The sequence below is a fragment of the Microtus pennsylvanicus genome, chromosome 10 (assembly GCF_037038515.1).
Source record: "Microtus pennsylvanicus isolate mMicPen1 chromosome 10, mMicPen1.hap1, whole genome shotgun sequence".
NCBI classification, from domain to species: Eukaryota; Metazoa; Chordata; class Mammalia; order Rodentia; family Cricetidae; genus Microtus; species Microtus pennsylvanicus.
Genome location: NC_134588.1, coordinates 15,488,483 through 15,632,661, shown reverse-complemented (window position 1 = coordinate 15,632,661; position 144,179 = coordinate 15,488,483). Strand labels below are relative to the sequence as shown.

The 144,179-nt window shown below is 47.3% G+C and overlaps 1 protein-coding gene across 1 annotated transcript; it reads left to right on the top strand.

The window, feature by feature from the left end:
* The first annotated feature begins 36,478 nt into the window (after positions 1 to 36,478).
* On the top strand, positions 36,479 to 76,730 carry Marco (macrophage receptor with collagenous structure). Its single transcript, XM_075987395.1, has 16 exons — positions 36,479 to 36,606; positions 51,129 to 51,230; positions 52,846 to 53,061; positions 53,446 to 53,481; positions 56,888 to 56,932; positions 59,699 to 59,743; positions 60,039 to 60,146; positions 62,326 to 62,424; positions 62,526 to 62,561; positions 63,171 to 63,269; positions 63,355 to 63,417; positions 71,833 to 71,877; positions 73,528 to 73,626; positions 74,053 to 74,097; positions 74,699 to 74,881; positions 76,486 to 76,730. Exons 1-16 carry the CDS (start codon positions 36,498 to 36,500, stop codon positions 76,614 to 76,616), a joined length of 1,461 nt encoding a protein of 486 aa, XP_075843510.1. The 5' UTR covers positions 36,479 to 36,497; the 3' UTR covers positions 76,617 to 76,730.
* The last annotated feature ends 67,449 nt before the right edge of the window (positions 76,731 to 144,179 follow it).

Sequence of the window (144,179 nt, the reverse complement as noted above, 5' to 3'; positions counted from 1 at the left end):
TGCTGCTGTGGCAGCTTTTGTTGCAAAACCGCAGGTACTTGAGCTTCTGCTAATTCAGGCAGTGGGGTTCCGCTGCAAAACTTAGCCAAGGCAGGCAGAATGGGCCTGTGTGGCCGAGTATGTCTCGGACTCGGCACTGGGGCCGGAGTCACGAACTGAAAAACAGCACCCGGGAGGGTGTTGTGTTAGCTACAGGGCTACCTGCTTCAGTCGGGGGCAAAATAGCCCCATGTTGGGCGCCAAAATGTAGCCGTGTAAATGAATGCAGACAGATTGTAACAATATATATAGCTTTAATGTCGAAATAGACTTACAGAACCACCGTTCCAGCAGAGACCAGGAAAGCAAAAGCGATGGCTGGGAGCACGGTCGCCAAATTTATAGGCAGACATTAGCCCGAGGCGAACACGCCCCCTAAGGGGCGGGACTTATCCCTACAGGCTGAGGCCCCCCCCTTCCCCCCCTTCCCCCAGAAAAAAACAACAACAAAAAAACAAAACAAAACAAAACAAACAAACAAAAAAACAGTAGCTAGCAAAGCCCTGCCCTGGAAAGACTCCAGCTCCTACAAAGATAGGGGCCTTTTAGGTAATGTCTCTGCCTCCAGGTACAGGTGTGTCCAACCCACTGCAGGGATCACAGATTAGTTATAAAAGAGGTCTAAATCAAAATTGTCAACTTGTTTAAAATAATATGGGGTGTTTCTTTTCCTTTTTTTGTGTGTGTGTGGGGTAACTCAACTGTGCAGTTCTCAATTGTAAACTTTGTAGATGACATTTGTCACACTCTTAAAAGGACAAATACAGGGCCTGAAGAGGTGGCTCAGTCAGTGAAGTGTTTGCTGAATGACATAAAGACCTGAGTTTTCATCCCCGGGACTCATGTAAAAGCCAGGCATGGTGGCATGTGTCTACGTCAGAACTGCAGTCAGAGACAGGCAGATGTCCCGAGTTCATTGTTCAGCCATGCTAGCCAAACCTGTGAACTCCAGGCTCAGTGACAGACCCCGTCTCAGTAAATAAGGTGGAGGGTGATCAAGGAGCATGCCCCATACTGCCCTCTGGTCTCATGGGCATGTCTAGGTACACAGGGTACACATTGTGAACACATGTACATCTATACATAAACATACGTATCTTACAGTTTTGACATACCTAGACATCTAGAACAACTGCTAGACTGGAGAAAAGTTCAGGTAGCTATGGAGATATTGTGTCCAGCCAATATGCAATGTCTGGGAGCCTCCAGGAACCTCTGAGCCTGGGCCTGTCAATAAAGCTCAAAGAGAAGAGGTGTGATTCACTCTGAGTCTTTATATAACTGCTGTTTTACTCCATCTTGTTTTGCTATAACAAAATATCTGATGATGTGCAATGCACAAAGAAAAGAGGCTTATTTGGCTCTCAAGTCCAGTGACTGGGGGGTCAATACAGCATGGTGCCAGTATCCCAGCAAAGGCCACCATGAGCACTTTACAATATGGCAAAGAAGAGGGGAGGGGAGCTGTCACGTGTAGTAGAGGCTAGGGATAGCAGGCCTTGATTCGTCATAACCTTGATTCACCATAACCTGCTCCCCTGAGAGCCAGCTCACCCCCCCCTCTCTCTCTCTCTCTCACACACACACACACACACACACACCACAATACACCCCTCTCTCTGTCTCTGTCTATGTGTCTCTCTCTCTCACACACACACACATACAAACACACACACATACCATACACATACACCCCTCTCTCTGTCTCTGTCTGTCTCTGTCTCTCTGTCTGTCTGTCTCTCTCTCTTTCTCTCTCTGTCTGTCTCTCTCTCTTTCTCTCTCTGTCTCTCTCTCTCTCTGTCTCTGTCTTTCTCTCTCTCTCTCTCTCTCTCTCTCTCTCTCTCTCTCTCTCTCTCTCACACACACACACACACACACCTCTGGTTCTCTGTGCTTACCTGAGAAAATGCTCAGATGCAGGTTCGCTAGCATGGCTGGCATCAGTTGAGTGCATTAGGCCCTTGAAGGCCCGTCAGTGACACCCTCACTGACATCGGGTGCTCCTTAAGGATGGGGTTTGTGCCCACACACCACACTCATCAGTGGCAATCGACTCCATCACTGCTTTGCTTCACTCTGACCTTTCTCTCTTCATCTCTTTCTCTTTTACTTGTTTGGAAGAATATCTACATATTGGTGTAGATCCACAGATGGTTTCACAGGACTCAAAACTGGACAAAATGAGGAAGTAACAATGTCATTCTACAAAAGACGTTCAGTAAGCATCATAAACCATGCAGGTTCTGGGTCGTGGCCTGCAGCTGGCACTGTACCAGGCTCCCAGCGCTCCTGGCTTCCTGGCCTCAGCTCTGTGTACCAAGAGAAATCCAGGAAGGGGTAGCTGGTGCCTCTGTGCAAATGTGACCATGTACACAGGGCATGGCACAAACATCTTTTCACAGCATGCCTGAAAGTGGGGAAGCCCTGGGAAAGAGTGTCCTACATGAGAGTGTCGGCAGAGATGGGAACAGAAGCCACTCTTCTGTCACTAGTAGCTTGAAGAATCCCTTTCCCCTTAGGTTTCAGCTCCTGTGAGGAGAGCAATTCAGGGACAAACTAGCAGGAAGTAGATGTGGGGTCTGCTTGTTTATTGCATGTTTGTGCGGGCAGGTGCGAGCGTGCCAGTGGCACACGTGAGAGGGCAGAGGACAACTTTTGGAAATCAGTTCTCTACTGTCACCTGTGAGCTCCAGGCGTGGAACTCGGGTTGTCCGGCTGCATGCAATTACCTTTACCCACTGGGCCATCTCATCAGCCTGCGTTGCTGTTTATTGGAAATATAAAGGGCAGAGGGTGATTTAATTCTGTTCCAATTAGAACGTATTTTTTAAAAACAAAAAGGTGTTCAGGGCCGAATAGAACCACACCAGAGAATGTGGGTTCAGGCTTCCAAAGACGAGTTGTACTGAAGTGTTCTCACTGCGGGTGTGTGCAGGGTTCCCTGTGGGTGTGTGCAGGGTTCCTTGTGAGTGTGTGCAGGGTTTACTGTGGTGTGTGCAGGGCTCACTGTGAGTGTGTGCAGGGTTCACTGTGAGTGTGTGCAGGGTTCACTGTGATTGTGTGCAGGGTTTACTGTGGTGTGTGCAGGGTTCACTGTGAGTGTGTGCAGGGTTCACTGTGAGTGTGTGCAGGGTTCACTGTGAGTGTGTGCAGGGTTTACTGTGGTGTGTGCAGGGCTCACTGTGAGTGTGTGCAGGGTTCACTGTGAGTGTGTGTAGGGTTCACTGTGAGTGTGTACAGGGTTCACTGTGAGTGTGTGCAGGGTTCACTGTGAGTGTGTGCAGGGCTCACTGTGAGTGTGTGCAGGGTTCACTGTGAGTGTGTGTAGGGTTCACTGTGAGTGTGTACAGGGTTCACTGTGAGTGTGTGTAGGGTTCCCTGTGGGTGTGTGCAGGGTTCCCTGTGAGTGTGTACAGGGTTCCCTGTGGGTGTGTGCAGGGTTCCCTGTGAGTGTGTGCAGGGTTCACTGTGAGTGTGTGTAGGGTTCACTGTGAGTGTGTACAGGGTTCACTGTGAGTGTGTGTAGGGTTCCCTGTGGGTGTGTGCAGGGTTCCCTGTGAGTGTGTACAGGGTTCACTGTGAGTGTGTGTAGGGTTCCCTGTGGGTGTGTGCAGGGTTCCCTGTGAGTGTGTACAGGGTTCCTTGTGGGTGTGTGCAGGGCTCACTGTGAGTGTGTGCAGGGTTCACTGTGAGTGTGTACAGGGTTCACTGTGAGTGTGTACAGGGTTCACTGTGAGTGTGTGTAGGGTTCACTGTGAGTGTGTGCAGGGTTCACTGTGAGTGTGTACAGGGTTCCCTGTGAGTGTGTGCAGGGTTTACTGTGGTGTGTGCAGGGCTCACTGTGAGTGTGTGCAGGGCTCACTGTGAGTGTGTACAGGGTTCCCTGTGAGTGTGTGCAGGGTTCACTGTGGTGTGTGCAGGGTTCACTGTGGGTGTGTGCAGGGTTCACTGTGAGTGTGTGCAGGGTTCACTGTGAGTGTGTGCAGGGTTCCCTGTGAGTGTGTGCAGGGTTCACTGTGGATGTGTGCAGGGTTCACTGTGGTGTGTGCAGGATTCACTGTGGGTGTGTGCAATGTTCACTGTGGGTGTGTGCAGGGTTCCCTGTGGGTGTGTGCAGGGTTCACTGTAAGTGTGTGCAGGGTTCCCTGTGGTGTGTGCAGGGTTCACTGTGAGTGTGTGCAGGGTTCCCTGTGGGTGTGTGCAGGGTTCACTGTAAGTGTGTGCAGGGTTCCCTGTGGTGTGTGCAGGGTTCACTGTGGGTGTGTGCAGCGTTTCCTGTGGGTGTGTGCAGGGTTCCTTGTGGGTGTGTGCAGGGTTCACTGTGGGTGTGTGCAATGTTCACTGTGGTGTGTGCAGGGTTCCCTGTGGTGTGTGCAGGGTTCACTGTGGGTGTGTGCAATGTTCACTGTGGTGTGTGCAGGGTTCCCTGTGGGTGTGTGCAGGGTTCCCTGTGGGTGTGTTCAGGGTTCACTGTGGGTGTGTGCAGGGTTTGGGTGGCTCCTGGATTATGGATCTTCTTAAAAACTGCTAAGAAGCACCCTTCCCCCTTCTTTAACATTATTCAAAGAGTGTAGCTTTTTTGTTTTTTGTTTATGTGCGACAAACTTTAATATGTCTTTCTAAAATATACTAACAAATGAATAATGATATTGCTTAAAAATAAGGAAGACAGCATATGTTTTATCCCTCATAATATGAACTAGGATAATGGCGGTAGAAATCCAAAGGGGAAGAGATCTTGTTTGTCACTGAAGAGAGCGAAGGTTGGGAAATTGGGACCAGGTGCAGAGAAGTTTTTCAAGATTTAGAAAAGATGTACATAGAGACACCACTTAGGTCTCAGAGGCGATGACCAGCTGGTTTCATTCATTAGGATGGAAGTGGGCAAGGAGGAGGAAGAGGTCAGAGTGCAATTTAACTGTTCATTCGACTTCCCCCAAACTGTGGGTTCTTGTGATGTATTCAGAACAGGCATTAATGTGGACATGGCTTTCTGGTGTGTCAACAATGCTCTAACGCCCATCCAAACAATACAGCTCTGTACTATATTACTCCACTGAGGGGGATACTGAACACTCATGCACTTCCGGACGAATTCAGCAGGCTGTAACCAGGTAACAAGGTATCTCGGCTTCCTGTAGGAGAACACAGGTGTGTAGGTCAGGCTTGAATCTGTCCTTGAGTGCTGAGGTGATTTTGATGTTGGCGGTCAACAGGCAATGCTTAGGAAACGCTAATTTAGGCAAATCTAAAATTATTAATGATGCCTCCACTCTGGCCATTCACCAGGGCTGTTTCCGAGTCCTCCCACCGGTGCATACATAGTGTATCTACTACAAGGCGAGGAGTTAAATAATTTCTCTGTAAAAAAGCCGCAAGATGGTTTTATGAAGGGCATCGTTGACTTAGGGAAGAGAGAGGACTCAACATCACTAAGGTTTTAGGTCATTTGCATGACAAGTAAGAACAGCTCACTTATTGTCTTGGGTTGAGGGGTCTTTAGGACAGCATATGCTGTCTCAGGGGCAAGCTGGGCTTTACCAGGATTGGTAAATAACAATCTGGGCATTACCTGTCAGGATGACCCTTTCTTTCCAATGTCCCCATGATTCCTCTTGTCCTCCTGCCCCAGGAGGATGTTTCAGAGTCATGGTTGTTCCTCAGAGCTTGGCCACCACCTTCTGTGACCCATGGCATCAATGGGATTTGAGGCTGGGCAGCAGCTGTGCCACTAAACAGTTATGAAGCCACAGTCATTTCTGACTTCTCTTTGAGACTCAGCCCCTCTGCAATGAAAACAAGACCTCCGCCTCACAGGAGCTTGCATAGATCTTTTCTGCCCATGTGCCTGGTTCATAGGGCCATAACCACCCGGTGCTCACAAGCCCCAGGGACAGTCCCAGTCAGTCTGCACTGGTGCCCTGGGACCCACAAGGGAGATTTCCCCAGCAGAGATAGGCTACTTCTCATCAGTGCAGCTAGCTCCCTCTGGCCACCTCCCTCTGGCCCCCCTTACTATGCCCCCTTCTTGGCCCCCCTCATTCTGATCCCCTACTCTGACCTACTTACTCTGACCACTTCACTGCTACCCCCTTTCTGAACCCTGGACTCTGGCCCCCAACTCAGACACCCTCACTCCCACACCCTCACTCTTACTATCTGAATTTGGACATCTCATTTGACTACCACACTCTGACCCCCCGACCCCTGCCCACTGGATACCCCTTTCTGATTCTGTCACTCTGGCCCCCAATTCAGACACCCTCACTCCCATACCCTGTCTTGTACTATCCAAATGTGAACATCTCAGTGACCATCTCACTCTGACTGGAAGGAGAAGCCAGTGCAGATGGATGGAACTAGTTCCGCTCTGAGCACTAAGACCATCTGGGCTCTTTGGTCATGTTGCATGGCTGCCTGCCCCCTTGCCAGACTAGAAGCCTCCTAGAGACTAGGGGTCAGGGAGATGCACTCCCCCTCACTGCTGACTACCAAAGAGCCAAGGGGTTGTGGCACCTACGGCAGAGGAGACTTCCAGATGTTCTTTGACCTCACAAGGGGCCACCCTTACTTCCTCTGTCCCTTGTTCTCTCTAAAGTTTGACTCTTGAAGTGTGAAACCCAACTATGAGTCTGCAGAATTTTATTTCTGGAAATGATGGGCTTCCAAGTCCACAGTTTCATTTTTAACTGTGTTGAAATGGAAAATCAACAGTGAAAAATCAACTTCTCTGTTCCAGACCATACCAGGTTTGACCCTGCCTGAGAAGAGGCCAGGTCCTCCCATAGGCCAGGGTTTTGGACTGAGCATCTGCCCAGGGGCAGAGGAGACAGAGTTTTGTCTTTGTGAACACTGCTTCATGAGTGTCCTTGTACGCATATCCAAAATCCTATGACATAAATTCTTTCTTAGACACATAGACAAGTTGCTCATCAAAAAAGTTAAGAAGCACACACCCGAGAACTCCAGTCAAAAGAATGTCCATTTACACATTCACTCAGATGTTCTGTCCAGCTCTTTGTTTTTGTACCCTGACGCTTTCAAAGGTCTTATAATTTATGACTCATTTTTTACCCTGAAAATTTTTTGTTCATTTTTCTAGTTGTGCTCTTTGTATATTGTGGAAATTAGCCATTTTTAAATGTTATAATATTTTTCTTAATGGTGATGGAATATATATGACATGCAAGCAGAAAAAGTAATTATCTGGGTGGGAAGGAGATAAAAAAGAGGAATGCAGGAAGCACAGAGGAGGACAGTGGAGGAGAAGGGTGAATTGAGACAATGCACAGGACAGTGGGAGACAATGCACAGGACAGTGGGGAGACAGTGCACAGGACAGTGGGGAGACAGTGCACGGGACAGTGGGGAGACAGTGCACGGGACAGTGGGGAGACAGTGCACAGGACAGTGGGGAGACAATGCAGGGGACAGTGGGGAGACAGTGCACAGGACAGTGGGGAGACAGTGCACGGGACAGTGGGGAGACAATGCACAGGACAGTGGGAGACAATGCACAGGACAGTGGGGAGACAGTGCACGGGACAGTGGAGAGACAATGCACGGGACAGTGGGGAGACAATGCAGGGGACAGTGGGGAGACAATGCACAGGACAGTGGGGAGACAGTGCACAGGACAGTGGGGAGACAATGCACCGGACAGTGGGGAGACAGTGCACAGGACAGTGGGAGACAATGCACAGGACAGTGGGGAGACAATGCATGGGACAGTGGGAGACAATGCACAGGACAGTGGGGAGACAGTGCACGGGACAGTGGGAGACAGTGCACAGGACAGTGGGAGACAATGCACAGGACAGTGGGGAGACAATGCATGGGACAGTGGGAGACAATGCACGGGACAGTGGGGAGACAATGCATGGGACAGTGGGAGACAATGCATGGGACAGTGGGGAGACAGTGCACGGGACAGTGGGAGACAGTGCACAGGACAGTGGGAGACAATGCACAGGACAGTGGGGAGACAATGCATGGGACAGTGGGAGACAATGCACAGGACAGTGGGGAGACAATGCATGGGACAGTGGGAGACAATGCACAGGACAGTGGGGAGACAATGCACAGGACAGTGGGGAGACAATGCACAGGACAGTGGGAGACAATGCACAGGACAGTGGGGAGACAATGCACGGGACAGTGGGAGACAATGCACAGGACAGTGGGGAGACAATGCACAGGACAGTGGGGAGACAATGCACAGGACAGTGGGGAGACAGTGCATGGGATGGGGGAAGAAGGGTGCAACCCATTGCTTTGGTAAAAATTTTATTATTAGAATCAAAGACCCAGATATTAATCCACACACCTTTGAACACCTGATTTTTGACAAAGAAGCAAAAAATAGCAAATGGAAAAAAGAAAGCATATTCAACAAATGATGATGTCATAACTGGATGTCAACATGTAGAAGAATAAAAATAGATCCATGCATATCACCATGCACAAAACTCAAGTCTAAATGGATCAAAAACCTCAACATAAAGCCAGCCACACTGAGCCTCATAGAAGAGAAAATGGGAAGTACACTTGAACGCATTGGTACAGGAGACCACTTCCTAAATATAACCCCAGTAGCACAGACATTGAGAGAAATAATTAATAAATGGGGCCTTCTGAAGCTAAAAAAGCTTCTGTAAAAGAAAGGACATGGTCAACAAGACAAAATGACAGTCTACAGAAAGGAAAAAGATCTTCACCAACCCCACATCAGACAGAGGTCTAATCTCCAAAATATACAAAAAGCTCAAGAAATTTGTCATCAAAAGAACAAATAATCCAATAAAAAAAATGGAATATAGACCTAAACAGAGAACTCTTAACAGAGGAATCTAAAATGGCTGAAAGACACTTAAGGAAATGCTCAACATCCTTAGTCATGAGAGAAATGCAAATCAAAACAACTCTGAGATTCCATCTTACACCTGAAAGAATGTCCAAGATCAAAAACACTGATAACAGCGTATGCTGAAGAGGTTGTGGGGTAAAGGGAACACTTCTGCATTGCTGGTGAGAGTGCAAGCTGGTACAGCCCCTTTAGATATCAATGTGGTGATTTCTCAGAATGTTAGGAAACAACCTTCCTCAAGACCCAGAAATACCACTGTTGGGAATATACCCAAAGGATGCTCAATCGTACCACAAGGACATGTGCTCAACTATGTTTATAGCAGCATTGTTTGTCATAGCCAGAACTTGGAAACAACTTAAATGTCCCTTGACCAAAGAATGGATAAGAAAAATGTGGTATATTTACACAATGGTGTACTACACAGCAGAAAAAACAATGACATCTTGAAATTTGCAGGCAAATGGATGGATCTAGAAAACACCATATTGAGTGAGATAACCCAGACCTAGAAAGACAAATATCATATGTACTCACTCATAAGTGGCTTTTAAAGATAAAGCAAAGAAAACCAGCCTACAAATCACAATCCCAGAGAACCTAGACAATGAGGCCCCTAAGAGGGACATACATGGATCTACCTACATGGGAAGTAGAAAAAGACAAGATCTCCTGAGTAAATTAGGAGCATGGGGACCATGGGTGGGGGTAGAAGGGGAGGGGAGAAACAGGGAGGGGGCAGAGAAAAATGTAGAGCTCAATGATATCAATAAAAAAGAATGATAACAAAAAATTTGTTCTTGATTTGTCTTTTTCAAACAAAACTTTACGTCTCCCTTTCTGGTCAGCCGAACTTTGATATGGTCAAACAGTTTCTGGGTTTTGCTTGGATAGTCTTTCCTACTCCAATAACGTGTATTAACCATTAAAACAGGTCACTTTTTCCTCTGGTTCTGTCAGTTTTTGCAACTGCAGCTGATTCACCAGGTTGCTGACCAATTGCCACACTGTAATTTATGAAAAAATTTATTTTTTCTGAAGTCTGTCCCCTTTTTGCCTAAAGTCAATGGTGTTCTGGACAGTGACACCTTCAGGTCCTTTGGCCTACACACATGCACACACATGCACTATACACACACAAAACACTTTGATAGCATTTTTAATGCACTTATATTAAATTTATAAATTCATTTAGGGGCAGTCGACAGCATTTTAGCATTGGGTCTTCTTGTGCAAATCATTAATTCACCATCGTGAGTTGAGGCTTGATTTTTTTGTTGCATTTATCGTTAGGTATTTCGTCTCTGTTTGCAATACTAGTGAGGTGGTTTATTATAGTATAAGTATTATATTTCAAATTGATAACTGTTTCCATTAAGAAAATACAATTGCATTTTAATTTTGTTGTCAACCTCCTCACATTTTCTTAATATTTTTATTATATTTCAGCTCTTTTATTTACTTTTAGCTTCTTAGGTCTGTGATTATCTAGGCTGGCAATAGTAATTTCTTTGGGAATGATCACTTCAGCTATTACACCATTAAACTGTCCTCTTCGCGGACTTCAAGTCTAGATCCTCACCATCCGCACTCCCTTCTCTCTGTGGGAGCTGCCTCCATGAGTACTCCCATCGTGCCCCTGGCCTGCACAGCCTGTATGCCCAGAAGCCCTCGTTCCTTCACAGTGGTAAGGCCTGGGGCTCGCACCTGATGTAACTGACATTCCTCATCCTCTTCCAGATTTAGCTACAGGCAGAAATAGCCATGTGACCCAATATGGGGTACAATGCAGGCCACTCTACCTGTGTGGGGTTAAGGAAGTGTCAGTATTTATGGCTATATCCAGCAGCAGAGAGGCTGTGTTGATGGCACCGCTGAGCTGCGGACTAAACCACTGGCAATGGCCATGGGGCAGCTGAGCATCAGGGTCCCTATTGTTTTAACTAAACCACCTGAACCGAGAATAAACATTATTCGACCACAGTGTCTTTTTAATGGAGGTCTCAATTGTGCATACCCTTGGTAATGTGTGATTTTCCTTTAACTATGCTAAGATGTTGGGGGGGGGGGGGTCAGGGCAACGTGACTCCCTAACTGACAGATTTTAAGTTCTTCCCTACCCCCATCCCCACCTAGGCTGCTGTGAGCAGAGGACTATCAGTCACGTGGGCAAATCTCCATTACACCAGCCCAGCTGCATTGAATGTTTCACAGATACACAGTTCTCTAAAGGAACAGAACCCTAGGACAGATAGTGAAAGATTCATTGCACAAGCTGTAATACCCAGTCAGGTAGGTGGTCTGGGTTATGCCAACAGTGACTGACTCGTACTGGAGACACTGAGAATCTGGTGGTTGATTGGTTCATGAGGCTGGAGGTCATGGCAGTCCCGATCTGGTGATGGTGGCCGGCCCGGAGGATTCCTGGAGAGCCTCTGCTGTTCAGTCATTATAGGAAGCTGTTTCTAATATGAAGGAACTAGTGGTGGCAGCAACAGAGTAGATGAACTTGCCAGCAAGCGTGAAGGACAAGCAGGTAAAAGAGCAAAGTTTTTCTTCCTTGTCCCTTTATCTGAGACGCTACCAGAAGGTGCCACTCACATATAGGGTGAGCTTCCAGCTTCAGTTAAGGCAACCAAGACATTAACCCCCCACCCCCCACCCCACACACAGATATGCCCACAGACATAAGGAAAACAATTTCTCATTGAGACTGTCTTCCAAGGTGATTCTAGGCTGTTTCGAGTTGATGACAACTCACTCTCACAGATGCCTTGAACCTGGGCAACAGCCACAGCTGCTTGCCGCTGAAGCGTGCCTCTTCTTCTATAGGGTCCTAGCCAGACAAGAGTTTGCTTCTGCTTGACTTTATTGTCTCAGTGCATCGCCAGGCCCTCTGGTAGACATAGCAAAACTAGACACGCTTGCCTTGAGTCTGACGCTGGGAGAAAATACTCATCGTTATCATGTTGTGTGATATTTAATGCAAATTTTGAGAGATGCCTTTTAACTGGTCAAAGAATTTTCCTTTTGTAACAAATTCGTTGAGTATCAATTAGATTGTGGGGTTTTTTGTATCTGAAACAACCATATGATTTGTCTTTAGTACTTTACATACATACATACACCACACACACACACAATATAATTCTTTATTGAGTCTGGAAATATTCCCATTATGCACCCCAATCCTGGTCACTTCCCAGTCACTGCGTGTCTGCCCCTCACTCCTGAAATGTTTTCTCTAAAAATCTTAATTAAAGACAAAACAAACAAACAAACAAAACACCTCCATTCTTTGTCTTGCTCACCTCCCCAACTCTTCTTCGTCACAGTGACTTTGGGAGCTGAGGTGTGACACATAGTTCACACTTTCGTCCAATCAGCCCCACCTGCTAATGTTCATTGCAGTGAGTCTGGTCTGGTCCAAGGTCTCTGGCCTCTGGCTCACATCATCACTGGAGCCTCATTGAAACTCCTCTCAGATATCCTGCTGCGTCCCCAGTCATGGTGATCCTGGGGCTAATGTTCTGCAGGACCCGTCCTTTCATGTGCTCCAGCAGGTCCATAGATGAAGTAGATGTTAGCGTGGGCCAACCCAAGGTGCAGGAGGTGGGCCTGGGTGGTCAGTTCGGGCTCCTTGGACTACCCTCCTCCGGTAAGGGACAAAGCCAGCTCTCCTATTCCCATGCCTTAGAGCCAGTTCTCCCGTGCTCACAGTGAGGGGTTGGGCCATCCCTCCAGAGTTTGGTGAACAACTCTCCAACGGCAAGTAAGGCCAGCTCTTCTGCTGCAGCATCCAGTGAGGGGCAAGGCCAGTTATCCCAGGCCTGTGAAGGGCAGGGCCAGCTCAGCACTGTCCTTGAATTTCAACATGTATGGTTCCTATGGCCTTCTGTGCTAACACAGGCTTTGGACATCAACACAGACCCCAGTTGCAGCAAGATCACTGATCCAGACATGATCCTCGGGCATGGATGTCACCATGGCCCTGGGTGGCAGCAAAGGCCACCCAGATCAGTATGGCCCCTGTTTCAGCATAGGCCTCAAGCACCAACATGGCCGCAGGTGGCAACCCAGACCTATAGCTTTGGTGTGGCCTTCAATGGTATCAGGAGCCTTGGGCATGAACACAGATCCTGGCTGCAGCAGGGCCATGGACCCAGACAAGGCCCTTGGCTGCATCTTTGGGCTGGATATCACCATGGCCCTGGGTGGCAGCAAAGGCCACTCAGATTAGCGTGTCCTCAGCAACAGTATGGCTCTCAGACACCAACATGGGCTCAGGTAGCTGACCAGACCCCAGACATTCACATGGCCTCAGTGGTTACCAAAGTCATGGAACATCAACACAGACCCCAGATACTACAGGGCCAGGGACCCTGACATGACCTTTGGCAGCAGCACAGGCTGGGATGTCATCAAGGTCCTGGGTAGCAATGCAGGCTATGCAGATCATCATGGCCCAGGCAGTAATATGGCCCTTGTACACCAACTTGGCCACAGGTAGCAGTCCAGACCTCAGGTATCCTTGTGGTCTTTGGTGACAACATGGCTCATGGATATCAACACAGATCCTGGCTATGGCAGGACCATTGACTTTACCATTTTTTTAAACTTAGAAGAGAGTAAAAAAAATAGTAAAAAAGAAGGCATGTCTGAGAGGAAAATCTTTGTAGACTGTGTGTGTAAAAAAGAACTTTCAAAACTCACCAATAAGAAAACTTAGCACCTAATTTAGATACTAAACTAAAAGCAGTGTCTGGAGCCAGAGATGGCTCAGTGGGTAAAGCCTGATGACCTGAGTTCAATCCCTAGACACCACATGGTGGACGGAGAGAACCAACTTCCTCAAGTTACCCTTTGACCTCCATGCATGTCCTGTGACGTGCGTGCACCTCCCACATACATAATACATGTTTTAAACTACTTTTTAAAGGATGGTATCTAGATGGTGTATAAAGAGATATGGGTAAGAGCCAGAGAGCGGAGAGGGGTGCTGTGAAATGCTGTGCGCACACACACACACACACACACACACACACACACACACACACACGGGCCTCACTGGGAAGACAGGGGTCAGAAAGAATGGAGAGGTATGAGAAAGGATAACAGAGGTGGATACCATCACAATACATTCTATACTTACATGTGATTGTCAAACAATAGAGAAGGGTAGGCAAGATGGCAGAGCAGATAAAGGTGCTTCCTACCAAGACTGGTGACCTGAATTTGATCTCTGGAACCCACATAAAGGATAGAACTGACTCCTTTGACCACTACAAGCACACTACAGAACATACACCCCTCACACATGTCATGCACACAGATACAACAATAATAAATCCATAATAATAAATTAACTCAAGTTTTAAGATACTTTAGGAGGGACTTCTCTAAAGCAAAATCTTGAGGTTTTTTTTTAGCATGTCTGATTAGTTAAAACCTAGTATTTGTTATCTAAAAACATTTGATGGAGCATTTTGTCAAACTTAAGGGTGGATTCATAGTAATAAAAGTAATGGGAAGAAACAAGCCAAGCATTCCAGGAAAACCTATGCAAGAGAGGAAAGACAGTCCCAGCTAACACTCGCACTGAGCTGTGTACACAGGTGTGTGGCCAGGGCAACCTCAGCACTGACTACAGATTTATAAACCAGTTACCTGCTTGGAAAGCAGGAAAAAGAATGAACCATCCAGCCGGGTGGTGGTGGCGCACGCCTTTAATTCCAGCACTCGGGAGGCAGAGACAGGCGGATCTCTGTGAGTTTGAGGCCAGCCTGGTGTAGGGGTTAAGCTAGCCCCTTTAGGGGGCGGGTTTGCCTCGGGAGAATGCATACAAATAAATCGGGCGCATGGGAGGCCGTTGGCCCTTTTCTTTCCTACCTCCTGTGCTACGCAGGAACCTCGGTTCTGTAAGTTTATTTAAACATTAAAACTGTATATATTCTTTAATTTTTGCCTTGCATTTATTTACGCCGATACAGCCTGGTCTACAAGAGCTAGTTCCAGGACAGGAACCAAAAGCTAAGGAGAAACCCTGTCTCGAAAATCCAAAAAAAAAAGAAAAAAAAAAAAAGAAAAGAATGAGCCATCTACAGCTCCATCTTCCATGCAAGGAGTCGGCAGATTCCTTTCCTGAAGCCGCCTGTCCACATTTGAGAGTGTGTGCAGGAGAAGTCAACCTCAAGTGGCAGTGTGCAGGGACCACTCACTTTTACTCACTGAACCATCTCACCGTTTTCATCACTTAGAAATTCCGACACTTAAGTTGGGTGGTGGTGGTGTGCACCTTAAATCTCAGCACTCACAGTGAAGGAGGAGGCAGGCAGATCTCTGTGAATTTGAGGCAGCCTGGTCTAAAGAGTAAGTTCCAGAACAGCCAAAGAAACCCAGAGAAAGCAGCAAAAAATCCCACACTGAAATTTTTATTTACTTATTTACGTTGAATGTGGGGGAAGGGGCTTTAGTTTGCCATGGTGCATGTATGGGGCAAAGGACTACTTGTGGAAACTGGTTCTCTCTTTACCACAAAGGGTTCAGGAATGGAACTCCGGTTATCAGACACCTTGGTTTTTGAGACAGTCTCTCACTGGTCTGGCGCCCACATGGTAGACTCAGCTGGCGAGCTACTGATCTCAGGAATCTGCCTGTCTCCACTCCTCAGCACTCGGATAATGTGTGTGCGCATCACCACTTCAGGCGTTTGTACATGGGTGCTAGAAAAGTAACGCAAGTCATCGGGTCTGGGAGGCAAGCCCTCGACCACATGAGCAAACACCTCAGCTGCCGCAGATAGGTAGATGATAGATGGATGATAGATAGATAGATGGATAGATGGATGGATAGATAGATAGATAGATAGATAGATAGATAGATAGATAGATAGATAGATAGATAGATAGATAGATAGATGATGGATGGATGATAGATGATAGACAGATGATAGATAGATAGATAGATAGATAGATAGATAGATAGATAGATAGATAGACGAATGGATAGAAGATAGATAGCTAGATGATAGATGGATGGATGATAGATGATAGATAGATAGACAGACAGACAGACAGACAGACAGACAGATAGATAGATAGATAGATGATAGATAGATAGACAGACAGATAGATGATAGATAGATAGATAGATAGATAGATAATAGACAGATGGATGGATAGATAGATAATAGACAGATGGATGGATAGAAGATAGATAGCTAGATGATAGATGGATGGATGATAGATGATAGACAGATGATAGATAGATAGATAGATAGATAGATAGATAGATAGATAGATAGATAGATGATAGACAGATGATAGATAGATAGATAGATAGATAGATAGGAGATAGATAGATAGATAGATAGATAGATAGATAGATAGATAGATAGATAGATAGATAGATAGACAGACAGACAGACACATAGCTAGCTTTCTTCTTCTGCAGGCCATGACATCACATGACATAGAAGAGCAGTGAGGAATCTGAGTCAGCATCTAGTCCAGCCTGCCTCGGCAAGTGCTGACTGTAGCTGCCCCCTTCCTGTCCTGGGAGATCGGCTCTCTAAAAACACGTTTCAGAATGGAGCACACCGAAATGCAATGACTTCAGCTCCCTCCACCCAGCTCTTCAAAACTCTGCATCAGGACTTTTTGCTTCCCTCCTTGTTTGTAATTATTTTGCACAACCATCATCAACTAACTCTACTCTGCTCTCCGAGATGGCACAAGAGGGATAATAATAGCCTGGGAACTTGGTGGACTAACAACAAAACTCTGCATTTGGGTTTTACATGGTTTCGCCATACTCAGTACAGTTCCCAGAATTGTGAGTCCCCAGACTTCAGTCTCATACAAGAGAAAGAAGTAGGGTCAGGCAAAATGATAGCGGGGCTCAAACTGTGTGGTGTGATGTGTGTGTACATATGTGTGGTGTGTGTGTATGTGGTGTGTATGTGTGATGTATGTGGTATGTGTCCGGGTGTATATGTGTGGTGTGTGTATGTGGTATGTATATGGTGTGTGTGTGGTGTGTGTGTTGTCTGTGTGTGTGTGCTATGTTTGGTGTGTGTTGTAGTGCTTGTGTGGTGTGTGTGTTAGTGGTATGTGTGTCTGTGTGTGTGGTATATGTGGTGTGTGTGTGGTGTGGTGTGTGTGTATGTGGTGTGTGTGTGGTGTATGTGTGTGTGTGATGTGTGTCTGTATGTCTGTGTGTGGTGCGTGTGAATGTGGTGTGTGTGTGATTTGTGTGTCTGTATGTCTGTGTGTAGTGTGTGGTGTAGTGTGTGTGAATGTGGTGTGTGTATGTGGTGTGTGTATATATATATGTGTGTGTGTGATGTGTGTATATATGTGGTTTGTGTGGTGTGTGTGGTGTTTGTGTGTGGTCTGCGGTGTGTGTATGGTGTATGTGTGTATGTGTGTGGTGTGGTGTGTGTGTGTAGTGTATGTGTATGTAGGTGCATGTGTGTGTGTGGTCTGCAGTGTGTGTGTGTGTGGTGTGTGTGTGGATGTGGGGGTGTCTGTGTGTTTGTGGTTTGTGTGGTGTGTGTGGTGTTTGTGTGTGTGGTGTGTGTGTGTATGTGTGTATGTGTATGGTGTATGTGTATGTAGGTATGTGTGTGTATGGTCCGTGGTGTGTGTGTGGTGTGTGTGTGTGTGTGTATGCAGGTGCATGTGTGTGTGTGGAAGAAGACAACAGTCTCAGGAGTCTTTCCTCAGGTGCCATTCATCTTGTTTCTTCAAAGCAGATGCTCTCTCCGGCCTGAATTTGTCAAAGACCAGACTACCTGGTTACCAGCCCCAGTGACCTGCCACTTCTGCCTCCCCAGTGTTTAGATTACAGGGACACACACTACACCAGCGTTTTTACATGTGTTCTGGGGACTGAACTGAGGGTCTTGTTTTTGCAAGAGAAGCACTTTACCAACCGAGCCATTTCCCTAGCTTCCTCGGCTGTCTATTATCCATCTCCCACTCAAAAATGCTTAAAATGGGGAGCTAAGGGGACAGGCTATAAAGTCTATCTGTGTGTATTTGTCTCCTGACAGGGAGAGGAGAGAGGAGGCACAGCCTCAGACATGGCCGTCAGACCCTCATATCTCTCCTCTGCATTAATTTAATGAGTTGATAGCCCAGGTGATTCTTGCATGTACATTCGTGTGTGTGGGTATGGGAGTGTGCCTGTCCATGTGTGTATGTATGTGGAGGTTGGAGGACAATTTAGCTGTCATTCCTCAGGTGCCATCCACTCTGTATTTATGTTGAGTTTACATTTTCCAGCTAAGATGTCTGGCCAGCAAGCCCCGGGGATGCTCCTATCTCCAACTTCCCAGTCCTGGGATTACAAATGCTCTCCTACACCCAGGATTGTTTTTTAAAACACTGGTCTAGGAATTGAACTCAGGTCCTCCTGTTCATGCAGCAAACCCTTTACTGACTGAGCCATCCCCCCACAGGCAGGGAAAGTATGCTGTTCTTGAGATAATGCATGTTTCCTTAGAGTCTTCAAGGGATTGTATTTTCTTCAACTTAAAAAAAAAAATTTATTTATGTGTGCATCTGTGTGTCTGTGTGAGGATATCCATGTGTGTGAAGAATACACTCACCAAAAGAGGGCATCAGAGGTTTCCTCTAGCACTCTCTGCCTATTCTTTTGAGGCAGAACCCTGGAGTTTGGGTTTTCTTGACTAGTCTGGAAGCTAGCAATCACTTATTATCCCCCTAACTCTGCTCCCCATCAGAACCAAGATTACAGGCATTTTCAGGAGCATCTGGCTTTTTGTGTGAGTGCAGGAATCTGAACCCCAGCCTTCATGATGGTGGAGCAAGTGCTCCTAACTGCTGAGGTGTCTTCCCAGCCCTGGGGGTCATTTTTGTTGCACTAAAATTGGTTTTTGGTCTCCAGAATGCCCATATGGTTTTTGTTTTGTTTTTAATTTATTTATTTATTAAAGATTTCTGCCTCCTCCCCGCCACCACCTCCCATTTCCTTCCCCCTCCCCCGATCAAGTCCCCCTCCCTCATCAGCTCGAAGAGCAATCAGGGTTCCTTGACCTGTGGGAAGTCCAAAGACCACCCACATCCATCCAGGTCTAGTAAGGTGAGCATCCAAACTGCCTAGGCTCCCCCAAAGCCAGTACATGCAGTAGGATCAAAAACCCATTGCCATTGTTCTTGAGTTCGCAGTAGTCCTCATTGTCCGCTATGTTCAGCGAGTCCGGTTTTATCCCATGCTTTTTCAGACCCAGGCCTTCATCAGGCGATGAAAGGAGACAGAGACCCACATTGGAGCACCGGACTGAAATCAATCTCAAGGTCCAAAACAGGAGCAGAAGGAGAGAGAGCATGAGCAAGGAACTCAGGACCGCGAGGGGTGCACCCACATACTGAGACAATGGGGATGTTCTATCGGGAACCCACTAAGGCCACCTGGCCTGGGTCTGAAAAAGTATGGGATAAAACCGGACTTTTTGTTTTGTTCTTTATGAGACAAAGTCTCACTATGTAGCCCCTGGCCGACAGGAAACTCACTATGTAGACAAGGCTGGCCTCAACCCCTCCTTCCCAGTGCTGGCACAAAAGGTGAATGCTGCCACACCCCACCCAGAACCCCCTTCTGATTTGTCTCAGGGACCAAGTGGGCCTGCCCTCTCCTCCTCCTGCCTTTTATGCTGGGGCACACACAATCCGGGGACACTGGAAAGTTTCATGCTGGCTGCTTCTTGGAACATAGCTATTTCTCAAGTTCCTTAGCTCTGTAGTTCTGCCTGAACTGGAGTAAAGTCCTGAAGCTTGTGTTTCTTGTCTGTGGGGAGCTCCCAGTTTAGTGGGGAGCCCCCAAAGTACCAACATAGGGTTGCTTATCCTAAGGAGAATCTGGGTGCAGCATACATATCTGAGGTGGTTGGGGCATGGAGCTGCTTCTCCTAGGAGGTGGGTGGCATGCAAGAGGCCTCGGGATGGGACTTAACGATCAAGTGATAGGGCCAATCTTTTGACATTGAGGAAGACATTGTAGTCCACAACACTGACTTGAGAAGTGCAATTGAGATTTAAGAAAAGTCGTAACAAGTCTCATTGTTTAAGTAAATTTATAGTTTGCACTGAGGGGCATTCTTAGCTGTCCTGAGTCACACGTGCTTTGGGGCAGTGGCTGGACACACTTGTGAGACTGAGGAATGGGGTCTCTGCACTGGCTGGTTTTTGTTAACTTGACACAAACCTAGACACACTTGGGAAGAGGCAGACTCAGTTGAGGAACTGCCTGAATCAGATTGGCCTGTCAGCGTGTCTCCTGTGGGAAGTTTTCTTGATTAATGGTTGATATGGGAAAAAAAATTTCTCTCTCTCCCCCTCCCCTTCCCTTCCCTCCCCTCTCCTCTCCTCCTCTTTCTCCTTTCCTCCCTTCCCCTCTGTTGGGAGATATTTTATTATACTATGTAAGGTTACCTCACTATGATTGGTTTGATCAAAAGCTAAATGACCAATAGCTAGGCAGGAAGAGGGTAGGTGGGACTTCCAGGCAGTGAGAGGAAGAAAAGATAAATCTAGGCATGGGAGAGATGCCAGAGTACTCAGAGAGGAAAGAGTAGGGTGGCAGAAAGGTAAAATGCTACGAGGCAAAACATAGACTAACATAAATGGGTTGATTAATATAAATGGGTTGACTTTAATTATAAGAGCTAGTGAAACAAGCCTAAGCTATAGGCTGAGTGAGCTTTCATAATTACTAACAAGTCTCTGTGTCATTTTCTGTGAGCTGATAGCTGGAAAAAATTTCATCTACACATGACATGCAATATGGGGATTTAAATATCCAAACACAGAGCTTAGAAAGCTAAGGAAAGTTCTGGATAAGGAGCCAGATGTAGCTTTCTAGTCCTGCAGTCTCTCAGGCAGGCTGGTACTCAGCGGCATCCAGAGGCATGGCCATCAGCTGCTACCTGCAGGCCGGAGCCAGCCACCAGCACCACACACCAGTGCCACGGGCTAAGCTGAGCTACATGGTGGCTAACATGGAACTTTAAGATTTGTCTCATGTGGTCAGAGAATGCTGCAGGTACTTAGTTAAGCAGTCTAAACTGAGAAAAACTTTTAAACAGGTACAGTAAAAATGGGTATAGACAATCATAGAAAAAAATCAATATATTTAAAATAATAGTAAAGTCTTCAGAGAGAAAGCAATAAAAATAAGCCACATAAAGAGGGGAAATATACAGGGAGCCTGGATCCTGTATGGTGTTTTCTTGACTTTGAATTTTTTGAATGCTAATGAGTGAATAGCAACTGCTGAGAGACATTGAGTTATGTATGGAAGGCACTGCTGAATTAAACCAGCCTATATACTTTAGGGACTTCTTGGATTCAGAATGAAAGTCAAAAATATGTTGCATTGGTGGAGAGGTTGTGTTTTTATTTTCATAGAAAATGAAAAGCTATGGACTCCTTCAAAGTTAGTTGAGATTATATTTGACTCAGGGAGACCTCCTGAAATTTTTGACTACATACCTTTAAAAAAAGAGCCAGGCAGTGGTGGTGCATACCTTTAATCCCAGCACTTGGGAGGCAGAAGCAGGTGGGTCTCTGTGAGTTGAAGGCCAGCCTGAAAACAAAGCTAGTTCCAGGACAGCTAGGGATACACAGGGAAACCCAATCTTAAAACAAAAAAGAAAAATAAAAAAAGAAGAGAGAGAGAGAGAGAGAGAGAGAGAGAGAGAGAGAGAGAGAGAGAGCGAGCAAAACAGGTCATATATATTTTACCTGCTCAAACATAAAACAAAATATTGTCTTTGACTTGCTTGTGTATAACACACAGTCCATACTTGTGTTAATGCATATATGTATCTTTCCTTTGAAAGTTGGTGTGTTTTCAGAGCAAGGGGGGCAGACACCAATGAAAGTGGGTATCCCAAGTGATCTAGCCTCTCAGAGTGCCTCTGTTGCCGTTTCTTCAGAGTTCTGCATTCAAAACAACTTTAAGACTGCTGGCTGAGATGGTCCAGCCTCACAGACTATTTTAGCCAGGACTGCAAAAAAGCCTTGTGTTTTCTTATTGTACAGAGATTGGACAACAAATATTATGGCTTGATCTTCCAGGACTTGACCACTATCTTAATTTTCTCAGGGTCCCCCAACGATGCCCTCAGCTCCCAGACAACAGGTAGCAGTTTAGAGAACATGACACCCACAATCCCAAGACGTAGTGTAAATGGGTTTTGGTCATTCAGTGGGTTATGGATGTTTGTCATCATTTAGGGAGGTTGGTTACAAATTATTGCTTGTCATGGTCAGGAAGAAAGCTGAACAAAGGAGATTAGACTCGGGGATTATTTTCTGAAGGAGAAAAGGGGGGATATAGTATAGAAATGGTGAGATAAAAGAGTTAATTGTTGAGTCTACTTTTGAACAACAACTAGTCTCAAATATTTTACATTGGTATGGATTTTTGTATATTGATAGAAATTTAAGCTTAGTTTTGTTATACTGTATATATATTTATACTCTTGTTTAAGGTATTGTACCTATGCAGCTCATTTAAAAATATAATGTATAATTAAGAAATACAGGTTAGTAAACAGTTGTCTGTAATAATCAAACCTGTAGTCATGTTAGGTATGTTTTCATGCTCAAACAGAGATATTTTAAATAGATGGCCTTTAAACACTTCAAACACCTATAGAATATGTATGTTATTTAAAATATTTTAATAACATAAGGCTTTTTAAGACAGTGAGACACATCTGCTCCTGGAAGCACCAATTCACTTCAAAGAATTATGGGCATCAAAGAACCTCCATTTGGAGTTTGCTTTACTTGTGGCAAAGTTGTTTTGACTGTGGATAATAAGCTGTCCAAACTGGACAAGCGAGCAACATACAAAAAGTGACTGCTGAACTTTGTCTAGACAAGATAGGACAGTCCTTTAAAAATCCTGCTTTACAGAAAACTTTGTCAGATATGCTAAGTGTGTAGGCTAAAGGTGGATATCCCAATGTTGCAAAGAAAGCTTGGGTGACTGACCAGGCAGCCAGATGTTTCTGTCATTTCTATAGTTGTGGAAGTTGTTTGCTCTACGCTTCCTATTTACTCAGGTAGTATTATATCCTTCACAGGTCTCTGATGGGGTTGAAGATGAGATAGTGATAGTTACAGTGTTCCTTGTTACCAAATTCAAAAAAGAAACTCACAAAAGAGATATAAATTTTTTAAGGATGAGAGACATAATTGCTTATCTAAAAAATTATTGGAAGTCTAAAAATTTAGCTTTGGATATGCAATACAAATATGATAAAAATGGTTATGTATAAAACTTTGAACTCATCAAAGTAAGATATATAATAATTTCTCCAAAAGTACCAAATACAAATGGACTGGATATTGTAAATGTAATTCTCACCTGATAGCTGTTCTTATTTTATATAGTTTCACTATTTTAGAGTTAAAACTCTTTTCTTTTTTTTAGACAAAAAGAAGGAAATGTTATGAGATATTTTATTACAGATATGTCACTGTGATTGGCTTAACAAACAGCCAATAGTTAAGCAGGAAATGGTTAGGCTGGGCTTCCAGGCAGAGAAAGAGGAAGAAGAGATGAATCTAGGAACGGGAGAGACACCAGAGGACAAAGAGAGGAGCAAGATGGAAGAGAGATAAAAAACAAAACAAAGCAAAACATAGATGAATATAAATGGGTTGATTTAATTAATAAGATCTAGGGGACAAGCCTAAGCTATAGGCTGAGCTTCCATAATTAATAAGCCTCCGTGCCATTTTTTGTGAGCTGGTTGCCCAAAGAAAAATTTATCTGCACCCCTCCCTTCCTCTCCTCCCATCTCCTCCTTCCCTCCACTCCATTCCCCTCCTCTTGTCTCCTCTTTCCCTTTTCTTTTGGCAGGGCCAGAGATGGAAGCCACGTTCTCAGCCTCTATGGACAAGCACTCTACCACTGTACTGCTTCCTCCAGCCTTACTCACTGTAGCTCTCATGTGCTGACCTGCAATACACTGTGAATAACATCAAAAGGAATAATTTAATTTAATTATTAATAATTAATTTAATTAATAATTTAATTTAAGATGAGAAGGAAATGACCAGAAGATCACTGGGAATCAGAATTTCCAGTCAGATGGAGGAAACAGGCATGAGAAATGGGGGCTAGAAGCATGCAGGACCTACAGTCTGTGGCTGCCATTCCAGCTGCCTGTGCCTGAGGAGTGGATGGGACCAACTGCTGCCCCCTTTCTTGCTGTATGGCAGTTCCTACCTCTCCTTTAAAGAAGTGTGGTGTTTCCAGTGGTCACAGGCCCTACCTATTAACAAAGGATGCTGGGAATTCACTCCCTAGTTCCTCAGTATTAATGTAACATAGTATCTGCTTCTGTTGATCCTCCAGAGGCTTAAAGATCTATGTCTATCTATCTAGATATCTATCATAGATGAGAGCACTGTCTGCATGAATACCAGAAGAAGGAATCAGATTCCATTATAGATGGTTGTGAGCCACCATATAGTTGCTGGGAATTGAACTTATGACCTTTGGAAGAGCAGCCAGTACTCTTAACCACTGAGCCGTCTCTCTAGCCCATCTCTCTAGCTCCAGGAATAGGTCTTAAATAACCTCCAATGTCCTCCCATTGTGGAAACAACTGGGAAAAAAAGCCCTCCCCATTGGGGGACCTTTGGACCAGTCTTGACTTGACACATCTCTGAAGAGAGAAAGAGAGCTGCCTCTGCAGCTTGCCTTGGGGTGACACCTTATCCAGCCTTCTTTGGTATTTGTTCTTGATATTGTAGTCTTTTAGAAAGGTTTATGTTGTTGTTGTTGTTAACTGTTCTAATAAAACAAAGCAAAACTAAAAACCTTACTAGGCTAAAAAGATTGCTCAGTTGATAAAGTGTTTGCCTTGCAAGCATGAAGACCTGAGTTCAATTCCACAGATCCACATTTTAAAATTGGCCCATGCTTATAATCCTGATGTTGAGGAAACAAGGACAAGCAGATCCCTGGAGTTTGTTGGCCCATCAGCCTGTCCCATTGGTGAGTTCTAAGTCAGTGGGAGATGCTGTCTTCAAAAACAATATGGATAATACCTAAGGAATGACACCTGAGGGTCTCCTCTGACTTCCACACACAAACACATGTTTCTAAAGACATACGAACATACACACACACACATTTATTTCAGAAATTGGGAACTCTTAACAAAAGATCAATAATGTTGGCTTGTGAATTGGGTACGTAATAAATTCTTGGGGAGTGGCTCAACATACTTGCTCAGTACTCTGAGCCCCACTTCCTGGTGAACCTCCACTACCTTGATGGGAGACTGGTAGAGGGGGTTCCTTAGACAAAGCCAAGGGAAGTCCAGAGTCATCAGGCACGTGAACCTAAGAGGTGATCAATCAGGAAGAGAGAGGTTCCCAGAACCTGGAAGTCCCTCAAGCAGAGTAAATATGTGCAACAGAAATGAAATTTAGCTAACTTGACAAAAGGAAATTACTGCAATTGTTTTGGGGAGTTCCACATTACAGAAAGAACTGAGCTTAGGAAGGAAAGGAGCAGGTCACAGCAGGGGGCAGGAAACTAGGCAGCCCAAGGTCGGTGGCAGGAATGACTTGGTCAGCACAAGCTGCTGGGAAGAAAAGCTTTTAGAGGGGTGTCTTTGGAGGGAATTAACACCAGCAGGGGGTCACGCCCATAGCAACAGCTCTCCTTGCTGGGCCAGTTCTGGTTCCTTGTAGGACTGTCATAGACTGATTGACAATAAGGAAGATGGATAGATTGTCCTCTCTCTCTCTCTCTCTCTCTCTCTCTCTCTCTCTCTCTCTCTCTTTCTCTCCCTCCCTCCATCTCCCTCTCTTCTTCCCTTCCTCCTTCCCTCCTTCTCTCCCTTTCTTGAAATAGAGGTTCATGTAACCAAGGCTAGCCTTGTCACGTGGGAGTACAGGTACACCCAACACACCCAGTTTATGCAGTGCTCTAAGCTGACCTGAGGACCTTGTACACGTTAGGCAAGCACTCTACCCACTAAGCTATATCCGCAGTGGAAAAGAGGCGATTCTGATCAAGGAAATGAGGAGACTCTTAGAAGGGGAGATGCTGGGATGGATGCTGGGCAGCACCCAGACCTGTGGTGTCAGCTGGTGTTACAGCCCCAGGCAGGGAGGCAGCCACATCTATTTTGTTTTGGAAGCCACATCTGTTTTGGAAGCCTGAGCACCTCTCCGTCCACCTCTGAGCTCAGCTCAGGTCACCTACCCAGTGAGCACTGATCTCTTGACTTCATCTGGCCTCATCCTGTGCCTCCCCAGAGCCACCCAGACCCCTGCTTCAGCCAACACGAAGACAGTGTGACCTCAGGCTTCTCTTTACCATACACTGATCATCAAGCTACAGTAACAGATCGTCCCGTGAAGTGCAGCTGGCCCTCCTGCCTTCCCCCTGCCCACCACCTGGTTCCCCAGTGCTCTCTAGGTTCCCCGGCTTCATTTCTCTTGTTGTGAGAAGAGATTCTGCCTGAAAGCAACTTAGGAGAGAGGGGGCTTACTTGGCTCACGATTCTAAGATATAGCACATCACAGTGGGGAAGTCAAGGCAGGAACTCCAGCAGCTGGTCACATCACATTCATGGTCAAGTACAGAAAGAAATCAATGTACCCATGCTATCTGCCTGCTTGATCCCAGCCAATTTTCTCTATGATGCAGCCCAGCGGGGGGCTGGAAAGATGGCTCACTGCTTGAGAGAGTTTGCTGCTCTTTAAAGGGATCTGAGTTCAGTTCCCAGCCCTGACATTGGTTCATCCACAACTGTAACTCCAATGCCAAGGGATCCAACACCCTCTTTGGGCCTCCTTGGTGCCTGCCACCACCACTCCCCCATACACAAAATAAGTTTTACACAGTATAGGGCCTTGTCGGTGAACTGTTGCCATCCATATTCAGGATGAGTTTTCTCACCTCAATTAACCCAACTTAGAGCGTCTCTCTCAAGGCATGCCACAGGCCAACCTGATCTAGATAATTCTGAAATTGAGTGTCTCATATCAGGTGAGATAGCTTATAGCAAGCTGACACATGAAGTTAACCCCACACTCTGTCTCCATGAGCCTGCAGTGAATTCTTCTTCACAGAGGGCTGTGGCTCACACTCCCAAAGCCCTTACAGTGCCGGGGCCGTCTGCTAGCAGTATCCAGAAATGAAAGGAGAAGCAACCCTGGGCAAGACTTGCATCCCAGGTCCGCTTTCACAGGCACCCACTTCCATTTTTGAGGTTAAGACCACTCTATTCATCCCTAGAGTCATATGACACTGGACAGCTAGTGAATGAACTCTGCTCTTTCCCCCAGGGAGTGTCCCTCTGAAAAGAGGAAGACGGATTCTCACCCTGCACATCAGCCAGGGTTAAAGACGTGCTACTCAGTAAGGAATGGTAAGAGGTCATATTGGTCAATGTCACTTGTGTGTGTGTGTGGTGTGGTGTCGTGTGTGTGTGTGTGTGTGTGTGTGTGTGTGTGTGTGTGTGTGCTATCTTCTTCAACCACTTTCCACCTTGCTTATTGAGACAGGGTCTCTCGGTGAACCTGGGGCTCACTAATTCAGTGACAGGCCAGAGATCCTCTCATCTCCATCTCCCTAGTACTGGGATTATAGATGTGTGCTGCCTGGTCCAGCCTTTCACATAGATTATGGGCATCTGAACTCAAGTATCCATGCTTGAGTTCTTTAAGTACTTTACCAATAGAGCCATCTACCCAGGACTACATGCACACACACACGCACACACACACAAGCGCATGTACACACACACAGTGAAGGTGAGGAATTTAACGACATCAGGCCTGGAAGGGCTGGCTGGGGAGTGAGCTGAATGTGAAACTGTTATACAGTTACCAGAAGTCTGAGGCTCATTTGCAGCTCATGTCTCTCAATTAAACAAGACCATCAGACCGTCTGTGTAATCACATTAGCTTCATCTCTCCCCCATTTACATCCAATTGCTGAAGGGCCAGGTCTAACTGGGGTCATGGGTTTTGTCAAGTGCAACAAAGACAAAGAGGGAGAAGGCAGTGGAGGCTGTGTGCACGGGGGATAATTATAAACATTATCAGTACAAGCAGAGGCATGAAGAGACAGGGCATGAAGTGGGCCACAAGAGAATGGCAGATTCAGAGGACTGAGGTCAGAGGTCCTGAGACAAGGTGCAGTTGGAGTCAAGATGAGAAAACAATAGAGTATTGATGGATCTGTGGAAGAATGTCCTTGGAGTGGACAGGAGGGACAACTGGAAGGCAGGTGCTGGGGAGGGAGATGGTTTGATCACGAGAGCGTTCGCCTTGTAAGCATGGGGGCCTGTGTTTGACTCTCAGAATTCATGTGGAGCTTTTTTAAATCTCACCAGAGACTGGTGAGATGGCTCAGTTGGTAACACATCTGCTGTGCAAGCCTGGGGACCTGAGTTTGGATCCCCAGAACTCACATAAAAACTGGACGTAGTCTTGCATGTCTGTATCTTCGTATTTTGGGGAAACAAGCAGATGCCCACTGCTCACTGGCCAGCCGGTGTAGACAGTTGGCAAGTTCTAGGTTCAATGAGGGCTCCCATCTCAAAAGATAAGGCAAAAAGCAATAGTAGAAAACAGTGTTGACTTCTGGTCTCTATACATATGCACACACACACATACACATACACACACATATATATACACACACACACCACACATGAACATATATAAACAAATAAGCAGACAGGCATAGTGGTATGTGCTGATGACCCCGATACAGGGAAGGCGGACACAAGCGGATGTTTGGCTTGTTGTTCAGCCAGCCTCACCCTTGGTGAGCTCCAGGTCACTGAGAGAGGCCATCTCAGATATTAGGTGAAGAGTAGTGAAGGATAACCTGGAGCTGTCGTCTGGCTTCCATATGCACACACACACACACACACACACACACACACACACACACACACACACACACACACATACAAATCGGGAAATGAGAAGGGATTGTGAGACTCAATGAGCTCACGTTACTGGTAGCTACTGTTTCCCACCCCATGTTTCCTATGATTTCCTAAGCCTGCTCCAGGGAAGGGTCTCCTTTTGCTCTCTTATAGATGAAAGTGCGTTTTGACACTCTTTTCTAAGTGGTGTAATGAAAAGTTTGATCACCAATGAAGACATCAAGGGTTCCAGTAATGAAGGGTGTGCTGTGTGGGCTCAGGAGCACGTGTCTCCAAAATAGGAGCTGCCTTCCTGACTATTCTTGCCTCATTCCTGTTGCTGTGATAAAATGTGCTGAACAAACACAGCCTAAGGGAGAAAGAGTTTAACTGACTTATATTTCGGGTTACAGCCTATCATGGTAGGGAAGCCAAAGCAGGGATTGGAAGCACCCAGTCACGTCACATCCGCAGTCAAGAAGAAAGGCAGCAAATGCATGCATGTCTACTTGTGACCAGTCCCAGGGTCCCAGCCTAGAGAATGGTGACACCCACGGTGGACTGAGTCATCTCACATCAATTAACTCCAAAACTAATCACCCAAGGGCTTGCCCATAGACCCAACCAGATCTAGACGATCCCTCATTGAAATCCTCCTTCCTGGTGACTCCAGGTTTTATAAAGTTTATAAAGACATCGCACTGGTCTCGCCCTGTGTCAGCCCTGGTTGGAAACTCTGTGCAGAGAGAGTCTCAACAGAGACCAGCTTAATTATTTTTTATTATCCAAATTTTATTTTAAAATTCTTATACAAGTATATGCTACTGTGTATTGAGCATTATTCCCTGGCATCCCTCCCCTTCCCTTTCTCACACCTTCACCCTCCTTCTAGCACCCTTTGCTCCGAGGCAGTTTCACTTCTCTAGTCATGTCATACACACACAACTACATACATACTTACCTACATACACGCACACATATATACATACACATACATACACACATAAATACATACACACACATACATAATATACACATACATACATATACACATACATACATATACACACATACATACATACACAATATACACATATATACATATACACATATACACACACAAATACATAATACTTACCTACATACACGCACACATATATACACACATACACATACATACACACATAAATACATACATACACATACATAATATACACATACATACATATACACATATACACACATACATACATACACATACATAATATACACATACATACATATACACATATACACACACAATACATAATACCTACATACACGCACACACATATACATACATACACATACATACACACATAAATACATACATACACATACATATACATACATACATACACACATAAATACATACATACATACATACAAAATTTTATATTGCAGCCACAAATGAGAAAAGAACATCTTATATCTATCTTTCTGAGGCTGGCTTAATTCACTTAACATAATAGATGCCTCTAGTTCCATCCACTTTCTTGAAAGGGGTACGGCTTCATTCTTGGCTGAACAGTCTCCCCTGTATCTATAAACCCTCTCCTGGTCCATCCCTCTGTTGCTGGATGTTCAGGTTGGGTCTGTAACTTAGCTATTCTGAACAGCACTGCAGTGAATGTTGGTGTGCAAGGATCCCTGTCACTGCCGACTTCAAGTGTTCCTGGCAGAGACCCAGGAGAGATAGAACTGGGCAGTAGCTCCTCTGTCCCTTCTGGTCTCCAAGCACAGCTGTGGTGTGGCCCCTGCTCCCCCTGTGTGTGAAGGACTTGAATTCCTACAGTGTCTGGCTGTAAACCCAAACAGCAGACAGAGTTCTCCACGATGCCAATGTTCACCCATCACCTTCCCATGCCAGTGGCCCAAAAGACAATCTTCTATTCTACTAGTGTAGCAACAAGGATTCCAGAATCTTCTTCTATTTGATTTCTGTTTTAATTAACTTCCAAGGTAAACTGCAAATGCATACTATGTTAAGCATACAGTTTATTGTATTTTAAAACCAACACCTCAATCGTACAGAACATCCTTATAACACTGACACTCTGTGTACTGTCAGCATTCCACCATCCCACCAAAAGCAGTATCCGTTTTCAGATACTGAAAATGACTTTTGTGTGTTCTGGAACCTTCTAGGAATGGAACCATACCCTATGTTCCCTTTAAGTTCTAGTTCCTCTCACAGAACATGACAGGTTTGGAGATTTATCCTGCTGTCTTATCCTGTGGTATGATCAGTAGTGTGTGGAAGTGGGTATAACTCTGTGTTTTCTGTCCATGGTTGCTTGTATTGTTGGCTTCTTTTTTTAACATGTTTTGTTTGTTTGTTGGGGTTTTGGTTTTTTGTTTCTTTGTTTGCTTTTCTTTTTCTTTTTTAAAAAACAAGATCTTGTATAGTCCTGGTGGCCTGGAACTCACTGTGTAGCCCAGAATGACTTTGAATCTCTTGTCCTTCTGCGTCTACCTCCTGAGCACTAGGATTTCAGGCATGCACCAGCATGCTCAATTTTCTGCTATGCTTGGGACAGAACCCAGGGCTTTTCACCTGTTAGGCAGGCTCTCTGGCAGAAGAAGTTTCAGACCTGTGTTTCCTGTATATGTCTCTCAGCCAAGAAGGTCCTGTAACCTGCTCTGTTGGTGGCCTGAGATAAATGACAGAACAAGTGGATGACAATGGAGAGAGATGAAGGGACATGGGATCACTATAGAGATGCTGTGTGCCCTCTTTCTGAAGGCTTGGCATTGTTTGGACTGTTAGTTGGGTGGGGTGATTTTCACGCTGAACTAATCCACTCAGGAAAGATGCAGCTGCTGTGATAACTTAGTCAATTAAGAGCACAAGAGTCCTTTAATTCTGATCAAGAGTCAGCTAATGCCTCAGAGTTTCTTTGCGTCAAAGCTCAGGGGCAAAAATCACGATCACATCAACAGCAGATGAGGGTCAGAGTAACCTTGTGGCATTGTTTAGGCAGAACATAGTTATTTCAGATGCAGCATGACCATTAATTTAGATTTGTACCCTTTCAGTTATGCTTGGTTCGTATCAACATTACTTGTTTTGATTAATACATCTGGACTATGGTCAGGGTCATGGGAATACCCGAGGTGTTGCCAAAGTGGGTGTGGCTGTTAGGAGGGAGAGGGCTGAGTGAGTGTCTAAGCAGCCAGGACAAAATGGCGTTACCGTTGTCACCTCCACACCACACCATCACTTCATTTCAGGCTAGAATGAGGTAAGCCCAGGGCTCTTTTTGTTGGTCACACAGGCAGCAGCTCACCGGTGAACAAATCTGGGACTCACTAACTGATGAGGTGCTGAACTCTGCAGAGGACTCCAGGAATGGGATCACACATGCCTGGGTTCCCTCTTCCTCATTCTTCCCATCTCACCAGAGCAGCATGAGGCCCTTGGCTGCCACAGCTCAGAATATCAGGAAACTGGACCTAACTCCACTGAGGCCTCTTGGAAAGCATCTCAACACTCCAGTCCAATTAGGTGCACTCTGCCTGGAAAGCGAAGCCCTACACTGGACATCTTGAACAAGTCAGTCTCCAGATGCAAACAGGCCACTTCATCTGGGGAAGAAGCAGCCAGATCTGTGTTCCTGGACAGAGAGGTGTTTGAGTGGAGCATGGGAAGAGACTGTACCTACCCCAGAACTGCATGATCTGTGCCGGATGGGAGATATAAAGGATGGAGAAGGGTACCTCTGAGAAGGTATGAAGTGCTCCTTACAGCCTGGCTTGAAGGTGGTGCCAGCCTCTGCAGAGTGCTCCTTTTACAGATGTGCCACGCATTTATCAGCCCCTCTGATCCTCACCTCAGCCTACAGGTGTGCAGGGACATTTTGGAGTTTCCTGTAATGAAGATGCTAATACCCAGGGCATATAGGGGACTGGGATCAGGGCCCACAAGAGCTGAGTTGCTCAGCCCTGGGGGAGGATGCTGTTACTTAAATGCTCATAATTTGCTGGTGGCATACACCCAGTTGGATTTTTAAATATTGCATTGAAATATCATTTGGACTGGAGACATGGCTCAGTGGTTAAGAGACTTTGCTGCACAATGATGAGGCCACGAGTTTAGAGCTCAGCATTCATATAACAAGCGAGACATTCTGTATGTGCCTACAAGAGGGGGTCGGTGGAGCCAGAAGGATCACTAGGAGTTACTGGATTTTAGACTAGTTGGGCAAACTTGAGCTCCAGGTTCAGAGAGAGACCTCACCTAAAGCAATAGGCAGAACGTGACAGAGAAGGACACTAATGCACTCTTCTGGCTCCAATCACATGTACACGCGTGTGCATCTACACTCACAACAGGCAGGCATGCACACATGCAAATGAGCAAATAAATCCTTATAAAAATGCTGTTCATCTTAGGGTTGGGGAGATAGCTGGGTTAATGGCATGTTTGCAGAATACATAAGAACATAAGTTCAATATTCAGAACCCACCTTACTCCCGCCCTCCGACGTCAGGCACAGTGTCACGTGCTTGTGATCCCAGTGCTGAGGAGATGGAGACAGCTGTCTCTCTGGAGCTCACTGGCCAGTCAGCCTAGACTGCTTGGTGACTTGCAGGCCAGAAAAGATTCTCTTTCAGGATGGTACCTGAGGAATGACAGCCAAGTTGTCCTCTACAGTGTGTGTGTGTGTGTGTGCTCACACACACACACACAATCATATAGCATCCAGTCCATTAGTACAAATGGACTAATGTGAGTTTCATAGTGGATGCCATTAACTAAGGAATACACACACACACACACACACACACACACACACACACACACACACACACGGGATGAAGGTGCTTAGGATGCCCCACCTGCCCTCTAGAGATAAGCGAACCTTCTGGGGTTCTGCTCGGTGGACTTCAACCTCTTGCTCTGAGGTCTGACCTGGAAACTCATGAGGGACCAGAGCTTAGGGCTTAGGGTGGAGAACCAGCATATCTGGCTTCACAAAACACCTTCCTGGTTCCCTCAAGTATGGAGTCCTGGCTTAAACAGGCTGTAGAAGTGGTGTTCTGAGTTTGAAGTTGGACACCTTCTTTTTATCTGCTTGCCAGGCAGCTTACCTGTTGTCAAGTCCTGTCTCCACAACAAATCTTGCTAAAGTACTCAAGGAGCTACAGCTTTGTGCTGAGCTCAGAGAAATTAAGCAGGTTGATTAAAATTGCACAGTGAGTTCAGGTGAGAGCTGTTGTTCAGATTTAGTTTGGTTTTGTGTATGTTATATGTATATTTGCGTGTGTGATTTCATGTATTTAAGCATGTGGGGGGGGGGGTTGGACAACTTTCATGAGTTAGTTCCCTCTTTCCACCACGCATGTCCTAGGAGCCAAACTCAGGTCACCAGGCTTGGCCGCAAGCACCTTTTACCCGTGAAGCCATCTTGTCTACCCTGTCCACTTTACTTTTCAGTCAGGATTCTCCCTGAATCCCATCTCACCAAGCAGGTTAGCTGGCTGGCCTAAGTCCCAGGGCTTCACCAGTCTCCACGTGCCAGGTATGGACTTGCAGCCGCACCTCCCCGGCCAGCTTCCCACACGGGCTCTGGGGATCCAAACTCATCCTTGTGTAGGAGAACAGTTTACCTAAGTTCACTTCTCCCTGAACCATTGCCCTGGTTGGGAGACTCGGCTCTGCCTGGCCTTGTAGCTACAGTCAACACAGGCACACTTGATGTTCATTACATGATCCCCCAATGCTTGGGGCCCAGAGGAGCCCATCCCTGCTGCTCAAAGGACAGCGCTGAGTCAGGGAAAGGCAGGAGTGGGGCAGTCCAGAAGCAGGCCTCTTTGCTTTGGGAATTCCCCTCTGTAAGAGGCCCTAGCCCCTGCCACCCTGGCTTCTAGTTGGGGCTGCCAACTGGCTACCGCCGCATGACCCAGTCTTCTCCTTTAGCTCTTTCTAAAGAGCTATCTTAATGTGCACAGGTATACATGTGTGTTCAGAGGCCAGAGGACAACCTCAGTCGTTATCCCTCGGCACTGTCCAACCATCTCGTTCTTTGATCCAGGCTGCCTACCTGGTCTGGTGCTCACCAAGTGGGCCAGGGACCCACCTTCCTCTGTCTCTCGGCATTGGGATTTAAGGGCAGACCACAATACTCAGCTTTTGCAAGTGGGTTCTTGGGATTCAACTTAGGTCCTGACACTTGCAAGGTAGTGTAGAACAAGATACTCTGAGCAAAGAAGCCAACGTCTTCATCAGATCAACAGTTCCTACTTGCAAGAGACCCTCCTTATGGCCCAGCCCTGAGCTCGTGCGAGTTTATTCAGCCTCTTCCTTATTACACACATGTGGAGGGCATAGCTTGAGTGACTTCTCTACTATCCCACAGCTGCCGTGAGGACCAGGCGGGGTCTGCAGCAAGCATTGTTTCCCTCCATCCAAATCTTAATTATCATGACCTGACTCAGGTTCAACAGAGATGAGAGGAATGAGCTTAGGCCTCACTGAGCTGCAGGGAATGTGAATGTACACACACACACACACGTATGAAAATGCACAGAGTGCACAGGAAAGCATGCATGTATGCGTGCATTCACACATGTACACACATGCGTGCACACACACACAAGAGTGATATGGAAAGCTTGGGCAGAAACCTTATTAGTGTGCTATAGAAAGATACCTCCCAGGTGATTGCAAAAGTGTTTTAACTTTATTTGTGTGTGGTATGTATGTATGTACACACGTGTGTGATGGTGTACATACATGTGTGTAGAGGCCAGAGGATAGTTTGTGGGAGTCAGTTCTTTCTCACCATGTGGATCCTGGGATTCAAATTCAAGTTGGCAGTTTTGGATATAAGGGCCTGTACCACACACACACACACACACACACACACACACACACACACACACACACACACATTGAACCTGGAGCTCATTGATTGGCTAGACTACTAATCAAGGAGCTCAGGGACACCTGTCTCTATCTTGCCATCTCTGGGGTGACAGACATTGCAGCAACACCTGGTTTTTATTGTTGTTGTTTTGTTTTTGAATAGGTTTTGGTGATCTGAATTTATGTCCCCACGCTTGCCCAGCAGGCACTTTAATCTTTCCAGCTTGCTTCCTAAACTTTAATGTGCTATAAACCGCATGGGGATCTTATTAAACTATAGGTTTGGATGCGGTCTGTGTCCCAAGTCATGCTTCTGAGGCTGATACAGGGACCCTGTATGTCTAAGGATGAACTCAACCTGAAGAGAGTCAAAGGAGAAATCCTGGGACAGCTAGCTAGGTCTGCACGAATGCAGGATTCGGAAGGCAGAAGGAAGAGAAAGGCCTGTTTAGGTGTCCCCTAGAGTCCCGAGGACAAGGAGAGTCTTCCCCAACCTCTTCAATTACCCTTAATCAGCAGCTTCCCTGCATACAGCTCCATAGGTGAACAGCCTGATTGTAAGCAAAAATCAACTATACACTAAGAAATCAGGAAACGTGCAAATTGTAGAATCATTGCCAAAGGGAAGTCACGCAGGTCTCCAGCTAGATGCTGCAGTTAAATAGGAGCCCCACTTCCTTTTGGGGAAGCATTTCTGCTGGCTCCAGGGCTTTGACCACCTATAAAACTTAGCAATGGGAAATAAAGAAACCTTCAAGGAGGAAGCCTTGTTGGGGAGCACGGAAGAAGGAACCAATTTTGACCAAGCTATGTTCCCTGTGATGGAGACCTTCGAAATCAATGGTAAAGTACGACTCCCTAGTGATGGGACTGCACAGAAACTTAGGCTTTGGTGGTGGGAAGAAAGAAGAGACAACCATGGGAGGTGCAGGCATGTGACCTGGTGCACTTCGCACCTGACTCTCACTAGCTGGACTGCATCAGTCTGAAATTTCTGGAAAGCTGACCATAGATGCTGTGTTCTTGGTGCATAGTCGATTTTTGCTTAAAGTCTGATCCTCTTTAAAGGTCATATTTAAGTATTATCCTCTTGTATGAATGCCAGTGCTTATTAAGGCAATGGCTCCTTTCTTATTGAGCATCTCATGAGGACACACTGAGTGTCTGTTGAGATGATGCTACAAGTCAAGAGATGAGAGGAAGTCCCACAGGGGCTTAGATGCAGCTCAGACAGGAGGGGGCTTACCTAGTGTACATGAAGCCCTGTGTTCAACCCGGAGCACGACATAAATGGGTGATGCATGCCTGTGATCTCGGCTCCAGGGAGGCAGAGGCAAAAAGATGAGGAGGAGTTCAAGGCCATCTTTGGCTGTGCGGCATGTTTGGGGCTAACCTGAACTATGTGAAGCTCTGTTTCAAAAAGAAAAATCAACGGCGTAGAAACCAAAGCTGTATATATATATTTGGATGGAAGTCTTTTAATATGCCTTAAGGGGCTTCTGTGATAGCCGAGGTGTTGACTTGGGAGCACATTCCTCATTTCCTGTCAGTTTCTCTAGCTTTGTCACAGGTTTAATTTAGATGGAACACAACTTTCAAATATTAGAAAAGTTTTCTTACATATTTATGTGTGTGTGTGTGTGTGTGTGCATGTATATGTGATGCATATGTCAGGGTGAATGAGTGACAGTCAGGGAACAGCTTTAAGAATCAGTCCCCCCTTCTTCCCTGTGGAATGCTGGGATGGAACTCAGGGGTCAGTCTTGGATGTAAGTGCCTTTCTGCACTGAGCTCTGTCATTTGCCCTCTAAAGACGGCTTAGATGACCTCTCAGTATTATATAGGTGAGGTATCTTTTACATCCTCAGGAGTCTGCAGCATTTAAAGTCAGGGGTCAACTTAATTTGCCACTGGAGAGCTCTGGATTCCCATTCTAGAACATTCTGTGGGAATCATCTTCCATAGTGATCAGCTGGAGTTAAAAAGGTTGTGAGCCACATGACACCATGCTGAAACCTGAACTTAGGTCCTCTGGCAGTGCAGAGAGTGCTGTTAGCCACGGAGCTTTCTTTGCAGCCTGTGTTCCTGACCTTTTGAACATAGGTTCTGGGGATGTGTACCAGGCCCTCATGCTTTCTAGGCAAGCACTCCACTGACTAATCTCATCATCTCACCCTCTGGATTATTTTGAATATACACTAGTCGAGAAAATTCAGCTGACAGTTATATTCAGCAGCTACTACCTTCTGGATACGACAGGGTAAAGATACTAGATAAACAGGGCGGCTGGCCTTCAGGGAAGCATACTGAGGTGAGGAGGGCAAGCCCTGCGTTGGCTGGTTTTTCTAAACAATGCCGGCTGAGGCGGAAAATTGTATAGGACATCATGGATGTAACCTGGGATGGGGCCGGAGTACAGAGCTGCTGTTGCTTCTCAGGTTGAAAGGATGGAAGAAACTAAGGACAGAAATGAGACTGTGAGTGGCTGGGGAGGAGTGAGACAAGGTTAGGTCTCTCTCTCTCCCTCCCCCTCTCCCCCTTTCTCTCTCTCTCTCTCTCTCTCTCTCTCTCTCTCTCTCTCTCTCTCTCTCTCTCACACACACACACATACACACACACACACACACACACACACACACACACACACACACACGAGGAATGCCCTTAGAAATCTAAAGAGTTCCATGCAGTGGAATTGAGGGTGGGATTGAGGACTCTGAACCCTATCCTGAGGTGACTGGGAAGGCTAGAGGGCAGCATAGAGGTTGAGTGCACTGGCCTGTAGCTGAGACTGCTCGCTGTGGTGGGTGGGAGATAGATGGAGAGCCAGACAGCAAGGGATGACCAAGGCAGTCACTGTAAAGAAGAAAAACAAGAGCAGTGGATATGGCTCAACAGGTTAAGCGCCTAGCCCACAAGCTGAGGACCTAGGTTCAGATCTCCAGTGCCCATGTAGCAAGTGTCAGGGCTGCACAGTCTGTACCTGGTACTGGGGATAGGTGGAAACAGGAGAATCCCTGGAGTTCCCTGGCCAGCTAGCCTCGCCAACTGCTGAGCTTTGGGTTGGATGAGAGATCTTGTCTCAGAAAATCAGGGGAAGATCAGTTGAGGAAGATACCTGATGTCAGTTCCTGCCTCTATTCACATCTGCACACATGTGCATGCACACACCCTACAAACGGGAACACACACACAAGGACACCACACATGCAGAGTGAGAGAGGGCGGAGGGAGAGTGCACACAGGAGTCTGGTGGAAAGTTTGTGCTGTACAAGTAAGAGCTGAGTTCAAATTCCTAGAACTCACATGAAGCCAGGCATGGTAGCACCTGTCTGTTTTTCCAGCATTCCTATGATGTGGTGGGAGGTGGAACAAGCAAGTGCCTGGAAGCTCAAAAGCCAGCTAGACTGGTGGACTCCTCAGGAAACAACAAAACAGAGACCCTGTCTTCACAAGGTGGAAGGTGAGGGCTGACCCCTAAGGTTGTTCCCTGACCTCTCTATGTGTCAAGTACGTGCCCACAGCACAGTAAAACAGAGACTGCCCTGGGCAAAGATGGTAAGACAAGTGGCAAGGACAAACTCTAGACTTAAGACTTGACTTGTAGCTATGCTTCAGAGGAGAAAAATGCGAGCCGTGAGCCAAGACCAAACCTCAACAAAATCCTGAGAAACCACGGAGGGCAGAACACTTCCCCCGTGCAGTCACAACTTCCTGCTCTTGAGTATGAAGACCAGGGAATATATGAAACCTTCTAGAAAAGTGCCATGCTCAACAGTAATTGCTGAAAGGTTTGGCAAGCATGGAGACCCCTCAGGGTTTCCTGTGATAACCGAAATCTCGATATTCGGGAAAGTGTGCCTCCAAGTTATTTTTAATTTCTTCTGAAAAAAAAAAGCAAAAAAAAAAAAAAAAAAAAAAACAACCAAAAACAAATGCTATGCTTTTCAAACAACAACAGCAAGGAATCACTGAAAATCATTTGTAGTGTCGTCATCAATCTCCCCTCTCCTCTTCTTTTTTACACGGGATCTCTGTCATCTGGATTGACTTTGAGTGTCTCATCCTCCTGCCTCTGTCTAAGTCCTGGGATCACAGACATGCACCATCACACCTAGTGTGCTGGAAACGGAGCCCAGGGAGGGCTCTGTGCATTCTGAACAGGGACTTTACTACCTGGCCTACACTAAAGTCTTCCTGCTTGATAATATACTAACGTATCTCTGTTTGAGACAGGGCCTTCAGAGTCATGGTCCTCACACTTCAGCCTCCTGGGGACAGCTATTAGTTATTTTAACTATTCAGGAACACCATGGGGCGTTTTGACTGTGGCAGCAGCTCTCTATATATGTCTCTGCTCTCTCTCTCTCTCTCTCTCTCTCTCTCTCTCTCTCTCTCTCTCTCCCTCCCTCCCTCCCTCCCTCCCTCCCTCCCTCCCTCCCTCTCTCTCTCTCTCTCTCTCTCTCTCCCTCCCTCCCTCCCTCCCTCCCTCCCTCCCTCCCTCTCTCTCTCTCCCTCTCTCTCCATTCTCATAGATGTTAGTGATAGTCTCATTGTAGTTCGAGCTTGAAATATGCTTTTTCCTATCACTTTAACTAAAAATGATGATTTAAGTTTCATTAAAAAGGCAAAATCTTCTTTTGTCTCCCTCTCTCTGGCCAGGATGTGTTCCCACAGTCGTGCTTGCCCTCTTGTCTCTGTAACGATGAGTTCCCTTATTAAATGTGTTCATGGCTGGCTAGTGAAACCTACCTGCCTGTCTCTGCTTCTCTCGCATTGGGATTCGGATGTCCCCGCACCGAGGGTTTTCATGGGTCCTAGAGGTCAAGCTTAGATCCTTATACTTGTGTGGCAGGCACTCCATTGACTGAGCTGTACCCAAACCTGTCCCAGATCTTGAGAGGCATTAGGAAATAAAAATATATTTATCTGTAGCACAAACCTGGGGAAATGATCACACACAGATGGCCTTGATCTCTGAAGGGTGTCACCTGCAGTAGATCTCGTTACACACAGAAAGCTCAAGCCAGGTCCTTTGCCATGATATAGGGTTGGTGGGATATTTGAGCCTAAGGGAGAGTTCTTACATGGCCTTTGGAGTGTGTATGTGGATGCCGCCTCCTTTCCTGAATACTGGACTCTGTCTGTTTTCTGTTTCACTTCCATCTCTCCACTGGTAGCCCTTGTCAGTCAAGGAACTGCTTAGTCCTCTCACACCCAAACTCTCAGCCATTACCTCTTTCCTTGCATCCTCAATCTGAGAATCGTCTATGTCCGTGACTCCAGCGCAGCCCCCTGCTAAGTCCTTCAAACTCTCCACGGATGGAGAGCCTCTCCTCATTGCAGGAGCTCTGGGTAGTGGGCAGCGTTACTGCAAAGAACCAGAACTGCTCAAAGTGCAAAGAATAAGAGAGTGGGTATGGATCCAACCCTAAATCATATCATACCTTGGCTTAGGGAACTAAAGAATAAATGTATGTTTCTATATTTAAGACCTAGGGAACAACGAGGAAGAAGGGGTGGAAAGATCACAAGAGCTAAAGTTTGGGGAGGGCTGGGGTGAGACAGTGTCTTCTGGACACCACAGGACCACTGCAGTCCTGAAGTCACAGCAGCTGTGGTGGCCTGCACAGACATGCACAGCATTAAGCCAGGGAACACTCCTGCATGGATAGGGGAAGGGCTCAAGAAGCCCCATTCCTATCCAATGAGCCTGGGAGTGGAGAGTTTCAGCAGGAGGAAGGAGAGGCAGCTTCCTTCAGGGGAAACCTAGCAGGGTCCCTGCTAGGCTGCCATTCTCCAGCGAGTGCTCCAGCCATGCACATACAGCCAGCCCTAAGTAGACTCAGTGGGTTAAGAAAAGAGGGACAAAAAATTGGAATTGGACTGAGGTGGGGCATCTGGGAAGAGTTGTAGAGAGGAGTAGGCATGGCCATGATCAAAATACATTATATACATGCAGAAATTACCAAATAATAATAAAATTTATAGATGTTTTTGAGAGTACCTGGAGAGATGGCTCACTGGTTATAAGCGCTTGCTGTTCTTCTAAAGGACCTGAGTTCAGTTCCCAGCACCCACATCAGATGATTCAGTGAGTTTTTATGTCCTCTGTAAGGATACACACACACACTTTCAAATGCTGTGTGTATATTGGGAGTGATGCTGATCCTCGAGTGTTGAGACAGGACCTGTTGTTCTCACTGTATGCTCCAGGCTAGCTGGTCACAAGCTGCTCGAAATGCCTGGCCTCTCCTCTAGTCTCACAGGTATCTGCTCTGAGGTCCTGTTTGAAGTGGATTCTGGGATTCGAACGCAGGTCCCTAGGCTTGCACAGCTAGCACTTTACCAACAGAGCCATCGCCCCACTATCCACAGTATTTATCTTGACAGAAAGAACCTCCAAAAATGCTAATAGAGAAGTTAGGGCTTTGTAATTATCATAGTACTCACCTTTGACCCCGGCAACAACTCCCAGGTGCCCTTTCTTCTTGATCTAAGGATAATCTAAGACACCTTGAAGCCTTCTGACACATGTCTACTCCAAAGTCCCTTCAACTCTGTGGATATGACTGCTGTGGTTTTACACAATCCTTTAACATTCTTTCTCTCCCTGCCTCTCTCTCCCTTCTCTCTTCTTCCATCCCTCCCTCCTTCCCTTCCTCTCTCCCTCCCCCTCTCTATTTTTTTTTCTGAGACAGGGTCTTACAATATAGCCCTGACTGTCCTGGAACAAACTGTAGACAAGGCTGGCCTCAAACCCACAAAGATCCTCCTGCCTCTGCCTCCCGAGTGTTGGGACTAAAGGTGTGCACCACCACGCCTGGTTGCTCTGTCTTCAAGTCTTGAAACATCTGACTTTACCATAGAGGTGTAGGGAAAAAACTTTTTGTTGTTAAATAATCATGCAGAGCCCCAGAAAGTAAGTGTTGAAGAAGGTCTTCAGTGACCTATTACCAGCGTCTTTGAGGCATAGCTTCTGCATAGTTTGGGTACAACCCCACAATGTGACGCTTATCCATTCTACCAGTTGTGGGCAGACTCGTCTATGTGTGTTTACCACTCTGCACAAGGTTTTAAGCCACAATTAATTCTCACTCCTCATGGGCAATCATTTCCCCTGCCAAGGCCAGTCAAATCTCTATCTCCACACTTGTGCTATTTTGGGAATGTTAGACAAATGGCATCATATGTAACTTTCTTTCAGCTTTTTTTATGTGTATTAGTGTTTTGCCAGGGGCATTGGGTAACCTGAAACTGGACAGTTACTGACAGTTGTGAGCTGCCATGTGGGTGCTGGGGATTGAATCCGGGTCCTCTGGAAGAGCAGTTAATGCTATTAACCACTGAGTCATCTCTGCAGCCCCATATGTGACTTTCTAAAGACTGGTAATGAGGCTAGCAAGATGGCTCAGTGGGATAAAGGTAGCTGCTGCCAAGTCTGATGGCCTAGGTCCACATGGTGGAAAGAGAGATCTGACTCTAACAAGTTAGACTCTGACCACCACATGTGTGCTATGGCAGGCTTGTGCGTGTGTGTGTGTGTGTGTGTGTGTGTGTGTGTGAGAGAGAGAGAGAGAGACAGAGACAGAGACAGAGACAGAGAGACAGAGAGAGACAGAGAGAGAGACAGAGAGAGAGACAGAGAGAGAGACAGAGAGAGTGACAGAGAGAGAGACAGAGAGAGTGAGATACACAAAAGTGTAATAAATATTTGATTTTTTCTCTTTTGGTATGTATAGTGTGTATGATGCATATTTTGTATGTGTATACATGTATGTGCACATTCCTTGACATGCAAGTGGAGGTCAAAGGACAACCTCAGGGGTCAGGTCTCTTGGGATTCTCCTGTATTCTCCTCACCTCTCACCACAGAAGCACTGGGTTGGAACTGTGTGTTACTGCAGCCAACATTAGATGGATTCTAGAGATTCTAATTCAAATCCTCACAAGTCATGGCACGTGCTCGCTCGGTCCACTGAACAATTTCCTCAACCAGGGTTTTCAATTTTACCACATGGTGTAATACCCCATTCAGACAGCGGGATCCCAGGAGTCGGTTCTTATGAATGAGTAGTGACCCACAGGGTCTGAGTGTTCATCCTCAGGGGGCATTAGGACTCTTTCCTCTTTGGGGCTTCTACAAATAAAGTTGCTATAGATAATTATGAAAAATTTCTGTGTGAAGATACATTTCCTTTCCCCAGCATCTGAGGATAGCCTGCTTCATGTTGACATTCTGTCTTTGTTTTTCATCAATCCTTACTGTGTAAGAGCAGAATACTTTCCACACACAGCAAACCAGGTAACCAACATGCAAATTCTCAGATCCCACACAGGTGCTTCTGGTGGTGCTTGCAGGCACTGTGTGACATGAGGGCATGCTCGGGGAAGTCATGTGACCAACACTGCAGCAAAGTCACACCGTGCAGCAATGACAACCCTACCAGAAACACTGTGGATTCTTATCAGATTTGACAGTTTTGAATCAAGTCTTGGTCACTGGACACTTAGAAGCCTTTTGCTAAGGCTGATACTGTGTTCCTCCCCCACATTCAATAGGGTCATATAGACCATAAACTGAAAACCAATAAATTTCATGCTTTTGACACGAAGTCTTGGTGAAATATTCACAAAACATATCAAGCAATACATAAGGATAATTTCAAACCACCACAAGTGGACTTTATTCCAGGCATGAAGGATGGGTTGACAATGCTCACAGGGTCTATGACTAGCCCTTTCCCCGTCCTACCTGTCTGGATTACTGCATTGGATAGAGCTGTTCTTCTCACATTCCAATCTTTAGAGATTATTTCAGTTATTCTACAGCCTGGCCTTTCCACAGGCATTTTAGTATTAGTTTGTCCATCTATTACTACATAAAAATCGTGCTGCAGTGTTGGTACAAATTGTGTTATACCTCTAAATGAATGTATTAATAATGAACACCTTTGCCCCATACAGGTTTAACCTGTGAATGTAGTGTGTCTCTTCACTTCTTGATTTTATTTTTCCAAGGTAGAATTTTGTAATTTCTAGTATGTATACAAATCCTGTATCTATTTTGTATCTGTATCTGTTTACATTGGAATACTTTATTTTCTCTGGACTGAACATAATATTACCATGGGGGTTAATTTTTAAATTAAAACAATAATTTTTTAAAATTTTTATTATTGTAAATTAATTTTAATTAAATCCTGAGTTAAATTTAATTTTTAAATTAAAATAATAAAAATTTAAATTAAAATGACAAAATTATTTTGTTTTCTTTCTGCATGAGTGTGCATGCACATGTGTGTGCATGAATACATGCTTGTGGGTGTCTATAGAGACTTTAAGAAGGCACCAGAACCCCTGAGGGGGAGCTAAGGGTGGTTGTGAGCCTCCTGATGTGAGTGCTGGATTCCGAGCTCTAGTCCTCTGGGACAGCAGTAAGTGCTCTTAACTGCTGAGCCACGATCTCTCCAGCCCAATACTATTATGTTTAATTTTAGCTCCAGTTGTTTTTTATTGGAATATAACAAAGACATTGGATTTATTTATTTATTTATTGCCTTCTGGCTTTTTCTCACTCTGTTCTTTTTAAAAATTATTTTATTGAGCTATACATTTTCTCCACACCCCTCCCTTCTTCCCCTCTCCCCTTCTACCCACTCCCATGACTCCCACGCTCCCAATTCACTCAGGAGGTCTTGTCTTTTTCTCCCTCCTATTTAGATCCATGAATGTCTCTCTTAGAGTCCTCTTTGTTGTGTAGGTTCTCTGGGGTTTTGACTGTAGACTGTTTTTCTTCGCTTTATGTATAAAAACCACTTATGAGTAAATATATACTGTATTTGTATACGTATTATATATTACATATAATATTATATTAAACCTCACTCAGTATGTTTTTTTTTCTAGTTCTGTCCATTTGCCTGCAAATTTCAAGATGTCATTATTTTTTACTGCCCAGTAGTACTCCATTGTGTAAATGTACCTCATTTTCTTTATTTATTCTTTGGTTGAAGGGCATCTAGGTTGTTTCTAGGTTCTGTCTATTACAAATAACACCACTATGAACATAGCTGAGCACATGTCTTTGTGGTATGAATGAGCTTCTTTTAGGTGGTTTTCAAGTTCTGGTTATGACAAACAATGCTGCTATAAACATAGTTGAGCACATGTCCTTGTGGCATGGTTGAGCATCCTTTGGATATATACCCAAAAGTGGTATCGCTGGGTATTGAGGAAGGTTGTTTCCTAATTTTCTGAGAAATCACCACACTGACATCCAAAGGGGCTGTACCAGCTTGCACTCCCACCAGCAATGCAGAAGTTTTCCTTTTTCCTCACAACCTCTCAAAGCATAAGTTGTCATCAGTATTTTTTTATCTTGGCCATTCGGACTGGTGTAAGATGGAATCTCAGAGTTGTTTTGATTTACATTTCTCTGATGGCTAAGGATGTTGAGCATTTCCTTAAGTGTCTTTCAGGCAGTTGAGATTCGTTTATTGAGAATTCTTTGTTTAGGTCTGTACCCCATTTTTTATTGAATTGTTTGTTCTTTTGTTGTCAAGTTTCTTGAGTTCTTTGTATATTTTGAAGATCAGCCCTCTGTCCGACGTAGGGTGGGTGAAGATCTTTTCCCATTCTGTAGGCTGTCGTTTTGTCTTGTTGACCATGTCATTTGCTTTACAGAAGTTTTCAGTTTCAGGAGGTCTCAATTATTAATTGTTGCTCTTCAGAGTCTGTGCTACTAGAGTTATATTTAGGAAGTAGTCTCTTGTGCCAATGCGTTCAAGTGTACTTCCCAATTTTTCTTCTGTGAGGTTCAGTGTGGTTGATTTTTATGTAAAGGTCTTTTATCCATTTGGATTTGAGTTTTGTGCATGGTGATAGATATGGATCTATTTTCATTCTTCTACATGTTTATATCTAGATATGCCAGCACCACTTGTTAAATAAGCTTCGTTTTCTATTTTTTATCTTTAGCTTCTTTGTCAAAATCAGGTGTTGATCATGTATCCTACAGCTTTGACAAACTACTTATTAGTTCTCTAGATTCCTTTTAAATATTATTAGGAACTTGTTTCATTGACTCTTGCTTTTGCAAATAGGAATGTATATGTTTCTTTCCGAGCTATGTCTCTTCCTTTTGTTCTTTATTGCTCTGGAATCTCCATGACTGTACTGAGTAAGAGGACAAGAATGGACATCCCCGCCTTGTTCCCAGTCTTAAGGGAGAAACACCGTGTCCCTTACAACTGTATGATACTAACTTTAGACATTTGCAGATGCCTTGTTATTATTAGTTTTTTTTTATTGAGAAAAGGAAGAAAAAAAACAAGTTTCCACCTCCTCCCAGCCTCCCATTTCCCTCCCCCTCCTCCCACCCTTCTCCCCCTCCTCCCACTCCTCTCCCCCTCCCTCTCCAGTCCAAAGAGCAGTCAGGGTTCCCTGCCCTGTGGTAAGTCCTAGGTCCTCCCCCCTCTGTCCGTGTCCAGGAAGGTGAACAACCAAACTGGCTAGGCTCCCACAAAGCCAGCACATTGCGTGGATCAAAACCCCGTGCCATTGTCCTTGGCGTCTCATCAGCTCTCATTGTTCGCAATGTTCAGAGAGTCCAGTTTTAACCCATGCTTTTTCAGTCACAGTCCAGCTGGCCTTGGTGAGCTCCCAGTAGATCAGCTCCACTGTCTCAGTGGGTGGGTGCACCCCTCGTGGTCCCGACTTCTTTGCTCATGTTCTCCCTCCTTCTGCTCCTCATTGGGACCTTGGGAGCTCAGTCCAGTGCTCCAGTGTGGGTCTCTGTCTCTATCTCCATCCATCACCAGATGAAGGTTCTATGATGATATGCAAGATATCCGAGGTCCCCAGTTAGTTCCTTGGGCAGCTGAGGATAGGGAACCTGAAATGACCCTAGCCTATAGCAATACTGATGAATATTAGTTTATTTTTAAAAGTTCTTTATTTTATTTTTTTATGTCTGTGTCCCTATATGTTTGCACATGTGCATGTATTCCCACAGAATCCAGAAAAGAGCATCAGATTCGCTGGAACTTCAGTTGGAGGTGCTTGTGAGTCACCTAGCGTGGGTGCAGGGAATTGAACTTGGGTCCTCTGGAAGAGCAGCAAGTGCTCTTAACTGTTGAGACAACTCTCTGCCCCCATTGTTTGGAAGTTTCTCACTGAACCTGGGGTTTATAGATTCAGTCAGACAGATGGCTAAGAGGAGTCTTCCTGTCCCTGTCTCCTCACACTGGGATTATGGAAGAGCGTTACAGCAGCTGACTCTTACCTGGGTTCTTGTGATCTGAACCTCGATGCTCATGTTTGTGGATCTAACAATTGACTGAGCCATCTCACCAGGGCCCGGCCCTGTTTCTGTCACATCTTATCGAGGCCTCGTTTTGACCCAGGATATGCTCAGTCTTGGGGAATGGATGTTCTGGGTGTGGTAAAAGAGCTGTGCCCTTGGTTGTTACTGGATGGAATGTTCTGGAACTGTTCACTAGGCATTCATTGATGGTGTCGGGTTCTTCTGTATCTTCGCTGGGTTTTATCAGTTGTTGAGAGAAAAATACAAAAATTAAAATCTCTAATTATATTTAGTGATTTGTATCTTTCTCCTTTCAGTTGTATCATTTTTTTTTCTTTCTGTAGTTTTAAGTTCCACTATTTGGTTTTTTTATAGATAATATGTAGTTGTGTCACGAGTAATTCTCCTTGCCTACATGTGTGCTTAGGCTGGTAAACTGGGGCTGTTTACAGGTATATCAATTACCAAATGCTTAAACAGACCATCTTATCATACACTTTCCATGTTTTTCCCTTCCCCTATTTTCCTTTCTTACTTTCTGGTTTTTCTTTCTTTACAATGAATTATTTGAATACTCTTTGAAATCCCATTTAAATGTATCCCCTCCTTTTTTCGTTTTGTCTACTTCCTCAGTGTGATAAAATTTTTTGACAAAAGCAACTTGAGGGAAAAGGAGTTTATTTTGGCTTAGAATTCCAAAAGAATGGAGTCACCACAGCTGAAAGACGTGGCAGCAGCAGGTGGCGGGAAAGGGAAGGTGGCTGTTCACATTTGCATCCTTGCTCAGGAAGCAGAGAGTTAATAGGAAGTGGGGCCAGGCTGTTAAGCCTCAAGGCCAGCCACAGTGACTCTCTTCCTCCAGCAAGGTGCCACCTTTTAAAGGATCTACAGCATTCCAAAACAGCATCACGTGTCCACACACGTGAGCCAATGGGGAACAGGGCACACTTAAACCACAACCGTTTCTTTAGGGCTTTCTCTGGGCATTGTAATATACTTACAGAATATGCCACCGTCTGTTGGAATTAGTATTCTCCCACGTAAGGGCACACAAAGGACTTTTATTTCCATTTGTGCCCTTCTACACTTGAAAAATGAAATTATCTTAAGAATTTCCTCTCTGTGCATTGAGCACAATGTAAAAAGACAACATATTTGTTTTTAGTCATGGAGTGTAATTTGAGAAACTTGAAAATCGTGTGTGTGTGTCCCGTTTCTAACCATTCCATTGTTCTCTTTTTCTTTTGAAGCATAGGCCTTCTACGTCATTTCCTGTTAGGAGAAGTCTTTTTAAATTCTTCTGGTCACCCTCCCTCTGAGACTGTCTGTCCTTTCCACTCATTCCTGAAGATGTTTTCATTCACAAGAGACTCGTGGTTGGTAGTTCTTTCCTTTCAGCACACAGAACACAGTGTGCCACTTCTGTCTGATCTCCATGGTTTCAGGTAGAAAGTCGGCTGTCATTCAGATCAGTGTGTCTTGGCAGAAAGTGTCCTTTCCAACCGCATCCAGTCCTTTCTCTTCAGCTCTTAAATGTCCCCTGCCTTTAATGTCTCACACTTGCATGCATGTTTGCATGTGCAATGTGTTCCTGTATGTGTGTGTGTATGTGTGTGTGTATGTATGTGTGTGTGTGTGTGTGTGTGTGTGTGTGTCTGTGCTCATGTATAAGAGGCTAGCAGAGAAAAACCTCTGGGAGTGACAGTCCTCAGGCACTAACCACCTTTTCTTCTAAAGACAGGGTCCCTCGCTTTTCTGGAACCCACCAGGTATGCTGTCACGGTCTGGAATGTCCCCCGGAAATCTCTGCCTAATCTCCCTCTTTTACCCCAGGGAAGGTCCTGAGGATCTTTTCTCCAAGGTTTCCCTCCATGCTTTTGCATCAAGCCATTTTTCATGACTGCTCTTACTGTCCCACCCTGATTCCTGATGCCTGGGACACTGGCATAGCTCACTTTCCCATCCCATGGCACACCACCTCTTGCACAGTACTGTGTGGTATCCACAAAAGTCATATTGTACAAAGGACTCAATGATCTCTGTGTTTTAGGTACTTTTGTGTGGCTCTGGAGCCATCTACGTAGACATCACAGAACCACTGTATATGGATCTGTGGGCACAGAAGGGACAAATACAAGAGCACACCCCTGAATGCTCATAATGCATTCCCCAGCAGGCTGGGACCTTATAGAACAGAAAGGCAAGGCCATGAACCCGTCATGCCTACTGTTCTGCTTGTTTATGCTAAGCATGTTTTGCATGCACATATAGCTTTAAGCACACGCATATACACACATATGCTCACATGCATACTCACACACACACACACACACAGAAAGAGGGGGGGGGCAAAACCAAAGACCAAGGGAGTAAAGTCATGAACTAAACACCTGCATCTTGTATCCTAGTAACTCCATTCTCTGAGCCTCACACAGTGTTTAGGAAACAGGAACAAACCTCTTTGCCCTCCCAGGCTGTGTAAATGAAACCTGTAGCTTCAGTGGTTCGCTGTGTAAGCATTGGTGACTCCAGCACAGGCCGGGCATCATGCTTAGTTCGACACTGAGCAGGATCCATCCACCTGGTAATCCGTGTGTGGACATGTAGCCAGCAGTCAACCTCAGCTGTCCTTCCACAAGTGTTCAACACCTTCCTTCCTTTCTTTCTTTCTTTCTTTCTTTCTTTCTTTCTTTCTTTCTTTCTTTCTTTCTTTCCCTTCCTTCCTTCCTTCCTTCCTTCCTTCCTTCCTTCCTTCCTTCCTTCCTTCCTTCCTTCCTACCTTCCTTCCTTCCTCCTCCTCCTCCATTTCCCATTAACCTGGAGCTCACCAAGTAGGCTAGGCTGACCGGCCATCAAGCCCTGGGGATCTGCTTGTCTCTTCCTCCCCAGCCATACACATGAAGAGCTAAACGTGGACCGTCTTGCCTTTTGGCAAAAACAGAAACGAGAACGATTTGGGTGCCTTTCCTACTTTCCCCTGCTGTCCCACATGTGACCTGACGCAAGTTACCTCTTTCTCGGTGCCTCTGAAGCCATAACTTCTCTTCTTGTATTCCAGATCCAACACCCAAAAAGAGAAATGGAGGGGCCCTTTGCATGGTAGTCATAGCCATCCACCTGACCCTGCTCACGGCAGCTGCCGCCCTGCTGTTTATTTCAGGTGAGATAGTCCCGGTCCTGATCCTGTGTGCTTCTTCATGGGGTGGCCACCTAAGTTCCTTGGGTGGAGAGTACAGGCCGAGTGGAGGTATCTTGAGAGGACATTTGGCCTCCTGCTAGGGCACAGTGGTTAGACCCACCAAGGTAATGGAGGAGTGAAGGTGTGTCCATCTGTGTGTGTGGTGTGTGTGTGTGTTTGTGTGCCTCTGTGTGTGTGTTTGTGTACCTGTGTGTGTGTTTGTGTACCTGTGTGTGTACCTGTGTCTGTGGGGGGTACCTGTGTGGGGGGGGGTACCTGTGTGTGTGCATATGGAAGCCAGATGGTAACTTTGGGTTGTTCCTCACTGTCCATTTGCATGTGTGTAGGGGCATACATACACATGCATGCACATGTGTATAGGGGCATACATACACATGCACGCACATGTGGGGGGGCATACATACACATGCACGCACATGTGTGCAGGGGGCATACATACACATGCACGCACATGTGTGCAGGGGGCATACATACACATGCACGCACATGTGTGCAGGGGGCATACATACACATGCATGCACATGTGTGCAGGGGGCATACATACACATGCATGCACATGTGTGCAGGGGGCATACATACACATGCACGCACATGTGTGTCAGGGGCATACATACACATGCACGCACATGTGTGTCAGGGGCATACATACACATGCACGCACATGTGTGCAGGGGGTATACATACACATGCACGCACATGTGTGCAGGGGGCATACATACACATGCACGCACATGTGTGCAGGGGGCATACATACACATGCACGCACATGTGTGTCAGGGGCATACATACACATGCACGCACATGTGTGTCAGGGGCATACATACACATGCACGCACATGTGTGTGGAGGTATACATACACATGCACGCACATATGTGTCAGGGGCATACATACACATGCACGCACATGTGTGTAGGGGCATACATACACATGCACGCACATGTGTGTCAGGGGCATACATACACATGCACGCACATGTGTGTCAGGGGCATACATACACATGCACGCACATGTGTGTCAGGGGCATACATACACATGCACGCACATGTGTGTGGAGGTATACATACACATGCACGCACATGTGTGTCAGGGGCATACATACACATGCACGCACATGTGTGTCAGGGGCATACATACACATGCACGCACATGTGTGTCAGGGGCATACATACACATGCATGCACATGTGTGCAGGGGGCATACATACACATGCACGCACATGTGTGTCAGGGGCATACATACACATGCACGCACATGTGTGTGGGGGTATACATACACATGCACGCACATGTGTGTGGAGGACAGAGGGCAGTCTTGAGGATCATTCATCAGGCATTGTCCGTTTTGAGACAGGCTCTCTTTCTGGCCTGGAGTTCACCAGATGACTGCTCAAAAGGTCCCAGGGATCCTCTGTGGAGAGACTTTCCTTTCCCTTCTCCCCACACTGCACAGAGCTTGTGTTTGGAACTCCATGACCTACAGACGTCATGTCCATGTGGCACAGAATTTTGGAACCCTGCCCCAATGTCTCAGGCTTCAATGAGGCCCCTAAACGATGCTTTGGGTTTGGGTTCCAGTTCTCAATCTGCAGGAGCGGGTCCTGTTCCTGGATATGTCCTTAGACAATGGAACACTAGCTGCGGAGGACAAGTCATTCTTCTCGCTACCTCTGGCATATCCCAAAACACACCTGGTCCCACCCAAGCTGCAGGCCCTGCAGGTTCAGCTTACTCAGTTCCACACCAGCCAGGAGCAACTGCTTCAGCGGGTAGACAACCTGACTCGGAATCCAGGTACCAACACACCCAGTTTCTGTGATGCAGAGGATGAAAGCAAGGCTTCCATCCATGCTGGGTGAGCACTCTACCAGCTGAGCTCCGTGCCCTGCCTGCAAAGAGCCCTTAGACCAACACAAACAGACTTTCACCTCTGCAAACTGATTTGGGACCATCTGAATATTTCTGTATTTACCCAGCTTCTGGGTACCGGGTTCCTGGTTTCTCAAAGCTTGACTTCCTGAACACATTCAGGTGTTGTTCTAACCCCCAAGGCTGGAATAACCACAGGGGCCCAGCCTTCCAATGCAGAGTCTTGAGTTCTCTGTGGGGCACAAGAGTTGGCACAAGCTCCACTCCACACCCTGGCTCAGTCTGCAACCCTCTCTCCTTCCCTCACAGAGCTGTTCCGGATGAAGGGTGAACGAGGCTCCCCAGGTATGTCCATTTCCTGTCTAACCTAACGTGCCATCCCCTGGAAGTCTCCTTAGTTGGGAGCTGTGTATTTTCTAAGTTCATCTCACCTTCCAATGATCTGTTCATTCCCTATGCTGCCTCTTCATGGACTCCTCTGTGCCCCATAGAGTGAGGTCCCCTGCTCTGGGTTTCTGCCTTCCAACATCCAGATCTTGTCATCTTCCCAGGACAGTCCCTCTCTCCTCCTCCTCCTACCTTCCCCAAATGTCCTAGGTTTCCAGAACTTTCTTCCCTCTGTCATGAATAGGGAGATGTCTCCCTCTGAATTGCCTCTGATCCCAATCATGGCAGGAAAATAAACCACACTAGGACACAGTGTGTAACACTGTGAGTAACCAAAGCTTATTTTTACCAAGCAAGGAAGGAGAGAGAAAGTCCGAGGGAGGCTCAGCGGCAAGAGTGCTGGCTGCTCTTGCAGAGGACTCAGGTCTGGTTCCCAGCATCCATGTCGAGTGGCTCACAACAACCTGTAACTGCAGCTCCAGAAGACCCAGCAGCCTTTTCTGGGCTCCACATGTACCCCTATATGTGGCATACGCTCACACATACACATAAAGAATAGGCTTTAAAAGAGGAAATGAAATATACCTTCAAGAGCAGAGAGTGGTCCCAGCCATGAACATGAGCAATTGCCACTCCTATGTCTGGACTTAGCATCTCAATCTATCATGTCCCCATCTGTATCTCCCTGAGTGCTTTAGGGCAGTCCTTTCCCTGAGATAGGAAGAGTCTTGCTTTTTAAATATATTTTTATTGAAGTCTACATTTTTCTCTGCTCCCCTCCCTGCCTCTCCCCTCCCCTTCAACCCTCTCCCAAGGTCCCCATGCTCCCAAGTTACTCAGAAGATCTTGTCTTTTTCTCCTACCCATGAAGATTAGATGTATGTCTCTCTTGGGGTCCTCATTGTGGTCTAGATTCTGTGGGATTGTGATTTGTGGGCTGGTTTTCTTTGCTTTATGTTTAAAAACCACTTATGAGTGAGTACATGTGATAATTATCTTTCAGGGTCTAGGTTACCTCACACACAAAATGTTTTCTAACTCCATCCATTTGCCTGCAAATTTCAAGATGTCATTATTTTTTTCTGCTGTGTAGTACTCCATTGTGTAAATGTACCACTTTTTCTTTATCCAGTCTTTGGTCAAGAGGCACTTAGGTTGTTTTCAAGTTCTGGTTATGACAAACAATGCTGCTATAAACATAGTTGAGCACATGTCCTTGTGGCATGGTTGAGCATCCTTTGGATATATACCCAAAAGTGGTATTGCTGGGTCCTGAGGAAGGTTGTTTCCTAATTTATTGAGAAATCGTCACACTGACATCCAAAGGGGCTGTACAAGCTTGCACTCCCACCAGCAATGCAGGAGTGTTCCCTTTTCCCCACATCCTCTCCAGCAAAAGTTGTCATCAGTTTCTTTGATCTTCTTGGCCATTCTTACAGGTGTAAGATGGAATCTTAGAGTTATTTTGATTTGCATTTCTCTGATGCTAAGGACGTTGAGCACTTCCTTAAGTGTCTTTCAGCTATTTTAGATTCCTCTGTTGAGAGTTCTCTGTTTAGGTCTGTACTCAATTTTTTTATTGGATTATTTGTTCTTTTGATGACAAATTTTTTGAGTTCTCTGTATATTTTGAAGATCACACCTCTGTCTGATGTGGGGTTGGTGAAGATCTTTTCCCATTCTGTAGACTGCCATTTTGTCTTGCTGACCATGTCCTTTGCTTTACAGAAGCTTCTCAGTTTCAGGAGGTCCCATTTATTGTTTCTCTCAGTGTCTGTGCTGCTGGGGTTATATTTAGGATTCCCGTGCCAATGAATTCAAGTGTACTTCCCACTTTCTCTTCTATGAGGTTCAGTGTGGCTGGCTCTATAGTGAGGTCTTTGATCCATTTGGACTTGAGTTTTGTGCATGGTGATAGATATGGATCTATTTTCATTCTTCTACATGTTGATATCCAATTATGCCAGCACCATTTGTTAAATATGCTTTTTTTTCCATTTGCTATTTTTTGCTTCTTTGTCAAAAATCAGGTGTTCGAAGGTATGTGGTTTAATATCCAGGTCTTTTTTTTAAAAAAAAAATATTTATTTATTATGTATACAATATTCTGTCTATGTGTATGCTCGAAGGCCAGAAGAGGGCACCAGACCCCATTACAGATGGTTGTGAGCCACCATGTGGCTGCTGGGAATTGAACTCAGGACGTTTGGAAGAGCGGGCAATGCTCTTAACCTCTGAGCCATCTCTCCAGCCCCAATATCCGGGTCTTTGATTCAGTTCCATTGGTCCTCCTGTCTGTTTTTATGTCGATACCAGGCTGTTTTCAGTACTGTAACTTTGTAGTAGAGTTTGAAGTCAGGGATTGTAATGCAGAGGCTTGTTTTTTAAAAACAGTTTTTCTTAATGGTTTGTTAAGTTTTGTTTTTCTGGCAATATGAATGAGTATGAGTCTGTGTGGGGGCACATGCGTGTGAACGCTATGCTGGAAGACAGGGACACGTGCGTGTGAACCCTGTGCTGGAAGACGGGGGCACGTGCGTGTGGACGCTGTGTTGGAAGAAGCATGTAGATGCCCTGGAGCTGGGGATACCAGCATTGTGCCCTACATGGGTGCCAGGAACTGATCTCAGATTTTCTGCAATGGTATCTTAACTGCTGAGCCACATCCTAGCCCTGGAGGTGGAGGCTTGCCTACCATGCAGTCTGTTGCAACTAGCTGTGTTAGCTGTGGAAAATGTGTTTCAAGTGTACCCACTTGTGAGGTTGAGAAGTTCATTAGTGGGAAGGGCAATGGTGCCTTACGTGTGAACTTCGAGGATGGATTCAGGGAGCTGGTTCAGCTCCTGCTGAGATCAGCTCTGTTTGTTTTTGGTTTTTCCAGAATCCTGTTCTTCCTGTTAACTTCTCAACTTGTCTGTCTCCTACCCAACTTTTGTAAGAGGTTGCTTGTTTGTTCCCAGCTGTTCAGACCCGAAATAATCACACAGAAACCATATTATTTGCAATACTGTTTCGCCAACAGCTTGAGCATATTCCTAGCTAGCTTTTACATCTTAATTTAACCAAGTTCTGTTAATCTGTGTACCACCACAAGGCTGTGGCTTACCCGGTAAAATTCCAGCGTCTGTCTACTATGGGGCTACATGGCTTCTCTAAACTCCACCTTCCTTCTCCCAACATTCAGTTTAGTTTTCCCTACCTAACTCTATTCTTTTGCCCTATCACAGGCCAAGGCAGTTTCTTTATTCACCAACAGTATTCATAGCATACAGAGGGGAATCCCACATCACCCAGCCAGCTCTAAGCCGTCTTATCTATCTTCCCCAGGGTCCTTAACTTCATGTTTTTACCCTAACATCTCCAGGTGTCCCAGGACCCCAGGGCCCACCAGGCATCAAAGGAGAGGCAGGTGAGTAGGCATCACAGTGGGCTTTCTCGGTGACAAGGTTCCACAGTGGCTAACCCCATGGGGTGGTCTGTACAAGGGGAGGAAGATTGTATGAGACCTGGGGTGGGTTCAGAGGTGAGGGAAGTTCACAAACAGGAGTACTGCCCAGTGGTTCCTCAGCCTGGACAGTTTGTAAGATGTGGACAGCCCTGTTGAATCTTCTCTGCTGAGGAGTTAAACCTGTGAGCTGGGGGTGAGGGGAGTGCAGCTCCATGGTCCAGCAGGGGCTGAAACATCCACACAAATGCCTTTGGGACCCTGCCTCCCTCACCTCCAGGCATCTTGGTTTCTCTCTATGTAAAATGGAGTTGAGACTTCAGTGAGCTGCTGTTGTTGAACATTCCTCTCTCCCTGTCCCTCTGTCTCTGGCTGTCTCTCTGTCTCTCTCTCTCTCTATGCACGTATGCACATATATGTTGTGTCCTGGCACACATGCATCCATGTAGAAGCTGGAGTCAACCTTGGCAGTATTCTTGGGTTTTGTTTTGAGCTTTGTTTTGTTTAGAGGCAAGATGTTTTACTGACTTGTAACTTCCCAAATAGATTAGATTAACTAGCCAGTGAGCCCCAGGGATCCACCTGTCTCGGCCTCCTCGATATTGAGACTGCAAGCATACAGCCTCACTTTTAGCTGCCTTACGTGGGATTTGTGAGTCAAACTCAAGTCCTCACGCTTGCAAGGCAAGCACTTTACTGAGACAGTCGTCATCCAACCCCTTTGCTGTTACTGTCCTGTGAGCCCAGCAGTAACCCAGACTATCCTTCAACTCTCAGTCTTCCTGCCTCAGCCTCCTGAGTGCTGGGATTTCAGGCCTACATCACCATACCAGCCTCCAGATAATGGCTTAAAGTCCACGACTGCTGCTAGGCCATGTATTAGGTTCTGTTCTTCAGGCCGAGGCTGAGACCTGCCCAGCTGTCTTAGCCTCTGGCATAGCTCTGTCAGAGTAGTAGACTCAGAGCTGTCTCTACAAGGAGACAAAAGCCTAGGGGAGTGATTGTTGGCTTTCACAGAACTCTCCCAGTGCCTTGTGGGTGGACCTGCTGCGGAGGAGGAAGGACTCAGAGTCCTGAGACCTTTTAACAGTAGTGAGCGGAGCCAGCTGGTCTAGGTCAAAGGGGAAGTAAACAAAATCGCAGGCTTACCCCTCCAGAAAGCTCCAGCAACCACAAAAGGGGGTGAGCAGAGAAAGTGCCTTTTAGGAACTGGCTCTGTTAAGAAGGCAGTTAATAGGATTCTGGGGAACCCACTGCTCCGTGTCTAGGCAGGGCTTCTTCCAAAAGGCTTTAAACATGGGAAAGGGCAATTACAGTGTGGTGAAAAGCGTGCAGGAACACTCACGTTCCCATACACGGCACCACCGTGTGCTCTCTCACACCCACACACATTCATTTGCAAGCATGCAGCTACACACGTTATTGTGTCTTCACACTCATATGCTGTACACAAAGCCGCACATTCGCTTGTGCACTCGTATGAACACCGGTGCCCACAAATCTTCACACTCACACCACATGCTCGCAGAGCCACACACTCATGCACTCAGACTTGTGTAAACACACATTTCGGCATACGTGCATCCTCACAGTACACAATCAAGGAACTACACGCTCACATATTCATGCACACGTGTGAGTACTCATTTATCCTCACAGTCACATGATCACACATTCATGCACACACGTAGGATTCTGCACACACTCTGGTGCTCACACTTATGCACAGCATACGGACACTCAGGAGTATGCACCTGCAGATACTCACATGCCCTGTGCACAAGCAGCCTCACACTCACTCACAGATCACGCCACTCGGAGGGGAGCTAGTCTCCCCTCTTTCCACCCAGAGAGAAAGGGGCATGGAATAGGTTCCCCAGATTCCAGAGACGCCACTAACCAGGCCACTAGGAAGGGCAGGCACAGGCCATCCCTAGAGGCCGAGCCTGGAATCCCACTCTTCCTCTGGCTCCAGCAGGCACCTGCAGAGTGCAGGAGAAAGCTGGACAATCTTACTGGCTCTCAACACTCCTCTCATGCTCCACGGAACCCACAAACCTAGCAGGAGGGGGAAGTATCTGTGATGGTGACACAGAGGTCAAGAGCCAAGAGCAGCTGATAGCCCCAGGAAAAGTTGGGGCTCAGGCATTCCAGGGAGCCTTGTAGACCCTCTTCTCTTCCTTTCTCACCTACCCTCCAGATCTCTCCGTTTCTCCCTGTGCTCACTATCCTGTCCCAGTCCTCATCCCTGGGAATCTCCTGCACTTTCGGCTGTGTCCTGCATGCTCACCCATAACCCCAGTGACCCAGGAGGGGACAATTATTTCCCAACTCCATTTTCTGTCCTGGGCACAGGAGCATTAGTAAGGGATCTACAGAGGGCCCACTTGTCACCAGTCCCATTTTACAGATGAGAGTGTTGAGACAAGGGATACTGAGGTGTCTTTTTCAAGGTCATTTACCTTGCTTGGAGAGACAGCTATCATTCAAATCGACCTGCCTTCTTCTAGAGTCTTCCTTCCGTGGCCATACACTGGCCCCAAGCCTTTTGAAAAACAGTCACCGTCATCTGAACCTGCCTTGTTTTCTGTCACATATGCTTGTGTGAGCATTTGTGTGTAGGGATAGGGAACTTAGGATGGGGTACCTGCACCACTTCGGGGCCCCCAGAATGTCAGCTCACTCAAAAAACCACACCACAGTGACTGAGTCCTTCTTCTCATCTCACAGGCCTCCAGGGACTCACGGGTGCACCAGGGAAACAAGGAGCAATGGGTAACTTGGGCTTCCTCTTCTGGGACCAGCCATGCACTGCCAACTCCCATAGAGCAACTGTCCCCATGTGTTCTCTCTACAGCCCTGCCCTGACCCCTGAGGGTCAAGGCCTTTCTACTCTCCTTTCTGTCTCAAGACTTCAAAGAGCTCACCAAGCCCATTAAAGAGATGAGCTAATCAATGTGTCCCCCAGGTTTTCCCTAGAGATCCCTTTCCATCTCACTCTGCTCCTGTCCCCAGGAGCCCATCTCCAGCAGGACAGTTGGTGCCTGCCTCATTCCTGGTCTTGCCACAGGTGCCCCAGGACCTCAAGGAGAAAAGGGAAGCAAAGGCGACAAAGGTCTCATTGGCCCCAAGGGGGAGCATGGCACCAAGGGAGACAAAGGGGACCTAGGCCTTCCAGGTAAGAGTTGTGTTGGGCTGTTAGCATTCACGGGGAGTTGGAGTTGTGGGGAGTTTGTGTATACCAACTGTGGCTGAGAACAGGGCTCAAGAACTGCCTGCTTGGCTGTTTAAGAGAAGCCTCAACTGTACTCCAGTTCTTCCAAAAAGGAATTAGTTTATTTCTATTGATACGTAATCATTCATGTTTGTGGGTTACAGTGTGATACGTAGGTTGTACACTGATCAACACAAGATACTTGCCCTATCTGTGACACTTTTAATTCTGTGTGGTGAGAGTCTTCAGGATGGTTTTCATGGAACTATTTGGACTCATAAGGCGAGGATACCAGAGTGTGCTCCTGCTCCCTGGTGACATTTTTGTGCACATTGAACTCAGTCCTTTATTAGCACTTGGTGTCCCATCAGGAAAGAGCCCTCCTTTTAAAAAACATGTGTAGTATATAGTGTATGCATGCACACTTTTGTACATGTGTTGCTATTGAGTGTCTTCCTCAATCACTTTCCACCTTTTTGCTTTTTTGTCTTTTCATTTTGTTTTGTTTTTTTTTTTATTGAAAATATATATTTTCATACAACACATTCTCAGTGTGGTTTATTCTTGAGATGGGGTCTTTCACGGAATCTGGAGCTCCCTCACTGGCTGGCCAGCAAGCCCCAGAGATCTCTTGCCTTCTCTCCCCAAGCTCTGGGATAACAAGCACTTACCGCCATGCCTAGCTTTTTATATGGGTGCTAGGATTCAAACTCAGCACCTCAGGCTTATGCAGCAGGTACTTTACTCACTGAGCCATCTCTCTGGTCCCAGGAATCATTCATTCCTTATGTCTAATTGTCTAGCCCCACTGCCAAGCCTTGGGCTACCCTCACTCACTCAGACCCGGGGAGGCTGATCCTTGCTCTTGCTGTCCTCTCCGGAACCATTCAATCATGAATCAATTCACTGAGAGAAAGCTGGCATGGCACCCGAGTCCTCTCCCAGGATCTTGTCAAAATAGCAAGAGTAGAAGGCTGGAGAGATGGCTCACTTGGTGAAGTACTTGCTGTACGAGTACAAGGATGTGAGCTTGCGCCCCAGAAGGTATGGAGAAAAGTCAAGCATGGTAGCATATGCTTGTAATCCCTGTACTGATGAGGCAGAGACAGGCCAATCCCTGGGACTAACTGGCCAACCTATGTGCTGAGTTCCAAGTTCGGTGAGAGACCCTGCCTCAAAAACAAAACAAGGCAGATTGCAGCTGAGGAACAATGCCCAAGGTCATCTGGCTTTAAAACTCATGTCCACGTGCTTACACATACATGCACAGGTATAAACTTCACAAAACCAGTACATTCCAATATTACAGAATAGAGCGATCCGTTTTTCTTTTAGTAAATTTTCTGCCAGTGTGTCCAGTGAGAGCTGGAAAAGTTGCTTTGGGGTGACAATCCTCTTTGAGATCTTCACCCCAAGTTGGTTCCAGTGGGAACAGAGCTGGGTGTCCACACCCAGACGACAGTGTGACCTTAGTGGCTCTCAGAGTGGCTACTACTGAGCGAGCCCACTGTGCAGCCCCCTCCCCAGCTGACCTGCCCTTCAGGAAGGCAGCTGCCCTCAATTGATATGCACCAGGTACTGAGGGAAAGGAGGAGGGAGAGACAGAGGACTCAGGAGAGGACTGGCTGAATGAGTTCTGAATGCTGATGACAAGTGGAAAATTTGAAATCTTGGGGGCCAGGGCAGCCCGTGTCTGTACTGCAGGCGGGCACAGAAACTGTTGCATTGTTTTTCTCTTTCCCAATGACCTTTCTATTCTTGGCATCTGAGAGATGCTTTCTAGAACATTCAGATTTCAGTCTGAGAGACTATGAAAGATAATTCCCAAATTTATAGACAGTAAAATGAGCCCCCTAAGCACTGGGTGACCCCAGGCTGTGATCCTTCTCCCCAGAGTAATGGTTCTGACTGGGGTCCTGGTAGCCCCACGGTCACTGGGGTCAGATTTTCTGGTCAACCTGTTATAAGTTTTTGGCCTGTCTCTGGGAAAGGGACTCATTTCTGGAGGGCCGTGACCAGATGTTCCATTTCCAGCACAGGGCACTTTAGTTTGGAGTTTGCATAAGACGGAAAATGCCTACGTGGGCTGTTTTACCCTTCTCCCATGCCCAGCCGTGATTTCTTTTTCATTTGTTTGTTACAGGGAGCAAAGGGGACATGGGCATGAAGGGAGACACAGGGGTCATGGGGGCCCCTGGAGCCCAGGGAAATAAAGGAGACCCTGGAAAACCAGGCCTACCAGGTAAGAGGTTGCACTGTAGGGTTACAGACCTGAAGGAAATGCCCCTCTTTCTGGGAGCCCAAACTAGTGATAGCATCCTTAGGAGTCTTTATCCATTGCAGGTTTGGCTGGGTCTCCTGGAGTCAAAGGTGAACAAGGTAGGAACTGTGGGCATCTGACAGAGTGACTGTGGGCCCCAGAGAGAGTCAAATAGGAAAGTTACTCATTATCCTTCTCTCTATTCCTCCTTTCTCCACTTTCCTTTCTTCTTTCTTCATTTTCTCTGACCCTTTCTTTCTGACAGGGTCTCATGTAGCCCAGGCTAGCCTAAAACTCACTATTTATCTAAGGATGACTTTGACCTTCTGATTCTCCAGCTCCCGAGGGCTGGGATCACAGGTTTCATTTTGTCATAGTGTTAGCCCAGAGCACTCCAGGGATTTAGAAACCTGACTGTCCCTAAAAGGAATAGATCAACTGGTAGAAGGGAAGACGCTAATGATAGCCCTCTTTCCATGCCTACCTCCTTGGCTGCTGTGGAGCAGAGCTCGGTGGTCCCACCCAACGTCCTCAATCTGTCCCCCATCCTCAGTCCCACAGCTGTGACAGAGGAGATGAAGTCTGTGGCATTGCTTCTTTCTCACCCATAGGGGAGTAGAAGACTTCTAAAGATGGCAGCTGGATAGTGTTAGGAGATGTATGCCATGAAGAGTGGGGAGCCCTTGTGCTACTCACCCCTAACCCTGCCGTCACCACTTACCTTCCAGGACAACCTGGAGTGCAGGGTGTTCCAGGCCGTCCTGGTGCAGCAGGACCTTCAGGTGCCAAGGGTGAACCAGGCCACCCGGGTCCTCCTGGGGTAACAGGTGAGGCCTTTATCCCTGCACTGGGAGTGGTATTCCGATGCCTGCCCAGCCCAATCCTTATGCCCATATGGTATCTGTTGTCCAGGACCTCCAGGGATCCCCGGGATTCCAGGGGCTGCAGGTGTGAAAGGAAGCAAGGGGGACACAGGTGAGTGGGTGTGGGAAGGTGGGGAGTCAAGTTGCTGGATATTCTGGAAGGACAGGAAGGAGGATTGCCCCTAGCATCCCACAAGAGGCAGAGATTCTCCTGTCCTCTGGCCCCAGAGGCTCCTGAAGAAGCCTCCACTAAGTCTCCTTGAGCCCAAGGTCTCTGGGTTATTCTTTTCTGCCCATGTTTCCCAGAGAACCTTGAATGCTATGACCAAACCTGCAGCATTACAGGAGGAAGCTGAAACCCTGTCCCAGCTGGGCTCTCCTGCAGTGACAGCACCTAGGATTAGGACAGGGAGCAAAAATCTTTCCCTCTGTTCTCTTCTGGGAACACTGATCCAACCCAGGGAACTCATGGAGGCTAGTTCACAAGCCTTTGAACAGCTTACCTGAAGCTCTCAGTATACATTCAGTCTGGGGGGTTGTTCCAAAGATGGTCTTTTCCAGATTCTGTTCTGTAGACTAATATAGTCATTCTACTCCATCATATGGACTAACAGACAATTCTACTCTGCCATATGGTCAAACAGACATTCTTTTCTGTCATATAGACAAACATGGACTCATTCTGTTCTATTGTATATACTAACAGATTTATTCTATACTGTCATACAGATTAACATAGAGACTTTCCATTTTGTGGTCTGGATTATAAACAACTTGCCAGTTTTGTCTATGTAACACACCCACTCATCAGTGTGGGCCACTTCCCAAGTCCCTGAGATAATCTGTCTGATCTCGGAAGTTGGGCTTCTACAGTATGCTCACCTAGTCTAGAAAGTTCAGACCACTGCACTGAGGACTATGGTGACAGTAAGTGTGTGGGTGGGTGCAGTAGACAGACTACAGGAAAGCAGTTCGCGAAGACTCTCTGATGTCATTTGGAAAGCCCCGTGCAGTCAGGATGGAAGGCTGAGTGGTGATACTAGGCTTCTGTCCCTAAGAATGTCTAAGGACTCTCTCTGCCTTAACCCCTTCCTCTGCCAGAAAATAAGGTTGAACACGGTCAAATAATTTGGGTGTCCTTGCCTTTGCAGAGATATGGACAAATATAAAAGCTGGCCCATCCCAGTTTGAACTGGGTCAAGTGGTTGTCTAGCTCATTCATTCATTCATTCTTTCACCCACTCACCCACTCACGCATCAGTACTGCCTAGCAAGCCTTGGACACTGAGTGTATGATGTTTGTGAATTTCCTGAAGTCAGTTAGAAGCCATTGTCTCACCTGCATTTTCTCTGAGTCCCGCCCCCCACCCTAGCCCCAGATTCCCTCAAGAGCTCTCTCCAAGGCTCCAGCCCCCGACTCCCACAAAACCCCTCACCAGGGTTGGGGGGGATGTCTCTGATGGCTGGAGTGCCTAGCAAGCTCAAGGCCATAAATTCAATTCCCAGAACTCATGTCAAAATAAAACAGGCTTGGCAGTATTTGCATTTAATCCCAGTTCCGTAAAAGTGGAGACAGGTGGATCCCTGACCAGCCAGCTTAGCCTGCTCGGCAAGTTTCAGGATAGTGGGAGACGCTGTCTCAGAAAACAAGGTGGCAGCATCTAGGGAACAACAGCTGATGTCCTTTGCCTGCCACATGCGCACGTGTGTACACACACACAGGACCCCATACCAGTTAATACACAAGTACCCACACACATGCACACACCTACATACACCAAGATCCCAGCCAATTTTATTACAGACATTTTAGTCTCTGGCTCATTATGTGTCTCCATGAAGCATCTTTATGTGGCGTCTATATGTGTGCATGCACCCCATTTTTCATCCAGGTGGTAAATACCACCAGCCCAATCTCATGGGTCACCCATTAAGTGTGGCTCCTAAGTTAAAAAGGATGAATTATATACTTAATATTCAATGTCTGCTAATCACCATTTGGGTTGGCGGCTCACCCAAGGCTGAAGCTTGCCTTGGTGCCTCATCTGATGGCTTATGTGGACCTCCCATGGAAGGGACTTCCAGGAATTCTGCACCAGTTAGATTTGGTGATATCTGGGGTAGGTGGCAGATGTGATCCAGATGTCATCCTCATGTTTGAGGACAGCATCCCCTTGTAACCTCACTATCAGGAGACTGGTGATCCCCAAGCTAGAGCTTTAGTGGCAGGTATCCAGCGTTGATAAAGCATTCCAGGCTTCCAAACTCATGACCTTCCCACTTTGTAAATAAAACCATGAATCTCTCAATTGAATATCTAGCTGATTCAGATGAAGACAGAAAAATGATGTTGCATTGGCTTGGCCTGGGTTTCACTATTACGGGCTAATTACAATCAAGAAGAGGTCTGTTTGCTGTGCTTGGAAGCTTACCACCACACTCATGGTCTATCAACCCCCACACCTGAGTTCTATCTTCTATGCACAGCAGTCAGGAAGCAAAGACGGGGCTGGGGAGATGGCTCGGTCTGTAAATTCATGCTGCACCAGAATGAGGACCTGAGCTCAGAACCCCATAATTGTAATTCCAACCCTCAGGAGACAGAGACAGAATCGCCAGGGCTACACTAGCCTGAGCTGGTGAGCTCTGCATTCAGCCAGAGACTCCCTTGAGAGGAGCGTGATCTAGAAGAACACTCGACATCAACCTTGGGCCTTCACATGGGCACTCACACATGGATCTGAGAGCCCATCCCAATGTCTAATCCCAAAGAGATGCTTTTTCGATTTTGTTAGATGGAGTAACACAGAGGGCTGTCACACTAAGTGGGACCCTGGGCCAGCAACTTGTTAGAAGCACATGTTCTTGGGTCCCCACCCCAGTCCCCAGTCCCACTTAATCAGCATCTCTGAGTGGACCTGGTAAGATGGTTCTGTGTGAGCACTTTGTGTGTGTGTGTGTGTGTGTGTGTGTGTGTGTGTGTATGATAACCTCCCCTATCAATCCTAGACTTCTTTTTTTCTTGAGATAGAAGCCACTGAGCCAGAAGTTTGCTGTTTCAGCTAGACTGTCTGGCATGTCTACCGGGATCTGCCTCTCTCCATTCTCCAGCACAGGGTGCTGAAACCGTGCACATCCATGCACACTCCATGCCTGGCTTTTACATGGGTGCTGTGGATTTGCACTCAGGGTCCATGCTTGCACAGAAATTATTCTCACCCAGTGAACTCCCTCCTAGCCCTACACATGCATGAGGTTCTGAGACACATTGAAGATAGACAGTGATGTCATTCAGGGGAGCCGGAAGAGGTCGTTCAGACCAAGCTAAGTGACACTCCAGGAAAGGGCAAGCTGGGCACACTGGTAGACAAAGACAACTTCAGGGCACAGTGGGAGCTGGCGTCTGGGGAAGTGCCAACTTGTACTGCTCACTCCTTTGTGACCTTGGATAGATCACCTCACCTCAAGTCCCTGAGCGTCCTCTGCAAACGCTATCCTCTGTAGGCAGGGAAGCAGCAGGAATACTGGGGTGGGGGTAGGGGAGCAAGAAATGAAAGAAGGCAGGGCTGGGCTGTGGAGGCAGCTCTGTTGGTAACGTACGTGAAGACTTGAGTTTGATCCCCAAAACCCATTTGAAAACACTCTGGGCTTGGTGGCACCCATTTGTATCCTCAAAATGGGGAAGGCAGAGAGAGAAGGTTCCCGGGGCCCAATAGCCAGCATGAATCAACCAGTGGGTTCTGGGACAGTCAGGAATTTGCTGATGAGCAACACTTCTCTCAGGAATCCCTTCCAGAGGTCACCCAGCCCCCACCCCCTGCTCCCCTTGCTAGTGTTGCAGTGAGGTCTGAAAACTCAGGTAGAGAAGGGGGTGGAGGGGTGGACAGGAAGGAGGTGATGGCTCTGCATGATTTTTGGTGATATAGTAGGATGGGTTAATTTCTGGTGATAGAGTAGGATGGGTTAATTTCTGGTGATATAGAGTAGGATGGGTTAATTTCTGGTGATAGAGTAGGATGGGTTAATTTCTGGTGATATAGAGTAGGGTGGGTTAATTTCTGGTGATAGAGTAGGATGGGTTAATTTCTGGTGATATAGAGTAGGATGGGTTAATTTCTGGTGATATAGAGTAGGATGGGTTAATTTCTGGTGATATATAGTAGGATGGGTTAATTTCTGGTGATAGAGTAGGATGGGTTAATTTCTGGTGATATAGAGTAGGATGGGTTAATTTCTGGTGATATAGAGTAGGATGGGTTAATTTCTGGTGATATAGAGTAGGGTGGGTTAATTTCTGGTGATAGAGTAGGATGGGTTAATTTCTGGTGATATAGAGTAGGATGGGTTAATTTCTGGTGATATATAGTAGGATGGGTTAATTTCTGGTGATATATAGTAGGATGGGTTAATTTCTGGTGATAGAGTAGGATGGGTTAATTTCTGGTGATATAGAGTAGGGTGGGTTAATTTCTGGTGATAGAGTAGGATGGGTTAATTTCTGGTGATATAGAGTAGGATGGGTTAATTTCTGGTGATATAGAGTAGGATGGGTTAATTTCTGGTGATATATAGTAGGATGGGTTAATTTCTGGTGATATATAGTAGGGTGGGTTAATTTCTGGTGATAGAGTAGGATGGGTTAATTTCTGGTGATATAGAGTAGGGTGGGTTAATTTCTGGTGATAGAGTAGGATGGGTTAATTTCTGGTGATAGAGTAGGATGGGTTAATTTCTGGTGATATATAGTAGGGTGGGTTAATTTCTGGTGATAGAGTAGGATGGGTTAATTTCTGGTGATATAGAGTAGGATGGGTTAATTTCTGGTGATAGAGTAGGATGGGTTAATTTCTGGTGATAGAGTAGGATGGGTTAATTTCTGGTGATAGAGTAGGATGGGTTAATTTCTGGTGATATAGAGTAGGATGGGTTAATTTCTGGTGATAGAGTAGGGTGGGTTAATTTCTGGTGATATATAGTAGGATGGGTTAATTTCTGGTGATATATAGTAGGATGGGTTAATTTCTGGTGATAGAGTAGGATGGGTTAATTTCTGGTGATAGAGTAGGATGGGTTAATTTCTGGTGATATATAGTAGGATGGGTTAATTTCTGGTGATAGAGTAGGGTGGGTTAATTTCTGGTGATATAGTAGGATGGGTTAATTTCTGGTGATAGAGTAGGGTGGGTTAATTTCTGGTGATATAGTAGGATGGGTTAATTTCTGGTGATATAGTAGGATGGGTTAATTTCTGGTGATAGAGTAGGGTGGGTTAATTTCTGGTGATATAGTAGGATGGGTTAATTTCTGGTGATAGAGTAGGGTGGGTTAATTTCTGGTGATATAGTAGGATGGGTTAATTTCTGGTGATAGAGTAGGGTGGGTTAATTTCTGGTGATATAGTAGGATGGGTTAATTTCTGGTGATAGAGTAGGGTGGGTTAATTTCTGGTGATATAGTAGGATGGGTTAATTTCTGGTGATATATAGTAGGATGGGTTAATTTCTGGTGATATAGTAGGATGGGTTAATTTCTGGTGATATATAGTAGGATGGGTTAATTTCTGGTGATATAGTAGGATGGGTTAATTTCTGGTGATATATAGTAGGATGGGTTAATTTCTGGTGATATAGTAGGATGGGTTAATTTCTGGTGATATATAGTAGGATGGGTTAATTTCTGGTGATATATAGTAGGATGGGTTAATTTCTGGTGATATAGTAGGATGGGTTAATTTCTGGTGATATATAGTAGGATGGGTTAATTTCTGGTGATAGAGTAGGATGGGTTAATTTCTGGTGATAGAGTAGGATGGGTTAATTTCTGGTGATAGAGTAGGATGGGTTAATTTCTGGTGATAGAGTAGGATGGGTTAATTTCTGGTGATAGAGTAGGATGGGTTAATTTCTGGTGATAGAGTAGGATGGGTTAATTTCTGGTGATAGAGTAGGGTGGGTTAATTTCTGGTGATATAGAGTAGGATGGGTTAATTTCTGGTGATATATAGTAGGATGGGTTAATTTCTGGTGATATAGTAGGATGGGTTAATTTCTGGTGATAGAGTAGGATGGGTTAATTTCTGGTGATAGAGTAGGATGGGTTAATTTCTGGTGATATAGAGTAGGATGGGTTAATTTCTGGTGATAGAGTAGGATGGGTTAATTTCTGGTGATATAGAGTAGGATGGGTTAATTTCTGGTGATAGAGTAGGGTGGGTTAATTTCTGGTGATAGAGTAGGGTGGGTTAATTTCTGGTGATAGAGTAGGATGGGTTAATTTCTGGTGATAGAGTAGGGTGGGTTAATTTCTGGTGATAGAGTAGGATGGGTTAATTTCTGGTGATAGAGTAGGGTGGGTTAATTTCTGGTGATATAGTAGGATGGGTTAATTTCTGGTGATAGAGTAGGGTGGGTTAATTTCTGGTGATAGAGTAGGGTGGGTTAATTTCTGGTGATAGAGTAGGATGGGTTAATTTCTGGTGATAGAGTAGGGTGGGTTAATTTCTGGTGATAGAGTAGGATGGGTTAATTTCTGGTGATAGAGTAGGGTGGGTTAATTTCTGGTGATATAGTAGGATGGGTTAATTTCTGGTGATATAGAGTAGGATGGGTTAATTTCTGGTGATGGAGTAGGATGGGTTAATTTCTGGTGATATAGAGTAGGATGGGTTAATTTCTGGTGATAGAGTAGGGTGGGTTAATTTCTGGTGATATAGAGTAGGATGGGTTAATTTCTGGTGATATAGAGTAGGGTGGGTTAATTTCTGGTGATAGAGTAGGATGGGTTAATTTCTGGTGATATAGAGTAGGATGGGTTAATTTCTGGTGATATATAGTAGGATGGGTTAATTTCTGGTGATAGAGTAGGATGGGTTAATTTCTGGTGATAGAGTAGGATGGGTTAATTTCTGGTGATAGAGTAGGATGGGTTAATTTCTGGTGATATAGAGTAGGACGGGTTAATTTCTGGTGATATATAGTAGGATGGGTTAATTTCTGGTGATAGAGTAGGATGGGTTAATTTCTGGTGATAGAGTAGGATGGGTTAATTTCTGGTGATATAGAGTAGGACGGGTTAATTTCTGGTGATATATAGTAGGATGGGTTAATTTCTGGTGATAGAGTAGGATGGGTTAATTTCTGGTGATAGAGTAGGATGGGTTAATTTCTGGTGATAGAGTAGGGTGGGTTAATTTCTGGTGATAGAGTAGGATGGGCCTGTGGTAAGGCTGGCTTATGGCACAGGTGGGAAGCCTGTCAGGCACAGGTGGCCATAAATAGTTGTTGTATCATCCGCTCCTTCTCAATGGCCTGCAATTAGCTCGCACTCCCCCAGATTTGCAGAACGGCCTCGGGGAACCCCACTGATTTGATAGAAACCAGTATGGGCCCTTAAAGTGCTGAAAAAACAGGTTATGACCCACCATGGGGATGCTTGAAGGGTGCTGGAGACAGCGGGTCTTCTGGGAAAGGTAAGTTTACTAAGGAGTGAATGACTGGAGAGGAGGGGAGGAGAGAAGGGGAGGGGCCAGTGACGTCGTGTGGGTAATTTCATGTGCTGCCAAGCTGGACAATCTGAATTTTAGCCCAGCACCCCATGCGGTGTAAAGAGAGAGCCAGCTCCTGAAAGTTGTCCTTTGATCAGACAGAAAGACAGAAAGACAGACAGACAGATACACACGAGAAAAGGAGGAGCAGAAGAGAGGGCCTCTCACATTAAGCTCAACTGGAATAATCCCCAATGGTTGCTTTATTATTTTTTTCATTTTCTGAACATTGAGACTCCTTTTCCATGTGGATGAGATGGCAGTAACTAATCCGAGGTTGGTTAATAGGGGCTGCCCTTGCATCATGAAGAACTGAGTTTGATCCCCCAAAATCCACACTAAAAATTAGCCAGACATGGTGCTGTGCTCCTGTAATCCTGGAGCTGGGGATAGAGAAAATGAAGGATCCCCAGGATTGGTTGGCCATCCAGCCTAACTACTTGGAGTGTTCTAGGCCCCACTGAGAGACCCTGTCTTCAAATACAAGACAGACAAAGTCTATGGAGGGACACTGAAGGTTGTCCCCTGGCCTCCCCATGTGCACATACAAACACACAAACTGTTTCGACTCATGTACTATAGGTGATGGCCTCTAAAAATCAGGGTGGTCACTCCACAGTCTTTGGAACCAAAATGTTCATTTACAAAATATTTCTGCTCTGTCTTATGCAAATCTCATGAGAGAGAAAGCAATAAGGACAAGGGTTAGCCTCGAGGTCACATCGGGTCGCTGGTGGAGAGAGGGAGTCAGGCCAGGGCGTTTGGAGGCCATGGGCCTGAAGCTCTCACACGCGACGTCACCACATTTCCCAAGCACGGTCTTCATCCGTCTGCAGCCTGTCTCCCCTTCCACCCCACTGTGAAGTGTGAAGCAATCAGCCTTCCATCGGCATTAATCAGACAAAGGTAGAGACTGTCTAAGATTAAAAGTGTCTAATATCTAAGTTTTATTATCCTCTCCCTTTCCCTGTGTTTCCACCTTAGGAATTCAAGGACAGAAAGGCACAAAAGGAGAATCAGGAGTCCCAGGTAAAGGGCTGGCTTTGTTTTAATTTCTCAGATGACTGGGGAGAACTCTGTGTGTGGAGCAAAGCCTTATTGACTTTGAACACTGTGACCTTACTCTCAGACATGAGCAGAGACTCCAAGTTTTGTCACCCAAGCTTCCATTCCTTCCCTGGAAGATCTGGGGAAAGGGCAGGAACTTGGTGTCCTAAAATGGCTAGGAAGTGAGGCCGATGAGTGAGCCCAAGGAGGGCGGGTGGTGCCAAGCCATGCCACCACCAAAGAACGGGGTGATCTCCTTCTCCTCTTAGGGTCAAGGCTTTTCCTTCTCTGCTTTGACATGTTTTACCCTTCTTGGTTCCCCAAGTCCCTCCTCCCCTCTGTTGCTACTTCTCATCTGGATACTATCATCTTCTTCATCATCACCATCACCGTACTGCCCAAAGGAGTCTCCTTTATAAACAGAAACAGTAAATGAAAGATCATGGCATAGCCCCATGTCGCCTGTTACCGCAAACACCAATGAGCAAAAATGATAAGAACTGAATCTAGTTCTGCTTATTGCTTGTTTGTTTTGATTTGGTTTGTTTGTTTTTAATTTGGGGGTTATTTTGGTTGTTTGTTTTTTTGAGATAGGATTTCCCTATGTAGCCCTGGCTGGACTAGAACTTGCTATGTAGAGCAGGTTAACCTCAAACTCACAGAGCTCTGCCTACCTCTGCCTCCCATGTGCTGAACTTTTTAAGCTGACTGAAGTTTACTCAGTCAACCAACAAGCTGTGAGCATAGGGAGCAACCTCCCAAAGGACCTGCGGTCCCCACTCTGCCATCTCCAGCTAGCAAACTTTCTAGAGAATGAGAGGAATGGTGTCAGTCCAAAGCCTGGGCCTGCCCCTCTACAAGGAGGTCAGCCTGGTCTCTGAGAACCATGGTACAGATAGATGCCTCTGTCCAGTCATTTCTCCCTGTGTGGGTAGGTGTCCTGCTGAGCTGTTTACAGTGTGCTCGAGGGGATTCCTTTTTACAAGGGTGCAAGTGTGCTCTTCTCATGTGTCGCCTAAAATCCCATCTAACCATCTGGACCATCATCCATCAGTGGGAGCTCAGGCAGGACAGGAAACTGGCAAAGCAGAGTCCCAGGCTCTCTTCTGCAGACAGCGCCCTCACATGGCTTGGAGGACTTACCACCATATCCAGATCCTCTTAACACCCTTTGTATGAGGCTTAATCTCCCACCACAAGAACCTTAGTTGGGTGAGTGCAAACCATGCCCATGCCACAGCAAGCGTTACAACAGAACTCAGGCAGGCTTCTAGAGTGATGTTTCTTCCATGTTAGCTACATATTCTATTGCAGTCTTAATTTACTAATCAGACATGGGGACGTAGAAACATTCCAGCAAATTCTCACAGAAAGACTAAAATGCCACAAAACTATGTCATCTTATCAGGATTCTACCAGTCATGTCTTCCTTTGCGTTCTCCATGGCATTAAGGTAGAAGACCAGACAACCAGAACAACCCTCAGCTGGACCAAAGCCCTGGCAGCATGTTTACACAGCCCATTCCTCGGGGATCTGATAGCCAAGAGCCACTCATCCAGTAATCAGCAAGGCCCTTGTATTCATCAAGGGCACAGAGTGGAACATCTATGGAGCTAACTATCTCCTCTCAGGCTTTGCAGGCAGAAAGGGAGACACTGGAAACCCTGGGCTGGCAGGCCCCAAAGGAGAACCTGGACAACCCGGCCTGAAGGGAAGCCCTGGGATCAAAGGTAGGTGCTGCCATTTAAATGGACTTAAAGGTTAGTGATCTTCAGAAACCAGGCTGCTGGGGTGTCTTTATTGGGTTGTCAAGTTGCATGCTAGGGACAGTCCTGGACATAACCAAGTTTCCCCAGCATGCATGCAGCCTTGCTGTCTGTGCTCGCCCCCCTCCGGCAGCACCACAGCCAGTCTTTAGTGAGTCCTGTTGCTCACTAAATGCTGTCACTAACTTCTAACCTTCCGCTACATCTGAGGCCCGTGTCCTCCCACCCACCCACTGGTGCTCACGACACAGGTAGCTGTTCCCAGAGATGCTAGATCACACACAGAACTGAAGGAGGGCGACTGACCCGTCCTCCCTCTACATGTTCTCATGAGGGCAGAAAGGGCGAGGAAACTCTTGGATCAAATTGTGTGGTTTTTCTTTGTGACAGGGTCTCCTGGCCAGCAAGGACAGAAGGGAGAGAAGGGCCAAAAAGGTAATGGATGCTTTAATTGTCTTTCCTTCTCCTTTAGAGTTAATTACCTGTTGCAGAATCCTGGGGGGGGGGGGGTATTTCCCAAGGACATTTTTTTATCTCTGACCAGAGACCCAGACAGCACCTCCTCTCTCCCTTTCTTCTCCATCTTCTCTCCCTCCCCCCATTCTCATTCCTAACATCTTTTCTTCTTCCTCCCCCATGTTTACTTCCACTCTCCCTCCTTCCCTTCCTCCCTCACGTCTTTCCTTCTTTTTTCTCATCTTCTCAATGTCTCCCTCTTTCCATTCACGTCATCTCTACCTCTACTCTCTCCTTCTGTTCCATTTATCAACCTTTATTCCCTTTCCACAACACATAGCAAGTCACGATCCCACAGAGGCATCTGACCCCGTGGCTTGCTACCTCCAGGGAAGAAGGAAGGAGGGCTGTACACCCGGAAGTGTTGGTGCTGAAGGGGGATGAGTGTAAGCTCTGATGACAAGGCCCTGCAAGCAGGACTCATCCTCCCCTATAGCTGTAGAACCTCTAAGAGCAGCAGACAAATGCACAGCATTGTGAGCTAGCCTTCGCCTCACCTTCTGCACACGTTCTTGTCCAGGCGAATGGGCCCCGACCCTATTTGTCCGGATCGTGGGTGGCACCAGTAGAGGCCGAGCTGAAGTTTTCTTTAACAATGCCTGGGGGACAATCTGCGATGACGACTGGGATAATAACGATGCCACTGTCTTCTGCCGCATGCTCGGTTACTCCAGTGGGAAAGCACTTTCCAGCTACGGAGGTGGTGAGTGACTCTGCAGCCAGGGGCTTTGTGCTAGACATGTTCATGTGGTCCTTTGGTGAGGTAATGTAGTGTGGCTGGGGCTAAAGAAAACCATTGGCTCAAGCAACTGGGAAGTCCTGCAGCTTAGCAGTGGGTAGAGTAGCTGCAGCTCTGGGCTCAAGGCTTACCTCTTTCCAGCTTGGCCCCCTGTCTGAAGGATGCTGTTGCATTCCCAGCACTGACAGCAAAGGCTTTAAAGGACTCCGAGTACTACTGTGGGTCACTGTCCATCCAGTCTTGGAGCAAACGTAGCCAGGACTGTTTATAGAGCAGGGGTAAGCGTGGCTTTTGAAAGCTGAGGGAGAAGATGGAACCATGGCAAAGGCAGATGTTCATTTCCACATCTGGAAACCCAAATTGCAGCTGCCAGAAGACTTAGCCTTGAAGATACTCCCACCTCTGTGTGTGTGCGCACATGTGCACAGATACATGTACATGTATGTTCATGTGGGTGAGCATGCATGTGTGTGCACACGAGTAGGACCTCAGCTGTTTCTCAGTCCTAGTTTTGTTGAGACAGGGTCTCTCACTGGCCCAGAGTCATTGACTTGACTGGGTTGCCTGGCCAGTCCTAAGCACTGAGAGTACAAGACCACACCTCCAGATCCTGTTTCTTTTTTTGTTTATCTGTTTGTTTTGTTTTTGTTTTGACATGGATTCTGGCGTAAGTGGTAGCACTTTACCTGCTGAGCCATCTTCCCCGCCCCTGTGAAGGTCTTTTTAAAAGATCCATGAGAAGTCAGGGCTGGTGGCCAGCACCTGCTATTCCAGCTCTTGGGAGTCTGAGACAGTATGACAGAGTTTGAGGCCGTTCTGTGCTGCATAGCTGAGCTCTGTCTCAAACAAAACCAAAAGTAGAGAGAAAAGAAAAACCATGCTGAGACTTACTATCCTCAGGTAGGGGAAGCTTCTCTGCACCACTAGAAATCAGTTCACACACCCATCCTTCCTCCTTAGCAAAGACCATGACTGAACAACAGGGCACAGGCCAGCTCTTCTTGTTACTTTCCTTGGGTGTTCTCTGTTTTACCCCACCCCAAAGCACAGAGCCCCTCGTCACACAGAGTCCACCCTCTGCCTTATTCTCTTGAGACAAGGTCTCTCACTTAACCCCGAACTGGGCTGGCCGCCCTTTTATGTGGGTGCTGGAGATCCGTACACAGATTCTCCTACCCACGGTACCATCTCCCCGGTTTCATGCTTGCCTTTCAGTAAGTTGTCTGGCTAGGTTGGAAAATGATGTTCTCAACCCTGCCAGAGAGAAGGGGCTGGTAGCCGCATGGCTGCTGTAGGTCCTGTGGAAATACAGACGCAACTTGAGGGAGCTGGGCTGATGGGGAGACAGTGGAAGGCTGTGTGCACGCATAGTGTGTGGATTAAGTAGTAAATATTTGCATGAGGCGTTCATGATGTGGTTGAGGTCGGAGAAAAATCGGAGATACTGTAAGAGTTCGCCTGGGTTCGCCTGGTCTCTCGCCCTACCTGGGAGCTCCTGGGAACTGGTATGTTACCCTGACCTCTCACCTAACACCCTTCCTTTCTCTCTCTTTCTTCCTCTGTGTCAGGCACTGGGAATATCTGGCTGGATAATGTGGGTTGTCTGGGCACAGAGAACAGTTTGTGGAGCTGCACGAAGAGCAACTGGGGCTCTCACAATTGCAACCATAATGAAGACGCAGGTGTGGAATGCCGCTGACCTGGGCAGAGGTCACTGATGTGTCCCCAGGTGTCTTCAGACTCCAACCACATGGAGACCTGTGGGCTCCCTAACTCTGTTGGGGGGATTAATAAAACTCAGCTGGGGATCTGCTGTGCCTGAGTGTCTCTGAGTTAGTACCCCCGTTCTTTATAGCCATGCCCACTCTAAATGCACATGCAAGGCTCACAGACATGCCCGTGACTCAAAAGCTAGAGGGGAGACGAGGCTGAAGCATATGAAAGTTACTGTAGCCATATTTCATCTTGGCCAGCCCTTCAGTCATTCATCACCTTTCAGGGCCTCCCTCCCTCTCTGTCAGCAGCACATGGCCCTCTCTTTGGCTGTCTGCTGCCTAGGGGTTAGCTTGCCAATGGTGCCAGGTCATAGATACATGCGAACTGTCCTTTTCCATCCACGGGTTACTCTGAGGTCCATAACTCTGAGGACTTTTGGCAGCCCCCCAAGTAGAAACTCAGAAAATACTAATTGAAGGCTAGGGAGATGGCTCAGGGGATAAAAGCACTTACGGTGCTAGTGTGAGAGCCTGGGTGTGCAACCCAGAACTCACGTTTAAAACATGTTGGGGAGCTGGAGAGATGGCTCACCTGAGTGTGCAACCCAGAACTCACATTTAAAAAATGTTGGGGAGCTGGAGAGATGGCTCACCCAGTGACCAAAAGCACTACCTGCTCTTACAGAAGACCCAAGTTCTATGCCCAGCACCCATAACAGGGAGCTCACAACTGCCTGCAGCTCCAGTTCCAGTGGCTCTGATACCCCTTCCAGCCTCCAACGGCATCATCGGGGACTGGAGAAGATGGCTCAACAGTTAAGAGCAAATGAGCACTTAACCATGCCTAATGCCAACTCTAGGGAATCTGATACCCTCTTCTGACCTCTTCAGGCACCTGTGCTCACCTGCAAATATTCCCCCCACCACACACACATGCACACACACCACACACATGTACATACACACATGTGCGTGCACACACATGCACACACACCACACACACGTGCATACACACGTGCGCGCACACACATGCACACACACATACACATACATGCACACACACATTTTAACTCATCAACAGCTGCACAATAAATCACTGGCTCCCAGCTTCCCAGGTTGTAAAATGTTGATAACAGTTTCTCCTTGAGAGAATAACCCAAAATGGGAAATGAAAAGAAAATGCTATTTTAAATTATGTCTGTTCGGTTAGTGGAGTGCCTGCCTAGCATGCGCAAAGCCCTGGTTCCGTCCCCAGCACCATGTGGACACAGTGTGGTTGGTGCAGGATCAAGGTCATCCTCCACTACACAGTGTGTGAAGGCTAGCCTGGGTTACATCAGACTCTGTCTCAATGTTTAGAAAATTCTTGAGACCCAAGTGGAATTATGGCTCCTTTAGGAAATGATCCATGTACCCTCACTCCAAAGACCGGTTTCCACTCTCTAAATTTCCATAACCCATTTGAAAGAAGAAAATACCACGATGCTGAGCCTAAGGCTTCATGTGTGCTTGTGAGGTTAGCCCAGGCTAGCTGTGCTATATGTGTGGAGGACTCAGCACAGCAGCAAAGCATGTGGTCCTCCATCCCATCTCACAGTACCTCCATCTCACAGAATAGACCCAGCATCTGCATCTCAGTCCACTGGACTCAGCTCCTGTGCTTGGAATTCCCAGTGCCTTTTCATTTGTACAATGTCGGACTCCAAAAGCATCCAGGAGATTTGCATTTCTTCTAATGAGTGAAATAGTGCCCAGAGATCTTCGCTAATATCATACACAAACAGAACTCACCTGATGAAGTTATGCTAGGTCTGTAGCAACAGGCAGATGCTCATATGCATGGATTTGTCCAAACACTTTTCCGTTCCCCTTTGTAATGGGGTAATCAGAGAGAAAAGAGGCCATGCCCCAAGAATATAAATCACCAATTCACACAGGAAAAAGAGGTACAGGGGGCTGGGGAGTTGGTTCAATGATTAAGAGCACTTAATGCTCTCTCAGAGGTCCCAGGTTCCATCCCAGCTCCCACATGGTGGTTCACAACTGTCTTTAACTTCAGTTCCAGGGGATTCCAACACCCTCTTTTGGACTTTGTGTGTATTGCACACATGTGATTCACAGACATAAACAAGCAAAACACCCATATATATATGTGTGTGTGTGTATATACATATATATAAAATAAATCTTTTAAAAAGCATATAGGGTAGTAACTATATACACATGTATGTGTATGTTTTTATCCTTATTTACTGTAGAAGAAATGCTAACAATATATACATACATGTAAAATTAGGAAAATTGACATTAAAATAATCTTTGGTGCTGATGTTGGAAGAGGTAGCAGGTATTGCCCAAGGTCTAGGAAGCTAGGTGGAAAGCTGGGGACGTGGCTCAGTTGGTAGAGTGCTTGGCTAACATGCACAAGGCTCTGGGTTCAGTCCCCAATGTTGCATAAATTGTGCTCGGTGGGACTTGACTGTAATCTCAGCACTCTGGAGGTAGAGACAGGAGGGTCAGAAGTTTGAAGACCTCCTTGACTGTATAACAAGATCAAAGCCAACCTGTGACAAAGGAGACCCTGTCTCAGGGGGAAAAGTTTCTTCAAATACCAACCACTACCATCAGAAGACAGATACAGTGTAGCTGTGTTTTACGAGGGGGGGGATTATTGGTCTTTCTTGGGGCCCTATTGGTCTTTCTCATGTTTAAATTGCTACTTTCCCTGAATTAGAACTTACTTTCTCTAGTCTGAGGAGGTGTAGCCACCAGCCCTGCTCCCCAGAGCTCCCCCTGTCCTCTGAGCTTGAGACAAGAGGCTACCCACAATGGAACAACTTTGTTGCTACCTCAGTATGCCTAGAGCAGAAACTGTAACTGTGGTGCACCCTCTTCTTAAGTGGTGCACACAGTGTGTGTGTGTGTGTGTGTGTGTGTGTGTGTGTGTGTGTGTGTGTGTGTGTGTATGGATTGTTTACAGTATCTACATGTATGGGGGGGGGATCTGTGTCAAAAGAAAAGACAGGAATGGTGATGTGAACCACCCAGCATCCCAGAGCTAGGGTGGAGGAGATAGAGACAAGAGGCTCTCTGAAACTCCATGGTCAGCAGTCTAGTCAGAACAATGAGCTTCTGGTTCACTGACAGACTCTGTCTCAAAATGAGATGGAGAATGACTGAGAAATGACATCCCCATATCAGCCTCTGGCCTCTGTGTAGACCAGCATGGGAAAGTGCACCTGTATACACATGGTGTATACATGTGCTTACACCGCGTGCACGCACGTGCGCGCGCGCACACACACACACACACACATGAACACAAACACACGTTAGAAAAATGTATGTGACCCTGGCTGACCTGGAACTTGCTGTGTAGACTAGGCTGGCCTCAAACTCACAAAAACCTGCCTGCTTCTGCCTCCCTGGTGCTAGAATTAATGGTGTGGCCTCCAAACCTAGCCCTCTTCCATTCTAAAATACTTTGTCATGATTCTTTAGTTGGCTGCTTTGATATTTATAAGCACAATATATATGCTTATAAAGAGAAATGTATGTACTTATATGTAGAAAAATATTATTAGTTCAAGTGAACTCCTAACAGTATAGTATGGGTCATTGCAAAGGCTAGAATCCTACCAATCCTAAGCACAGATTCCCAGTCCTGATTCCTCTGGGTCTCCTGTGTATGCTTGATGATAGGACCCTCAAAGGAGGGGAGGAAGATGAGGGCTTGAAAATCCTTGGGGGAGGAGCAGAGATGGGTTGCAGCAGATAAAGAGGTGGGTGTCCGGAGGGCATGGCATTTTATAACAAGTAAGTTTTGTTTGTGTGTGGATGGGTATGAGGGAGGCTCAATTGCTAAGGAGACAGGACATCAGTTCTTAGGAGCAGAGTCCTGAGAAAGCCTTAGAAGGCCAAAGGTTCTCAGCAATTGGAGAGAGCAAGGGCAAAACTGTGAATAAAGATGCAGAATCTGGTGGATCTGGTGCTGGGACTAGGGAGTTCTCTGATTGTGTTGTGTTCTCAAAGGACAAGAGCCAAGGGCAGCAGCACTGCAGATGGGGAGGGACAGGTGCCAGGGGGAGGGTGTACTCTCCACTGTCTTGATTGGAAATGTCAGTAGTCAGTAGTCGGGCTCAGGCTGTCTCCTTCAGCGTGCAGAGGATCCTGCAAGGAAGATGCTGAGGGTACCACTGTACAGCTGAGGAGAGGAAGAGGCAGGGTGTGGCCTTACAGGGTTGCCATGGTGACATGTGTCCTGGAGAAGATTCCTGGCTGCACCTTCATGTCCTGCCTGCTCTCTCAACCTCTTTGGGCACATGGTCCATTCCCTACCTACCTGTCCAGATCAAACCTTAAGTCCCTGAGCCCTGATACATCAGTGACAGAGGACAGATTGGGGTCCACCCTAAGGGTCCCTCACTGAATTTAATCAGTACCTTATTTCTATTTCTTTCCATCTCCCTCGCTGGGCCCCGCGAGGCAACAGACTATGGCTTCCTCAAATGTCACCGGAGCCTGATGTTCTCCTCCCTAGGTTTCTTTCTGCAGCGAGGAAGCAAAAGTCGCCTGCCTTCACTCTCCCAGCACGAGGGGGCGCTGCAGGCCGCGTACAGCCTCCAGGCACTGACCTAGGTCTCCCCACTGAGCACCCTGCGGGCTTCTAACCTGGAGAGGAGAGGCTAGATCCCCGCAAGGGCTTTTGTGCGGGCACTGTCGGGCTGTGGGTCTGCTACCCTGGAAGAAAGACACCCTTACATCTCTCCAAGCAAGGCTTTCCACAAACTCCCTCTTTAACCCCCTTCTCCCCAGTTTCTACTGTTACACGAACAGATGGCATAGCAAAGGGCAGCGAAGAAAATTTCCATTTATTATTAAGCACCGACAGTGACCAGGGCTTTTTCACACACACGAATTCCTCAGAATTATCCTATGAGATTCTACAGCCTCAACAAAACCGAAGCTCAGAGAGGTAAGAACACTGGGCTGGAAGAGATAACTTCTCTAAGTGGTTGACAAGAGACTGCTAGACCCAGCCAGTCACGGTCCAGCTCTAATCCCTGCTGCTCAAACTTGGCTCCTGGTGGCACCCTGCTGCCTTTCCTTCCCAGCCAGCCTCCTCCCAGGAGAAAGGGTTGGACTAGGTCTTTTTGTTAGGGTTGGGACCTGGGGCGGGGAGGGGGAGGGTAGACAGGGGGGATTCCAAGCAGAGATAGCCAAGATGCCCCGATAGGAGGAAAAAGCCGGCTCATGGCAAAGCAGCAACACTGTCTCCAGGTCCCAGCTGACTCCGGCTGAGGACCTCTTGAGAAACAGATGCAAGAAACCATCGCCCTTTCCTCCCGCAAATTTCTCAACTTTATGGGTAGTTACACCTTTATACATATTAAAAAAAATATTTTTTTTTTGAGACAGGATCTCTAGCCTAAGCAGCAAACTTGCACTTCTGATCCCAAGTGCTGAGATTACAGGCAAACACCACCATGGTCATTTTATGTGGTACTGGGAGTGGAACTCAGGGTTTTGTGTGTCCTAGGCAGATACTCTACAAACTGAACTACAGCCCCAACCCACTTCTGCATAATTTTGCATATAATACATCTAATTATAACAGACTGATTCTGGGTAAGGATGGCTTCTGAGGACACCTTTGCTTTCTCCAAGGAAACCACCCCAGAGATGGTCAAGGAGAGAAGAAATGTTGGCCAAGACCCTCACATCCAGAAAAGAGCTTCCTATCTCTCATGGGCTGTGATGGAGAACTCCCTGGCCAGACCTCCTGGGTGCTGGCAGAAGGATGAGGAGAGCCAGGAGAGGCCAGCAGCCACACTTTCTTGAGGCAACTGCATCTGGAAGTGGGGCTGTGGTGCCCAGAGGACAGGAAGTGCCCCTGCCTCAGGGCGGCTAGAGGCAGCAGTTGTTCTGAGGAGAGAAAGTGCAGTTGCCCCTTTCCCTATCTAACACCCTCACAGCCTCTGTCCTCATGAGTCCCCAGCTTCACAAGTCCGCCCATCCCTCTACTTTTCTCCTCAGGCTCTCCTGTGTTTCCGGTTTGTGTTTCAACAGATCACACCTAGCACATTCTACCAGACCATGCCGTGTGACAGGTGTTTGACCCAGAGTAGGAAGATAAGGCTTGAGCCATCCAGATCTTCAAAAGGCTCTTGGTACAATTGGCATGAAGATTTTAGTTCAATCCAGAATGGTGTTGTCCAAGGACACAGGAAAAGGAAACACAAGAAGCTTTTCCTCTTCTCTCTGTTCCAACCCCAAAGGCTACTGAAGCCACGGGGGGGGGGGGGGGTTAAGAGGGAAAGGATAGTAAATGAGTAAGACGCAGAGGATGGAGGGCCCTCCATGCCCAGAGCTGGGGGGAGGGGTCAGGACTGATTGATGGCATACAGGCCAGTGGCCCAGGAGCAGAGCTGTTTGAATCACAAACCAGAGAACTCTCTGCAGAGGCAGGACAGAGATGGCTTGGCTTTTACGGCTTAGCCTGCTTTCATATAGAACCCAGAACCACCAGTCCAGGATGGCATCACCCACCATGGGCTGGGCCCTGTCCCATCAACCACTAATTAAGAAAATGCCAATGGAGACATTTTCTCAACTGAGACTCCCTCCTTTCAGATGACTCTAGCTTGTGTCAAGTTGACACAAAACTACCAGGATACTTTCCTAGCATGCATGAAACATGGTTGAACCCCCAGCACTACATAAACCAGACGTGGTGGAGCGTGCCTATAATCCCAGCACTCTGGAGCTGGAGGCAAGAGTATTAGAAGTTCAAGGTTATCTCCTACACACACGGTGACTTTGAGGTCAGCCTGTGGCACGTGAGACGTTGTCTCAAAATAAAAGAAACAAACCAACAAAGACAAGTGTTAACTCAAATGCGTGTTTCTGTGCCGCTTATCACCCTTCCTGTGTGCCTCTGGCCATAAAGGTACTAGTTTCACACTCATCCCCCCTGTGACCAGAGCTGTCAGGGGCAGAGCCTGGGCCCTGCAGTCCTAACAAGCCAGGCTGGACCACCATCCGCAACAGGCCAAGGAAACATTCAAGTGGGAGGGAACAGCAGAGAAAAGAGAGAGGCTCACTGCTCGTGGCCACGTGGGGGAAGAGGAAAAAAGAGGCCCAGTGACTCCCAAGCCAATATTCTGGGTCCTGACATGAGATTTAGGTTTAAACAGAGGGAAAGAATTGAGTTAGACCTACATCCAGTAACTGATGGAAGCAGATGCAGTGATCCACAGCCAAGCACTGGGCTGAGCTCCTGGAGCTCAGTTGAATAGAAGGAGGAGGAATCGTATGAGCAAAGGGGGGGGGGGGGGGGTGACAAAATCATGATTGGGAAAACCATGGAGACAGTTGACCCGAGCTAGTGGGAGCTCAAAAACTCTGAACTGACATCTGGGAACCTGCATGGGACTGAGCTAAACCCTCTGTGATGGAGGAAGGTCATTGGTTAAGTAATAAAGAAACTGCTTGGCCTCATAGGTTAAAACATAGGTGGGAGGAGTAAACAGAACAGAATGCTGGGAGGAAGAGGAAGTGAGCTCAGACTCGACAGCTCTGCTCTCTGGAGCAGAGACGCCATGCTCCCCTCTCCTGGGCAGACGCATGCGATGAAGCAAGCTGTCAGGTCGGACATGCTAAATCTTTCCCAGTAAGACCGGTGCTACAGTTTATTAGAAATGGGTTGATCGGGATATCAGAATTAGCCAGTAAGGGCTAGAGCTAATGGGCCAAGCAGTGTTTAAAAGAATACAGTGTCTGTGTAATTATTTCGGGGCATAAGCTAGCCATGTGGGCGGCCGGGGTGCTGGGGACGCAGCCCCGCCGCTCCTATTACAACACCTCTGAATGTGAGTGACAGTTACATGATTAATCTGTTGAGCAGATCTCTGGCAGTGGGACCAGGACTTATCCTGGGTGCATGAACTGGCTTTTTGGAGCCAATTCCCTATGGTAAGATACTTGCTTAGCCTTGATACAGAGGAAGAGACTTGGTACTGCCTCAACTTAGTATGCCTGAGTTGGTTTAGAGAGATGGCTCAGTGGTTAAGAGCACTTGTTACTCTTGCAGAGGACCCAGGTTTGATTCCCATCACCTACATGGTGGCTCACAAAGTCCATACCTCCAGGTCCAGGGATTACATCAGTCTCTTCTCATTTCCTAGGTCACCATGCGAGCACATAGTACACAGACATATATGCAAGTATAGCACTCAAATACATACAATAAAATAAATTGAAAATGTTTAAATAGAGGGTAAGAGTTATTCATAGCTAAGCAGTCCTGGTCAGGGTGTGGTCTGGCCATCAGTCTGTGCTGCAAGGTGACAAGTTCTCCCTCTGGCTGGCACCAGGCTTCAGCCTGTCCTTCTCCCAGCACAAGTTTCTTGGGGAAGAAATTCTATTTTCTAGGGGTACATTGTCTCTATTGTCTGATAGCCAAAAGGAGGGGCACAAATGCCTGTTTAGACTAGCTTCATTCCTGCCAAGAGCATTACACTTGCCCAAAATGCTTTGGGATAATCCAGATGGAATATCAGCTTTTCCTTAACATATGTGTGTATAACGCTAAGCATGTGGTACTCAGAAGAGCTGTGTCCCTCAGTGGTCACATGGCACTCCCAAATAAAGATGTGGCAGAGTCCTTGCTGGAGGTACTGAGTTGGTGTGGTCACTGAAGTTGTAGTCACGCCGTTATGACTGTCATTGCACAGTCTGGAATATGTGTGCAGACACACCTGGGGTCTCACTGCTGGGGATGGGGCTGTGCTGGATTGAGTGGAATGTGGATTTGAAGGGCTAACCTGCTCCCAAATCACCTTCCGAAAAGGTGGTATTGCCAGGAGTGGTAGTACACACCTTTCATCCCAACACTCAGGAGGCAGCAGCAGGTGGATTTCTGCAGGTTTGAGTCCAGTCTGGTCTACATAGTGAGTTCCAGAACAGCCGTAGCTAGAGAGAGAGAGACCCTGCCTAAAACAACAACAAAGATGGTATCACTGGCTCCCACAGCAGAGGGCATCCTGTCCCCAGGCCTTGGAAGTAAGACCCAGCAGGCTCATTTGTCCATCAGTGACTAAAAAAAAAAGCCTCACTGTTGTTTAGAATATGTGTTTCTGATTATGTGTTGGGCTCAAGATGTTTTCCTACTAGCTTTCATCAAGTTAGTTTCCTGTTCACACCTGCTCATCCAGAGTATTTTTCTCAATGACTCATTCAACATAAATGAAAGAAATTGGCCGTTGTTTGTCTTCAGCAGACACCTTTACCCTTTGTCTCCAAGCTCTCTTCCCAACTTTACTGCAGCTTTTGCCTTTTTTTAAAAATGCAATCAAATGTATTTTTCTTTTCCTTTGTGGCTTCAGGGTTAAGCTGTTACTTAAATTTTTATAACTTCAGTGCAGTTTTCACTTGAATAAAACGTAAGTTGCTCCGAGCATTGTCTTCAGGTTCAAACACAATGCCTTATGCTGGGCAAGCATGCCGCCAAGTGAAGACAGACAGAGGATGGTAGACAGATGGAGATGATAGACATAATAAATTAATAGTTGATGCATACACATCAGTAGATCAATAGTTGATGACATACACATCAATAGATCAACAGACAAATAGAGCAATAGGCGAACTCCATATAGGTAGGTAGGAACCTAGCTAGATGGTTAAAACATAGATTTAGCTGTAGATTGATTGATAGATGAAGTAAATGGATAGAAAAAGAAATGGAAAGTGATCGACACTTAGCCATTGTCCCTTTAAAAGAAAATAAGGTGTGTGTGTGCACACGTGTATGCATGGGTGTCCTAGCTTGCTTTCTGCTTCTGTGATAAACACCATGATCAAGATCATGGAGTCCATAATAACGAGAAGTCAGCACAGAAACTCATGGCAGGAACCTGAAGAAACTGCAGCAGAGACTTCAAGGAACACTGTTGCATGGCTTGCTCTCTGTGGCGCACTCAGTTTGCTGGGGGACTACCTGCCCCAGGTGCTGCATGCCCACAGTGGATGGGACCCCCAGGTGCGGCATGCCCACAGTGGATGGGACCCCCAGGGGCGGCATGCCCACAGTGGATGGGACCCCCAGCGGCGGCATGCCCACAGTGGATGGGACCCCCAGCGGCGGCATGCCCAGAGTGGATGGGACTCCCAAGGGCGGCATGCCCACAGTGGATGGGACCCCCAGGGGCGGCATGCCCACAGTGGATGGGACCCCCAGGGGCGGCATGCCCACAGTGGATGGGACCCCCAGGGGCGGCATGCCCACAGTGGATGAGACTCTCACGCGTCACTCATTAATCAGAAAAATGCACCACAGACTTGCTTGCACACCAGTCTGACGGAGGCATTTTCTCAACTGAGGACCCTTCTTCCCAGATGACTCTAAACTATATCAAGTTGACAGAAAACGGTGGACACCTGTGGAAACCTGAGGCTGACGTCAAGTATCTTCAATCATCTTCCACTTCTTTCTTTCATTTATTATTAATAAATAGTAAAATTATACTAATAAAAATATCGATGAAGTTAATGAATAAATTATTAAATAGTAATCATTAATAATAAATGTGTGTATTTAAGATGGGTGTGCACATGCCACTGGCTGCATGTTTAAGTTAAAGGTCAACTTTGTGGAGTCAATTCTCTCCTTCCAACTTTCTGTGGGTTCTGGGTATTAAATTCCGTTCATCAGACTTGTGCCTTTACCTGCTAAGCCATCAGGCTGGGTTTAATTTTTTTTTTTTTGAGTCAGAGCCTTTCACTGAAACTGGGGCCTGACATTTGGATAGACTAGCTGACCAGCAAGCCCCAGGGATCCACCTGTCTCCAGCTTCCCAGGGTCACAGGATAAGCATGTGCCACCATGCCTGACATGTTTACATGGGTCCTGGGGATCGAACTCAGGTCCTCACACTTGTGCAGCAAGCACTTTAGCAGCTGAGCCATCTCTCCCAACACCACACCCAACAAAGTTTATAGACTCACAATGCATTCTGAAACATATTCTCCTTGATCTTCTGCTCCTGTCTTGGATTCATTTGCTTCCTGGCCCCGGCTTCCTCTTTGGTTCCTTCCTCTCTTCTGCCCCATCAGAATGACATCTCTTCACCTCCTCTCTTGTCAGGAGCCATTTTCCCAAAAAGTATTGCAGGGACCATTGTCCTGGGGATGTTTGCAAAGAGCCCCACACCCCAGCTGTATTGAGAACTGTTTGTTGGCAGAGCCCACCCTACACCCAACTGTCTTGAGAGCTATCTGTTAGCGGAATCTGCCCCACATTCCAACTATCTAGAGAACTGTTTGTGGTTGGAATCACAAAAGGAACGATTCCGCTTGCACAGAGAACACTATGTGTGTCGACTCGTGACCTCGTGACCGACTCATGACCAAGTGTCGACTCGTGACCATTGCTGCCCCGGCAAGATCCCATGCCCCTGTCCCCTGCCCCCATCCCAAGCCAAATTCCTCATCCAAGGGCTATATAAACTGCTGCCATTACGCTAATAAACGGAGGCTTTGGCAAGAGAATTTTGCTTGGCCTCGTTCCTCTTTCCCGCCCATGTCTTTTCAGATAGCGCCTCTTTGGGACCCTGGAATAACTGACCTGCCAGGCGGGTTACAACCCTAGACTAACTGACCTGCTGGGCAGTTACCCTCTCTCTTCACTGCTCCCTTTGTCCCCCAGCAGGGGTGGTGCCAGGAGGAGGATGGGTCGCCTCCCCAAGCTTTGCTTCCCCTCAAAGACAGGAGAGAGGACGAAAGGAAAAATAAACAAAGCATGTGTTTTCTTATTCTTAAGTAAAGCTTGCATTAAAAAGAGCCTTTTGCTGCTCTGGTTTTATTTTTGTTGCTGTAATAGGAACAGATACAACTTGGGGAAGAAGGGGGTTTGCTTACAATTCCTGGCTACAGCCCATCATTGCAGGTGAGTGTCAGAGGCAGGAGGCTGGTCACCCTGGAGCCACAGTCAAGGGCAGAATGAATGAGCCATGTTGCCTGCTTGCTTTCTCAGACTCAGCTAGATTTCTCTTCTGACACAGTCCAGGGCCCAATCCATAAAATGGTGGCCTCCCCTGGAAAGTCAAAACAGGCAAGATCAACTGACAAAATGGGGAGCATGGGAGTGGGGGAGAAGTGAGGGAAGAGGGAGAGGAGGGGAGAAGGGGAGGCAGGAGAAGAAACTTGAGGGAACAGGATAGTCTTGATGGAGGAAGGACAGAGATGAGACCAAGGAAAGAGATATCTTGATTGAGGGAGCTCTAGAGGAATTCCCTGGAATCCACAAGGATGATCCCAGCTAAGACCCTAAGCAATAAAGGAGAGGGGGCCCAAACTGGCCTAGCCCTGTAGCCAGACTGATAAATATCTTAAATATTACCATAGACCCTTCATCCAGCAATTGATGGATACAGAGGCAGAGACCCGCATCAGAGCATTGGACTGAGCGCCCAAGGTCCAGCTGAAGAGTAGGAGGAATGAGAATATGAGTAAAGAGGTCAAGACCATGATGCATTCACCCACTGAAACATCTTACCTGAGCTAATGGGAGCTCACCAACTCCAGCCATACTGGGAAGGAACAAGCGTAGGTACAAACTAGTTCCTCTGAATGTGGTTGACAGTTGCATGGCTGGGGCAGACTGAGGGGCCACTGACAATGGCACCAGGATTTATCCCTACTGCTTGTACTGACTTTTTGGGATCCTATTCTCTTTGGATGGATACCTTGCTCCGCCTATATATAGTAGGGAGGGCCTTGGACCTTCCTCAAAGCAATGTGCCTTTCCCTCTCTGTAGGTGGGTGGATGGGGAGAGAGGGTATGTGGAGGGAATGGGAGGAAGGGAGGGAGTGGGAACTTGGATTTGTATGTATAATGAAAAAAAAAAAGATAGTTTGCTTTCCTTTTAAAAAAAATAAATTAAAAAAAGAAATAGTGGCCTCCACATTCAGGGTGTCATCCCACCTCAGTCAGCAATCATGACAATCCTCCACATGCCTCTAGGCACCCAAATCTAGACAACTCCTCATTAAGACTTTGTACCCAGGTGATACTGTGCAAAGACTGGTGTTTCCTGCTGGTGTCATCGAAACAGAAACAGATCATTGTCTGTGTTCATGCAGCCTGGAGCTGAGCCCTGGGTGGGCCCTAGCACTACTGATGCTTCTAGTACCATTACTGTAACTGAACACTGTCCACCCTGCCTAGCGTTGTGGCCTCACCATCCTCCGAATGCCACTCCCCTCTCACACACACCTTCAAGCCCCCAAGCTGGGACCATTTCTTGCTCCCCATCCACACATGTACTCTTTTCTTTGAAGATGCTCCATTCCTGAAAAGTCGGGTGGGAAACCAAAGGCTCCTCCTTCTCCCTCCAGTGCTTCTGGTTCTGTGACCAGATTCTGCTGAGATCATTTCTCATTCCCAGAAGCCACTGTCTCAATCCAGACCTCTGACCCCTCTCAGCCTAACCCACTCCAGCCTGTCCAGGAGAGCCCTTGACATCTCTGTGATCCTCTGTAGTTGGAGTTCTCCAAAGCCTAAATTGGACGTCATGGTTCCTTCCACCAGCTCAGGGCCAAGCAGAGTGTGGACACCCATGTTCAAGGGTCTGCATTTGCAGGTGTGTCCAACCTTTTGACAATGACCACTTAACACTGCTGTTTGCAGAGCTCACGCTCAAGGACCATGCCATCAAGTTACAAAACCATAAGAATGCAATCTCATAGCATCTTAAGTACATTTCAGCCTTGTGTTGAGCTGTATTCATATCTATCCTGAGGTGTGTGGCCTATGGGTCATGGGTTGAACATGCCTGGGTGTGAACCAGAAGTTCTTGAGAGATATGAACTCCAGTAAATGTTCTCCCAATCCAGGGACACCGAGCTCTGCCTCCCAGGGCCTGCCCTTCACTACTGCCTTCCCTGGTTTGTTGAACAGATGGATGGATGGATGGCCCTTGGGCACCTAGGAGGAGAGGTCCAGGTGGAAGAGAATCTAAGCAGTGTTTTCAGGCATTCTGGTGTGATTATTAATCTTGATAACCAACTTGATAGGATTTAGAATCTGCAGGCATGTCTGTGGGAGAGTTTCTAGATCAGGTTGACTGAGGGTGGAGACTCTCTCTGAATACAGGCAGCTCCATCCCGTGAGCTGGGGTCCTGGATTACCTATAAAGGAGAAAGCGAACTGAGCAACAGCCTTCATTGTTCTCTGTCTACCCACTGTAGCTGTGAGTGTGATCAGCTGCTTCACACCCGAGTCACACCTTCCCCACCCTGATGGCTGTACCCTGGAAGGTGAACCCAAATAGACCCTGCCTTCGTTGGGTCACTTTGTGTCAGGCATCTAGTCATCATGATGTGAAAAATAGTGAATGCAGTGGGGTGGGACTACATAAAGGCTCAGAAGGCCAAATTCCTTTATTTAAAAAGTGATTCTCATGCAGGGAGAAAATGAAAGCCATGCAATGGGATGGACTGAGAGAGGCCGGCCTTGGCCTGCTCCCTTGCTTTATTCACAAGCTCAGACTCCATGAAGAGATTCTCATGCAGGGAGAAAATGAAAGCCATGCAATGGAATGGACTGAGAGAGGCCGGCCTTGGCCTGCTCCCTTGCTTTATTCACAAGCTCAGACTCCATGAAGAGATTCTCATGCAGGGAGAAAATGAAAGCCATGCAATGGGATGGACTGAGAGAGGCCGGCCTTGGCCTGCTCCCTTGCTTTATTCACAAGCTCAGACTCCATGAAGAGATTCTCATGCAGGGAGAAAATGAAAGGCATGCAATGGGATGGACTGAGAGAGGCCGGCCTTGGCCTGCTCCCTTGCTTTATTCACAAGCTCAGACTCCATGAAGAGATTCTCATGCAGGGAGAAAATGAAAGGCATGCAATGGGATGGACTGAGAGAGGCCGGCCTTGGCCTGCTCCCTTGCTTTATTCACAAGCTCAGACTCCATGAAGAGATTCTCATGCAGGGAGAAAATGAAAGCCATGCAATGGGATGGACTGAGAGAGGCCGGCCTTGGCCTGCTCCCTTGCTTTGTTCACAAGCTCAGACTCCACGAAGAGCAGCAATGAGTCACAGCAGATGTGCTCTCCTCACACACAGGCACATGCCGTCATCTGCTCAGAATCCAGCTCGTCACGTCGCCACTTAGGACAGTGCCTAAGTGGAGGCATGGACTGCATGTCCCTGTACCTGACGTTCAGGTGACATCATGGCAAGCCTAAAGTCCATCAGTAACCGACAGCCCTTTGGGGCTGGGAGATGGCTCTGTTGGTAAAGTGCTGACCTTGAAAGGACCTGAGTTCAAGTCTCAGAACCTACGTGAGAACAAGGTTTGTGGTGAGCACTTATAACCTCAGCACTGTGGAGGCAGAAACAGAACACCTCATGAACAGGGCGTGCTGACAAATCCGTACTCCCAGCCTTCAGAGGCTGAGGCAGGGAGAATCACAAATTCCAGGCTAGCCTGGGCTACCTAGTAAGACCCCTGTCTCAGGACATACATACACAAACACACACAAGAGAGAGAGAGAGAGAGAGAGACAGAGATAGACAGAGACAGAGAGAAAGAGAGACAGAGAGAGAGGGAGACAGAAACAGAGAGAGAGAGAGAAGAGAAGAGAAGAGAAGAGAAGAGAAGAGAAGAGAAGAGAAGAGAAGAGAAGAGAAGAGAAGAGAAGAGAAGAGGAGGAAGGGATGAAGGCAGGAAGGCCTGCAGGCTGGCTGTCAGTGTAGCTCAGTGGAGGGTGTTTGCCTTGCTTATGCAAAGCCTTGGGTTTAATTCCCTGAACTGCAAAAAGTAAACAAAATAGAATTTAAAAACTGAAAATAAGTGCTATTTGGTAAATATTGCCACAGCACCCCCAGAGAGGCTCCCTTGACTGACAGCCCATTAGCAGCACCCCATGGCGTCGCCTCACGCTCCCCTGACCCACTGAGCACTGTCATCATTATTTTGCCAATAAACTTACGGAAAAGGCACGTCGCTATGAAGCTGTGTGAGTGACAAGCTGGGACAAGCCTCTTTCATATGTTTATCGACTGTCCCCCCCACCCCTGTCCCTAGTTGTGAGCTGCCCGCGTGGGTTCATTTCCTATTGATTCTAAATTGACGCATTGTTCATTTCTAATTTCGAAGTGGCTTCCCCCTCTTCCGACGGCACGGATATGAATATGGAAAGCTGGTTCCTGGCTTTGTCCTTCTGCCTCTTTTCTGCTACCTCTCACTGTGAAGAATGGCGTTCTCACTTGACAAAGGCTCGTGAAAAGGGTGCTCATCCTGGTTTGGCAGAAAGGGGGGGAACCTTCAGTCGCACCTGACAGGAGCAAAGGCTCAGAGATGAGAGGGAACATGGAAGATTAATATGACCGGAGCAGTTAGTGGAGAGGAGGATTGATGAGCTGTGCGCTGTCAAGGCAGGAGACCGCAGGAGCCGCGGGGGACACAGCTAAAAGCTGGATGGAGAATTCTGAGCCTCCGCAACTTGCAGGCACGGGAAGAGCCTTCTTTAAAAAAAAAAAAATGTGGGCCAGCAATTGGGCTAGCGGGTAAAGGTGCTTGTCACCGAGACTGTTGACCTCAGTACAGTCCCCAGGTACTACACAGTATAGAGAACCAACTCCCACAAGCTGTCCCCTAGCATTCCCAATGGAGCGCTTGCCGAGCATGCTTGCAATTCCAGCAGTGACTGAAGAGGGAAAGGAAGAAAACATTCTAAGATTTGGGGCTTGGGACGGAGACAGCTGGATGGGTACGGTGCTTGTCTAACAGGCACGAAGCCGTGGAACCCATGCCTAGCACCACATAAACCAGGCGTGGTGAAGCATGCCTAAAACCCCAGGGAGGCAGAGCCAGGAGGATCAGAAGTTAAAGGTCATTCTCAACTATACATAGAGCTCAAAACCAGCTTGTGATACAGGAGACGTTACCCTTTAAAAAATGTCTTTATGCCTAAACATGAGCAGAACAAGGACAACATTAGACATGCCGAAGCAGACAGGAGGGTGTCCATAAAGCCTCAACCCCATACAGAGAACTGCAGGCATCTAAAGAACATTAGAGTGGGATAAATAGTCCCCCCGCCAGGGAGGAGCACATCAATTGGTTCTCCAATACTAGATGGTTAGCTCTTTAAATATACGTGTAAATAGCATTATACAGACTGAGCAGGTTGTATTTAGGAATATATATATGCATATATATGTATGTATATATATATATGCATGTAACAATAATGAAAAAAGAGGTCATGGAAAACAAGCAGGGAAGAGCATATGGCAGGGTTTGGAAGGAGGAAAGGGAAGGGAGAAATGATGCAATCATATTATCTCAAATGGAAAAATGTTTTTAGTTCCTTGTAGAATTCTCGACACTGTGTTGTGTATTTCAAACGGCTGATTCTGCTCAAGCTTCACACCCGTGGGATAGAGCACCCTTCCGTTCATTTATAAGCTGGTGAAAAGCAGGTTCAGAAAGGTTATGCACCGTACGAAGGTCACACAGCCCATAAAGACTAGACGCACACGGGCCTGAACTCCTCCACGTCTCCAGTTGGCATCGCTGCACGGGCTGCACTTGTGACAGCCTTGTGACACCTGCGTTCCTGAGCATGGGGCATGGACTGAGTGAACTTGCCTGATCGCACACAACTTGGAAGTGAGAGAATTCAGATGTTGACTCAGACTCTTGACTCCTAAGATCTTGCTGTTCTTTCTTGGCATACTCCTGAGCGCAGAGTGCCCGGATTGACAAAGCATGGGTTTAAGATCATTCCCAGTTCTTTCTGTAAGTTTAGAAGCCCTGCCCTGCTCTTACCCAGAGTGCTAGGCCTGAAGACAAACCCATCCTGTTGAGTTACCTTATGCAGCTCATAACTGCTCTAAGAAAGCCAGCCATTATCACCCATACCAGGTCTATTTGCCCAGCTGAAACCCAGCCCAGAACAAGAAAGCAGGCCTGGATCCCTAACGTCAACCAGGGCTGGGGACTCTGTTGAAGAAGGGCATTGAGGTCCAGACTGCATTCATGTGGGTCCTGGGTTCCTTCTCACAATTCTCTAAAGTCCCACATGGCACCCAAGGCCCTCTAGGGTTTATGGAGATGTTTACAAAAGGCTCCTGAGCCACCATGGGCTTCTGCCCATATTTCTCCCTTTCCTGTTGCTCGCAGACCCTCTGCTCCATCATGAGATTAAAGAGACTTCTAAGGGCTCAGACTCAGACTCAGAGCTGCTGTCCTTGCTCCAGGTGGGGGTGTAGTGAGGGGTGTCGACCCAGAGAACTGGAGCCTGGGCCTTCAGAATCTTGTTGATTTCAGGAGACTCTGATGCTGGCTGGCTGAAGGACTTGTTCCAGGCTCCTTGAGCACAAGCCCCTTTAGTGTGTTATCTGCAGGTCTCAAGACGGTGACACCCAAAGGTGTGAAGCCTGGTAGCAGGCATCATGAGCTTCCTGTTGCTGGCACCAGATGGTGTCCCCACCTCCTCCTTTGCAGGTAGCCTCTAAGGGTGCCATGCCCTCTTCCTTACAGTGGTTAGGCCCAGGGCAATGAACCTTTTCAACTGATGTGTGTCCTTGTCATTGGTGAATGTGGTGACACCAGGCTCCCCAGAACTCCCTACAGTGAATCGCAGGGGACAGAGTCTCCTTCCACAAACACTAGTTTTTCTCATGAGGGCCCAGTGCAGGCTCCTTGAAACTCCCTACAGTGAATCACAGGGGACAGAGTCTCCTTACACAAACACTAGTCTTTCACATTAGGGCCGGGTGCAGGCTCCCCGAAACTCCCTACAGTAAATCACAGGGGACAGAGTCTCCTTGCACAAACACTAGTCTTTCCCGTGAGGACCGGGGTGCAGGCCACACCGACAGCCACCTTATTCTGGAGACATGGGCTACTGCAGCCTGGTAGTTCAGGAGATGTCCCTAGGCTGCCCTGTTAATGCTTCAAAATTACAAGTGGCGAATTTAACATGACAGGAAAGAGATTTCTTGCTCTCATTTGCCTGCGTTCTTCTAGCAAGACATGTACACGTGGTATCAACCTTATAAGAGGTAGAATCACCATGGAAACATACCTCTGTGTGTGCCTTTGAGGGTGTTTCCAGGAAGGTTTAACTAAGTGGGGAAGACCCACCCTAAATATGGGTGGCACTGTGCCTTGGGCTGGAATCCCAGACTACATAAAATGAAGAAAGTGAACTGAGCACACGCCAACATGCAAGATAACATGTCTGTGTGTGCATGTAGAGACCTAGGGACCTGTTGCTTTAAAGGCACTGTGCACCTTATCTTTTGAGACAGGGTCTCTCACTGGCCTGGAACTCACCAAGCAGGCTAGGCCAGCTGGCCAGTGAGCCCTAAGAAGCCACCTGTCCCGACTAAGAGCACACTCCAACGGCCAGTAGGTCCTTATGTGCCCGGCAGGTACTGCACCGACCGAGCCACTGCCCCAGCCCATGATTTGGTTTCCAAGGCCTCTCTTCATCCTTTTGATTAGTCACAGGTGGTTGGTGAACAAGAAGAAACCAGCTGGATATTTTCCATAACAGGCAAGTAGACACCCCAAAGAAGAGTTTCGTTGACAACGTAGCCCAGTGGCCAAAGGTGACACATGAGTAGAGCCACAGCGCGCCAGCCTTCACCCGGCAGAGCCACAGTGCGCCAGCCTTCACCCAGAGGAGACACAGCACCAGCCTTCACCCAGAGGAGACACAGCACACCAGCCTTCACCCGGCAGAGGCACAGTGCGCCAGCCTTCACCCGGCAGAGCCACAGTGCGCCAGCCTTCACCCGGCAGAGCCACAGTGCGCCAGCCTTCACCCGGCAGAGCCACAGTGCGCCAGCCTTCACCCAGAGGAGACACAGCGCCAGCCTTCACCCAGAGGAGACACAGCGCCAGCCTTCACCCAGAGGAGACACAGCGCCAGCCTTCACCCAGAGGAGACACAGCGCGCCAGCCTTCACCCGGCAGAGCCACAGTGCGCCAGCCTTCACCCGGCAGAGCCACAGTGCGCCAGCCTTCACCCGGCAGAGGCACAGTGCGCCAGCCTTCACCCAGAGGAGACACAGCGCCAGCCTTCGCCCAGAGGAGACACAGCACGCCAGCCTTCACCCGGCAGAGCCACAGTGCGCCAGCCTTCACCCGGCAGAGGCACAGTGCGCCAGCCTTCACCCGGCAGAGGCATACCTCGCCAGCCTTCACCCAGAGGAGACACAGCGCACCACCCTTCACCCACCAGAGGCATACCTCGCCAGCCTTCACCCAGAGGAGACACAGTGCGCCAGCCTTCACCCAGAGGAGACACAGCGCCAGCCTTCACCCAGAGGAGACACAGCGCACCACCCTTCACCCACCAGAGGCATACCTCGCCAGCCTTCACCCAGAGGAGACACAGTGCGCCAGCCTTCACCCAGAGGAGACACAGTGCGCCAGCCTTCACCTAGCAGAGAAACAGCATACCACCCTTCACCCAGGGGAGCCACAGAGCGCCAGTGGAGACACAGCACGCAAGCCTTCACCCAGCAGAGCAAAGCCGGCCTAAGAAACACCTAACTGTTCACACAATCAAGGCAGTCATCTCACGCTGATGGGTCACCTAGTTGTCTTTCTAGGCTGCCCGGCTTCCCCTTAACTTTCTAGGCTCTTTTTTAGCCTCTTTACAATGCTTTGACCCACTCAGGCGTCTCTCCCACGACTTCTTTCCTTTAACTGTTGTCTCAGTCTGTGTGCACATAGAATAAGATTTGCATAGTTCGAGAGAGAACTGGGCTGCTTGTGATTTAAAGATGCAAATTGCTTTTTAATTTGGGAGAAAAAACTGCTTGGTCTTGAACCAGTCTTCCCTTTAGACATACAGCCACGGCTGGTGAATTACTCTTCCGGCTACAGGGCATTGGTTAAAGACTCTCCGGTGCACCCTATAACTCTGAGAGTGCTGTAATTGCCGTGCTAACTCCTAAATTTCCCTCTGGCCAGATCAAGGCAATCCATTCTCATTTAGCCAATCCGCTCAGAATTTATGATTTCCTTTTAGACTGACTTCAACCTTAAATTTTTCCTTTTCTTTTTTTTTTCTTTTTTCTTTTTTTCTTTTTTTTTTTTTTTTTTTTTGGTTTTTCGAGACAAGGTTTCTCTGTGGCTTTGGAGCCTGTCCTGGAACTAGCTTTGTAGACCAGGCTGGTCTCAAACTCACAGAGATCCACCTGCCTCTGCCTCCCGAGTGCTGGGATTAAAGGCATGCGCCACCACCGCCCTGCAAATTTTTCCTTTTCATAAAGTCCTTGATGTTCAAATACATTGGTGCCCTGGGGGCCACCACCACCTGCCCTTGACATAAGCTCCTGCCCCTGCCTCTTGAAGGGAGAGATGATGGTGACCCCAGGACACTGAAACATCAGCCAGAGTAGTATTTATGCATATTCATTATGTGTATATATAGGCATCATGTGTATATCATATATGCTCACATATCACATATGTAAGCATATATCATATAAAGAGACTGGGTCTCACTAGGTAGCCTTGGCTGGCCTGAAATCCCCTATGTAGACCAGGCTGACCTTAAACTCAGAGAGAGATGCCTACCTTGGCCTCCTGAGTACTTGGATTAAAGACATTGACACCATGAAAGGCGTGTGTTCATGTGCGTGCACATGCACACACACACACATTCAAATGCTGTTATTTACAAATGTAAAGAGTATACATCTGGGGCTGGGTCTCATTCAGTGAACTGCTTCCCAGATAAACGCAAGGCTCAGAGTGAAGCCCCAGAACCCATTTATCTTAAAATCCCCATGCTGGGGAGGCAAAGACAGCACATCCTTAAGCCCCAGTGGCCAGCCAGCCCAGCCTACTTGGCATGTTACAGGTAAAAGTGAGACTCTCATGGATGGCATCCTGAGGAATGACACCTGAAGTTGGCCTCTGGCCTGCACATGCGTGTGTACACTTGTATGTGCATCCAAACACACACACACACATCCACACAAAAGTCCATGTTTGTATACACACATTCAGACATGCATACTTGCATACTCATACACGTGCGTATATGTACAGTTTATGCTTGCGCACCCGTGAATAATTTCCTAAATAGAAGTGTTTCCCATTTCACAGATGGAGAAGCTGAGGAGAAACTACAAGTTAATTGACTTTGTGTAGCAGTGATGGGGATCAAACTTAGGGGCTTCCCACATGCTAAACACATACTCTACTGAGCCACAGCCTCAGTCCTAACTTTTTGTTTTGATTCCCCAGTCCTGCTAATGTGATTGAGCCAATGTCTAAGTATAAAAAGCTCATTCAAGTAGGAACAGGTGTGTGTTTCACCATTGTGCTTACCAGCTCTTGCTGTGTGGCTTTTTCCAGGAAGATGTAAACAAATGTCTATTCATCCCAGAGAGAGTACCAATTATAGGATTCTACCTAAGTCTAGTTTGATGAACAAGTGTTTCCTGAGGTTGTTTACAAGAGTATGAATCAGGGGTCACTGTCAAGAGCAGGTGACTCAAAGGCAGCTTCATCCCTGAAGCGCCCACTGCAGCATGGGTCATGACTCACAAAAACTGCATCCCCAGAGCTCCCTGCCTGACCTGGGGCAGCTCTGCCAGATGGAGAGTCTCCTCTCCCCATCTAACCTTGGGTGGGACCTCGTGAATCCTATACTTTTCAGGAGTTTGCTGAGCTTGTTTTGTTTACTTCCTGGGTGTTGTTTCTGTGCACACACACACCACCCATGTCCTTCCTCAAATGGGAAGGTTTCATTTGGAGGAAAGAGCTCCAGTCCATATTTTTATTTATTTATTTATTTTATTGAGAAAAGGAAAAAAAAACAAGTTTCCACCTCCTCCCAGCCTCCCATTTCCCTCCCTCTCCTCCCACCCTTCTCCCCCTCCTCTCACTCCTCTCCCCCTCCCTCTCCAGTCCAAAGAGCAGTCAGGGTTCCCTGCCCTGTGGTAAGTCCTAGGTCCTCCCCCCTCTGTCCATATCTAGGAAGGTGAACATCCAAACTGGCTAGGCTCCCACAAAGCCAGCACATTGCGTAGGATCAAAACCCCGTGCCATTGTCCTTGGCTTCTCATCAGCCCTCATTGTTCGCCATGTTCAGAGAGTCCAGTTTTAACCCATGCTTTTTCAGTCACAGTCCAGCTGGCCTTGGTGAGCTCCCAGTAGATCAGCTCCACTGTCTCAGTGGGTGGGTGCACCCCTCGTGGTCCCGACTTCTTTGCTCATGTTCTCCCTCCTTCTGCTCCTCATTGGGACCTTGGGAGCTCAGTCCCTGCATACCGCCTCTTTCTTCCTAGCCCACTCACCGCCCTCCTTCAGTCCATATTGAATCACACAGAGTCTGCCTGGCTCAATCCACGCTTGTGCCAACCACTAGAGAGAGACCCTCTCAGGTTTAGACAAGTTCCTTTTTGATTATACTCGGGGATGCCATACCATGGGGTCTTTGAGGCCATGTGAATGAGTTCTTTTCATATTTGGAGCTGATGCCACAGATGACCACACAGACTGTCGTGTTAGCAATGACAGCCGCAGGCATGTCCTATGGGGAGGGCTCACCCACAGGTGCTCCTACCGCCTGCCTCCCTGTGCTCTTTGCTCTGACCACAGCTCATTTGCCACACATACGTTTGCTGCATGGACGGAGAAACAGTCACCTGTGGGAGGGACCCACAGCCCCTCTTAAAAATTATCCCCATTCGGATTTTGCTGGCTTCATACAAAATGGGAAAAATTAATTTTCTCTTGTCCTTCACTTTTTCCTTCCCAAACCTCGGCTCATTAGTGGCTGCAGCATTGGCAAACGGAGTGTTCCCTGCTCCAGAGCGCACCACAGCGTTCTATCCTTGACTCGGTGTCTGCTCTTGTGTCACCTGGAAACCCTGGGACCCAGGCTAAGATCCCTGGACATCTTTAGCCTTTCCTTCTGTCTTCTCCACACGGTTCCTGCTAAGCCTAGGCAAGCTGTGCAATCAGAACTGCCAGCCGGGTCTGTGTGGTAGACGCCTACTGCTCCTCACACCAGGGGTCCTCTGGAGGACACAGTGCTTTCTAAGCTTAGGCAGAGGGTGGCCAGTTGTCTTTTGAGACAACTTCCTTGGCTTCCATACTTCAGCCTCACGGATATGTTAGAATTTCAAAGAACCCAAATCTCTAACAACTGTTGAGTACTCAGGACTGAGCAAACATTTCCCCAAACTGCTCATGTGTAAGGCAGAGGCTTTGCACATGCGAGTGGCTCACACTGAGAGTGGAAGGACCCCTGAGCTGTTGGAGCTTACTTGCTAACCCCTCTGGTCCCTGCAAGGCCCAGGCGGGGCTGGAACTCACAGCCAAACAGGCTATCTGGGGACTGCTTAAACTTGCCCCTTGCCCCAAAGGGAGTGTTTTCTCTGCCTCCGGCCCAGGTCTAACCCAGCTGTGCTTCCACCAGGGATACTAGCCCTACTTGTTGGTGTTCTCAGCTCCATCACAACGTACACTGTGACTATGGTCGGGCAGAGTCTCCCTCCTCATAAACTCCCATCGATGTTTTCGTTCCTGGAGCAATATGGAGAGGCGGGGCCTTTAGGAGGTGACTAAGTTAAAAGGGTCTAGTGAGGCTGGGAAAACATCCCCGTGGAGAGAGTTGACCGCCTAACATGCATGAAGCCCTGCTTTGATCCCCAGCTCAGTGTGGAGTTGCACACCTGCAATCCCAGCACTGGGAAGGCTGAGTAAGAAGGCTCAGAAGTTAAAAGATATCCTTGATTATACAGTGAGTTCAAGGCCAGTCTGGGGTTCATGAAAAACCCGGTCTCAAAAAAAAAAAAAAGAAGCAAAAAGAACAAATAAAGAATCACAACAACAAAAAGACGCAAAAGGACGAATGAGTCTTCCGAGAGGGAGTCCGGGTCAGTGGCTCTGGAAACAGGCAGTCGTGACATGAGGATACCTTGTCTCTATTGCTCACCGCCTCCCTTCCACTTCCTGCCAGTTGATACAGTATGAGCCTTCACCAGATGTGGGTCCTCAGTTTGGGCTTCCCAGACTCTGGAACTATGAGTACTAATAGAAACCTCCTTTCTTTATACATCTCTCAGCCTCAGGCATTCTGTTAGAGCAACAGAAAATATGCAATGTTTCCCACGGACAATGAAGAAAGATGTGGAGAAAGGAGTGTGGAGGAAGAGGCATGAAGGGGTGTGGAGGAAGGGGTGTGGAGGAAGGGGTGTGGAGGAAGAGGTGTGGAGAAAGGGGTGTGGAGGAAGGGGTGTGGAGGAAAGGGTGTGGAGAAAGGGGTGTGGAGAAAGGGGTGTGGAGGAAGGAGTGTGGAGGAAGGAGTGTGGAGAAAGGGGTGTGGAGGAAGAGGCATGAAGGGGTGTGGAGGAAGAGGTGTGGAGAAAGGGGTGTGGAGGAAGGGGTGTGGAGGAAAGGGTGTGGAGAAAGGGGTGTGGAGAAAGGGGTGTGGAGGAAGAGGCATGAAGGGGTGTGGAGGAAGAGGTGTGGAGAAAGGGGTGTGGAGGAAGGGGTGTGGAGGAAAGGGTGTGGAGAAAGGGGTGTGGAGAAAGGGGTGTGGAGGAAGGGGTGTGGAGAAAGGGGTGTGGAGGAAGGGGTGTGGAGGAAGGGGTGTGAAGGAAGGGGTGTGGAGGAAGGGGTGTGGAGGAAGGGGTGTGGAGAAAGGGGTGTGGAGGAAGGGGTGTGGAGGAAGGGGTGTGGAGGAAGGGGTGTGGAGGAAGAGGTGTGGAGGAAAGGGTGTGGAGAAAGGGGTGTGGAGAAAGGGGTGTGGAGGAAGAGGTGTGGAGGAAAGGGTGTGGAGGAAGGGGTGTGGAGGAAGGGGTGTGGAGGAAGGGGTGTGGAGGAAGAGGTGTGGAGGAAAGGGTGTGGAGGAAGGGGTGTGGAGGAAGGGGTGTGGAGAAAGGGGTGTGGAGGAAGGGGTGTGGAGGAAGGGGTGTGGAGAAAGGGGTGTGGAGGAAGGGACATGGAGGAAGGGGTGTGGAGGAAGGGGTGTGGAGGAAGGGGTGTGGAGGAAAGGGTGTGGAGAAAGGGGTGTGGAGGAAGGGGTGTGGAGAAAGGGGTGTGGAGGAAGGGACATGGAGGAAGGGGTGTGGAGGAAGGGGTGTGGAGAAAGGGGTGTGGAGAAAGGGGTGTGGAGGAAGGGGTGTGGAGAAAGGGGTGTGGAGGAAGGGACATGGAGGAAGGGGTGTGGAGGAAGGGGTGTGGAGGAAGGGGTGTGGAGGAAAGGGTGTGGAGAAAGGGGTGTGGAGGAAGGGGTGTGGAGGAAGAGGTGTGGAGGAAAGGGTGTGGAGAAAGGGGTGTGGAGGAAGGGGTGTGGAGGAAGGGGTGTGGAGAAAGGGGTGTGGAGAAAGGGGCGTGGAGGAAGGGGTGCTTAGGAGGAGTGGAACATCTGCTGTTCTTTCCCTCCACTGTCTGCTCTGGTCAGCTGACTCCCAGGGTCATGATCAGGGAAATAGACACAGGCATCAATGCCAAAACATAGCTCTCACCTCAAAGGGAACGAGAGAGACAGTTTATACTCAAGTCAGGAACACAGATTCAGCTTACCCAGAATTCCATGTTCCAGTGGTGACAATTTCATGAAGTTTTTACAGTAAGAGAACAACTAAAGTCAATAAATCATGACACTTCAAATGCATGATGGGAGTATCCTGTAAGTGGGTATAGTAAAGAGGGAGCATCTCCTAGAGAGTTCAGGTTCTCTCTAATGACCTATGAGTAGCTTTTGTTAGAATCTAGTGCTCTGTTAATACATTCCAAAAGATTTCACATTAGACAGTAACACAGATGTTAGGTCCGGTATTAGAGAGGGCTAAAGATAGGCCAAGACAATTGCCTCCGATCAGCTACATTTTAACCTTTCACAAGCAAGAAGTTATTTTTTTTTTTAAAAATTCCCTTGTTTTGAAAATAGTTTTTTTCCTCACATAATATATCCTGATTACAGTTTCCCTTCTACTCCTCTCAGTTCCTCCTCACTCATCAGGATTCACCGCCTTCCCCATCTCATTAGAAAATGAATAGACTTCTAAGGGATAATGAATGATAAAATAAGATAAAGCAGAAACCACCACACCAGAATAGGGAAAAATAATAATAAAGAAACCAGTCAACCAGCCTCATAGAATCATTGCCATAGGCTTGTTTTTTGGTTTTGTTTTTCCCCTTGAAAACTTCAATGCACACAATAATTTCCCCTCTAGGAACCCAATGGCAAGGATAGTGACACAGTACAGTGTGGGAGGAGCTTGCCTGCAAAAATATTTCCTCCTTTAGAGAGCTCCCTCCTCTGTCTCTCCTACCTCAGCCATCAGGATGTGGCTGCATGCTCCCTGCTCCGGGGCAGAAAGAACAGGAGGAAGTGGGAGGAAGTGGGAAGCCCTTTGGCTGCTGTTGTAGAGTGGCTCCACCCCACCCCTGTTTACCATTCTCAGATCTGCTGACCCTTGTGATCTTCCAACAACCGGCCAGAGATGCTGGAGATGCAGAATGGTTAATCTTCATTGTCAACTTGATGGGATTTAGAGTCATCATGGAAACGCATCTCTAGACAGGTCTACAAGGAAGTTTGTAGACTGAGTGAACTGAAGTGGGACACCCTACTCTAAATGTGGGCAGCACCATCCAATGGCCTGGGGTCCTGGACTGAAGAAAAAGGAGAAAAAGCTGAGCACTTCCTGACTGTGGAAAAAACAAGCAGCTGCCTCCTGCTCCGACCGACACGCCTTCCCCACCACCACGGGTTGTACCCTCGCTCTGTACTCTCGCCATGTGAGCTGAAACAACCCTTCCCTTAAATCCCTTCACTGAGCTTTCAGCAGTCTTATCACAGCAACAGAAAAGGTGACAGACACCGAGAGTGAAGAGGAACAGGGGACTTCTGCAGTAGATATCATGGTGTGGTTCCCAGATGCCCCTGCAGGAGTCTGAGAGGTTTGCCAGGGAGGTACTCAGTACCACACTTCTTTGTGAATTGCCCTGGCATATCCACAGCAGTTCCCCTCCCCAGGACAACTGTTGACTAGGTGAAGCAAGGGTGAAAAATCCCAGCCCCTCTGTGTGGTTTAGGGTAACCCTGAAGGGCTATTAGAGGCATCATGGTGCCTCCCAATCCAACTGTGAAGATGCCAGTCTGGTCCAAAGGTCCAAATCTTCCCTCTCCTGAATTCTGCTGTCTTCACCCTGAGAACCTCTGGATGAACCAGATGTATGCTACTCTCTAGTTCAACATGTTTCCAGGGATCCCCACGTTCAAGGAGACAGCCCATGAGAGTAAGCACGCAGCCAGAGGAAGGTTGCTTTTCTCCTGGGGTCCCCATGTTCAGTGAGTCTGGCTGTGATGGTGCCTGCTACTTGCTAAGTGGTGATTCTCAACACTTTGTTCTCTCTTTATGTTCAACCTCTCTTCAAGTGTTTCACTTCTGAGGTCAGTTTTGAAATGAGTTTGGCAGGAAATTATCCATTTCTTCGAGACTTTAAAAAAGATGGCCTAAATTTGCATATAAATATTTTAATTTCTCTCATATCTGTGGCTCTATTTTCATAGCCATTCTCTGGTACTAAGCAGGAAAGCTGAGCAGTTTTTGGACACCAAGGGTAGTGTGCACATATGAAAGTTTTTCTGGAGGAAAAGATGGCTACTGTATATAACCCTGTGACCGGAAGGTAGAGCAAGGAAAGCAGGGAGGGAGATGAGGTGGAGAGATTATCCATGATAGAGACAAAGACCAGAAACGTTCTCCCCATAATACACAGAGCATGTGGGAAGGAAAGGAAAGAAAAACCAGAATTCCATCTGGAGAAAGAGGGAGCTGTGTAAATGACCTCTGGTAGCTCACAACTCCAGGGGGCCAATGCTGGTTTCCCCCGTCGTTTCCCAGGTCTCTAGCCCCACTGCACACTTGGGAGTTTCTTTCTCTTCCTTATAACAGGATCTCAGGGCTGGCGTGAAGACTGAACTGTTAAGAACACTTGTTGCTCTTGCAGTGGGCCTGAGTTCATTCCTCATCCTCATCCTCGAGAGGCTTCTCTCTCAATACTAAGGCTTGCCTCTTGAGGGGGGATGTACCACGTAAGTCTTAAAGACTCAACTCTTGTGAGTTTTAAGAACTTCCTGAGACACATGTATTGTTTACTTTCTGTGTTTTAATGAGCCTACCTCTAGAATGTAATATGTCAAGTTAGAGCTTGCTACACAGCAGAAACACATGCACACATACACCTGTCCATATCAATCCACTCACCCCCAAACACATAGAGTTGTTTTCAAATCGCTAAGGCAGACAACCAAAAAAATAAACAAAGACCCTGAGAAAATCTACAGAGGCTTAGATTTAAATGACCAATAAATATAAAATACACCCAAATTCTGAATGTGTCACAGATATATAAAGTAACAATGAAAAGTTACTCTAGACCTACCAGATACACTAATGTTAAAGACTGAGAAACCCAGGCTGGAGAGATGGCCCAGTAGTTACTAGCACTTGCAGCTTTTGCAGAGGATCTGAGCTCAGTGTCCAGCCCTCAGGTCTGGAAGTTCACAATCAGCTTTGAGGATCGGGCTCTTCTAGAGTCTGGACTCTGCGGCTCTGCACTATGCCCATACCCACATAGGCACAATACATGCACAGACACACACACGCATGCACGCACACACACATGCACACGCACATACACACACGCGCACAACACATGCACACATGCACACACAAGGACTGAGAATAGCTCCTGCTGGTGTGGCTGTGAAAATCAACATTATTAGGATCATTTTCAAACACCTGTTAAAATTAAGATGCTAAAATTAAAAGCGTCCTCATTCTTGGTATTTACCCCACAGACATAAAAGCATACCCAATTAAAACATTAGTAAATTAGGAAATGGATGCGATCTATTCAAGAGCAATTGATGTTTATAACAGGATGCAGACTATAAATGGCTGTCAGCTGAGGGTAGATGAATAAATTGTGATAGGTTATTTCATTCCATAATCTGTTAGCCTCATAGCCTGCTGGGCAGCCATTTAATAAAGTGCCTTTGTATCGCCCTTTTGTGCTTAACTGTGTGTGTGTGTGCGCACGTGCACGCGTGCACACACGCACACACACATACTGAGGGAGAAATATAGAAGAACACATGACACATGCCAGCTGTCAGCCTAAACTATCCACAGAAGGGCTCGGATTAGCGCAGGGGTCTGGCAAGGATGAAGCCATTTGAAAGAGACACTTGTGCCTTTCCCTTTTGTTTTCAAACTATTGGATTCCACGAAGTTGGGATGTCCCCCGTGAATCTCATTCTGGGAGAAGAAAAAGTATGAAACGCGATGCCAGACGGGGAAGAGGTTTGTCTCCCAGATCAAGATTACAACAGTTCTGACAGCTTCTTAGATTACATTGCAGGAGACACTGGAGTGGCTGGCCCCAACAGTGGGCAGGACCACACCTTGATCAGGATGGCTCAGCTATGCACAGTTCTTGCCCTCTGCTTGAACTTCAACATCATGTCAGGACCCCATTGAGACTGGGGTCACTTTGGTCCTCTCCCAATGAGTTTACACCGTAAAAACCTTCTTTTACTATTTTTCTTTTGTTGTTGTTTCTTTACTAGACTGGCGAGGATGGGTGGCCAAGCCTAGCCTGCTAGTGCTGCCAGGCCCCCATTCTGATTATAACAACTCCTATAACAGGCGATCAGAGAGGCAGGCAGTGTGCCAAGCAAAATGGAGACTACTCTAGAAATGGTCATGAAACAGCTCACATGGGGCTGGAGAGATGACTCGGTGTTTAAGAGAGTATACTGCTCTTACAAAGGACTCAGGATCAGTTCCCAGCTCTCATGTTGGAGACTGCCACCAGTCTGTACTTCCAGCTCTCAGGAATCAAGCTTCTTCTGGCCCCCACAGGAACCCTCATGCTATCGCCACCACCTCTAACACACACGCACAGAGATATGTGTACATACACATAGTTAAAAAAATACGATATTCAAGAAAAAGTTACAAGTATGTAAAATGAGGTTGTTCATAAACAGGTTTTGTTTTTGTTTTTGTTTTTGTTTTTTTTTTTGGTTTTTTGAGACAGGGCTTCTCTGTGGTTTTGGAGCCTGTCCTGGAACTAGCTCTTGTAGACCAGGCTGGTCTCGAACTCACAGAGATCCGCCTGCCTCTGCCTCCCGAGTGCTGGGATTAAAGGCGTGCGCCACCACCGCCCGGCTCATAAACAGTTTTATAAAACATTGTAAAATGCCTTCACAGTATAGAGAGGTGGTCTTCAAATTGGCTGAGCAAACTCAGAGATGATGAACATATCTAGACCAGCTGGGTGGGGCTGGAGAGATGGCTCAGTGGTTAAGAGCACTTGCTCTTACAGGGGACCTAGGTTCAAGTTCAGACACCCACATATTAGTTCACAGTCATTTGTGACTTCAGTTCCAGAGGATCCAAAGCCCTCTTCTGACTTCCATAGGTACCAGACACGCAAATGGTACAGAAATATACATATAGGCAAAACACAGATACACATAAAAAGTAAAAAATAAATATTGCAAACCAATGAAACAAAAAAGACTAAGTAATAAGATTTGACACTCTGTCTTCTTGTCCTTTTCACTGTGTCAGCTCAGCCCATCTCAGACCTGCCTGATGTTTTTTCCCCTCACAAACTATTTTTCCTTACTGTCCTTAGGTGGGAGGAAGGAAGCCTCTGGGGCCTGTCAATCTTTTCCCAGAGTGCAGAGGGCAGAACTAACCCTAGATGCTTAAAAGCCCATTTGTGGCTGCCTGCAGGGTACCGAAAACTGCCCCACGCCGGGAAGTCCACGGCCTGCTTGCTTGGCTAGTTCCACCCATGCCTGCTTACTGAGGCTGCAGCTCAGTCCTGCCCCTGACTTCTCTTTACTGTAAGGATGTGCCCCCGTGGCACCATCAGACCCTTCCTTTCTGCTCTCCCACTCCAACTGGACAGCCTGATACTGGGTAGCACAGCAGGTTGGATCTGGCTAGTTGGGTATGAGAGGGCTTCTCCTGTATGTCTTCCTTTAGAGAGTTCCTGATTAGTCTTTTGTGAAGGAGATGGCACAGGGGCTAAAGAAATGGCTTCAGAGGTTAAGTGCATTGGCTTCTCTTGCAGAGGACCCAGGTTCAATTCCTAGCATCCACAGAGAGTCTCACAACCATCTGTAACTTCAGTTCTAGGGGATCCAACATCCTTTTCTGGCTTATTTGGGCACCAGGCACACATGTACACATGGACATACATGTAGGGATGCATGGACATCCATGAAATTAACAAAAAATTAAAGAAATGACATGGTGAGGAACAGTGTCCCATGTCTGTCTGATGAGCTGTCAACATATGGGAACATGGGGTGAGACAGAGTCAGCATACATAGCCTGGAGGCAGACAGCAGGCTAGAGAGCAAGCCACCCCCACTGTATCAGCCTCTGTGGTGTTTCTCACTTCCTTGTGAACAAACCATGTAGTTTGAGAGAATGAGAGCCCTCTGGTAATATAAAAACTCATGGCAATCCTCCTGCCTCAGCCTCTCAAGTCCTGTAATTACAGCTGCATCCTAATTAGGGATACTATTTCTGTGATGAGACACCACAATCAACAGCAACTTGGGGAGAAAAGGATTTATTTGGCTTACTTATCCAGAGCCACAGTCCATTGAGAGAAGCAGAGGAAGGAATTCACACTGGGCAGGAAACTGGAGGCAGGAGTTGCTGCAGAGGCCATGGAGGGGTGCTGCTTATTGGCATGCTCCTCAAGGCTTGCTCGAGCTACTTTCTTACAAAACCCAGGACCACTAACTCAGGGGTGACACCACCCATAAGAGGCTGGGTCCTCCCCCATGAATCATAAAGAAAATGCCCTACAGGCTTGTCCACACCTGATTTTATGGAGATCTCCTCAACTGAGGTTGGTTTCTCTCAGATGACTTCAGTTGGTGTCAAGTTGACATAAATTAGCCAGCACAAGGTGTATGCTACCATGTCAGCTCTTGTCACTGTCTTTCCTTGCCGTGGTCTTCTCATTCCTGCTGGCCACACAGTTAAGTACATCTTTTAGGCTTTGGTCTGGTAGTGGCCTAGACCTGAAAATGACTGAACCTCAGTCACTCAGCTCAAGGTAGCAGCCTGTGACTTCCCAGAGCAAGAAGGGCAAGCAGGAGGGTAGGGTGTTGTATGACTTTTCCTGGGAAGAGGTGAACAAATGTCTATCCATCCTAGATAAGGCACTGACAACAGACTAAAGAAACAAGCTCTCTGGAAGCAGTGAGATTTTGGTGACTCAATGACAGCTGCAGAGTGAAAAGCCCACCCAGCCTAGTGAAGACTCACCAAAGCTGCACCCCAGGAGCTCCCAATACAACTTACTGGCAGCTCCACTTAGAAGTCAACTCTCCGCACCAGTTCTTACTGCTTATCCAGCACTGAAGGCAGTCCTTGGAAGTCTTGTAAGTTTCAGGAGCTTCCTGAGGCTTCTGAGTTTCATTTACTTCCTGGGCCTTAAGGCTTCCTTCCTCCTTGCTCCCTCCTCTCTGTGTCCTCCTCTCTGGTCCCTCCTTTCTTATCCATGATCCCTCTTCTCTAGTTCCTGCTCCATCTCCTTCCTTCCTTCTCCTTCATCCTGCCTCACTTCTTCCTGTTCCTTCTTCCTTCCTCCCTGCTTCCCTTCCCTCCTCTCTGGTTCCTGCTTGTTACTTCCTGCTCCTTAGTCCCTGTTCCCACCTCTTTCCTCCCTGTTTCTTCCTCTTTCTTCCAAAAGAGAATGAATGTTCAGTATGTAGGAAAGAGCCACACAGGGCCTGAGATGTACTTGAGCTTTTGACGGTGGAACCGCTCAACATCTGTTCCTTAAGTCAGGCATCTCGGCTCTGGGTCTGGGCCGCCATTGGAAATTGTTAAGCACTGTGATTTTTCTCCTTCAATTCCTTTGGGAAAGGGAGTGAAGTCCAGTAATTCACTTCATTTCACCATAAGATGTGTTTGGCCTCTTGTCACTTTGTTCTCCACCCCCAGGGCAGAAGATACCATTCAGAAGTGATCACTTTATTGCTATCCCTGCAGGGGCATGCAAGCATCCCCCAAGCCATTTCATGATTGTACTGCTAGAGCACCACCCAGGGAAGGCCACCCTTGTCTTTCCAGGGAAGCTGAAGATTGACTTCAGGAACAGAAAGAGACAGCCTGTGTTCCAATGCAGGGCTCAACTGATGAAGAGACAGCTCCACGGGCAGTCCTCAGAGAGGCAAGGCCTGTGCCTTTTGACCAGAAGCGCCCACTCTTTGCTCAGACACCCTCCTCACAGAATGGGCACAGCGTTCATTGGGGATGCTGTGTGGAGATCCTGACCTTCTCCTGGTAGTCTGCAGGAAGCCCTACCTCCCTTCACACTCAGTGCACCACCATCAGCGTGGGATACCACTCAAGATGAGCTTGACTCAGAACCGACTCACAAATGAACCTGTCCTCCCAGTTCTCCAAATCAATATTTACTATCCAGGCAGCTTGGGGCCACAGCAGGGAAGACCCCTTCCTCATGTGTCAAAGGAGAGTAACTGTAGTCATCAAATCCAAGAGGAAACATGGCCAGCAGGCTAGCACATGGAAGAAACAGGAATGTATTTACAGCAGAACACACAGAGGCAAACCTCAGAGTGCCAACTTACATCCTTGACCACGCCCTGGGCTCCCTCGGTCAGTGCAGCCCATCACCCTGTCTCGTGCCCTCCCAAGGCTTCCAATGGGAAGAACTCTTGAGACAAGGCAGGTGTTAAGTTCATGCGCCTGTTAGCTGGGTGACTTTGGACTCTTGGTTCCATCCTTACAGACTGTTTCCACTTCTGTCAAGTGAGAAGAGAAAAATCTAAGTGACCAAGTTGACATGAATATCATGTCACAATGCCTGTAAAACCATTAGCACATCCTGGTCCTTGGTGAGAAGTGCTCAATTAAGTACAGCTAAGAATGTGATTAGGTACACGGCGACATTCTGCTCCAGATGGGGCTCTATTTTCATTGCAATAGCGTGGCCTATTGCATTAGGGTACAATATGAATAGTTGATTTAAGGAATGTGTGTGTGGAGGCCAAAGGGTAACCTTGGGTGTGTCCTTCCTCAGGATGCTGTGTCTCATCAAGTAGGCTAGGCTGGCTAGCTATTGAGCCCCAATGCCTTTCTCCTCCTCCCTGGTGTTTGGATTAAAAGTAGGCACCATTATGTCCAACAATTTTTCTTATGGGTTTTAGAATTGAACTCATACCCTCATGCTTATAGGTAAGCCCTTCACCGATTGAGTCAGCCCTCCAGATTCTCCACTTTTTCTTTTCTTTTTTCTTCCCAGCTCTTTTGCTCATCTGTGTTCCAGATTCCTTGATAAAAGGGCCTAGGAAACTCAGGAACGTGTTACTATGGACCCTCGAGTTTCTCTGAGAACTGTTTCAAAGGCAGGTGTACCCCAGCTGCCTCCTCCTCCTTGGTGCCCCATCCAGCAGCACCCTGCCCTCTGCTCTTCACCCCTGACTCACTTTAGTGGATGTGCCTTCCACAGTCTCAGGGAGCTCAGCATCTCACCGTGTTCTGTTGCAGGAGGTATGGAGGGAAACCACCTCATCCAGGGTCTGAGCCTCAGACTGACTGAGTGACTAGCTCATCACACCTGGCAATCAGCATGTGGGAGCGCTGGGCTCCACAGCCCGCCTTACTCGCGGTGCTTTCAAACCTGAACCCAGACTTCTGCTTTCCATGTTCTAACATTATGGATAGAAGTTTAGGGCCCAGTACTGCCATCTCAGGAACCAGCAGAAGACAGTACGAACATTTATAAATAGGCTGTGTTTCTCATCAAATGAGAGACCCTGTCCAAAAAAAAAATTTAAGAAACAGTGACTAGCTCCTGAGGAATAACAGATGAGGATTCTGCATGCACACATGCTCATGCACACCAACATGCGCTCATCCGCACCTGCACAATGATTTGTGGCCAGTTGCTTAATAATGACTGGATGTCACACACACACACTTGTAGAGACCAGGAAAAAGCATGAGGTCCCCTGGAGGGGTAATTGCAGGCAGTTGTGAGTGCAGGCCTCCTGTAAGAGACGTATGTGCTCTTAAACTCTGAACCATCTCTCCAGCCCCAGTAACAGCTCCCAGCCTCCTTCCGTGCGGTCTGCTTTTATCCCTGGTTGAAATACACAGCACTGGTTTTCTGTCTTAGCGGTCACACCTGATGATTGCACAGGTCGCCAGTTCTCTTACTGACTGTTTCGCCGGTCCCACCCTTTCCTCTCCACATTTCCATCATTTCTCCTGGACTATGCAATCGCCTCTCCCAGGTGCCCATCTCTGATCTGCCCTCTGCCACTCGCCCTCCCTCACGTGTGACCAGTCCAAAGTGCACCCCCTCTGGCTTCCCTCTGTTTTCAGAGTTTCACCACTGAAATGATACCTCCTGACGTGTAAAATAATGATAAATGACCGGAATGTACAGTGACCTGAATACTGTACCACTAGTCCCGCCCATCACTGGGCTCCCCGGCCTCTACTCTCATCCTGCTCTTTCCTGTCCTTCCGGGACATTGCACACTAAACCCTTTCTCATGTGCCCTGGGTCCCCACACTTCCTCTCACAGGGACACGCTTCCCACACCCACCTTTTCACATAGCTAACTGTTCTCGTCTTTCATACCACTTCCTTCACCCATCGGCCACTCTCCAAACTAGCTTAGCTGGCCCACTGCCTGTCCTTGAAAGCCCACGTTCTACTCGAGAGTTGATGTTGGGGTGGATGATACTTCCATTAGTTGGTGCACAGACCACTGGGGCCATAACACGTGGACCGTGTTAGTAGTTATTCCCTCTGTCTCCACCTCTGGCACACTCCTGAGAATGCAGCAGTGCCCACAGGCATCTGCTCAGTGAATGAATAACCCCATCCTCCTCCCGAGCCTGCTTCTCTACAGTCTCCCACATCAGCAACAACGCCTTTGCTCAGGTTCTGTAGACCCCAGTCCTGGGGTGTCTCACGCAGCACATCCCATATGCTTCACCTTCATCACACCTGGAGTTCAAACACTGCCCTCATCACCCAGTGCCCATCCTTTGCACAGGGCGTCATCCTTTGCTGCATGGATCACAGGTCCTAACTGTTCTTTGCCATCTTGTCTCACTACAGCAGTCGAGGTGGCTCTGTTTCAGCATCAGTCAGATCCTGTCTCTCTCCCTGTTTAAGCCCTGCTTGCCTTCCTGTCCCTGTCCCCCTCCTGTGGTACCCCCATTGTGATGACTGGTTTTAATTGTTAACCTGACATGATCTAGACTCACCTGAGCAGGGAGTCTCGGTGAGAAATTGTCTACATTACGTTGGCCCAAGCGTCTCATGGAGGAATTATCTAGATGAGGTTGGCCTGTGGGCATGTCTGTGCAGGGTTTTCTTAGTTGGGCTAATTGAGTGGGAAGACCCTGAAAGCAGCAGGCTGCATTTCATGCGCTGAATGAAAAGGAGAGAGCCATGTACTCGCAGACACGCATCAATCTCTCTACTCCTCCCAGGCACACATGGCGCTCTCTCCTCCTGACTGTGGTCAAGCTCCTACTGCCCTGACATCCCTGCAGTGACAGACTATCACCTAGGGGTGTGAGCTAAATAAAGCCCTTCCTCTGTGAGTTTCTTTCAGTAGAGTATTTTATCGCAATGACCAGAAAGGAAACTAAGATACTCACGTTCAGTCTTGTGCTGGCTACCGGTCTCCTCTCTGGGCCATATGGGCTCCAGTCATGGCCTGCTGCGTCAAGGCGTCTGCACCAGCGGCTGCACTGTCTTAGAATGGTCCTTTCCAGGCAGCTGCTCGCAGCCTCCATTCTGGTGTTAGCCGCCTGGTTGGGAAATCAGCCCCACTCAGGCTTTCATTCCCCTCCCACTTCGTTCTGCTGTTCTTGGAGTAAGTCCCTTCCTAATGAGCCATGTGGCTAATTATGTCCTTGTTTATTGACTGTCTACCTGGTAGTAGGCAAGCCACATAAGGATGGATGGTGGGTGTTTCCTGCTTCCTGCTCTAGGGCCCACATTCCCCTACATAGCTGGTATTCCACAGCTCAGCTAATCTTGCAAACCCAACAGCTGATGGGAGCAATACCTTCCAGGTGATTTCAGGGGATCCAGCTTTGCCTTTTAGAAATAAGCCAATTAATCCAGCTGTGATATGGCCATCAACCCAGGAGCCAATCAACCACACCGAAGCCAACTCCCTCCCTTTCCCTGGGATCTGATACTCCATTCTACAATCAGAGACCAGATTGGAGTCAGTCTATCTGATGCAAGACAGCTTGGTTCCCATCGGGGAAGAAATAAGGGTCAGATGGAGGTCTGCAGGGGCCAGCTAGACTGAAGAAACAGTGTGGAGGAACTGGGGCAGTAGGCAGAAGTAGGCAGGGGAGACACTCAGGGGTGAGTGATAAGGGAGAGGCTGATATGCAGGGAAGAGCTATCCCCAGAGGGCACAGCTGGGGCTGCCCAAGCCTAACGCAGCCAGTTAGTGGGACTAAGGGCTAAGATGACAATGCTAAGGACACAGATCAGAGAACACACGGGAGGAAGAGGGACAGTGGCTGGGTCTGTGGCACCGCTGACAGTTAACAGAGGGCAGGTCTGGAAGTGCCTCTGCTTGCCAGCTGAGCAGCCTCCAGTGGCTGGAAGTAGCAGGGAGAGGTTTGGGGGATGGGATGAAGGGAAAGGCTGACATCACCGGGTTTGGGGGTAAGTGGGGAGTGGCGGGCTGTCGGGCTGTTGGCAGGTTCATCTTACCCTCAGGAGCCACAGGGCTGGCTCAAGGGAGGGAGCCTCAGCAGCATCTCCATTCCACGAAGCATCTCTGCTTGGCCCCCACACTTCTAAGAATTCTGAGTCAAGAGAGTTCACTGGGTGGCTCAGGAAGGCAAGAGGCAGCACCTGCTGGGAGTGTGGGGGTTCAGTCTTTCTCTGTCCCCTGGAGTACCTGAGGATGCATACTGGACCATCCACTTCTCCCCACCCGCTGACATCAGAGCACTCCAGACCCTCAGTGAAGTTAGAGAAAGCAAAGTCATTTCTCCAGACATCTTGGCTTATTCTGTCCAGTCCCCACAGTGGAAACAGGACTTCTGAGGGGCATTAAAGGGCAAGCAAGAGCCAGTGTATAACTTTACCCGAGAAACTGATTCCTGCCCCGCTCCTTCCTATGAGAGTGTGGGAATCCATCCCCCTCAACAACCTGCGCCACAAAGAGTCTGTGGGGCATATAAGACATTGTAAAATAAAGAAGAAAAAGACAAAACAGAGCCCTGATACCTTTATGCTTTTTGTACAACACACAGGCTGCATGGACCCAGAGAAACCTGGCCTCTCAGATCCTGTCACCAGGAGAGACAGAGAAGGAAGTGCCTTGGGGAAAGAGGATGGATTCTTCCAGCTGGGACCAGGTCAGGCTGATGGGTTATGGCTGGGTCCCAGGGTTCTGGTATAGGCTGACTGGCTGGAGGAAAATCGCATTCACTTTCTGAGCTTATTTGCTTTGTTGTAAATTGGGAGCCCAGGTGCCTAGTAGTCTGCAGGCATATTTAGTATGCAAAGCTTTGGTTTTGACTTTCGGTGGGGGCTTCTTGTTGTTGTTGTGTTTTCTGTGAGACAGGGTCTCATTTAGCCCAGGCTGTCCCCAAAACTCACTATGTAGACAAAGATAACTTCCAATCTTCCTGCCACCACCTCCCATGTGTTAGAATTACAGGTATGTAGGTTCATGCTGGTTTGATATCATGTTAGAGATGGAAGCCCAGACTTCACACATGTTAGGCATGTACTCCATGACTCAGCTACAATCCCGCAAAGCCCTTCTTATTCCTGGGCGTTTTACCTGAAATCTGGATTTATGGGGGTTTTGTTGTTGTTGTTGTTGAAATTCTGAAGCCCTAATGGACCAATTTTGCATGGCTGTCGTTGGCCTCTCTCCCCCATTCCTGCCAGTGGGGAGCCTCACCTGATAAGCTGCATGGCTCACAGTCTTGCTAGGTCAGATTTCAAGACCCAGGATGCCTTGATTCAGGTGTTAACTGTTAGCATCCACGAGCTGTACGACCTGGGCCAGGTGAGTTACTCTCAGTGTCATCATTTCCTAAATGAGAGTCATGCTTTAAGCGTGCCGTGAGGAGTAATGAACTCATGCATTGAGATCTGGGAAGATACATAAGTGTGCAAGTGGCCACTACAGGCGCTGTCATCTGCAGTTCTTCCTCTTGGTCTCTGCCCCTCCAACCCCATCCCTGTCCCCAAATCTAATACTCAGAGACACTATCCTTTGACAGATAGATAGAGAACTCACTGCATTGAGTACATAAATATGTACACGAGCATTCTCACACACATACGTACACCAACAGGCATGTATTACATGTATAGGTGTTAAGTACATCTATACACATGGACACAGACATCTATGTATCCATACATAGGTATGTAAGTATATGTACATATATATGTACATATATGTACAAATACAGACGTGCATGATAAGAACATTGATGCCTAGGGGAGCCCAAAGCAGACCTAGGCACTAACTGCCAGGAGCTGGTGTCTCCACCACTCAGAAAACAAAGCAGGATTTGTAAATCAGGCAGCTCTCTTTGGCAGCATGCACATGGAATATATGTTCCCTAGCCTTGGGCAAACCTCTGTGCCCTATATACTGTCCCAAGACCCTGCAAGAATGCTGAAGGAAGGGGCCTGTTTTCTTTTCTCCAGAGAGGACCAGATATGGAAAGCAGAAAAGCATTCTCAAGGGATAGAGTGTCCTGGTTAGTTTTTAGTCAATTTGATACAAACTACAGTCAGAAGAGGCAACCTCAACTGAGAAAATGTCCCACTGGATTTGCCTGTGGGCATTTTTGTTGTTAACTATTGATGTGAGAGGACTCAGTTTACTGTGTCTCCGTTGAGCTGCTAGTCCTGGAGTGCAATAAGAAAGCAGAGGGAGCGAGCCGGAGCAGCAGCCCTCCAGGCCTCGGCATCAGTTCTTGCCTCCAGGTCCCTGTCCTGAGTCCCTGCCCTGACTTTCTTCCGTAATGGACTGTGATGAAGAACTGTAAATAAATACTTTCTATCCCAAGGTGTTTTTGGTCATGGTGTTTTATCATAGCAATAGAAACATAACTGAGACAAGGGTCTTAGGACCCTAAAACTATCCTAGCCATTGTAGGAAGTGGTGTTTTATGTACCACAGTGCCTATTCCAAACTGACTTATACCCACCTCCTGCATGCACAGGATAGTTCTGGCTTCTGAGAAGGTCTCACTATGCAGGCATATATTCACAGTAATCCTCCTGCCTCTGTCTCCCAGGTACTGGGACTATAGGCAGGCACTACCAAATGCAGATCATGTGCTATCGATAGTTCCGGGTGCATCTATGTACAGAGGTGTTTCCAAGAACTTGGTGCTGTGCCACAGTGGAGCAGCAGCCACAAACACGTCTTCCTTGCTCTGTGATGCCTGGGGGCATGGGCTTGGCTGTGCTGCCCTAGACATCTAGGATTAACTTACTTAACCAGAGACACGGTGTGTGTGTGTGTGTGTGTGTGTGTGTGTGTGTGTGTGTGTGTGTATACACGTGTGTGTAAATGACATAAATGTGTATATGTGTATAGGTGCACAAACACATGAATATGAAGGCCAGAGTGTAGTAATAGGAGCGGCGGGCTGCGTCCCCAGCACCCGGCCTCCCCCACGGCTAGCTTTACCCGAAATAATTACACGGAAACTGTATTCTTTTAAACACTGCTTGGCCCATTTCTATCTAGCCTCTTCTAGGCTAATTCCCACATATTAATTTAGCCCATTTCTAATCATCTTCATAGCACCTCTAGGTGCGCTTACCAGGAAGATTCTAGCCTACGTCCATCCTGGGTCGGAGCTTCATCGTGTCTGTCTGCCTGGGAGAGCTGAGCATGGCGTCTCTGTCTGAGGCGTCTTACCTCACTTCCTCTTCCTCCCAGCATTCTGTTCTGTTTACTCCACCCACCTATGTTCTAAGCTATGAGCCCAAGCAGTTTGTTTATTACTTAACCAATGAAATCAACAGATTGATATATGACACTCCCACATCACCAGAGGACAACTTAGGCATGGCATCATCTATCTTTCTTTTCTTCTTTTTTTTTAAACAAGGTCTCTCATTGACCTGGAGCACACTAAGCAGAAGTAAGCTAAACTGGCTGGCCAAAGAATGCCAGGGATCTTCCTGTCTCCACCTCCCCAGACCTAGGATTACAAATGCATGCCACCAAACCCAGAGTTTCTTATGTAGGTTCTGAGGATCGAACTCAGGATTGGTGCTTGCAAGACCAGCACTACTTAGGGGGCTCTCTCCTCAGCCCCTGGGGTTCCTGCTGCACTCTGTGGAAATGAGGACAGAGCATGAAAATCTAAAGCACCCCCTACCAATGGCAGAGGCCAGTGCCAGGCCTAGCAGGACAGCAGACCAGGGTGACGAACCCAGGACACCAGCAAATTATGATGAAAACCAACTAGGTGAGGCTAGACATGGAGGCATGCACTTTAATCCCACCACATGGAAAGGAGAAGCAGGCAGATCTCAGAGTTTGTGTTTGAGGACAGCCTGGTCTATACATAGAAACTCCAGGTCTATCAGGACTATACAGTGAGGCCCTATCTTTAATCTATAAACGTGTATCTCCAATGAGGTGAAACACCACTCAGGGCAGGGCATAAACCTGCCCTCCACCCCTACTCCCCACCCCCAGCCCTTACAGTGCAGTCACTACAGAATTGCCCATTACTGCTGAGCCTTTGCTCGAGGAGGGGGGCGGGATTTGTACTTCACTAACAATTTAGACACCTTATAATTAATGTTCACTAGTTTGCATTTCGTCCTTGTGCCCTGCAGTTACCCTTGCCAGAGGAAGGGAGCACACATTCCCACAGGCCTCTGAACCAGTGTAACCTAGGCCTCAAAGGCACAGGCTGCAGAGACACAATGGTTGCTCGGCGCCCTCTCATCTCAACCCTCTCTGTGCATTCAGATTTCACGGTTCCTTTCAAAGTGGAGATGCAAGTTAGTCTCCGCACTAACAAAACACTTTCTTCGTCCTACACCGAATCCCTCAGCAAATCCTCAAATATCTTTGCAAATCTCAAAGATATTAAGGCATTTAACTTTTTTTTCCATTTAGACCTTTGAAGGATGCTGTGACTAGAATAATTTCCGAGTTAAAGCCCCGTCGACTGCATAGAAAATTAAGGAAACTGCCTGTCATCCCAGTAACTGGGCTGATAACTAATTACTTATAGATTTTTCAGTCAAATTTGAGAAAGATAAATATTTAAATAAAACATATAATCATTTAGAAAGAGCGCTAAGTGTTTTGTAATTATTGTGTTGGAGGGAATCATTGCTCCAATCATGCATTCCGTCATTTGTGATGGGCTGGGCAGGAGCTGCAGAGAAGGATGCTGAAGGGAGCCAGACTTGTATATTTCCGTGTGTGTGTGTGCTGTACTGTGTGTATGGTGTATGACATGAATGTACAGATATGTGAAGGCATGCAGAGGCCCGAGGAGAATGCCAGCATCTTCCTCACTCACTCTCCACCTTGCTCCCCTAAAATAGGGTCTCCCAGATGCTTGCCCTTTGTCTAAGTTGGCTGCTCCTTGAGCTCCCAGAACCCTCCTGCCCTGCATCTCTGCATCTTCCTGGGCTTACGGCCACACACACATAGCCATGCCCAGCTTTTGACATGAGTGCTGGGGATTTGAACTGAGGTCTTCATACTTGTAAGCACATGCCCTTACTCACTGCACCGTCTCCGGAGCTGTGTATCAGAGGGCTACTCTAAGGTACACAGCTATGACAAAAGGCACTGGATCCGCCAGGCTTGGGTCGCTCTGGGCTGCAGCATCCTGTGTATCCCACAACTTGGCTTTGGATGGGGGCTTTGCAACATGGAGAAGAGAGAAGGTCTTGGAACATTGCTTCATCACAGCCTTAACCCACAAACACTCTCCATCTCCAGCCCTTCTCAGATGTCTAGACCATTTCTTTCTAAATACACCACACTTCTTCTCTTGCCCATTTTACTTTTCACGTTTAGAAATCCTTCACCAAGATTTATTTTCTTTCTCTTTCTCTGAAGCATTTGAAATTAAGTTGCGGACGCCATGATACTCAAGCCTTTAGTGGAGTAAAGGGGGAAACGTGTGGAGCATGCGGGTATTCTTCTACAGGATCACCACACAGTACCCACATCTAAGGAAGTTAGCTTAGCAATGCCGCGGCTGGTCTCTCACTGTTTCCACAGTGTCTTCTGTGCCGCTTTTATCCTTTCTCTCCAGCTTCTAGGAAAAGTTGGACCATGGCATCTGTCTCTTAGGTTCCCTTGGAGTCCTTTTCTTTTATCAGTTCTTGTGTGTGTATCATGTTGTGTCACGTGTGCATGAGCGTCTGTGTGCATGTGTGGGGACTGGAATTAGCTGTCTTCCTCTATTGTTCTCCACCTTATTTTTTGAAACAGGTTCTCTCATTGAACCTGGAAGTCACCAGTTTGGCTAGGCAGGCTGGCCAGCAAACCCTATGATCCTCTTCTCTCCCCCTACCCACCCCTACCAAATTCAAAGTTACAAACTTTTTACGTGGATGCTGGGAATCAAACTCAGGTCCTCAGGCTTGCACAGCAAGCACTTTACCTACTGAGCCAGCTCCCCAGTAACTTGGTGTCTGTTTGATTATGTTTTCTTCAAAAAAAGATTTAGTTCAACTCTGGTGTCTTGCTGTGTGTATTTGTGAACACACACACACAAGTGTACTACCTGTAGAAACCAGAAGACCCCAGAGTCCCTGGAACTGGAGTTACAGCTGTCTGTGGGCTGCCCAATATGGGTGCTGGGAATCAAACTGAGGTGCTCTGTAAAATCACAATGGATTTGTGAGACTGAGCCGGCTCTCCATTTTCTCTTTTGTACTTTTTTCAGTGGATAGAAGTTTATTTTAGCTTATGGGAGTGGGTGAGCCCAGGGACATGGTGCTGCTTTCTGGAGCTTTCTACAGGACTTGCAGGTAGCCACAAGCCCTGAGAATCTTCTCAGTAACTAGGCTGGCTAGTGACTGGCTCCACTCCAGCAGGTGTTCCTGGCAGCTACAGCCCTGGGGAGAGCCCTTCTTGAATCTTGTAAGTTCACCTTTCGCAAACAGTGACGTGTGTTCACTTCCTGAGGCTCAGGAGTCTCTCCCTGCTTCCCGGATGGAATTCATTTGGAGGATATTTCTATACAATGTCATTGCACTAATACCCACTTACTGTCATTTCAGTCATTTATGATTGTGATGGTTTGAATGAAAATGGCCCCGATAGGGAGCAGCACCGTTAGGAGTAAGTGTGCCACTGTGGGGGTGGGTTTTGAGGTCTCCATTGCTCAAGCCATGCTCAGAATGGCACGGTGACTTCTGTTGCCTGTGGACTCTCAGCTCCTTCTCCAGTACCGTGTCTGTCTGCACACCACCATGAAGATAATGGACGAAACCACTGAATCTGTAAGTCAGCCCCAGTAAAATGTTTTCCTTTATAAGGAATGCACTGATCAAGGTGTTTCTTCATAGCAAAAGAAACCGTAAGACAGTGATCAGTCTTCATCTGAAAATATTAAGAGAAAAATCCCAGAAATAAACAACAGACAAATTTCCAGTTGTTTGTACTGTCGAGAAGTCTTGATGACTTTTGCACTGTCCTGTGATTTCATGCCTGAGACATGAATCCCCCTATGTCCCCGGGTACCCACACTGTATACACCGCCTGCCTGCCATCTGCTCAGCAGCCCTCTTGGTCACCAGACCAGCTGCTGTAGAACTTCAGTGCGTGTTGTCAGGTCACCTTCAGTTTACTCAGTAATGACCCCAGAGAGCGAGAAATGTGACCTTAGCAGTTTAGAGGAGCCAGTGAGGAGCTGGGAAGTAGCTACTTCAAGTGAGAATGAGCAGGAACCGTAAGGTTTTGAGGAAGGTGGCACAGTCACGCAACTTTTATTATAACATATTGTGTAAAGGATGAGGATGCAGCTCTGTTGGTAGTGATTGCCTAGGGGGCATGAAGCCCTGGGTTCTAACTCCAGCGCCGTAGTAGCCAGGCTTGATAGCAATCATGGAGGTTGGAGGATCAGAAGTTCAAGGTCATCCTCAGCTACCTGGTGAGACCCTACCATACTTATCATTGTAATTGCTTTTGATAGATATTATTGCTTATATATTATTTTTGTTTTGTTATATATTAACATATTATTGTGACTAATTTGCAAATTAACTTTATCATTGATGTAGACAGAAAAATTATAATTATAAAAGGTTCAGTATTACTTGCAATTAGACATCAACTGGGAACATGAGAACTGTCATAATTAGCTGTAGGCAGGAGATGTGTTTGATAGTTACAGTGGATGAGAATATGTTTACTCTAATGATCTTTGCAGAATTCCTTGAGTCTGATTGTCTAAATCATGAATTATATTGCTGGCTATAATGCGGTGATATTGTAAGTTCTCTGGTCCCCTTCACTCTCACTGATCGACTTTCTCCTGGGAAGACTAAACTTTATACCCTTTTATCCTTTCATTCCCCCTCCCACCCTGTTTCTCCTTTCTCATAATGATAAACTCATTAACTTTGTCAGTGTGCTAATATCCATTCCTAACACCATGCTCTTTGATGCTCACATTGTCATAGATTTGTGCAGTGAAACCTCCTCCAGCTGGGCCCTGTGTCCTCTATACATGACCCAATTAGTCTTTAAGCTCTCCCTTGTTTTTTTGACAAAAATAAAAATGGATGTCCCAGGCTGCCTCTGTCTGATCCCACCACTTTCTCTCTGTAACCTTTGGAGACAAATGATGGTCAGAGACCAAGGTACAGGCACAGAGTGTGTTTACAACTTCTGAAAGAGTCCCTGCATATCGCTGCAAGACCTCTTCAGTAACAGATCTGGAGGCTCTCTCTCTCTCTCTCTCTCTCTCTCTCTCTCTCTCTCTCTCTCTCTCTCTCTCTCTGTGTGTGTGTGTGTGTGTGTGTGTCTGTCTGTCTGTCTCTCTCTGTCTCTCTCTCTGTCTCCGTCTCTCTGTCTCTGTCTCTCTCTCTGTGTGTGTGTGTCTGTCTCTCTCTGTCTCCGTCTCTCTGTCTCTCTGTCTCTCTCTCTCTCTCTCTCACACACACACACACACACACACACACACACACACACACACACACACCTTAAGCAGCACAGCTTAATAAACGATGAAGTTCTATAAGGCTGCTTCAGTCGGTCTCTCTCTTTGGAGGGGCAGATCTCCACCCCACCCCCTGACACAGAATGCAGACGTCAATCAACAGAATCTCCACCGGACACAAACCAAGTGGTGCTCTGAGAACCCAGCAACATCATTAGTTAAAACCCAGATGATTAGTCCTCATTCTCAGTTTGTCAGTGTTTGGAATCACCTAGGAGACACACCTCCAGGCATGTCTGTGAGGAAGTTTTCTAACCGTGGTTAATTAAGATGAGAAGATTCACCCTGAATGTGGGTGACAGCGTCTTGGGCTGGAAAAGCCCAGCAGTCTGACAGACAAGTGGGGGAGGAGTTCTGTATCTAGGGGAGGAGCAGGAAGGTGGAGGAGGAGAGGTGAGAGAGTGGAGCATTCGTAGGACTGGGAAACAGGGACATTTGGGAGCCCTGCTGAAGACTCGAGAGTTTGTCCTGTAGACCAACAAACCCAAAACCTTGTCTGTCACCCAGCCCACCAGAAAATATTATAATGATTTCCTCCAAAATGCATATTTATAATTGTGGGTCGCCTACATAACTGGAATAAAGATACTATAAAGAGACATTTGTGTCTCTCTCTTTGGCTCTCAGACTACTGAGACAACGAACCTCCAGTAATTAGAATTTCCCTTAAATCTTTATTTGTTATTTTTAAAATTAATTTTATTTTATGTGTCTGAGTATTTTGCCTGCACGTGTGCTTATGCATCAGGGGCATGCAGTGCCTGTGGGGGAGGGGAAAGAGAGGGCCTGGCTCTCCTGCGCCTGGAGTTACAAATAGTTTGTCACCTGCCATGTGGGTGATGGGAAGTGAACCCGAGTCCTCTGCAAGAGCCACAAGTTCTCTTTGCTGAGCCGTCTCCAGCCCCTCCCCAGCAATCTCACGCTGGGAGAAGGGAAAGGCTAAAGTCTGGTGCCTCCCAGAGAGGGAACTGGGAAGAGACTCCACCCAGTTCTGACAACTTGTCCAGCCCCTTGCCAGAGAGATGGAGTGGGTGAGTGGCAGGCAGGATCACACTATGGCTAGGGTGACGTGGCCATTCCTGCCTCCTGCCCTCTGTTTAAGCCTAGGCCCCTGGAGACAGCCTAGGCTGTGGAGTAGTCACACTCAGTGCCTGGCGGTAGGTAGTGCTCCAAGAATAGAGCGCTCCTGCGTTCTATTTCCTAATGTGACCACACTGAACCTTTTTCTGTTTTTCACCATTAATTGTGCTTGTAATTGCTCTATGAGGCTGAGTCAAGCCTGTAAGAGCTTCCTGGGCCCAGGTTCAAGCCCTAATTCCAGAAATGTCCACAGGACGACAGCTCTACACGTCGTTAGCATAAACAGCGGCTCTGAAGAGCAGCAGACGGAGACCTGGCCGGGAATACAAGTTCCAGAGCATTCTTCTCTTGTTTTGAAAAGCATCGGACACCCGTGGAGACCTGTGGTGTTGGGGGAGACTGGGAAAATGTTAGGAGACTCAGAAAAGCAATTCATTCAACTTGCTGTAAATGTCGTGTCTCTGGAGTGGCTTTAATTTCTCCAGTTGGGCCTTCGCCTGAGGACCTGAAAACAGGCCCAGGATCGGCCTTTCCAGGGACCCTGTTGGCTCCTCAAAGGGTTCATGACATCTCCCCATCAACCAGGCTCCTTTCTCTTCTACCCAGACACTGTAGAGCTCCCCCGCTTCCTCCTCCTCTCCAGCCACGAGTTGGACGTCCATTTGGCAGCTGGGGGCCTTCCGAAGAAACAATGCCATATCAAAGCCCATCCCAAAACATTAGCTAACCCCGTGATTCTCAGAGCAAAAGCGAAACTCCTTCCGGCAGGTCCCTGGCCTGGTCCTCTGACTTCAATGGGTCCTTGTTGTTCCGCATATCCAGGCTCTCATCCCCTGTTCCAGGAGGGGTGTGTTCCCTACAGCCACCCCACCTCCTCCGTGCTGCCTCTAGCCCCACAGCCACTCTCAGTTGCTCGGCTTTTCGCCTGGCCCTGCCATTCCAGAATGCATCCCGTGCCGTTTACTTCCTTGTTGGAGTCTCTGACATAAGCAGAGCTCGCTGGCATCCCTCGGGGCCTGGCGGTGGGTCGTGCTCCACGAAATGGGTCACAGAGAGGAGCGGCTGTGAGGGAGGGAAAAATTAAAGTGAAAGAAGAATATGGTAGAGGGGCTGAAGAAAGGAGGAAGTGAAGGTTGAAGAGAGAGCGCGGAAGAAGAGGAAGGAGAGAGGACGGGAGAAGGGAGAAGTGCTAGGTTTTAAATGGGGTTCAAGAAGACACTGAGACAGATTACTGGGGAACAGAGAGTTTGTTAGAAGAGTTACTATTGGTTGGACAGACTGACAGAGAAGCATGGTAGGGCAATGAGGGGAGCTCAAGCCCCAGTGCCAGGGACAGATGGTGGCACAACAGGGGTCTCCAAAGAGAGAGGTCAGGGCATGGCAGAAGTGAAAATTCCTTTTTAAAAGGGATTTATATATTATTATATATATAGTGTTCCTCCTGCATGTACACCTGCAGGCTAGAAGAGGGCACCAGATCTAATTTCAGATGGTTGTGAACCATCATGCGGTTGCTGGGAATTGAACTCTAACTAACTAAATAAGTAAATAAAGAAGTGAAGTTAACACAGTTCTGGGTTCATGAGGCATAGGAGAGGCTCAATGTTATTATTGTTGTTGTTATTTTTATTGAAGTGCTATGCAAATATGCACATACGTGTACACACACACACACAAGTACGTACACCTGAAGGCCTTAACTTGCTGAATCTTCCCACAAGTGCCCACCCATGCGTACCAAGGTGCAGCTCACCGTCCCTCACACAGGCGAAGTTCTTCTAGCTTGCAGCTTCTGTGCTGTCTGACCTTCCCCAGGAGGCGTGGACAAGCATCTGCTCACATCAGATAGGACTGCCAGGGCAGATCAAAGGAACAGTATCACCCAAGGCAAGTTTGGTGAAACGGTGAGGCTATCTGAGTTACTACCTGGGTGTGGGAGAGTCAAAGGCAGCTGTGGGCTGAAAAGCCCTCTCGGCTTGGGTGAAGACTTAGCAAAGTTCTATCACTGTCTGTGTCAGCACGCCTTACAGGCACCACAGAAGGTGCGAGCCCTCTCTCCTGTGGCCCCCTCTCCGGCCATTGTCACTGGTTATACAGCTGGGGGGGGGAGCCTTGAGAAAGTTAAAGTCTACGAGCTTTCAGAACCTTCTAAGCTTTATTTGCTTGCTGAGTCTATGAGCCTCTCTTCTTCCTCCTCCCTCACAGGCAATAACTACACAACATCCTGGATGCAGTTGGCTCTGCTTGAGCCTTGTGAATACCCCTTTCTGGTCTTTGCGTGTAGCCCAGGCTGGCCTGGAACTCTGCATGTAGTCAAGGAGGGCCCTGAACTTCTGAACCTCCTACCTCCACCTCCTGAGTGTTAGGGTTATAGGCATTCACCCCCTATTTGAGCACTGCTGGGGATGGAACTGATCTTTGTGCATTCTAGGCAAGCCCTTTGCCAGCTAAACTCCAACCTCAACCCTTGTGCTAGATTTAAAGCAGTTCTTATAGGCATTTATATGTTCTAAAGATTACTTAGAATATGTTTGTTATATAAAAAGCCAGTGTCTGCCATGGACAGAGTCCCAGGAACCACAGAAGAGATCATTAGCAATCCATTCCAGAGGTCCATAACTAAGCCTTGATGGCTGGGTCCCAGGAGCCCTGGGCTGAGACAGGGTGGAGCTCAAGGAGCTGCGAGGAGCAGCCTTGGAGAGCCGAAGATTTTGACAGCTGATGCAACTCAGAGAGGCAAGGGAGGGCACGAAGGGGCTGGGAGGTGTTGGCACAAGGAAGACAAGAATTAATGAGAAAGAGAAAATAATTTAGCAGGACAGCAAGCCCCAAGAGACACCTTCCTTCTCCTAATGTCTCATCTGTCCAGAGAGGATGAGGAAGGCCCACAGCGGCAAGGCTGGACTCAAGAATTTCATTTCCCTGATACTATTCAGATTCCGAACTCGATCAATAAAAGTACAATTAGCTCACTGGATCGCGCGGACGTGTTTAACCTTTAAGTGGCGGCCACATGCATATGAAGGCCTGCCCGACCGTGTCACCCTGTGGGTAGGATAAGTCACCGCCACGTTTGGCATTTGATGTTCTAATGTTAGCATACCTTTTAAAATTCAGATAAAGATTATTTCAATTTTGTAAAGCTGGGAGCCAGATGTAATTGCCTTGCTCCGGACTTTAGATCTAAATCATCCTGCCAGCTCCTCCCGCAGTTATTGAGGGCTTTATCATTGGGGTGTGTACTGCATGTACTACGAGCTTGAGTGCCCCAGAGGACCGGAAGGAAACTTGAGGGCTCCCAAGAGGAGGATTGACTTTTGCTAGAGACACTGTGAAAGTTTAATTTGGGAAAATGTTCAATCAAAAAATTAATCCATCATTTGACAAGTCCGTTTGGGGCACTCCTGAATGCCCAGAGCCCTGCAGCTGCATATCAAACTGCTTTCTATGCAAAGGAGAGGAAGGGAAAGGCTTGGAGCTGTTAGGATCATGGGGTCTCACACGGGCTCGCCACATGACTTTTCCAGGAGAGATGCTGACATCTATTTTCGGCAGACAAGCACGAACAGCAGACCAGCGATACTGCTCCATCCAAGCCCAGCTCTGTGAGCCAGGGGTCCCTCACAGGAGCCCAGATGTCTCAGTCCAGCAAAAGTGACAGACAGTTCACAAAAGCTGCAGCCGCAGGACAACTGGACGACCTGCAGACATAGTGGTTTCTCAGAGAATCTCTGCTCCCTGACAGTTATCTCTGCTTATGTCACTTCAGAGAGGGTCCTACTAATCCTGTAACTGCAAGAGCTTCCGGTCTGTGAGTTTTGTTGACTTCCTAGGTCTTGTTTTCATTTCCTTCCTGAGTCTTAGGCTCTTCCCTGACCCTCCAGGAGAGAACGCTTCAGTTTGGATCCTCAGCACCAGCACAGGCAAAAAAGGCCCCAGTGGAAGCAATGCTGCCTCTCAGAGCTCGGGAAACTGCACATCCCTGCCAGCCTTGCTGAGTTGGTGAGCTCCAGGTTCAGCAAGAAACCCAGCTTCAAAAACTAAGGTGGAGATGGCAAGAGGAAGACACCTATCATTAACCCCTAAGTTCAAGAGACACACGTGAACATGTGCCAGCACGCATACACACACACACACACACAATGTACATACATAAAAGATATAATTCAGGCAAAAATTTGCTAGGCAAAGCTAAGCAAAGCAAACAATCTAAAGGGAGACTGGAGTGGTCTCATCCAAGGCAAAGAGCTGCCCAGTGGGCTCAATGTTCCAGAGTTTAGAGGAGTTTCATGAATATTTATGATGTATGTGGAATATTCACAAAGTAAAGTGACTCTTTTCCCCTTCCAAATCAAGGTGGACCAAATCACCTTTTAAGGGTCACTTTTCCCAGGATTGCCACAAAAGTGGAAGGTGTCAAAACCACAATGCAAGCAATATTATGATGACATCAGCATCTTGAGGTCGCAGGTGCTCTGTTAGTGCACACATGTGTAGAACGCCCTGGTGCTTTAGCTTCTGACATCGTGGGGATGAGCTAACTGCACCTTCAGGGCATCTCACCATCAGATCTGCTGCCAATCTGCGGCTGCAGTTTTCCACGGTTTCTCGTGTCTAACTCCTTGCCTTTCCAGTGTCAATTTTGAGACACCTGGGCCACAGACAGAGAGGAAGAAAGGCAGGACAGCAGCCTGGCCCTATCCCTTATTCTGTGCCAGGAACTTGAGCCTCACGACTGTGAGCCCTGTAGCTTTTCTGAAGTCAAGAGTGTGTAGGAGGTGGCCAGTGCTCTCCACAAATGTGGTGGGAGAGAGGGAACAGAGCTTCTAAGGGGGGCAGAAGCATGGCCTATTAGGTCCCATTCTCACAGTGATGCAAAAACCTAATATTGAGACAAACGACAAAGACATTTGAGAAGACTTCAGTTTGGCTCCCTTTGATCCCCAGGAACACAAACCAAAAGAACTCATATGAAAACAGGCTGCCCAAGACTACCTTACACTGAGACTCCAAGTTACTCAGGAAGAAACTTAAGTGGAGTCTTATGTAGAAGCTCTCAAAGTACTGCCAGACATTCCTTCTAGTTTGACATCTATGTGTGACCTTGGCAAAGCTGAATTCTATCTCTGCACCTCATCAGTAAAATGATTCATGTTCTCAAAGAGTTCAAAAACAAGCTTAGAATCTGGTGCAGGGGCTGGAACAGTGGCTCAGCAGCAGCTAAAACCCATGCTGTGCCAGTATGAAGGCTGGAATTCAGATTCGCTGGAATCCCACATAAATCCCAGGTGAGCTTGGGGCCCAGAAAGGCAGAGTAAGAGATCCCTAGAGAGAGAGGGCTCGCTAGACTAGCCATATTCACAAACTCTGGGTTTGATTGAGAGACCCTGTGGTCGGGAGTAAGGTGGAAGAGAGATGGAGGATTAGACCCAATACCAACCTCAGGTCTCCATGTGCATGCACACCACACATATATGTCCCAATACATGCAAAAGCATGCACACACACGTGCATGCACATCCACACACATACACCTCCAATACATGCAAAAGTATGCACACACACGTGCATGCACACTCACACACGTATGCCCCCGATGCATGCAAAAGCACGCACACACACGTGCATTCACACCATACACCCAGAGAGAAAGAAGCTTTATGTAGCAGAGAAGAGTCTACCAAAAATCTTTAGTATTCATATTCTTGCTTGCCCTGAATTTGTCTGCCAAGGTGGGACTAAATTAGCCAGTTTTCTAAATAAAATCAATGAGGAACAAATAAAGAAGCCAAGAGCAATCTGCTTTGTGGCAAAAGGAGGTGGGACAGGAGAGAAAAACCCACATCTGCCCCAAGACATCTGAGAGGGACAGAAATCTATTTCAAGTGTCTGTCTATCCTGATCTCCAAAGGGGTCTTCACAGGTTATAACATGGAGCCTCTCAGAAAGGGCAGCCATTAGAGTCAGGGCGGCATTTTAATGTCCTTCTTGGTTAGAGAGAAGAAATTAAAGCATGTGTGTTGGGGGGATCGCTAGTTTTATAATCTGCCTTTTGCAAAACTCAAATCTATTTTGAGATAAAGAGCTGCGATCTGAGGCAGCAGTGAGGTTTCTCAGCGACAGCTTCATTTGTAAGTTTCGTGTGGTGCTTGAAGGTCACTCATTCTGGGGACTTCAGCCCACATCGCAAACAGCAGTCTCTCCACCACCGAAGTAGGTTAGACATGGAAACAATAAATGTGAGCGGCGCACGCTCCTTAAGAGGCCTAAATTGAATTGCATTGACTTTTTACAAAGCCCCAAATTGCTTATCTTATTCAAGTGCCTGAGTGTTTGCTTTTTGATGAGCTCTGGAGAAGACACCTTGCAGCTCAGTTGTCCTGTGAGCTGTGGAGAGAAGGACTGGGGACAAAGCCGGGGACACGTGACCTCTGAGCCTTCCCCAAGAGTTACTCCCCTCAGAGAGGGCTTGAAAGAGCAAGGCCCTGCCGACTGGAGCTACCCTTCTCCTATGAGACAGCTCTGCCCTGGCTTCCTTCTGCAGCTCAGACAAGAAAACATGGGAAGGCAAAGAATTTCTAAAGCAGGGAAGTAAGGCTTTACAACCCAAGCAAAACTTGACAACCGAGTTCAATCCCCAGAGTCCACCTAACCGTGAGCGAACAGACTCCATAAAGACATCCCTTGCCACATGGATGTCCACCACGGCATGCCACATCCACTAACACACATACTTACACAGTAAAAGGGACAGAAATTTCAGCAAACAGCACGTGTACTTGAATACACACGTGGGAAGCATACAAATGTGCATGCATGTGCACACGTGTGAGTGCGTGTGTGTGTGTGTGTGTGTGTCTGTCTGTCTGTCTGTCTGTCTGTCTGTCTACATGCATGAGTAAACAAGACAATCAGAGCAGATCCAAAAGTAGCATAGGGTCTGACCCTGGCTGCCCATCGGAACGACCAGGAAGGCTCTTAGAAGCTTTCTAGCCATTTCCTAGTCAAATAACCCAGAAGCTCTGGAGGGAGACTCTAAATACCGTTATTCTCATGCCTTTCCCCCCAGGATTCTAGCAAGGCAAATCACAGCCACTGTACTGACTAAGGAATATCAAGCAGATGGGACTAGCTACATAGGCTCTGATGGTTTGTGTGACTGGAGTTGATTAAGATGATGGGCCCATGCTGATGGTATGTGTGCCGCCACGTCAATTACAGACATACACAATGTCACTTCCCCATCAGTCAAAGAGGAAACAACTTCACAGAAGATACCGTGTGACCAGCTGACTTACGTTTCTGCCACCATGCCTCCCTTAGATGGACTTTCAACTGTGAGCAAAATAAATAAACCCTTTTTTCTCTTAAGTTGCATTTGCCCAGTCTTTTGTCACAGCAGTGAGAAGTAACTAATACATCCTGTGGGTGAGCAGTTCCAGGCAGCCTTGAGTACCAGGGGCTCCCTTGCCTGGAATCCTGTGATTTGGACTGGCTGTTCCTGTGCCCTGAGGAAGGTGTGGTGCTGTGAATGAGAATGGCCCTCCCAGGCTTGCATAGCTGTTGGGATCTTTTGGAATGAGTTAGGGGGTATGGCCTGTAATAGGAAGTTGCTTGTTTGTCCCAGCCACCCAGAACGAAAATAATCACACAAAAACTATATTAATTAAAACACTTCTTGGCCCATTAGCTCTAGCTTCTTATTGGCTAAATCTTATATTAATTTAACCCATTTCTATTAACCTGTGTATCACCGTGTGGCAGTGGCTTACCAGCAAAGTTTCGGCATGTCTGACTCTGGTGGTGGGCCCCATGATGTCTCCCTAACTCCGCCCTTCTTTCTCCCAGCATTCACTCCAGTTCCCTCCGCCCCACCTACCTAAGTTCTGCCCCATCAACAGGCCAAGGCAGTTTCTTTATTTATTAATGGTAATCACAGCACACTGAGGGGACTCCCACATCAGTGTCCTTATGGGAGGAGGTTTGTCACTTGGGATGGGCTTTGAGGTTTCAAAGTCCCAGCCGGTCTCAGTTAGCTCACTCTACCCATGCTTGTAGATCAAGATGTGAGTTCTCAGCTACTGCTCCAGTACTATTCCTGCCTGCCTGCTGCCATGCTCGCTGCCATGATCATCACGGACTCTAACCTTCTGAAACTGTAAACTCTTCTATAACTTGCTTTGGTCATGGTGTCTTACCCCAATAATAGAAAAATAGCTAAGACAGAGGGGAAGAGTGCTAATTACAGTTCTAGATTCTTCTTTGGTGAAGGAATATGAGCAACTCCTCCCAATACAAAAGAGCAATGGGTAGAAAAAACACTCTGCTTCAGCCTGGGGTCCCAGCCCCAAATAATCTCCCTGCTAGGTTCCCTCTTGAGATTCTTTGTATCCCAAAGTAGGACACAGGACTGTGGAGAACCTTTGCATGAGGGTGTTGAAGGCACATCACTGGCCTTGATGACCCACACAAGGCATTCTAGAGATGAGAAGGTTCCTCACAAGACCTTGATCTGCAGCTAACTGGCAGATACTCTTCCTCCTGATCCTTCTCCTCTTCTCCTGCCTAGCACACAAGTGTGCATGTGTATGCACACACACACACACACACACACACACACACACACACACACACACACACTTCTTACAGAATTCTTGCATCAGATTAAGACCCAAGTTTTGCCTTCTCCTTCCCTCCCTCCTTCTATCTATCTATCTATCTATCTATCTATCTATCTATCTATCTATCTATCTATTTATCTATCTATCTATCATCTATCTTTTACTATTGTTGTTTCTGTTGAGACAAGGACAGGGTCTCACTTTGTAGTCTTGGCTGGCTTGGCATTCACTAGGTAGACCAAGCTGACCTGAAATCCGCAGAGCTTGGCCTGCCTCCACCACCACCAGCCCTGGCCAAGAGCTAGAACTGAAGATGTGAGGCACCATGCCTGGCCCCTGAAAATTCTTTCATAAGGGTTAAGACCTCAAATCTGAACCTTTAGTGGTGAGGCTCCATATACTGTGCTTCAAACCTTTTGGGTCTAGAGTTGTGAAGAAACCGTCATTGAAACCAAGTCCACAGAGCTCTCCAGTACACAGAGGAGGCCTTCCCATGCTTCGGCATGTAATAGCATATTTCTTCTTATCCTCAGAGAAACGAAAGGGGCCTGTTAGACTTGCTTGTCTCCACAAATAAAGTGTGCCAATACCCACTCGTGTGTGTGTGCCCATGTGTTTGTGGGTACACACATGTGTGCAGATGTGCGTTCATGTGAGCAGATGCATACGGAGGCCAGAAGCCAACCTTAGGTGCTGTCCCTTAGGTACTATTCACTTTGTTTTTTGAGATAGAGTCTCTCACAGAGAACTCATCTATTCAGTTGGCCAGCAAATCAAGGGATCTTGCTGTCTCTGCCTTCCATGGCACAGGGATTATAAGCATGTGCCACCACCAATCCTGGCTTTTGTACAAGGGGTACAACTGCAGCCCTTGTACTTCCATGGCAAGCCTTGTACTGACTCACCCCTCCCCCCAATGCCCACTCTTGCTGTGCAGTGATTTGTTTTTCATGATACCATAGGCATTAGGTCCCCAAAACACAAGATTAGTCCCATTTTACAGTTTGGGAAACTGAGCACTGGAGAGGTTATATTTCTTGCCACAAACCACACAGTTGGTCAATTGTTGTGGTTAAATATTTGAGATGGGTCTTATGCAGCCCAGGCTGGCTTCACATTTACTGCCTGAGCTCCCGAGCACTGGGATTACAGCTCTGTGTTACCTTGCCCAGTTTATGTGATACTGAGGATCAAACTTAGGGTTCCATTCCCTCTGGGCAAGCGCCCTCCCAGTAGAGCTACATCCTGGTAGTTAAATTACTATGCAAGGCCAGACCTGCCTGAACTCATGTGATACTCAGGTGGATTCTAAGCTCCTCACCCTCCCCCAGCTTCTATAGTGTAGCACCCATTGGTCAGGGTGTTGGCAAGCCTGGCGCCCATTGGTCAGGGTGTTGGCAAGCCTGGCGCCCATTGGTCAGGGTGTTGACAAGCCTGGCGCCCATTGGTCAGGGTGTTGGCAAGCCTGGCGCCCATTGGTCAGGGTGTTGACAAGCCTGGCGCCCATTGGTCAGGGTGTTGGCAAGCCTGGCGCCCATTGGTCAGGGTGTTGACAAGCCTGGTGCCCATTGGTCAGGGTGTTGACAAGCCTGGCACTCATTGGTCAGGGTGTTGGAAAGCCTGGTGCCCATTGGTCAGGGTGTTGACAAGCCTGGCACTCATTGGTCAGGGTGTTGGAAAGCCTGGCGCCCATTGGTCAGGGTGTTGACAAGCCTGGCACTCATTGGTCAGGCTGTTGGAAAGCCTGGCGCCCATTGGTCAGGGTGTTGACAAGCCTGGCACTCATTGGTCAGGGTGTTGGAAAGCCTGGCGCCCATTGGTCAGGCTGTTGGAAAGCCTGGCACCCACTGGCCACAGTGTTGGAAAGTCTGACACCTACTGGCCAGGTTGTTGACAAGGCTAGTGCCCGTTGGCCAGGGTGTTGGCAAGCCTGGCACAAGGTTGCATCCTTATTGTGGTAATGAATTTTCTCTTTCCCCAATATTCCATTGGCATTTATTGGCTGAAAAGTATGTACAAAACCAAAATATTTACCATACCTGTGGCATATGGACAAGACAGATGGGCCCAACAGCAGTGTCCACCTGGCCCCAAGGATGTGGCCATGTCAACAAAATGTCCTCAACAATGAATATGTTGGTCAGTTTTCTGTCACTGAAACAAACACCGGAGGCAATCAGGATGGGGGGAAAAAAAGAAAGCTTCATTCTGAGTCCATTTCAGAGGTTTCAGTCCACACTCAATCGGCCCCATTGCCATTTGGTCTGGTTTTGGCAAAGCATCACAGAGGGAGATGTGACAGAAAACTGTGCTCAATTGTGGTCAGGAAGCAGAGGCAGAGACAGAGATCAAGTGTTCCACAATCTCCAATCAAGAACATGAGCCAACACCCTGAACAACACTCTAGGCCTCACCTGCTTAAGGCCTCAGCACCCGCCAGAAACAGTGTGTCCTGAGGACCAAACCTCCAACACATGGAACTTTCGGGGACAGTCAAGATCCAAACTAGGGCAGTGGGCCTGTCCTGCTGAACTCTGTCCTGGAGCCTCTCCCAGGCTCCCTGTTTATCTTCAGAAGCCAGGCCTCACCTACCAAAGAGAAGTGAAATTTCATACAGATAGCACAGGCTATAGCATCTGTGAATTTTTTTGCCTTTCCCTGGTAGGTGCCTGTAAGGAAGGCTGGGAGGTACTGAGGTCAGTTAGGAGCGTGCACCCCTCCTGTGGCAGAAAAATTGCATCAATTGTGAGAGCTCTTCAAAGACCGATAGACTCTGAGTCATGCTTTCAAGACTTCTAAGCCAGGCAGGGTGGCTTGTGCCTATAACCCCAATACTAGAGAGGTGGAAGAAGAAGGATTGTCACAAATTCTAGACCAGCATGGGTCATTCAGTAGTTCAAGGCCAGCTGTGGCTAGAGTTCAGTTATTTTGGGGAAAAAAAACTCCTAGAAATGGACTAATAGATGGATGGGTGGATGGGTGCACAAGTGTATGTGTGGGTAGGTGTATGGTGGGTGTATGGATGAACGGATGGATGGATGGACGGATGGCTCAGTAGACACTGGGTCAATGAATAAACATATGTATGTGTAGGTGGGTATATGGTAGGTGGATGGATGGACAGATGGATGGATGGACGGATGGCTCAGTAGATGCATAGGTGGCTGAATCAATGCATAAGCATATGTATGGGTAGGTGGGTATATGGTGGGTGGATGGATGGACAGACGGACGGGTGGGGAGATGGCTCAGTAGACACACAGGTGGCTGGGTCAATGGATAAACATATGTATGAGTAGGTGGGTATATGGTGGGTGTACAGACAGATGGACGGATGGACGGATGGCTCAGTAGACACATAGGTGGCTGGGTCAATGGATAAACATATTATGGGTAGATGGACTGGTAAATTGACTGATGTATAAAAGGATGAATGAGTCGATAAAAATAAACATGGGAAGCATGGATAGGTGGCAGAGAAACAAGGTAAATTTATGAAGAGAGAACAAGGAACTTGAGTGATAATGTGTAGAAACACACACACACAAAACATGATAGTTCAGAACCATTACATCAGCCAGTACACCGCAGTCTCCCCTCTCCCCTGGGCCTTTGCACACACAGCCGCTTTAGCTCGGTGCCTCTCTTCAGCACAGCACTCCATTCCTCCCCTTTGCAGGCTGGGTGGTTGCCCACATTTAAACCCAAGAGGCATTTCCTGACCTCTTGTGATAGTTTGAACGTATTTGGACCCCATGAACTCATGGGCAGTGACACTATTAGGAGGCGTGGCCTTGTTGGAGGAAGCTGACCAGCACGTGCCTTTAATCCAGACCTTGAAGCTGGAGGGCACACCTTTAATCTGGGCCACCACTTCTGTTGGAAGTGTGTCACCACGGGGGCCAGCTTTTTCTCAAGCTTCACTCAGAGTGACAGTCAGTGGATTTCCTGTTGCCTCTTAGTCAAGATGTAGCCCTCTCAGCTCCAGCGCCATGTCTGTCTGCATGCCATCATGCTCCCCTTCATGACCATCACAGACTGAACCTCTGAAGCTGCTAGCGAGCCACCCTCAATTAAATGTTTGCTTTAGAAGAATTGCCACGGGCATGGTGTCCCTTCACAGCAATAGTAAACTCTAACTAAGACACCTCCCTAGACAAATCTCAGCCCCTGCTGCAATTCTAGCACTTAAAATACTGGAGAGATTACCTGGGGGCTCATCTGCCCTTGTCGGCTAGACAGAGCGTGGAGGTAAGGCTGTGGTCTGTGCCCACATTTTGCCCATTGCTCATAAAGGGGTCTCTCTCTGCCATACATTCTCCTTTATGCACATGGAAGACAGGTACTGGGGGGAGGGCTTCTGTTCTGGGGCTCCTCTTGGAGCCGGTCACAGGACCCCTTCCTCAAACAGTCTCTCTCTCTCTCTCTCTCTCTCTCTCTCTCTCTCTCTCTCTCTCTCTCTCTCTCTCTCTCACACACACACACACACACACACACACACAGAGTGCCCATTGCCTCTGAGCTCTAGAAGGCGTAAAGTGCCAGGTGAAAGTGTGCCCCGCTCCTAGCAAAGTGATTGCTCTGGGCCTAAGTGATTGCTCTCCAGGCCCCAGGTGCTGCGCCAGCAGGGAGGTGGCACAGGGAGACCTCCACGCCCACCTCCTGTTAGCATTAACAAAGACAAATCGGATGCAGCCACTCGAGTGCCTTTGCCCGTTAACTGTTCAGTAGCAGACTGATTGTTCCAAAGTTGACAAGTGCCAAGGAATGAGGTGGCAGGTGCTTCCAACAGCCCTCCCCCTTGGGACCGCAGGGACCAGGACTCTGAGTAGGGGACTGTCTGATGGACAGACTCACATCTCAGAGACAGACAAGGGTTCCCATCTTGCTTACTTCTGACCCTTGATCTAACCTACATTGCCTTGGTCTCCCCCAACTCAAATAAATAGATAAAAAGACGTGCTCCCCCAGGCAGCCCAGGGAACCATTTCCAGACCACTGCTCTTCCTTGGTGCAGCTCTCGGGGTGTCTCAATGGAAGGTGACAGCTGGTGAGAATGGAGACATTATCAGGGGACTGAGAGTGCAGGATTCTTGGAACTTACTTAGCCCCAACAGCCTCCCTGGGGACCCTTCCCCTCTGCCAGTTCCATTTCTAAGTTCATTGTGCCCAGAATCCTACAACCACGGATGCAAGTCTAACCCTAACCTCTGGTGACTCCTCCGTCATTTTCAGCCTATGTGAGAATGTGTACACACACATGTATATTCATTTGAGGGGGTACACGTGTATGAAGGCTAGACAGTGAGCCACAAGAGTCATTCCTCAGGCACTGTTTCTCTCCCACACCCCATTTTTGTGAGTCACAGTCTCTCACTTTAACCTGGAACAGTCTAAGTAGGCTGGGCTGGCCATGAACCCAGGTTTCCCCCTGCTTGTACCTCCTCATTGCTGGGATAGCAAACATGCACCGTGCCTGGCTTTTAATGTGGGTTCTAAGGATCAAATTCAGACTTTTTGACAACTGAGTCATCTCCACAGCCCCGTCCTTTAAGGACAAGACAGGCTTGTGTGGAATGTTACCCCACATCCACTATGTGAGACAGGCTGGTAAAGCTGGTTTGACCAAAGCAGGGAGAAAAGGCATTTCCTCCCATCCCACTATACACCCTCCGATGGCTCCAGTACCCTCTGTGGAAGCCCATGGTCCCCAGCACACAGAAAGGGGAAGAAACCCATAACTCATGCGAGTATTCAATCACGCCAGCCAGCTCTTCCAGCCTGTGCCATCTGTTGAATTGCCTCTGCCATGTGGCTGCTGCCCTCCCAGCAAGGTTAAGGGCAGTCATCTCGGGACTTTTGTGAGCACCATGTCAGGCCCCAGCAGACACCAGGTAAGAGTGGGTCATGTGATTGATGGGGCACTCTGTGCCCGAGCGTGCACAGCCAGCCCTCCCAAGGCTCCCTCCAGCTGGCCAGCAGCCCTTCAACACCACTTTGCACTCTTTCTCCAATAAATTCAAATGCATGGATGCGACCTGACGAGTGAACATGCTCACTAGTTTATATCAATGAACAAGATCAAGGCCAAGACAGAGCAGAGAGCAGCTGCTGAGCTCTGCCCTAGGACATCTCAAGCTGATGTGGCTTGCGCTCATGGGGTTACAGCGATGCTGGTTGCTACCTTGGGCAGCAAAAGAGAACTAAACATCTTTGTTTACCGCGGTGGCTTCAGTGAGTCCTCTCAGATTTCATGCATCCCAGGGTAGTGATGGTGAGATGGTGGAACCCTTAACATCTGGGGGCAGAGGAAGAGGTCGCTAGGACATTGGAGGCCCTGCTCCCTGAAGAGATTGATGAGAACTCTGATCAGTTCCCTAGAGAGCCTTCAAACAAGAGGAAGCCTGACCTCTGTGTCCCCATTGACCACCCCTCCCTCTCAGGCTTGCTCATATTGTGATGACCTCTGTCAGGTGACAGGGACAAAAGGCCCTCTCACCACAGGCTGGACAAGGAAACCACTGGAGCCTGGAATTTCAGCATCCAAAGCGGTTACTTAAATAAGCATCTTTAGGGTGTCTCTTGGGGCTGCATGTCCAGTGGTTAAGGTCAATGGAAAGCTACAGCAATCCAGGCAGGATGACAAAGGGCACAGTCTCAGATATGAAGGTATGGGTCACTCTTTCATGGAAAAATACATCCATTGAAGTGCTTGCGCAGGGAGGAGGTGATATAGGACAGGTAGGAGAGGGAAGCTAAGACCACATGACCAGTGACAGAAACAAGGACTGTAGGGGGCTGGAGAGATGGCTCAGAGGATAAGAGCACTGGCTGCTCTTCCAGAGATCCTGAGTTCAATTCCCAGCAACCACATGGTGGCTCACAACCATCTGTAATGAGATCTGTCACCCTCTTCTGGCCTGCAGGCATACATGGAGGCAGAATGTTGTATAAATAATAAATAAATATTTAAAAAATAAAAATAAAAAAAAGAAACAAGGACGGTAATTAGTGTGACTCTTTGTGTTCTATTTGTTGAGAACATGCTTGCTTGTACATTAAATATGTATTTGTGGTTTCCTTTTATTATAATATCTATGGAGATATTGTTAGAGGTTAGGCATTGTGAATCTATATGACATGTTTAAGCTAGAAGGCATCAAAGGACTTTGGTACCCAAGCTCTCTGGAGCCCAGAGAGCCGTCATTGGAGCTGCAAGATTTAGCATTTTCTTTGATAGATTTAGTTTCACTGCTATGGCCTTGGTTGGTTACTTTGGGTTTTGTTTGTTTTCTCTTTTGGAATAAGAATGTCTGTTTGGTTCCATCACGTATGGAATTATGCGATTGGTTTTGATGTTTATATGAGTTTACAATAAATAGATCTGAGACTTTTAAGACACTGGGATTTTTAAGGACTTGAAGAAACTTTTAATATACATTGCATTTATATGAAACTTAGCAAAGAAGGTTGGTTTGGAGCATTTTGTTTGTTTGTTTTTGTTTTCCATGACAGGGTTTCTCTGTGTAGCCTTGGCTGTCCTAGAACTGGCTCTGCAGACCAGGCTAGCCTCGAACTCACAGAGACCTGCCTGCCTCTGCCTCCTGAGTGCTGGGATAAAAGGCATGCACCACCACTGCCTGGCCAAGATTGGGTTTTTAAGATTTATTTTTATTACTTTAAATTTATTTGTTTGTTTGCTTGTTGTTTATTATGTGTAAGTATATATGCCTGCTTAAGGATTTAGTCTTTAAGGTTTGTATATCAAGTTGACAAGGAGTGGTTTATCACAGTTGGTTTTAATGTCAACCTGCCATGAATTAGAATCACCCGAGTAGGGAGCCCCAGTTCTTTGGCCGTTGTCTGGCTTGGCCTCCGTCTTGCAGCTGAGTTAATCTCCCTGTTGTTGCACCTGCTTCTAATTCCTTCACTCATGACAGAACCAGAATTTCCAAGCTGAACCAGGGACCAAGTTCTCCAGGAACCTTCTGGGTATCAGGTGCCACATTGGGACTACCGAGGCACCTGTGAACTGAGCAATTACCAGCTGGCAGGACACCCGCACACCCCAGTGGACTGCAGCCATGGTGGGGCCGCTTGGACTGCTAAGATACCCAGCTTCTAGGACCACGAATACCAGATTCTCAGCTTTGGGTGAGATCCTGCAGTTGTTACTATTTTAAAAATAAATCCATTACTGTCTTAGTTAGGATTTGTATTGCTGTGGTGAAACTCCATGCCAAAAGCAACCTGGGGAGGAAAGAGTTTATTTCTCTTACACCCCCAGTAATAAGCCATAATCACTGAAGGAAGTCAGAGCAGGAACTCGGGCAGGAACCTGGAGGCAAGAACGGAAGCAGAATTCATGGAGGAGTGCTGCTTACTGGCTTGCTTTCTTATAGAACCCGGCACCATCATCCCAGAGAGGGCACTGCCCACAGTGAGCTGAACCCTCCCTCATCTGTCAGAAAATTAAGAAAATGGTCTATATACCAACTGCCTACAGTCCTATATTGTGGATGCATTTTCTCATTGAGGTTTCCTTCTCTCAGCTGACTCTAGCTTGTGTCAAGATGTCCCGTGTGATACATTCATTGAAGATTTTAGATACATCTGTAACCCCACACTTTAATCTCTGTCTCCTCAGATCAATAAAATCCTTACCTTCACCCTTCTTTGTGGGCTCCACCTCTTTGTACTTAGGTCAAAGAAACTTTTCCCAGGAGCAAGTCAGGGCAAACTCTGATATGAACTTCATATGGCTTCCTCATCTTAAGAATCAATCCCGGAAGCTGGGGAGTCAGCTCCGTGGGTGAGAGTACTTGCGTGCAAATGTGGAGACTTGAGGGAGAATCTCTAGAAGCCACGTAAAAAGCCAGACATTTGGTCCCACGCACACCTAAAAGCACAGCACAGTAGGGACACAGAGTCAGGACCGTCTCTGGGCTTGCTAGCTGTCATCCTAGCTCCAGGTTCAAAGAGAGACCATGTCTTAAGAGAATAAGATGGAGCTGCTGGAGAGACAGCATGGAGGTTGAGACCACTCTCTGCTCTTAGAGAAGACCCAAGTCCAGTTCCTAGCACCCATTTTCAGAGACTCACACCACCTGTTAAATCCAGCTACGGGGAATCTGACTCCCTCTTCTGGCCTCTGTTGGGTACTTCACACATTTGTACACAGCTGTTTGGTTACCGTTGCTGGGATGAAACACCATGACTGAAAGCAAATCAGTGAAGAAGGGATTTATTGGGCTTGTACTTCCAAATCACTGTTCATCATCATAGGGTGTCAGGACAGGAGCTCAAACAGGGCAGGAACCTGGAGGCAGGAGTTGATGCAGAGGTCATGGAGGGATGCTGCTTACTGGCTTGCTCAACCTGCTTTGTTATAGAATTCAGAATCACTAGTCCAGAGTGGCTATACCCGCAGTGGGCTGGACCCTCCCCCATGGTTCACTGATTAAGAAAATGCCCTACTGGTTTGCCTACAGCCTGATCTTATGGAGGCATTTTCTCAATGGAGGTTCCCTCCCTTTGGCTTGTGTCAAATTGACATAAAACTACAATCAACAACAACAACACACACACATATACACGGACACATAAATAAATAAGATCAATCTTAATAAAAAAGAGAGGATAAGGTGAAAATTGATAAAACAAGACATTTGATGCCCTCAACTGGAATCCACACGTATGTACTGGTGTGTGGACCAACACACACGTTCATACACTATAAAGCCCCATACTCTATACACACACACACACATACCCCACACACAAAAGAATCACTCCTTTGCTTGCTTAAAATATTTAGTTATGTTTTATACTTGCTTTTTGGGAGAAGGCAAACCCAAGAATTGCTGCTTTTAGGGCTAAAACTATTTCAGGATAGCTGGAGAGACGTCAGTGGTAAGAACACTTCCTGCTCTTGCAGAGGACCTGAGTTCATTTCCCAGCACCCACACACTGAACTTGAAAATAGAGCTGAAGTCCCAGTCCCAGGGGATCCATTGCCCCTTCTGGACTCCTTGGTTACCTGTACTCATATGTGTGTATACCTGTACACATAGATACATACCTGCACATACCTATACACATAGATACACACCTGCACATATTTATACACATAGATACACACCTGCACATACTTATACACATAGATACACACCTGCACATACCTATACACATAGATACACACATGCACATATTTATACACATAGATACACACCTGCACATATCTATACACATAGATACACACGTGCACATACCTATACACATAGATACACACCTGCACATAGCTATACACATAGATACACACCTGCACATACCTGTACACATAGATACACACCTGCACATACCTATACACATAGATACACACCTGCACATATTTATACACATAGATACACACCTGCACATACCTGTACACATAGATACACACCTGCACATACCTGTACACATAGATACACACCTGCACATATTTATACACATAGATACACACCTGCACAT

Excerpts from the sequence above, each read along its gene's own strand:
- Marco (XM_075987395.1), top strand. The coding sequence starts at position 36,498 with ATGGGAAATAAAGAAACCTTCAAGGAGGAAGCCTTGTTGGGGAGCACG. Across the intron at positions 63,418-71,832 it reads AGGAAGCAAGGGGGACACAG|GAATTCAAGGACAGAAAGGC; the intron begins GTGAGTGGGTGT and ends TTTCCACCTTAG. Across the intron at positions 74,098-74,698 it reads GGGAGAGAAGGGCCAAAAAG|GCGAATGGGCCCCGACCCTA; the intron begins GTAATGGATGCT and ends GTTCTTGTCCAG.